The 122732-nt window shown below is 50.6% G+C and overlaps 5 protein-coding genes across 10 annotated transcripts; 3 read left to right on the forward strand and 2 right to left on the reverse strand.

The window, feature by feature from the left end:
- Positions 1 to 22866: 22866 nt before the first annotated feature.
- LOC143837018 (intermediate conductance calcium-activated potassium channel protein 4-like) lies at positions 22867 to 72058 on the forward strand. Its single transcript, XM_077336419.1, has 9 exons — positions 22867 to 23628; positions 48389 to 48484; positions 55116 to 55525; positions 59650 to 59785; positions 60751 to 60861; positions 62639 to 62757; positions 64237 to 64306; positions 68452 to 68631; positions 71230 to 72058. The coding sequence occupies exons 1-8, from the start codon at positions 23428 to 23430 to the stop codon at positions 68590 to 68592; spliced, it is 1284 nt and encodes a 427-aa protein (XP_077192534.1). The 5' UTR covers positions 22867 to 23427; the 3' UTR covers positions 68593 to 68631; positions 71230 to 72058.
- A 3446-nt stretch (positions 72059 to 75504) lies between these two features.
- On the reverse strand, positions 75505 to 85756 carry LOC143837019 (uncharacterized). Of its 2 annotated transcripts, none has more exons than XM_077336422.1 (3): positions 85617 to 85756; positions 79955 to 80044; positions 75505 to 77965 (listed from the first exon to the last, which is right to left on the reverse strand). In XM_077336422.1, exons 2-3 carry the CDS (start codon positions 80036 to 80038, stop codon positions 75818 to 75820), a joined length of 2232 nt encoding a protein of 743 aa, XP_077192537.1. In that variant the 5' UTR covers positions 80039 to 80044; positions 85617 to 85756; the 3' UTR covers positions 75505 to 75817. The 2 variants fall into 2 exon arrangements, with proteins under 2 accessions (XP_077192537.1, XP_077192535.1); XM_077336420.1 differs by lacking the exon at positions 85617 to 85756 and adding an exon at positions 82337 to 82592.
- On the forward strand, positions 85618 to 101594 carry LOC143837020 (nonsense-mediated mRNA decay factor SMG9-like). Of its 2 annotated transcripts, none has more exons than XM_077336424.1 (14): positions 85618 to 85771; positions 87239 to 87395; positions 87473 to 87547; positions 88950 to 89193; positions 89685 to 89782; positions 91153 to 91265; positions 92038 to 92149; positions 92980 to 93075; positions 94027 to 94112; positions 94737 to 94843; positions 96299 to 96406; positions 97195 to 97320; positions 100133 to 100277; positions 100868 to 101594. In XM_077336424.1, exons 2-14 carry the CDS (start codon positions 87252 to 87254, stop codon positions 100944 to 100946), a joined length of 1533 nt encoding a protein of 510 aa, XP_077192539.1. In that variant the 5' UTR covers positions 85618 to 85771; positions 87239 to 87251; the 3' UTR covers positions 100947 to 101594. The 2 variants fall into 2 exon arrangements, with proteins under 2 accessions (XP_077192539.1, XP_077192538.1); XM_077336423.1 differs by lacking the exon at positions 85618 to 85771 and adding an exon at positions 85878 to 86028.
- Positions 101595 to 104212: 2618 nt separating this feature from the next.
- LOC143837021 (interferon-inducible GTPase 5-like) lies at positions 104213 to 110048 on the reverse strand. 4 transcript variants are annotated; one of them, XM_077336426.1, is made up of 3 exons: positions 109818 to 109847; positions 107404 to 107505; positions 104213 to 106342 (listed from the first exon to the last, which is right to left on the reverse strand). In XM_077336426.1, the coding sequence occupies exons 2-3, from the start codon at positions 107454 to 107456 to the stop codon at positions 105091 to 105093; spliced, it is 1305 nt and encodes a 434-aa protein (XP_077192541.1). In that variant the 5' UTR covers positions 107457 to 107505; positions 109818 to 109847; the 3' UTR covers positions 104213 to 105090. The 4 variants fall into 4 exon arrangements, with proteins under 4 accessions (XP_077192541.1, XP_077192543.1, XP_077192542.1 ...); XM_077336428.1 differs by lacking the exon at positions 109818 to 109847 and adding an exon at positions 109734 to 109752; XM_077336427.1 differs by lacking the exon at positions 109818 to 109847 and adding an exon at positions 109575 to 109660.
- Positions 110049 to 110079: 31 nt separating this feature from the next.
- LOC143837022 (uncharacterized) lies at positions 110080 to 116084 on the forward strand. The gene is made up of 2 exons (XM_077336429.1): positions 110080 to 110170; positions 114736 to 116084. The coding sequence occupies exons 1-2, from the start codon at positions 110145 to 110147 to the stop codon at positions 115619 to 115621; spliced, it is 912 nt and encodes a 303-aa protein (XP_077192544.1). The 5' UTR covers positions 110080 to 110144; the 3' UTR covers positions 115622 to 116084.
- Positions 116085 to 122732: the final 6648 nt, after the last annotated feature.

A 122732-nucleotide genomic window follows, 5' to 3' on the forward strand; every position in this document is an offset into this window, starting at 1 on the left:
GGGTCATCTGCTGGGGTGGCTAGGCTGGGACACAGGGCCAAAGTCAGCCATTGAGATTCATAGCGAGGTGAGGATTTGAATCCAGGTCTCTGTAGTCCAACACTCTAGCCCCAGCTGGCGTTTGCCAGGTCTGAGTTGGGAAATACCTGGAGATTTTGGGGGTGGAGCCAGGAGTGGGCGGGATATGAGGCAGGAAGGGACATCAGTTAAGTCTAATGCCGTTGAGTCCACCCTCTGAAGCAGCCGAGATGAGCTGCAAAACCAGGGGATCTCCAGGTCCCTCATGGAGACTGGCAGACATAGGCAGATCACCACTGATCACTACTACTCATATTATAAATCGAGGGGGGTGGGGGATAATTGCTCTCTCAACTAAGGTTGCCACCTGATTTACAGGCGACAGAGATCAAGGTTTTGGTTTTGATCTTTAAGGCTATACGTGGCCTGGGTTCTACATATCTGAGGGACCGCTTATCTGCTTATGCCCCCCGCAGGGCTCTTCGCTCTGTGGGTAAGAATCTGTTGGCTGTCCCGAGTCCTTGGGAAGTTTGCCTGGCCTTGACCAGGGCCATGGCCTTTTCAGCCCTGGCCCCCACCTGGTGGAATGAGCTCCTGGAGGAGCTGAGGGCCCTGATGGAACTACCTGGGTTCCACAGGGGCCTGCAAGACGGAGCTCTTCCACCAAGCATTTGGTTGAGGCCAGGTGAATGTCTGGGGTTGCTGGCTGTGGGTCCCCCCTGGTTATGCATTGAGATCAACCCCCGGGCTTAGATTTATCTAGGTTATGCCTAGACTCCTAGGCTGGAACAGTAGAGCTGGGACTGAGAGATTCTTCTTGTATTTTATGCTACCGTTTATTGTTCTTTATTGTTCTTTTTTATTGTTTGGTCATTTTTATTGGGGCATTATGGGGTTTTATTGTGATTTTTTTTACTGGTTTATATTGCAAACTGCCACGGGTACGGCAATTGCCAGGAGTGGCGGTATATTTATTTATTATAAATCAAAAATAAACTAAACTAATAAAATCAGTCCTCCTGGAGAAACAAGGCTGCTTCTGAGCATGGATTCTCTGACGTTATACCCTGCTGAGATCCCATCCCCCAAATCTCCAGGTTTTCCCCAACCTGGAGTTGGTAACCTTACCCCTGACACACTATTGTTCTGGGAGGTTTGCTCTTAATCGTTTAGCTCAGGGGTAGTCAAACTGCGGCCCTCCAGATGTCCATGGACCACAATTCCCAGAAGCCCCTGCCAGCGAATGCTGGCAGGGGCTTCTGGGAATTGTAGTCCATGGACATCTGGAGGGCCGCAGTTTGACTACCCCTGGTTTAGCTTTTTTCCTTCCAAACCCCAAACCCTCTAATGCTGAAGTTTTTCTTCACAAGGGAAGTCGTAAGTCTGTTTCTTCTCAAGGCTTCACCAGTTCGGGGCATGTGGAAAAGAGTTCGTAGGTAGCCGCCCTTTCTGACTCAAGGTTGAAGGCCTCGGGTCACCCGCAAAGGGGGCTAAACATTGCAAAATGTGAGCGCATCCAGATCTGATCTTGAAAGCGAAGCAAAAACCTCCCGGAACGAGCATGCCATGCAGTCTTGCAGAGATAAGCATCTATTTTTTGGGTGTCAAAACCCATAGAGTCTCCCCCCCCCCTTCCTGAAGTAGCAAGCATAATTTGCTGACAAAAGACAAAACGTTTGTCTCCGTTTTCATTTTGTTGGTCGTTGAGTCTGAGATTCTACAAAAATTAGGCTGGTGAAAGTTGAAAGCGGTCATTGAGAATCAGCTCCAGGCAATCAAGCAAGGGAACATGACAACCTCCCCCCCCCCCTCCAATTTAGCTGACAAATGACTACCATGTGTCTTTGTGTGGAAGGCCAGGCTCTTCTGTAAGTGACCAAAACTTCACCCTTCCCCTTCTCAGAAAGTGTCAGGGATGGTCATCTTCTTCAGAAACCCTTCTCTAGCTACGCCTGCTGATGGAGAAAGGCCAACGTGACCATGGGCAGGGGCTTCTCCGCGGTGGCCCGGCATCTCTGGAACACTCCCCCCTAAGAAATCTCCCTCTTCAGCTATTCTGACTTGGCTGGCCAGCCATTCCCTGCAGGAAACGGGGATCCTTTCCCTGTGGAAATGCATCTGAGTTTCAAGCGGAAGGGGGATCACACCGTCAACCTGACGCAACCCGACAACTCTGCCATAAAAATCAAGATGGCTTGGTGACGTCATCCATTTTGGCATCGTTACCTTTAAAGCCCACTAGCATCTCACAGAAGCAAGTATATACCCTGGCCTGAGATATTTTCTCCCCGCCTTCTACACAACTTGAACTGTGTAACGTTCAGTCTGATGCACAATCCAGGTGAGCTCGAAAGCTCACATGGCATTTTGTTCTAATTTGCTTGGACTAGTAAAAAGACGTTTTGTTCTTGGTTTGGGGAGGGATTTTGCATATGGATGCACAGCTTCGCTGGACCTTGGAGCAACTGCCCTCTATGAGACTACCTCGCAGGGTTAGTTGATGTGAGCAGAGAAAGGGGGAAGAGGGAGAGGCAGCTTGAAATTACCTGCCTCTCCATAGAGATCTGGATTTCCTTGGTGTTCTGTCATCCAAAAACTAACCAGGGTCAGCTCTGGCCTGCATTATGATTTGGTAGCTTAATCTTAGATGCAGAGGGCATCTCCCTTTTAATTTGTTTATTGCTTAGGATGGGCAGGGAAAGGTTGAAATATATGAAAGAAGAAGAGCTGAGTTTCTGTACCCCGCATCTTATTACCCAAAGGAGTCTCAAAGTGGCTTACAATTGCTTACCCTTCCTCTCCCCACAACAGACCTCTTGTGAGGTAGATGCAGAGAGCTCTGCCTGGCCCAGGGTCACCCAGCAAGACTCATGTGCAGGAGGAAGCGGGGAATCAAACCCATCTCTCCAGATTAGAGGTCGCCACTCTTAACCACAACACCAAGCTGGCTTTAGAGACGGAAAATGAAATAGATCCCCTTCCTAGCCGGAAATTTTTGTAGATGCCCATTCAGTGAATATACAGTAGCAGGAAACTATCGGATTCCTCATTTAGCTGGCTGACTAATGCCGTTTTATTTTCGTTCTGCTTGGGGATGAGTGTGCGTGTTTTGAAATGGTTTCATTGCCTCTCCTAGATCCTTGACGCGATGTGTCATTCATCCGGGACATTCTCGATCTGCCTTCTTCATTTCTTGTAAACCTTCTGAAATCTTTTCTTTTGCAGTCCTCTTTGGCTTTTTCAATTGGGTGGGTTTTAGAAGAAGAAGAAGAAGAAGAAGAAGGAGAAGGAGAAGGAGAAGGAGAAGGAGAAGGAGAAGGAGAAGGAGAAGGAGAAGGAGAAGGAGAAGGAGAAGGAGAAGGAGAAGGAGAAGGAGAAGGAGAAGGAGAAGGAGAAGGAGAAGGAGATACACACTGGGTGCATAGTCTGCATCCATTGCATTTCAAGAAGGACATATGTATTTCCAGTTCAAGGACCAACTTTTTACAGAACCTCCAGATGGGACCTGGAGACCTGGAATTTAAACTGATCTCCCGACTACAGAGATCAGTTGAAGAAGAAGAAGAGTGGGTTCTTATATGCCGCTTTTCTCTTTCCGAAGGAGTCTCAAAGCGGCTTACAGTCGCCTTCCCTTTCCTCTCCCCACAACAGACCCCCTGTGAGGGAGGGGAGGCTGAGAGAGCCCTGATATCACTGCTCAGTCAGAACAGTTTTATCAGTGCTGTGGCGAGCCCAGGGTCACCCAGCTGGCTGCATGTGGGGGAGCGCATAATCAAACCCGGCTCGCCAAATTAGAAGTCCGCACTCCTAACCTCAGGTGACCAGATTGTCTCACTTTTGGAGGGACATCTGGGGGCACCTGGCAAATTGTACTTATATTGCAAGTAATTATCTGTAAACCGCTCCGCGGGACCGTTAAAAAATAAAGCAGTAAGGGCAATGTGGGAGGAGTTAGGGTGGGGTGGGTCCGTGATAAAAACTCGAAGGGACCAATCGGGAGCCGCGAAGCAGCTCCCAATTGGTCCCTTCGACTGTCAGTCTTCACCTGGAGCAGGCCTGCCTGCTCCGAGCACATGGCTGAAGCCTCGAGCTTGCGAGGGGGTGGGGGAGGCAAACGAGCCTTCAGCTGCTCCGAGCACATGGCTGAAGCTTTTAGCATGCGGGGCAGCTGGCCGAGGCTTCTTTGGTGAACTGCTGCCTCAACCCTCTGCATTGTGTTGTGCACCTCCTCCAGACACACTCCTTGGTGAGTTTCAATCCCTCCCTATCCCAATCCTACAATCCTTGCCTCCCCTATTCCTACAGTAACCCCCTCACCCACCTACCCTCCACACTTATGCCTTCCCTCCTCTATACTCAGCCACCCACAGTTTGGTGTAGTGGTTAGGAGTGCGGACTTCTAATCTGGCATTCCAGGTTCTCTTCTGCGCTCCCCCACATGCAACCAGCTGGGTCACCTTGGGCTCCCCACGGCACTGATAAAACTGTTCTGATCGAACAGTGATATCAGGGCTCTCTCGGCCTCACCAACCTCACAGGGTGTCTGTTGTGGGGAGAGGAATGGGAAGGCTACTGTAAGCCGCTTTGAGCCTCCTTCGGGTAGGGAAAAGCGGCATATAATAACCAACTCTTCTTCTTCTCCTTCTCCTCCCAGACGCCACCTCATGCATCCCCCTTCTGTCTCCATCCCACAGCTCCCTGCGTGCCTGCCAGCCACTCCAGCTACTGTCCAGTCTCCCAACACTCCTGATCCCAGGACTCTTCCAGCTACTACACTCCCCCTGAAACGGGGGCTCTGCATCCTCCCAACCCACCAGTTGGTGTGTGCTGCTACCTGCCAGTCCCTGCCCTCACTTATGCATTACCTCCTATATGCTCTACCTCCGCTTCCTACGCCCAGACCCCACCTCTACCCCCTTCTGTCTCCATCCCACAGCTCCCTGCGTGCCTGCCATCCTCTCCAGCTACTGTCCAGTCTCCCAACACTCCTGATTCCAGGACTCTTCCAGCTACTACACTCCCCCAGAAACGGGGTGTCAGCCTCCTCCCAACCCACAGCTACACTTTCTAGCGCCCGTTGTATTTAAACGTACAACGGGCTTTAAATCTAGTATATATATATATATTACAATACTATTTTTGCATTCTATGCGTTCTATGAAAATTTTGGTTGCTCCATATAGACCAAATTTTTAATCCTACTGGATCCTGATCCTGGAGCTGGTGGAAGATGGGAGATATGGGTACCTGTGGGGGAGGGATTGCCCTGGTATGATGCCAGTACTTCCAGGTCATGCCGGAAGTGACGTCATCGCGCCCCAACAATGATCGCCACCTTCCTGTTTTGCCAGCCTGCTTCTGTGAGCATTAGCGGGCATCGGAAAGCATTACTAGGAGTTTGCTGGCCACTAGTGTGCACCCGATAAACCCCTGATCTAGCGGAAAGGCGGCATAAACATGGTTAAAGAAGACGTAGAACAGCGGTTCTCAACTGCTCCAAATTGGTCACTCCAACTGCAGTGGCAGCGGGGTTGGAGCGTAGATGTGCGCGCGCAGGTGCACAATAGGGGCGGCATGGAGGCAGCCCTTGCCATGTCTCCTCCTCCGCCGCTGCCTGCCACTCGCTGCCGCCTGCCGCCGCCACTTTTGATCACTGCTGCCACCTGCCGCTGTTTGCAGCCGCCGCTTGCAGCCACCACCACCATCCGCTGCTGGCTGCCGCCACCAAGCATCACCGGGTGCCGCCACCACAGCGGCAACCAACCTGGGGAATGCGCAGAAAGGGCCAGGTGTCCCCAAATGGGGTCGGGACCCCAGGGTTGAGAACCACTGACGTAGAACCATAAGCCAAATCTCCTCTGCAGCAGCACACAGCCCAAGTTGCATGGGAAAATTTTGCATTGAGCAATCCTTTTCCTATTGCAGAGACTTCCTCCTTTGTCATGCTCCGGGGTGGTGGGCGGAGAAGGGGGAGGCCAGGGGTCAGTGTGGCACTGGCCTTCTGCACTGCAGTTCCCACCTCTCGAGCGACTGGCGTTCCCGTTGAGTAAGAGCTATGCAGGAGCTAAAAAATCAAAGCGGGAGTACAAGCTGCGCAGTAGGCCTGACTGAATAGAATATGGGGAGCGTCCTGCAGGGGGCATTGGAGGAGATGTGTATTTAACATAGTGATGTCAGGGGCTTCCTGATATTTAAAAAAATTATCTCCTTCTGATTGGCTGAATTGGAGACTTCCTGCTCCTTTGATCACACTTCTTCCCTGATGCCCTCTAGAAACAGAATAATACAATTAATCTGACTTTTAGGACTCTCTGTCTTCTCCCCTCTCTCGATAACATTTCTGTTCTCAGTAAAACTATTTTTTAAGCAGCCAGTGGGGTCACGCCACCTTTACATATTTAAACTCTGCAAACCAGGGGAAGGCATAGAGTTGAAGGATTGTAATGGATTGTAAAGAATATAATTTTATTTATTTATTTTCTTAGATTTTTATACCGCCTTCCCATATAGCCCAGGGCGGTTTACATGGGAATGCTGTGGGATACATAGAATGTCAACATTCATAACAGTCACAGCAACATATCAATAACAATTCTAACAGTAAATATAACAGGTTACCATAATTAAATTGTTGAGCAATTTCAGTAGAACAACTTTAACATAACTCCCTAGGGAGGTCAGAAACGAACAGCTTTGTATAGAAAGAGAGAGAGAGAGAGAGAGAGAGACCTAACCAACTGTTCTCTGCAGTCATTCTGTCTGTTCAACTGCTGTTCCGGAGGCAAGCAGGGAGGAAGTGTGCTCAAGCAAGCAGGAAGCCCCCTGCGGAGCCAATCAGGACACCGGAGGAGGTAATTTGAAAACCGTCATGAAGTTCCTATTCGACCCGTGCTAAATACACATCTCCTCTGGCGCCCCCTGCGGGGCACTCTTTATATTCCGCTCAGTCTTGTACACTGCAAACTTTGCATATTCCTGCCCGAATGAGCCAGGCTGGTTTCTTTCTTTCGAGCCGGCTGGTTTCTGTGCTTTGCTTCAAGCGACTCCTCCTCCTCCTCCTTCGTGGGGCAAAGACTCAACCTTTCCAGGCTCAGCCACGGAGTCCAACTTCCGATGGTTTCCCACCCCTTAGGAAAATAGTCACTTCCGTGTGTCATGATGGCTCTGGGTGATTCATAAGCCCTCTGCCTCCCCAGGCCGGGTGGCAGCACGATTTCCAAGGGAAAGGAATCCTGGGAGAATCTTATGCAAGAAACGCCTTCTGTTGCAGGAGAAGGAGATACAATTAGAAATTTCGGGAGAAAGTTTTGGCGCGTGTGCATGTGCAAGGCCGAAATGCAAGACTCCTTTCTTATTGGTTTCAATTCTCTTTTGCATGTTTTATTGCGGGGCTTGGCCCTGCTTTAGGAACTGGGGCGTTGAAAGCTGCTGGGACTGTTTTTATGGGGTGTCTTTGATGTGGCTGGTTTGGATTACAGGGACGGGCTTTATTTGATTGTTTTTAAGTGAGTGATTAAGTGCCCCTGTTAAAGTTTTAAATATATCTCGCTTTGAGTGCCTCTAGATCAGGGGTAGTCAAACTGCGGCCCTCCAGATGTCCATGGACTACAATTCCCAGGAGCCCCTGCCAGCATTCGCTGGCAGGGGCTTCTGGGAATTGTAGTCCATGGACATCTGGAGGGCCGCAGTTTGACTACCCCTGATCTAGATAGAGCCGTGGCATTAATACATCGTTTTGTATAAGTATGCGCATGTAGAGATTTCAGGAATGTCTGGCCCATAAGAGGAGGGGCTGTGACTCATGGGTAGAAGCAGCTGCTTGGCATGCAAAGGTCCCAGGTTCAAGCCCTGTCATCTCCAGTGAAGGATCAGGTAGGAGGTGGTGTGGAAGACCTCAGTGTGAAACCCTGGAGAACAGCTGCCTGTCTGAGTAAGCAGTACTTGACCTTGACAGACTCAGTGTAATGCAGGTTGGGAGGGCCTGCTGTTCAGCGGCAGAGAAACTGCTTGGCATGCAGAAAGTCCCAGGTTCAATCTCCAGTGAAGGATCGGGTAGGAGGTGATGTGGGAAACCTTTGCCTGGGATCCTGGAGAACAGCTGCGGGTCTGAGTGGACCGATGGTCTGATTCAGTACAAGACAGTGTCAGGCATTTGCGGGGATAATTTTTGTGTTAAAGCAGAGGGTGTAAAATGACTTGCATCAATCCCACTCTTGTGCAGAAAGCCTTGCTCCACTAAACTAGGGCTGGAACAAAATTCCGATTTTGGGGACTCTAGTTTGGCAGGTAAAATTTCACATCTATAGAATCATAGAATAACAGAGTTGGAAGGGACCACCTGGGTCATCTAGTCCAACCCCCTGCACTGTGCAGGACATTCACAACATCCAAAGGATGTTGTGCTTGTGAATTTCCTAGAAGCATCGAACTAAAACAGGACGCCTGGATTGGTGACCCTTCAGAGGTGGCCGAACTATAGCTCTCCAGCATGATGCTGGCGAGGACTCGTGGGAATTGCAGTCCATGGACATCTGGGGAGCCACAGTTTGGCCATCCCTGCCCTAGGGGGTGCAGAGGTGGTGGGTTGACTTTATCGATCCCAGGAGCCCAGGTATGTGGCCCTAAGTTCCCTCGGCTGGCACAGAGGCAGACTGGCTGAAAATCCAGCTTGCCTGCCTTTGCCAGAAGGGAGATGGCATCAGCCCCGTGAGGAGCACCTGTGAATCATTGGAGTGTCTGCTTGGCAAGCAGAAGGACCCAGGTAGGGCTGCCAACTCCAACAGGCTGGGGAACCCCTGGAGACCTGGGGTGTAGAGCCTATGGAGAGCAGGGTTTGGGAAAAGGAGGGGCCTCAGAGGGCAGGAATGGCCCAGAGCCGCTTTGAGGATGCCTTCAGGTAGAGAAAAGCAGCACATAAGAACCAAGTCTTCTTCTTCAGGTGGGACCTGACGGTCCCCTGAAATTACAGGCCTTCTTCTTCTTCTTCTTCTTCTTCTTCTTCTTCTTCTTCTTCTTCTTCTTCTTCTTCTTCTTCTTCTTCTTCTTCTTCTTCGTCATTTGGAAAACTGCTCTGCTCTTTGATAAAGAAGGTATTGGAAGAGAAGGACTTTGCAGTGTCTCTTAGTCTCAGATTCCAGAGTGGGCTATCAGAGAGGCTGAAAGACAGACACGCCAGGACCCAGAAGATCCTCGCTGTCTCACAACCCTTTGCTTTGTCAGTTCTTCTTCCCTGTTTCTTCAAACAAACAAACAAACAAACAAACAAAAATCTCTCGCATGATCTATTGAGGGAAGGAAGATCCCTACATCTTTCCCCATCCTAGTTAGTTAGAATAGATGAGGACTCTCTCTTTCTCTCCCTCTCCTGCTCCCCACTGCCCTATCTAGAAATGGATTTCCTATCACTGAGTCGCTGAATGAGTTTGGCAAGAGAAAAGGAAGTCTCTGTTTTTGTTTGTTGTTTTCTTACTGGCACGCACACAAAGAACACATGGCTTCCGCTGCAGCGTTTTGCCATTGTGCATGCTGCTAATTGTGGGAATATTCCCCTGGATATTCCGGCCAGAGGGACCTCCCGTGCAAGGAAGCCTCAAACCTCCGTGGACAGCAAAAGCCTCCTCGTGGTTCTGTAGATGACTCACCGGAATGCCAAAGACCTCCGTGAATCAGACTCAAGCGGACAGCCTGGGATGGGTCTCTTAGCGGTGGGAGAAGCAGGGCTTTCTGGTCATGAGTCAGAAGATTCCCGGTCCTGGCAGCAAGCCACAGGCAGGGAAGGATATGGAGGTTTCTGTGATGCCCATTCAGCACATTTCTGCAGTGGCAAGACCAGTTTTTTTTGCCACAGAGCATTGGATCTAAGAGCCCTGCAGGATCAGACCAACGGTGCAATGGCCAGCCAGGGACCTTGGAGGGAGAGGAAGCAGAGGCTGAAAGACCTTCTCCTGATGTTGCCTCATGGCCCTGGGATCCAGAGGTGGACTGCCTCTGGACAGGGAGGCTCCCTTGAGTCACTCTCCTCAGTTGACACTGATAGGCCACGGATTGGTCTAATCTTCTTCGAAAAACACCTGTCCTCGTGGCAGCTTCTCCCTCCTCTGGCAGTGGGTGGTAAGGGGTAGGGTTGCCAGGGGTAGGGTTGGGACATTCCTGGAGATATTTGGGGGGGCAGGGGGCTTGGGAGGACAGGGATTTCAGTGGGGGATAATGCCTTAGAGCCCACCATCCCAAAAATCCGTTTTCCCCAGGAGGATGCCAGGCCCCAGGTGGGATCAGGGGATCCCCAGAACAGTGGTTCTCAACCTGGGAGTCGGGACCCAATTGGGGGTCAAACAACCCTTTCAGAGGGGTCGTGGCAGGACAAGCAGCTTGGCTGGGGGGGGGAACCATATACACAACAGCCTTGCAGGGTAGATTGAGACAGAGCGTTCGTCTGTCTGGAGCATTGGAAAAGAGTGAAATCGGCGTGGTGGGACAAGAGGCAGAACTGAACGGAGAAACACTGGAAAAAGACCAATTTATATACCATCATGAACAATGGATCTTCATGCTATTGGTCAGTTTCGGATTAATTTCTGTGAAAGAACCCTGGCATCATTTTATGGTTGGGGCTCACCACAACAGGAGGAACTGTATTAATGGGTCACCACATTAGGAAGGCTGAGAACCACTGGCCTAGAAATATAGCTTATCTCCAGACAAAAGAGATCCGCTCCCCTGGAGAAAAATGGCAGCTTTGGAGGGTGGATTCCAGAGCACTTTATTCCACAGAGGCCCCTCCCCAACCCAAATCCACCTATCCCCACCTCCCCACCCCAAAGTCTCCCATTTTGTCCCAACCCAGAGCTGGCAACCTCAGGGAGAATGACCTCTGTAGTCTGGAGAAGCGCTGTAATTCTGGGGGATCTCCACGTCCCACCTAGAGGCTGGCATCCCTATCTAGCAGCAAATGCTAACATTCCCAATCTCTCCTTGGGCTTTTCCTTTTGTCCCTCCTGAATGTATTGCTCAGGAGTTCCCTGGGATGGCCCCGAGTTCTAAGTATTTGGAGAGAGGGAGGGGGGAGAAGGCCTTGCCGTGGTCAGCTGTCCGAAGGGTACACACAGGATGTACCTTTCTGTGCCAGAGGGCCTGCTGCATTTGGTTTCCACATTCTTGCAAGCCTCAAAAACCCAGCTGGCTGACAGTGAAGGACAAAAGCATTCAGCATGCATGAAGGGCTAAAGCACAGAGGAAAATGTGCAGAGTCTCAGCTATGCCCCTAGGGAGGGGCTGCAGCTCAGTGGTTAAGCATCTGCTTGGCAGGTGGAAGGTCCCATGTTCAATCCCCAGCATCTCCAGTTTAAAGGACCTGGCAGGAGGGGATAAGAAAGATCTCAGGCCTTGGAGAACCACTGCCAGAGGTTTGATGGAGGCTTCTCTGTTTGATGTGCAGAAGGTTCTAGGTTCAATCCCAGGTTAAAAGGAACAAGCAGGAGGTGATGGGGGAAGATCTCTGCCTGAGACCATGGAGAGCTTCTGCCAGTGGAAAGGCTTAGCTGAAGACCATCTGCTTTGGCAAGGAGAAGGTCCCAGGTTAAGTTTTGGGCATCTCCAGTTGAAATGTAATGTAAAATTACATTTCCTGGAAGTCTCAGTGTGGGCAACAACAACAAGAAGAAGAGTTGGTTCTTAAATACAACTTTTCTCTACCCAAAGGATTCTCAAAGCGGCTTACATTCAGGGCTCCATGGGGAAAATCAATTATTGTTTTGGGCAGACGGGCTAGAATTCGGAATTATTTCAGGCCTCCATTGTAGGCTTGGTGGAACAACTCTGTTGTACAGGCCCTGTGGAACCCTCCAAAGCCCCATGGAGCCCTGATTTCACCAGTCTGGGGCCAGACCTAAAAAGGGCCTGTCTCTGGTTGAGGCCAGTTAACCTCTATGGGGCCAGGGGGTCTTAAGCAAATTTTGTTCACTGGCTCTTAACCTCCTTAAGGGACATAGTGGAGAAGGGGGTCCCATAGGTATGAAGGTCCCAGAAGGATCAGCTGGATGGTGATGGGAAAGATCTTCACCTGAGACCCCGGAGTCCAGCTGCCAGTTGGTGTAGACCAGGGGGTGGGCAAACTGTGGCCCTCCAGATGTCCATGGACTACAATTCCCATGAGCCCCTGCCATGCTGGCAGGGGCTCATGGGAATTGTAGTCCATGGACATCTGGAGGGCCACAGTTTGCCCACCCCTAGTGTAGACGATGCTGATCGTGGTGCACCAAAAGTCTGACTCAGGATAAGGCATCTTCATGCACCCAGGGGAGGAGGGCACTGTCAGCTCAAATCAGCGGGGTGGGGCGGGTCGGCACGGAGATGGGGCTCGCCCAGGATCTTGGCGCCCAGGCTGGAAAATCCAAGAGGGGCCCACCCCATTGTGAAGCCAGTAATGATAAATCACCAAGCATTTGCCTGTCTGTGCGAGCACCACATCCGAGGGAAGAACCTTCATTTTCGGCGCCGGAATCAGCTCTCTGTACTGCGGATCAAGACGGGGCTTGCAAATTGGGACTGGGAGGCATCCGCTGTATTGGCACAGCTGGAGGCCATTGGGACATAGGCAGGACCATGCTCCCTTGCTGCAGAATGGTGAACAAATGCCCTCTGCCAAACCCTTCCTTGCAGTCCTTTGCGTGTTCATTTATTTCCTGTGTGTTCAGCTTGCCCTTCCTCCAAAGAGCTTGGATCAGCGTGTGCGGCTCTCCCATTTTCATTCTTACAACAGCCCTGCAAGGGAGGTTAGGCCAGGAAGGAATGGGCCAGGGTCACCAGCTGGTGAGTTTCAGAGTTGAGTGGAGATTTGAGCCTGGCTCTCCCAAATCCTACTTCAACGTACTGTTATGCCACATTGTCCCTGCAGGATTGTTTTAGAGGGTTGCTGTGTTGGTCTGAAGTAGAAGAGCAGGATTTGAATCCAGTGGCACCTTAGATTTTCATAGGATCATAGGATCACAGAGTTGGAAGGAGCCTCCAGGGTTATCTAGTCCAGCACCTTGTAGAATGCCAGAAACTCACAACGACCTGCCCACCCACGGTGACCTCAATTCCATGCCCAGGTGATGCCCGTTCCCAAAACAGAATCCTTGGCCAGTCTGGCCTGGAGGAAATTTACCTCTCAACCCCAAAGTGGTGATCAGCATATCGCTGGGTATGCAAGAAAGGTCCAAACGCCGACACAATCCTTTCTGCCCACCCACTCACAATCTGTCTAAGTTCACAGAATCAGCATTTGGGTCAGATGACTATCTAGCCTCTGCTTAAAACTTCCAAAGAAGGAGAACCCACCACCTCCCAAGGAAGCCTGTTCCACTGAGGAACTGCTCTGTCAAGAACTTCTTCCAGATGTTCAGCTGAAAATTCTTTTGAATTAATTTCATCCCATTGGTTCTGGTCCAACCCTCTTTGGCAGCAGAAAACAACTCTGATCCATCTTCTATGTCAGGAGTAGTCAACCTGTTCAAGGACTACAATTCCCAAGAGCCCCTGCCAGCAAATGCTGGCAGGGGCTCATGGGAATTGTAGTCCTTGAACATCTGGAGTACCACAGGTTGACTACCCCTGCTCTACGTGACAGCCCCTCAAGTATTTGAAGATGGCTATCATATCACCTCTTAGTCACCTTCTCTCCAGGCTAAACAGACCAAATTCCCTCAACTTTTCCTCATACGTCTTGGTCTCCAAACCCCTCACCATCTTTGTTGCCCTCCTCTGGACACGCTCTAGTTTGTCTACATCCTTCTTCAATTATGGTGCCCCAAACTGAACACAGTCTTCCAAGTGAGGCCGAACCAGAGCAGAGTAAAACGGTAGCATCACCTTGCTTTGTGTGTGTCAATTTTTGGACATCTCTGACAAAGGGAATCTTGACTCTCGATTGATTCTCCCGCCAAAATCTTGTTCGTCTCTAAGGTGATAGTGAAATCCGACTCTTTTACGATGATGCCATCCTTCTTTCAAATCCTCTCTCAAAATCCAGATTTTCCAGCAGGACTCATAGAATCATAGAGTTGGAAGGGACATCCTGGGTCATCTAGTCCAACCCCCTGCACTATGTAGGAAATTCACATCCCAATCGCTCATCCACTGTCACCTGCCACCCTCTTGAACCTTCACAGAATCAGCCTCTCCGTCAGATGGCTATCCAGCCTCTGTTTAAAAACTTCCAAAGATGGAGAACCGACCACCTCCCGAGAAAGCCTGTTCCACTGAGAAACCGCTCTGTCAGGAACGTCTTCCTGATGCTTAGACGGAATTTCTTTTGAACTAATTTCATCTCATTGGATCTGGTCCTCCATCCCCTATTGAAGTAAGCCTCAAACTGAAACCAGCATGTCTGTTTCCTGGGTCTGTCTTTCTCTCTGCAACACTGGAAGACGCCCCGGGGCCAGATCCTTTGGTGCAACAACACTGGAGCACAGGCTTTTCTGGAAGGCACTATAATGCAGTGAAAAAATTACGTTTTGAGTCATGCAGGACCTAAAAGACCCATGAGATTGCCAAGATACAAGCTTTTGAGAGTCAAAGCTTCCTTCATGAGATGCAAGTGAGTATAAGATTGCCAAACCAGCTCCAAGGAGACCTGCATTCAAATCCTCACCTCCTGAAATTGACAGGGAATTTCTCTTTCAGCCTAACTTACCTCAGAGGGGGGTTGTGAGGACAATGTAAAGGAGAGAACTGCCCTGAGCTCCCTGGAGGTAGGGCGGGATGAAAAGGGGTTAAATAAGCAACGCAGAAGGTCTTGAGTTCGATCCTTGGCGTCTCCAACTCAAAGGATCTTGCAAGGCCGGTGTTGGAGAAAGAGGCAGACAGAGTGAAGCCGGCTGGTTCACAGTTTCTGTGCCCTCAGGGCCTCAGTTCCCCTTCTATTAAAAAAATCAGAATGACTCACTTTTGGCTGGTGTTGTCATGAGGCTGAATAGGGACTCTGGGAAGGCCCTGTGTGTGTTTCCTGAGTGTGGTGTATTAATAGTCCTTTTACACTATTCAAGGCCACACTTCAAGTGGCCCAACGATTCATTCTTGGCCGTGTGGCCATCGTGGGTAGAGCCCCCCCACCGCCATCCCTTCATCTCCCGAGAGAGCCTTTGGGGACAGGTGGAAGGGATGTCTTCATATGCGCCCAGTGGAGATCTAAAACCAGAAGGGAACAAGACTCCAAGGAAATCACAGGTTTGGCTGGCTCCGTAATGCTGAGGTCTTGCATCAGTACAAAAGGGGACTTGTAGTCAGATTTATTTTTATATGGCTGTAAGCATTTTAAAAGCAACAACAATATAAGCCATTCTGTTTGTGGTTCTGCCGAGGACCGAGGTTGAGGTCCGAGGCAGGATCGAAGCAGGCTGTGTAACTGACCAATGGGCGGCTAGATCCCGCCTGCAGGATCCAGTCACTTGAAACTGAAATGGACCAATAGCACGCACTGGTGGGGAGATCCATTGTTTGCTACTGTGTATAAGTCGCGGGTTTTCAGGGGTCTCAGTTTTGCCTCCCGTAAAACCGTGCTGAGATAACAGTGAGGAGCTGACTGAATGCCCAGTGGTCCCGACTTCCTGCGAACCCACAGATTTAACATAAACAACAAATTTACAGGATAAAAAGGTAAAGGTATCCCCTGTGCAAGCACCGAGTCATGTCTGACCCTTGGGGTGACGCCCTCTAGTGTTTTCATGGCAGACTCAATACGGGGTGGTTTGCCAGTGCCTTCCCCAGTCATTACCGTTTACCCCCCACAAGCTGGGTACTCATTTTACCGACCTCGGAAGGATCTGGGTACTCATTTTACCGACCTCGGAAGGATGGAAGGCTGAGTCAATCTTGAGCCGGCTGCTGGGATTGAACTCACAACCTCATGGGCAGAAAGCATTTCTGCTGCCTTACCACTCTGCGCCACAAGAGGCTCATCTTACAGGATATACACAATAAAATAAAAGGCACTTTCAAATAGCTTACTGCATAAAACCATAGAACATTAAAAACGGCATCCAAAAAGAAAAATAAATATTTGCTGAGCAGAACCGGAAAGTCGATTTCTACAGTGCATTGAAAGTGCATTAGAGATTGCGCGCGGAGTGGCCACCCGGGCCCAGCTAAGCCCTTTTCCTGCATCCTCTTGCTTTCTTCCCCTAGCTCTATAGTCCGCACCTCAGGGCACTGACACACATCGGATCGTGCACTTTCGATCCCCTTTCAATGCACTTTAGTTATCATCCACAAGTGGATCTTCCCATCTCCCATTGCAAAGTGCATTGGAAACAGACCGCAAGTGCATTGTTCTCCATGGACACATCCCATTGACTTCCCTCACAACCCTGAAACGAAACCAGAAAAAAGCTCCGCCAGGGCAGTAATCAGCATAGGGTGGGCTGGTCCAGAGGCAGGCAACAGCAAGCCACCTATCCTGCCACTTGCCTTGGAACCCCTCCAGGGTCAGCCATAAGTCAGCGGCCACTGGCCAGCACTTTAGACCACCAGGTCAGGGGGCCATGATGCTCACGCTGCCCCTTTGTGGCCAAAAGAAGGGTGCTTATTCGGAACGGCCAAAGGCAGCTGCAGGATTCTGCCGGGCCCTTTGCTTGCTCGCTTGTTTGGAAAGGTATGTTGCTCCCGCTGCAGGCCTTACCGTGACTTCATTTTTTAGATGTCCCAAGGTCCTCCGAGGGGCTGAGAGCAGAAGTTTGATTTGCCCTTTGAATCTAGGAGCATGTGCAACGGGGTGGGGCCGGGGGGTGGTATTCTCAGCTAGTGCTTTGAATGGTTTTTTTCTGCCATAGCTCCCTTTTGTACTGTGATTACTGGATCTAGGTTTGTTTTGTGTCTGGGGTTTTAATGGGGAGTTTTATTGGGATTTTATTCAGACTGTTGTAACCCGCCACGAGCCATTTGCGAATGGTGGGTAATAAACTGAAAGAAGAAGAAGAAGAAGAAGAAGAAGAAGAAGAAGAAGAAGAAGAAGAAGAAGAAGAAGAAGAAGAAGAAGAAGAAGAAGAAGAAGAAGAAGAAGAAGAAGAAGAAGAAGAAGAAGAAGAAGAAGAAGAAGAAGAAGAAGAAGAAGAAGAAGAAGAAGAAGAAGAAGAAGAAGAAGAAGAAGAAGAAGAGATGCCCCCATGGTCTGTCAGCATTAGAAGACGCTGGCAACAATACACAGCCACATTGCTTGAGAGATCTTGTGTGGGGAATACCTGGGGTATTTGGGGGTGGAGGCAGTGGAGGATTAGGTTAGGGGAGGGGGAGGGACTTCCATGGAGTATAATGCCATAGAATTCATCTTCTGAAGAGACATTTTTTCCCAGAGGGACTGATCTCTGTTGCCTGGAGATAAGCTGTAATTCCGGAGGAACCCCCGGTCCCACCTGGAGGCTGGCATCCCTATTGGCCAATCACAAGAGACCAGGAGTCTGCAACCTTTCATAATTCAAGAACCCAAAGACCAGGTGGACATTCAGATTGAGGAATCAACAAAGAGGAATCAACAAGGAGGTCCGTGGCCTGATGGAGATGATCTAGTGTGGTGAAATATAATTATAACAATCATTATAATGACTTTATTTATTAGATTTTTAGGCCACCTTCCCGCCGAACCAGCTTAAGGTGGTGTACAAAGTTGTATATAAAATACAATAATTAAAAAAATAGAATTTAAGGTTAAAGTCAATTTAAAACAGGTAACAAACCGGTTAAAAATTAGCAGAGCATCTATGGAGATGGTCTCAAAAGTCACTCTGGTCAAGTAGACAGATGAATGGATAGATGGACAGATGGATGGGTGGGGCCATAAATATTTTTGGATGCTACTTTTCCCTGTCTGGATCAGGGAAGCTCACATGTATAGGGGTTAGAGTGTGGAAGAAGAGTTGGTTTTGTATACCCTGTCCTTCTCTATCCGAAGGAGTCTCAAAGAAGCTTACGATCACCTATCCTTCCTCTCCCCACAACAAACACCCTGAGAGGTTGGTGAGGTTGAGAGAGCTCTGAGAGAACTGCAACTGGTCCAGGGTCCCCCAGCTGGCTGCATGTGGAGCAGGAACGGGGAATCAAGCCTGGCCTTCCAGATTAGAAGCTCCCACTCTAAACTACTTACCTGCATTAACTCTCTAGTGTTGGACTAGAATCAGGGGAAACGCAGGTTCGGACCTCCACTCTGCCATGGACATTTGCTGGGTGAACTTGGGCCAGTCTACCTCACAGGATTGTTGTGAGGTTACAATGGAAGAAAAGAGAAAGATGGAAGCCACCTTGTCTCCTCACTAGATAATAAATCCAGCCCCACTGATCACTGACACACCCAAATGTTCCCTTAACCCAAGCACTGAGAGTTCATTATTTAAAAGGGGTGCATACCACACCTCACAATGAATCAGAAATATACAGCACCGCACCCTGCAAGATTGGTTTCATGGCATAAATCTGTGCACGGCTCACATTTTGACTCCTGGCAACTGTCCTCTATAATTTCCCTTCTTGGAAAGCCCTTTGGTCCCATCAGACATTTTTGCTCCCCCCTCTTTACTGATTCTTCTAGCATTCTCGAATATATACCTTAATTTTAAGAGCTGGGTTTTTTTTAAGAGGAAGAAGAAGAGTTGGTCTTATACTGCTACATGCGGCCTTGAAGGGGTCCCACTTACCTGTGGGACTGCTTGGTTGCTTATGCCCCGTGCCCCCGGGACATCTGCCTGGCCTCAATCTGGGCCAGGGCCTTTTCAGTCCTAGCCCCAACCTGGTGGAATGAGCTCCCAGGGGAGCTGAAGCCCACGCTGGAGTTGTCAAGTCAACTTTATGTAGGGCCTGCAAGATGGAGCTCTTCCGTCAGGTGTATGGTTGAGCCCAGGGTGGAGTCCCAGTGTTTCTATCAGAGCAGGGGTAGTCAACCTGTGGTCCTCCAGATGTCCATGGACTACAATTCCCATGAGCCCCTGTCAGCGAATGCTGGCAGGGGCTCATGGGAATTGTAGTCCATGGACATCTGGAGGACCACAGGTAGACTACCCCTGCATCAGAGGATCCCCCCTCGATGCCGTTTAGATCTGGCCCCTCTCTCCCAGCGGAAGAAGGCTTGGCTCTCCAGCTGAATGGGGGGGGGGGAGACAATAGCATAGATTGCCATCCATCTAGCTATTTATTGTTGTAAGGGGTGGGGTTGTATTGTGGGGTTTTATTGTATTTTTATTCTTTCATCAGGAAGAGTGGCGGTATATAAATAAATAAATAAATGCCCCCACTTTTCATGGCTCAAAGGAGTCCCAAAGGGGCTTCCAATCGCCTTCCCTTCCTCTCCCCACAACAGGCGCCCTGTGAGGGAGGTGGGGCCAAGAGAACCCTTCTGTTAATGCCCTGTGAGAACAGTACTATCAGGGCTGTGATGATCTCAAGTGTACCTAACTGGCTGCATGTGGAGGAGCAGGGAATCCAACCCGCCTTGCCAGATTAGACGCTGCCGCTCCTAGCCACTACACCACACTGCCTCTGCACGGAGCCAGATTTGGTTCTGGAAAGTCAGATTAAACTCCAAAGCTTTTGATTGCCATGAACCAGGGGTCCCCAAAATTGCCCTCTTTCCTCCTGCGCTTGCTATTTCTCTGTGTGTGTGTCACTCTGCTCCCTGCAGCACCCTTCTAATGGTTGAGCCCCCCACCCTGCACCCAGAATTTGAAAGGTGCTCATAGTCTCAAACAGACTGGTAATCCCAGCAGAAGACTTAAGATGGCTTCACTGGCCAATGTTGGCTCCGCAGAAGGCAAGCTCTTTGGGAGACTGGCGTCTCGTATTAAAAGGGAAGGGATCAGCAGTGGCAGAGGAGGGGGGAATCTCCACTCAACTTCAATAAACTCTTGTTTTCTTGTTTCTGCCGAATCTTTTCCCCTTTTGAAAACGCTGGCTCAGGGTAAACGGCTCCGTAGGTTGCACCTTGCGATGGAACGGAAAGGAAGGCGCAAAGCGCTGATGTTAGCAGGAACGTTGAAGAAGTTCAACAAACCCTCTGGTTTCCGGTAAATGGGGCTTCTTCGCCCCCTTGCTTCAGGAAAGTCTTCTCACTGGTGTGTTCTGGATCCGGTTTGGACTGCTCCATCCCTCCCCGGGTAAATCTGGCATGTGTCAAGCATGCCTGAGCACCATTTCTCCGGGCGTGGGACAAACCTGTCACGTAAGGGCTCCCTCCCTGTATCAGAATCCTGCACAAGGCAAGAAACCTACCACACCAGAGCCCAAAATGGGTCAGCATAAAACCAAGACAAGAATGTGACCTCTCTGAGGGAGGAGAAGCCTGAGGGACGGTCATTGCTGGATCTGTGGGTCCAGGGACCAGGACACTGGGAGCTCATTCAGGCAGATTGTAAGTGGGTGGGCAGAAGGGCACCATCTGGGCATGGAATTGGGGTCATTGTGGTGGGGAGGCAGTTGTGAACGTCCTGCATTCTGCAGGGGGTTGGACTAGATGAACCTGGAGACCCTTTCCAACTCTATGGTTCTAAGATGATTCTCCTTCTAGTGACCCCAGCATGATGGTACAAAGAGGCAAAACCCCACAACCAGCCCCATTTATGGACCAAAGCCCCACAATAGATCTTTCTGCCAATGCATGCTATTGGTCAGTTTCACTTGAAACTGACTGGATCCAACAGATGGGATCTAGCTGTGCATTGGTCAATGGTCCTCCAGATGCCCATGGACTACAATTCCCATGAGCCCCTTCAGTGTTTGCTGGCAGGGGCTCATGGGAATTGTAGTCCATGGACATCTGGAGGACCACAGGTTGACTACCCCTGAATTACAGTGCAGGCTCACAATCCTGCCTCCTATCTCAAGAAAGTCCCATCTTCCTAGTTTTAGAGCTGCTCTAACCACTGTGCCAAACTACCTGTTTGAGGAAGGGCTGTTTTTAAGGTTCTTGGCTTTCCGAGCAGCTCCAGTGGGATCTGCAGGTATCCGCCCGCTGTCCAATTGCTGGCACATACCTGGCCTCCGACCTGTGTCCATCTCTGGCTAAAGTTAAGTCTTTCCCTCTGTGACCCTGCTCATGTACAAGTGGCATTAGGTCTCCTCTAGGGCCCAAGCCAATGCCGTCTTTCTCTTCTCTCCTGCATTGACCTGTTGGATCTTTGCCTGCTTGCTGCTAACTGGGTCATTTGGGTGTCTCCCTTTTGCAAAACAGGTATGCCTTGGCAGGATGTGGGAAGATGGTGCTGCTATCCTATAGAGCAGTGGTCCCCAGCCTTTTTATCACCGGGGACCACTCACTGGGGACCACTCAACGCCTTTTACTGAGGCCCGGTGGGGGGGGGGGTAGTTTACTCCTCTACTCTCAACCACTGCCCTAGCACTCTCTGATTGCTATGGTAATGTTTAAACATCCCTTCAAAATAAGATACAGACACGCCACAACAATGAAGTGTGTTGTAAAGGGCTGGGGGGGGGGGGGAGAAGGCGTCCTTCGGGGCCCACCTCCAATTAGTCGAAGGACCACATGTGGTCAGCAGCCCACAGGTTGGGGATCACTACTGTAGAGGGTTAACCGGCCCGATGAAAACTACACAAACAAAAAGATAGAGACATTTCAGCTGTCTTCCTTCAAGGGTCTGATGAACACACAGCGTGTCTTCTTTGATGAGGATGCCTGCCGCTTCTCTGCATGATTCACTTGCTGAGTGGAACTGCTTCTATTCAGCTCCTGCCGGAGTGGATGATTCCATTGCAACTCTGCACCAGATAGAGGCCCGGTCGTCTCATTCTTCCTCGTGCAGATAGACAACAGATCACCCGCCTTTAAAGGAGGTTGCATGTTGTACATCTGTGTGAGTCATTGTTCAAGGCAGTCTTGCTTCCAAACAGGAAGGACGGCCAGAGCAGCAATTTAAATAGGAAATGACGTTTTCTGGGGATGAACCGTTGTTAGTCTTTCCCCCTTTAACAATAAGATTGTGCAAGTGTCAGAGTGAAGTTTAAAAAAGAAATCTATACAGGTCCTTAGAAATTTGGGCAGCCACTGAGGCTTGTATTTTACGTTTGGTGGGGAGTTGTGCTATAGTTCCTTGTAAACTGCCCTGAGCCACAAGGGGAGGGCAGTATATACATATATAATAAATAAATAAAACAGTCAACCTGCAACTAAATGGTGAGAAAGAACTCTGTGAATGCTCAGGGTCACCCCTTTCTTTCTATTTCCTAGGGCTGGGGTGGTACCTGGCCACCCCTGGAGAGCAAAATGTTTAGGCCAGAGAGCGAATAGGTTGCAATAGGCTGCCTAAGGAGGTGGTGAGCTCCCCCTCACTGGCAGTCTTCAAGCAAAGGTTGGATGCACACTTTTCTTGGATGCTTTAGGATGCTTAGGGCTGATCCTGCGTTGAGCAGGGGGCTGGACTAGATGGCCTGCATGGCCCCTTCCAACTCTATGATTCTAAGTGGGGTCCGCCTCCAGAAACAAGCCTTGTGAAGAGCGTGCCTCTGAGCATACGCAGATTCCCTGCGATTAAGAGCTGAGAAGGAACTCTGTGCATGCCAGGGGGCCTCCTTTATTAGTACCCCTAAGGGCCTTAGTACTCGGCTACTGCAAGAGGAGGAAAATTCTCAGTCTGAAGAGCGGGGCGGAGTCCGGCCGGAGAGTGCTTTTGTGAAAAGCGTGCCTCTGAGCATAGCCAGAGTGCCGTCCCGCCCCCCTCAGCGTCTCGCCACCTGTTGTCCGAAACAAGAGCCTGCCCGCCGCCCCGCCCGCCCGCCCGCCGCGCCACCCTCCCCGGGGAGCCCTCGCCCTCGCCCTCGCCCTGCCCCGTGACGAAGCGCCCGCACCGGCCCGCCGGCGGCACCCAAACACCCTCCGGGAAGCGCTCCGCTGCGGCTCGGCCGGCCGGCTGCGCAGCACCTAGCCTGGACCCGGCCGCCCTTCGCCCGCCTCCGCCTCCGCTGCGCCCCGGCCGCCCCGGCCTCCCACCCCCGGCACGCTCTCAGGCGCTGGCCGGCAAAGCGGCTCCTCTGGGTGGACCCGGCCAGCCCTCCCGCCCCGTCCCGCCTCCTTCCAGTCCCTCGCCGCTGGGAGCCACCGTCCCGCGGGGCTGGGGCCACAGCAGCGCCACGACCCCCTCCGGAGCCACAGGACCCCCTCGCTGCCTCCAGTCATTTCCAGCCTTTTCTGAACTTTTCCCTCTTTCTTTCTTTCTTTCTTTCTTTCTTTCTTTCTTTCTTTCTTTCTTTCTTTCTTTCTTTCTTTCTTTCTTTCTTTCTTTCTTTCTTTCTTTCTTTCCCCCTCCCCTCCAGCCGCCTGCCCACTCCCCCGCCCTGGCGGCCTGCTGGCTGCTCAAGCGGCAGCGATGGGGGCCTGCCCAGGGGGTCTTCACCCCCTACCTCCCGAGCCCGGGGGCCAAGCGTGCGCCGGCCCCCCAGGAGATGCAGAACAAGGGCGACCCCGCTGACCCCATGGTGCTGCCCATCCCCCGGGAGCCGGGCGAGAACCTGCGGCGTCTCCGGCTGCGGAAGATCTTGCTGGGAGAAGAGCGGAAGCTGGCCGGGTGGGCGCTGGGCACTGCCCTGCTGGGCATCCTGCTGATGGTCTTGCACACCGAGCTGGCCTGGTTCGGACACTGCCAGGTGAGTCCCTTTTGGTTTTTGCCAATTGCCGAGTTTTGCCAGAACTTCTAGGATTGTTACATGCAGTTCTGCCAGAACTTCTAGGATTGTTAAATGCAGTTCTGCCAGAACTTCTAGGATTGTTAAATGCAGTTCTGCCACAAGATTGTTAAATGCAGTTCTGCCAGAACTTCTAAGATTGTTAAATGCAGTTCTGCCAGAACTTCTAAGATTGTTAAATGCAGTTTTGCCAGCATTGTCCAAAGGCATTGATTTCTTCTAACCCTGGTGCAGCTTCATTCAGGGAAATGCTGTTCTTATAGGATCGTCGAATCCCACAAGCCACCGATCCACCCTCCTGCTCAGTGCGGGATCAATCACCGATCTTCCTTGGGAATTGGCTACTGACCTGGAATGTTTAGATGTTCAGGCAGGTTGTATTCCTCTGAAACAGTGTTTCATGCTCCGGCTGCTGGATGAAAGGTCCACGTAAAACTTGCAATGATCGCCCAAGACTTAGTTCAGCCAAAGTTCACTCAGGTAATCACACATTCTGGCCATGATCTTGCCAGGAAGTTCTGCTGTGCGAACCTCTTTCAATTCGGGATGTCCAGTTCACTGAATTAAGCCACAGTCTCAGCCATCAAAACTCTGACTGCCTCGACACGAACAGCTTCACAATCGGATCTAGCCCAAAGGCATGTTGTTACGTAGGATCCGTTGCCGGGCTCTGAGGGTCAGTCTTGTGCACGGTTGGTGAAGCGTCAGGCCAGGGAAATCGCGGGGCAGGCAAGCTTCACAGGTAGAGGTAGCCCCTTCCAAGGTTTTGGAGACGCTTCCCACGCTGGCGGACACAGAGAAACAGCGAGAGAGTCTCACTTCGGCGTTGAAAATTTGACATCCGTGCTTTGAGCAGCTGCGTCACCCAAGCCCGTGAAAGAGAGGTTTTGGAGGAGATATTAAGGAAACGCGAGAAAGTTACAGTTTCCTGTACGAAAGCCACTTTAAACTATTGTTTCTTTTTTCTTCCCCGGGAGTTGCAGCATGCCAGGACAGCACAACGGTGGTGGTGGTGGTGGTGGTCGGAGGGATAAATAAACAAGCCTGATTTTTGTCTGCCCCATTCATTCAAACTGGCGCTCGATCAAGGAACCTGCTAAAACTTAGATGAGTAAACCGAATAGGGATGCCAGCCTCCAGGCAAGCCCTGGGGATCCTTTGGAATTCCCGCTCACCTCCAGACTACAGAGATCGGTTCCCCTGGAGAACATGGAAGTTCTGGAGGGCAGACTCTAGGGCAGGGGTAGTCAAACTGCGGCCCTCCAGATGTCCATGGACTACAATTCCCAGGAGCCCCTGCCAGCATTCGCTGGAGGGCCGCAGTTTGACTACCCCTGCTCTAGGGCCCTGTTCCCTACTGAGCTCCCTGTCCCCAAATCTGGCTGCATCCCCAAATCTCCAGGTGTTTTCCAACCTGGATTCGGTGCTCCTACCCTCAGTCACCCATGGGGGGGGGGGGTGGGCTGGCAATTAACCCAACTAGAAGCAGCCTAAATCAGTGATTCTCAACCTTCCTAATGCCGCGACCCTTTAATACAGTTCCTCATGTTGTGATGACCCCTAACCATAAAATTAGGCAAGGCTTCTTTCACAGAAATTAAACTGAAACTGGCCAATGGTGTGAAGATCCATGTTTCATGATTGCATATAAATTGGGTTTTTTCCCCAGGGTTTCTCAGTTCAGTCCTGTCTCTTGTCCCACCATGCCCATCTCGCTCTTTTCCGCTGCTCCAGACAGACAAATGCTCTATCGTGATCTACCTTGCAAGGCTGTTGTGTGGTCAAGTTTGTTCTCCCTGCCACAACCCCTGTGAAAGGGTCATTCGACCCCCAAAGGGGTCCCAACCCCCAGGTTGAGAACCACTGGCCTAAACTGACCCGCGGGACTCATTGCCACCATATGAATGTCCAAAGCACACATGCCTTTAAAAGTTCTCTCTCTCTCTCTCTCTCCCTCTCTCTCTCTCTGTGTAAATTGAGAGGGTCTGCGGCTGTACTGGCTGCTGCGAGCCATTGTTTTTTTAAGCTAGGAAGCGAATCTGCATGGCATCCACGTTCTTTTCTGTCTGGACTCCTGGAAGCTGTTCCAAGGGGCAGCGACCTCAGGTGGGCTCCCCAGAGATCATCGGAGAAGATGAAAGAAGGGAGTGACCAGCAAGGCACCACCTGCCAGGGGGACTGGGACGGGGGGGGGGCTGACTCAGTGGGCAGAGCATCTGCTTGGGATGCAGTAGGTCACCGGTTCTGACCTCAGCATCTCCAGCGAAAAGGGTCAGCTGGGAGGTGACGCAAAAGGCCTCGGCCTGTGACTCTGGAGAGCAGCTGCCGGCCAGAGTGGACAACACTCTGGACCAAAGCCCATCAAGGCCATATGCAGTCAGGGCCCAGTGTACTTGAGAGACGGCCTCCCTGCCCATATCCCCAAAAGAGCCTTACGCCCTGCCACCTCCAACTGACTGCGGATCCCTGGCCCCAGAGAAGCACATCGGACCTCAACAAGGGCCAAAGCCTTCTTGGTCCTAGCCCCCACCTGGTGGAATGAGCTCCCTGAAGAGATCAGGGCCCTGTCCAAACTCTCCGAAATTAAACCAAAACTGACCAATGGCGTGAAGATCCATTGTTCATGAGTGTATATAAATTGGTTTTTTTCTGGGGTTTCTCAGTTCAGTTTTGCCTCTTGTCCCACCATGCCGATCTCGCTCTTTTCCGCTGCTCCAGACAGACAAACACTCTCGTGATCTACCCTGCAAGGCTGTTGTGTCGATGGCACCCCCCCACGGCCAAGCTGCTCATCCTGCCGCGACCCCTGTGAAAGGCTCGTTCAATCCCCAAAGGGGTCCCGACCCCCTGGTTGAGAACCACTGCATTAGACCAGGGGTAGTCAAACTGCGGTCCCCCAGATGTCCATGGACTACAATTCCCACAAGCCCCTGCCAGCATTTGTTGGCAGGGGCTTGTGGGAATTGTAGTCCATGGACATCTGGAGGGCTGCAGTTTGATTACCCCTGCATTAGACCATAACCCAGGAAGATTAATCAGGCGAACATTGCCTCGTGATGTATCCAGTGGGCGTTTCTGAGTAGGAGGAGGTTCTGAAGGGCTCAGAGGACGTTATCGGGTCACTGGCCCCATCCAAAGGCTTGGCAGAAGAGCTCTGTTTTGTAGGCTCTGAGGAATTGGGCTAGCTCCGGCAGGACCCAGATCTCCTCTGGGAGCTCAAACCCCCAAGTGGGGGCCAAGACGGAGAAGGACCAGGCCCTGGTTGAGGTCAGGCGTGCTTCCTCGGGGCCCGCCATGAGCCGTTAGGGAGTGGCGGGTAATAAACAAACAAACAAACAAATAAATAAACCCTAAGTATGCTCCCCCCCCTCCCATAAGCATCCCCGTACTCCTTAGCAACAGGATGGACAAGGTTTCTCTGTCCCCAGGACTCTGCGGCACTCACAGTCCCGAAAACCTGCCTCGGGCTGGCTTCCGAAGCAAGGGCGTGTTGCTAAACTAACCCTGACCGTTTCCTTTATTTAAAACCGTAACCTTTAATAGAGTGATTACACTCACAATGGGCTGGGCCGTAATGACTCTTACAGTCATCCCCGGCGCGATTTGTCTGGAGAAGCCGTTATGCGGAGATGGGAGGAAAGGATTCATGGGCCAAAAGACGGGAGAGGGGAGCTGCCGGCCCTTGTTAAAAAAGCAAAACAGCTCTGGGAGGGAGGGGAATTGCAGCTGGGGAGGGGGCTTTTGTCCCCTGTGCTGCTTAGGACTTAAAATCCCCTGTGCGGTTTTACAATTTAAAAAAATGCCAGTTCTCTGTGCTGCTTTACGACTTAAAATGCTCTGTGCGGTTTTACAATTTTAAAAACTTCCAGTTCTCTGTGCTGTTTTACCAATTGAGCTTTCAGATCCCTGTGTTGTATTACAAATTAATTAAAAACAAATTAAAATCGATCCCCCCCCAAAGGAATTCTGTGGCCTTCTGAGAAAACATACAGGTGTCCCACAGGTTCAAATACTTATTCTGTTGTGGGATTAAAATGGAGGCAAGGATAAAATGGTTTTATTCCCCCCCCCCCTCTCTGTGTGGGTAAAGCCCATACCTTTCTCCCTTCAGCCGAATGACCCTCCCTAAACAGTAAGAAAAGAGCCAGGGTCCAGGAGCACCGTAAAGACTCACAAAATATGTGGAGGGAGAAACCTTTGGAAGCTGCTGCTCGCTTCCGTATCTGAAGAAGTGAGCTGTGACTCACAAAGAAGACAAAGAAAAGTTGGGTTTAGCACCCTGCTTTTCACTACCAGGAGGAGTCTTGAAGCGGCTTACCAACACCTTTCTCCCCTCAACAGGCACCCTGTGAGGGAGGTGGGGGTGAAAGTTCTGAAAGAACTGTTCTATGAAAACAGCTGTGAGAGAACTGTGACTGGCCCAAGGCCACCCTGCCGGTTCTCCAGATGAGAACTTGTTGCTCTTAAATCACTACAACGCACTGCCTCTCCTCTTCAGTTACAAGTTTTGTTAGTCTTTAAGGTATTCCTGGACATTTGTTCTTTTTTTTACTGCTACAGACAGACAGAGATCCATCCTGCTACTGCTACTAACACAGGTATCCATCCTGATCTCCCTCCCCAAACAATTGTAGCCCGAAAAAGCAAGGAATTCTCATCTTGGAAATTCTACCTCTCACGTATGTGTATCTCCTGGAATTGATACTCCTGTCTGGGGATTTATTTTATTTTACTCTTCTGCCCTGCCTTCCTTCCCACAGGAGGCCCAAAGGGGATTACAACCTTCTCCTCATCTCCACTTTATCCTCACAACAACCCTGTGAGGTAGATTGGGCAGTGAGAGCCTGCCCGGCCCAAGTTCACCCAGCCAGCTTCCATAGCTCGTCAGGGATTCGAACTCGGGTTTCCCAGATGGTACTCTGATGCTTTAACCGCTTTCCCACCATACTTGCTGTCAGCTAGGGAAATTATTTCCCTGGCAGGTCAAATGTGGTGACAGATTTGGGGCGTGGGCCTTGCAAACCTTCCCCGTGGCACCATCTAGCACGGCTTGCTTCTCTGAGTCACCCTGCTTCCGATTGGCGCCAAGTCTTCCTTGCCCAGCAGGCACATTTCATGTCCCATTCTCAAATTTGGGTAATGAAAAGTGCGCTCACCTGTTTTCCACAGTTGATGCTTTAGGCTGGTTTCAGCCTTTCCCCAAACTTGTTGGAACGGGGTGGAGGGAGCGGGGAGAAATACCTCCATTGGCTAGAGCAGCCCTGTGCTGCTGTGGTCCTCTGAGCCAAGGGATGCCCAGTTGGGGGTCCTGAGGAACAACTAATCAGGGGCTGGGTGAGTTGGCCAATTGGTTATACCCTTGCAGGCCTTTTCCACTGGCTGGGTTATAAGTTACTTATGAACAAAATGGTATACTGGTTAAGAGCAGTGGATTCTAATCTGGCAGGTGGAGTTTGAATCCCTGCTCTTCCACATGCAGACAGCTGGGTGACTTTGAGCTAGTCACAGCCCTGATAGTGCTGTTTTGACCAAGCAGTCCTGTCAGGGCTCTTTTAGCCTCACCTCCCTCACAGCGGGTCTGTTGTGGGGAGAGGAAGGGAAGGCGATCGAAAGCCGCTTTGAGACTCCTTCGGGCAGTGAAAAGTGGGGTATAAAAACCAACCCTTCTTCTCATGTTTGGGCCAGAGGCAAGATTCAAATGGCATGTTTTTCTTTTAGGTTCAAAACGGCCACAGATTATAGGGTGGTCATGTGAGGCAAGGGGGTTCATAACTTTCCCACGCAGCCATTTCCGCTTTGGGTAGCAATGTGGCATCTCCATTAGAATGTCAAGACTAGGGTCTGGGGTTCAGATCACAGCTCTGTCTCGGAAGCTTGCCAGACAGGGTTGCCAGCCTCCAGGTGGGTCCTGGAGTTCTCCTACAATGACTTGGAGTTCTCCTACAATGACTTGGATTTTAGTAAAGCTTTTGACAAGGTTCCCCATGATGTTCTGATGGATAAGTTGAAGGACTGCAATCTGGATTTTCAGATCGTTAGGTGGATAGGGAATTGGTTAGAGAACCGCACTCAAAGAGTTGTTGTCAATGGTGTTTCATCAGACTGGAGAGAGGTGAGTAGCGGGGTACCTCAGGGTTCGGTGCTCGGCCCGGTACTTTTTAACATATTTATTAATGATCTAGATGAGGGGGTGGAGGGACTACTCATCAAGTTTGCAGATGACACCAAATTGGGAGGACTGGCAAATACTCCGGAAGATAGAGACAGAGTTCAACGAGATCTGAACACAATGGAAAAATGGGCAAATGAGAACAAGATGCAATTTAATAAAGATAAGTGTAAAGTTCTGCATCAGAAAAATGAAAAGCATGCCTACTGGATGGGGGATACGCTTCTAGGTAGCACTGTGTGTGAACGAGACCTTGGGGTACTTGTGGATTGTAAACTAAACATGAGCAGGCAGTGTGATGCAGCGGTAAAAAAGGCAAATGCCATTTTGGGCTGTATCAACAGAGGCATCACATCAAAATCACAAGATGTCATAGTCCCATTGTATACGGCACTGGTCAGACCACACCTGGAGTACTGTGTGCAGTTCTGGAGGCCTCACTTCAAGAAGGACATCGATAAAATTGAAAGGGTACAGAGGAGAGCGACGAAGATGATCTGGAGCCAAGGGACCAAGCCCTATGAAGATAGGTTGAGGGACTTGGGAATGTTCAGCCTGGAGAAAAGGAGGTTGAGAGGGGACATGATAGCCCTCTTTAAGTATTTGAAAGGTTGTCACTTGGAGGAGGGCAGGATGCTGTTTCTGCTGGCTGCAGAGGAAAGGACACGCAGTAATGGGTTTAAACTTCAAGTACAACGATATAGGCTAGATATCAGGAAAAAGTTTTTCTCAGTCAGAGTAGTTCAGCAGTGGAAGAGGCTGCCTAAGGAGGTGGTGAGCGCCCCCTCACTGGCAGTCTTCAAGCAAAGGTTGGATACACACTTTTCTTGGATGCTTTAGGATGCTTAGGGCTAATCCTGCGTTGAGCAGGGGGTTGGACTAGATGGCCTGTATGGCCCCTTCCAACTCTATGATTCTATGATTCTATGATTCTATGATTCTATGACAAGGGGGTCTCCAGGCTTCCGAGCGGTTCCCCTGGTGGAAACGACAACTTGGAAGAGCAAACTCTATGGTGTACCATAGAGCCTAGAAAAAATGGAAGTCCTAGAGCAGGGGTAGTCAAACTGCGGCCCTCCAGATGTCCATGGACTACAATTCCCAGGAGCCCCTGCTGAACACCTCCCTCTCCCTAAACTGACCTTTGACAGCACTGCTCCCCAAACCTCCAGGAATTTCCCAAGACAGTGTTGGCAACTCTATTGCCAGAGCCTGTCTTGCAATCAACCCGTTTCCCAACCAGGGGCCATCTCCTGAACCAAGCTTAAAATGACATGCAGCTTGCATTGGGTATGGGGAGGTACACTGCTCCTGAATATGGGGGCTCTATTTACATATTACAATATTCAGATATCTGCGCTTTGTTCCATTAATATAATTTTATGTGTGCCGGCAACTAGTTTTCTGTGGCAGGGGTAAGCTTGCAACTCCTAATCTTCAGCCAGGGGGTGGGTGGGTGGGGGGAAGGATTGAATTCTCACTGTCTCAGATGGGACGCTGCACTGCTCCTTTCATTGAGGATTGCTGACTGAGTGGGGGGGGGGAGTTGCAGCAGATCTCCAGAAGACAGAGAAAGCGGCTCCTTTGGTGGGTGATTACTCTTCTCCCCAAGCTCCCCTCCCCCCTGACTTTTCTCCCTCCTGGAGCTGGCAACGTTCCTCAGATCCCGTGACTTCTGCATGTGTGAATCAGAAGACGAGCAAAAACAAAACACGCTTTTGGCAGCTCAGCGTATCTGATTTTTCAGCTTGCAGACGTGTTCAGATTTGGTTTGGGAGATTTTGGCCTTCAAAGCAAATTTACCCAGGCCAGATGTTAGGGCTACGTCTTTAGTAGTTGCAACAACTTGTGACACTCCTGCTCCCTGGCCTGATCTCTGATTCAACACAATCTCTAGTAGGAAACATGGAAGAACGTATTGAATTAGTAGCAGATAACACTTGCAAAATTAATTCCAAATAAACCAAAACAGTTTGCATTAGCATCCCATTAAATTCATGTATATACCACCCTCTTACATTGAAGAATGTATTGAATTAGTAGTGGATGCCACTTATTTTATTTACTTATTTATTTATTCTTTGATTTATATACCACTGCTCTCAAGGGCTTGCGGCGGTTTTCAATAAAATAATAAAAACACAGAATCCTTAAAATCCGCAGCATATTAAAACACATTAAAGATGGCTATTAGTTAGAGTTAACTCCCCATCTCCTCCCCCCACCCCTGTCCAGCTGGCAGTCTGGAGCTCTTTCCTTAAGATCAGCAAAACAAAGTTTGAATCCAGTGGAAACTTTAATAATAATTATTATTATTATTATTGATATATTCATTTAATTTGTATACCACTCTCTCATGCAAGCTCAGGGCGATGCACAACAGTAAAAAAAAACAACAACAACAATCAGATAGTTAATAACCAACACTAACATTAAAACCTTTAAAATCCCATAGTACCCTAGAAGTGGAAGGGGTCCTAAAGGCCATCTAGTCCATCCCCCAGGTCAGATCAGCTTCTTCCATCGAAGTTCCACTCAGCCGTGTCATCTGTGCAGTAATTATTTCGGGCGCAGGAACGTAATTGCAGTTTTCATTGGAGGATTTCTGTTGGGGGGAGGCCCATTCGATGTTACCCATCATCGGCCCCAACCAAAAGCCTGGCGGAAGAGCTCCGTCTTGCAGGCCCCGCCAGTTCCAGCACGGCCCGGATCTCCTCCGGGAGCTCATTCCATCAGGTAGGGGCAAGGACTGAAAAGGTCCTGATCCTGGTGGAGGCCAGAAGTACTTCCTGGGGCCATGGACCACTAGCTGGTTGGGATGGGCTGAGTATAATGCTCTTCAAGGCATATAGGTAGAGGCAGTCCCGTAGGGCCAAGACCGCATATGTCCTTTGACAAAGTTTTATTCAAGGCATAAGCTTTCATGCGCAAGCATACTTCTTCAGATATAAATTAATTCCAGTTCGAAGTTGCTTGAGAATCCCTTCCTTTTCCTTCAGCTGTGATGTCGAGCCTTTGCTGTCCCATTAACCCCTCCCCCCTAATAATGAGCTTAGCCAGTTTATCTATGTAGCATGTGCTACGGGCCCCATGCTTTCAGGGGCCCCACAAGCTGCCTTCCCCCCCATGGATCAGGGCCGTAGCCTCTCTCCTCCCCGCTTTTCCATCTTTAAGGATATTCAGACACCCCCCTTCCCACTGCCCTGCCACAATTGTAGTCCGCTGGGGCCCACAGATCCTTAAATGAGTTCTGGCACTATGGGCCCTACAGAGCCTTCAGCCACGCAAGTCCAGCCTCGTTGATCCCCTCTCCCCAACCCAAGAATGTCTAATTTTTTATTCTCTCGCAGAAGCAGAACACAGGAAGTGCCTGCTCTGACTTGCCTGCCTGGTCCCCTCCCTAACGTTCATTATCACTCATTACTCCTGTGTCCTTCTGTGAGAAGGACATACAAGACCACAGTGTACCGACTTGAGGGTGGGGTGTGGGCCTGGACGTTGAAGATTTGTAGCTATTAACGCAGTGGTGGGGTCCGAGATGTCGAGCTTTCCAAGAGCTTTGTCCTCCACTCAGCACACTGATTGTCGACATTCCGTTACTGACTCTTTCCCCCTTGCAGTTGGAATGATTGTGAACATTCTGTGACTGTCGCTGAAGCCCCAAGAGTGGCAGGGGCATACAGATGACAGGCCTTTGTCCTGAGCCAGTTTGAGCCAGTTTGGTGTAGTGGTTAGGAGTGCGGACTTGTAATCTGGCATGCCAGGTTCGATTCTGCGCTCCCCCACATGCAACCAGCTGGGTGACCTTGGGCTCGCCACGGCACTGATAAAACTGTTCTGACCGGGCAGTGATATCAGTGCTCTCTCAGCCTCACCCACCCCACAGGGTGTCTGTTGTGGGGGGAGGAATGGGAAGGCGACTGTAAGCCGCTTTGAGCCTCCTTCGGGTAGGGAAAAGCGGCATATAAGAACCAACTCTTCTTCTTCTTCTTCTTCTATTGCAGAAGTAATCCTGCAGAGGGATGCCAGCCTCCAGGTGGGACCTGCAGGGGATCCCCCGAAATTAGAGCTTATCTCCAGACTACGATCTATTCCCTTGGAGACATGGGTGCATTGCAGGGTAGACTCCAGGGCATTGTGTTGGATATTGTAATGCTGCATGCGAGGGTTATGAGCATTCTGTCTCTCGAATACGCTTGGCTCTCGGGTACATTTGGCCTCTCATCGGTTAGCCTCTTTGGCCTCTGCTTGCCTGCCGTTTCATCTTATCTCAGACCTCTGTTCTTTCTCTTCCCTGGTCTTGGAGCTAAAGCAAGTCAACCTTTTGGGAGTTAACCAGCTCGCAATAAGTTAAATGTCCCTGCATGAATACGTTGTGTCAGATGTGCTTCTATTTTTGTAAGTTGGGGACATAAACCCCCTGACTCTCCCGGTCTTAGCTCTTCACCCTGCTGGCAGGGCCAGCTGAAAAAAGTCCCTGCTTCTTTCCTTCTGCTTATATCCTGCCTTGATGGACTCGGCTACAAGTTATTCCGGTCGTTGAATCACAGAATCATAGAGTTGGAAGGGGCCATACAGGCCATCTAGTCTAACCCCCTGCTCAAGCCCCCCTGCTCATGCCATTGGCATGAGATCAGGGAACCTGCCACTTCCATGCACCAGGGGGTGGGATTCTTGCGTGGTTGCCATGTCTGGGAAAGGGGGCAGAGACTGGGTGCCTACTCCGGCCTCAAACTGCTCTTCCATGGCCAAAAGGTTGAAAAAGGCTGCAAACGACTCAGACCTTCCTGCTCATGAACTAGTTTTGGCTCATGACGCTGCCTAAACTGGGTAAGTCATCCAAATATCCCCTTCCGAGGTCAATAAGAAGGCTGCTGAGTGGGCAGAGAGAGAGGGAAAATGTGAGGATGGCTTTCCCTTTAGTAGCAGCTTGCTCTGCTGCAGACCAGCACAGAAGGGTCTTTCTCAGGGCGTGGAAATTGAGAGTGTTCTTCTCCAATCACAGCCACTGTGGTTGTTGTTAGATGACAATCAGGAAGACCCAGGTTCAAATCACCGCTCTGCCATGAGGGTTTCCAGCTCTGGGTTGGTTAATACCTGGAGATTTGGGGAGGGGGGAGGCTACGGAGGGCAGGGCTTGGGGAGGGGAGGGACTTTCAATGCAGTAGAGCCCACCTTACAAAGCAGCCACCCCCCCCCCCAAAGAAACTGCTCTCTGTCACCTGGAGACCAGTTGCAATCCCAGGAGATCTCCAGCCACCACCTGGAGGTTGGCAACTGTAATAGCTGATTACTCTATACAGCTCTATATTAACATCCAAACAAAGACCATTATTTTTACCGTAATTCACAGAATCATAGAAGGGGCCATACAGACCATCTACTCAGCCATTATAGCATTCCAGTCTTCTAAACTTGGACAGGGAGCATGTTTCCATTTTGCTGCATAGAAATTTCCCATGTATCGAAATCTCTCTTCCAGTACTTTTGGTAGCTAGGTATTTCCCTACCCACAGCTGGCAAAGGCTTTCTGGAAATTCTAGATTTGTGTTTTTATTTTAATTTAAAAAGAGCACCACGTTCAAGCTTTTTAATCCAAAGATTCGGTGACTGGCCAAAAGGGTGGATAAGAGCAGCAGCTTCTAATCAGGTGAGTCGGGTTGGATTCCCCACCCCTCCACATACAGCCAGCTGGCTAACTTTGGGCTTGTCACAGCCCTGATAGTGTTGTTCTCACGGAGCAATAACATCAGGGCACTCTCTGCCCTACCTACCTCACAAGGTGCCTGTTGTGAGGAGAGGAAGGGAAGGCGATTGTGAGCCACTTTGAGACTCCTTCGGGCAGTGAAAAGCAGGGGATAAAAACCCAACTTCTTCTTCTTCAAAAGAAAGGAAGAAGATGAGCTGATTTTTCGCTGGGTGTTTTGCAAATCCACTGACCTACCTCGCAGGACTGTTGTAAGCATAGATTCTGGCAGAAGCAACAGAACCACCTTTGACTGCAGTGGCACCTTTAAGACCAACAACCAAATACAACCTTGTTGTGTTGTAAGGCCAGAGAGAACACCTGTTGAAATGGGCGCTGGTGGGAAATGGTGGAGTAGGGCTGTAAGATCCCGGCTGGGAGACTCCTGGAAGTTTGGGGCCTGGGACCTCATTGGGGCATAATGTTGTAGAGTCTGGCATCCATTTCCTCTACAGGAACCGATCTGGAGATGAGCTGGCACCACTGACAAACCTCCAGGAGCTTCCCAATCTGCATCTGTCAACCCTCCCCCCCTCCCCCATTACTCACCAGCATCCCTAAATCTACCCTCCCAAGCATTCCTTTTTTCCAGGGGAACAGATTATCGTAGCCTGGATAATGGCTGTCATTTCTGGAGGTCTCCAAGCCCACCTGGGGATTAACAGGCAGGAGACTCACTGGAGTGTTCCCCGGTTCCAGAAATGCTTTCAGAAATAAATCTCTTCAGTGACAAGTCTCAGTGAAAAGCAGGAAGCTCGATTAACACAGAAAAGCAAGTTTGGCCTATGAATTATGCGCAATGCCGAATAAATCAATCAGACCGACTTACATGCCTGTTGTAATAGGTCTCAAAAGGACCTACGGTCCCAACACAAATTCTTCTGTCCTACATAACAATAAAGAGACATTCGTAGGAAGTGAAAGGCAACACATTGACCGTTTATGCACTGGACGTTTCATGCTGGGTTGCAGGCTGGAGTTTTAGTTGTGGCAGGTTGCCCCACCTCTTCCTGCACCCACACAGGGGTGCATTTGGCCTGCACCCACACAGGGGTGCACCTCATCTGCCCCCGATTTTTGCTCCTGCTTGGGAGCTGGGGCAGTGAAGTTCCCAGTGCATAAACTGGGAACTGGGAACACAAACTTCATATGCATATTGAAGCATAGAAAGGAAAATACATGGAGAAATAGGTTACATACCTATTATAGGTATAATGTTATACAGCAGGGGTAGAAATAGGTTACATACCGATAAGGATTTCTATAAATGTAGAACAAAATTGCAGAAGGCCAAATAGCGGCGAAACCCAACTTTCCCTAAATCTCTTCAATATACAATCATAATTTGTACTAGGACTATGGAACCGTGGAACGCTCTGGCAAGCCTTCTGTTTTACCAGCATTAAAAGACATGCAGAAATTCTAATGGTGCGGCGTGGTGTTCTGGCTTTTTCCTCATCAGTGTAACTTTTGAACAGGACAGTCTTTGTTTGCGTAACTGCCTGGGGGATGGCGACTCCAGCACCCCTGCATGAGAGCGAGACAGTGGGAGCAGGGCTGGTTGATCCATGTCGCACAATTATCACGTGGAGAGCCCCACACTGTGTGTGTCCTGCCCCCCGAAAAAGGCGGCAGCCTCTCTCCTCCCCCTTTTCCCTCTTTAAGGACACTTGAGGTGACACCCCTTTCCACTTTGGGGGGAGCCCCTAGACCCCCAGTCTGGCTGTTCCCATTGCAATTGTACTCTGCTAGGGCCCCGCAAATCCTTAGAATCATAGAATCATAGAGCTGGAAGGGACCTCCTGGGTCATCTAGTCCAACCCCCTGCAAAATGCAGGACACTCACAACCCTATCGCTCATCCACTGTAACCTGCCACCCCCTTGAGCCTTCACAGAATCAGCCTCTCCGTCAGATGGCCATCCAGCCTCTGCTTAAAAATTTCCAAAGATGGAGACCCCCCCCCCCCCGAGGAAGCCTGCTCCAGTTTAAATCCTTAAACTGGCTCTGCTTCAAGCACTAGTGCAACCACTTCTGAGCAGGAGCATGCCGTTGTTGCCCTTTCCCTTCCCTTGGAGGGTCAGGCTTGTGGGGGTTCATCCTGGTTCTGGATGTCAAGCCTCGTCCAGCCCTTGAGGGCTTGGAGGAAGCAGCTTGCCTGCGTTTCCTTGTGCAGTTGGCATTGCAGAGGAGAGCAAGCCCCCCATCTGTTTGGAAGCTCAGGGATGGCACAAGTGCCTGGAGTGGGCGAGGAACCCCGGGGGTCGGCCGGGCACTCTCCAGGGGGAATTTCCTTCCTTCCTCATTCTGCACACCTTGGATAATATAATTTTGGTGCCCTTTAGGGAGTAGAGTTTCCCATTTTGCACAACAGAAAGTGCGTTATTCAACTTGGGAGTTTAAGGATTTAAACCGAAAGTGCGTTATTCAGCTTGGGAGGAGTGATCTGCTCCAGGCCCTCCTTGAGAGCGCAGTTGGCCCGGTCTCCAAAGGGCACGGAGCTCCGCCGCAGGCTTCCTCTGGGCACCGACGAGCCTTTCCTGAACCTCCAGCTGCAAACAGACCTCGGATCCGTTCTGGGTCGCCTTTGGCGTTTCTTCCCAGCCCGGGAGCTCATCGGAGTGGAAGGCTGGGGAGGCAAGGAGGGATGGGAGGGGCAGAGAGCCGGGAAGACTTCATCAGGTGGTTGTGCCTTGGCCCAATCCAAAGGTCGCGAGGCCTCCTTTGAGCTGTGGAATCAGCCTCTGTTTGAGGTTCTCCTCTGCAAGGAAATCGCTTTCCCAGCAGGGCAGGCCATTGAATGCTTGAGCTTATTCCACAGTATTTGGAACCCGGAAGAATCTGGGCTCTGGTTGCCAACCTCCCGATTGAGGGTGGAGCACCCCAGGAATAATGTTGGATCTTCAAACTACATAGAAAACTTAGAATCATAGAGTTGGAAGGGTCCTCCAGGGTCATCTAGTCCAACGCCCTGCACAGTGCAGGAACTTGTTCATTTAAAAAGTTTGAGTCCAGGGTTTTTTTTTAAGGCCAACAAAGTTTTCTTCAGAATTTAAAGAGGAGGAGCGTTATAGAAGCCTAATTAATAAAATAAAAATAGATAAAGGCTTTAAAGGGGCCACTGGATTTGTTGTTCTGCTGCTCTAGATCAGGGGTAGTCAAACTGCGGCCCTCCAGATGTCCATGGACTATAATTCCCAGGAGCCCCTGCCAGCGTTCGCTGGCAGGGGCTCCTGGGAATTGTAGTCCATGGACATCTGGAGGGCCGCAGTTTGACTACCCCTGATCTAGATCAACACGACAACACACTTGAATCTTATTTATTTAAAACGTTTGACCCAGTTCTGGAGGAAATGGCGGCCTTGGAAGGTGCATAGTATGGGGCTATGCCCTATGGAGGCCCCTCCCCTCCGTGCCCTCAAATCTCCAGGTCTTCCCCAACCCAGAATTGTTACCCCTAAATTCCTTCCCCTCTCCCCATTCTGCATAATGTGCAGTAGGTCTTCCATCCTTGTGGTACAAAAGTGGGGCAAAGCCATGGGAAAGAGGTAATATTTAGCTTGGGAAACAGGTCTGAGTTTCGTTGCCATCCTCCAGCTGGCAGCTGGAGATCTCCCAGAATGAACACTCAGCTCCAGACTTCAGAGATGGATTTCCAGGGTGTGTGTGGCAGGTAGCTTCGGAAGAGGAACTCTTATGTAACGTTCACAGAACATCGTAAGAGTCCAGTGGCACCTTTAAGGCTGATAAAGTTTTATTCAAGATATAAGTTTTGTGCACACAAACACTACTTCAGAGAGAAGCTTATGCCTTGACTAAAACTTTGTTGGTCTTAAAGGTCCCACTGGACTCCAGCTATGTCCTGTTGAGTGGAACCTGAGGAGTTTGGATCAGGGTGTGTGTGTGTGTGTGTGTGTTAATGGGTATAATGTTATACAGCAGGGGTAGTCAACCTGTGGTCCTCCAGATGTCCATGGACTACAACTCCCATGAGCGCCTGCCAGCAAAGCTGGCAGGGACTCATGGGAATTGTAGTCCATGGACATCTGGAGGACCACAGGTTGACTACCCCTGCTATAGAGTCCACCTTGTAGCCATTTTTCTCCAGGTGAACTGATCTCTGGAGATCAGCTGCAATTCTAGGAGCTCTCCAGCTGCCACCGGGAGGTTGGCAACCCTGACTCAAAGGAACCACATCCCTGGCTCCACCCCTAAATTGCCAGAGTGTTCCATCCCGGAGCGGACCTGAATGGTCCTGCTGAGGCTCCGGCCTGTGGTTTCCATTGGCAACGCAGCCTGCCCTTGAAGCACTGACCTTTTGCTGGCAAGCTGTGTTGGGCTTTGAAGCCCTCACTCTTTGGGAAAGCTTTCAGTGGAAACGGAGTGGAACTGGAGCCATGCGGGAAGCGACAGATAAAATCAAAGAAGACTTGCAATGTAAATTTTAACGCTGAGAATTTGCCACTCAAAACTGTTCAGCTGGCAGAAAATCCCTCTTCCCCCAACAGCCAGTGTCAACACTAGGAAAACATATACAGGAGGGGGAGAGCGGAAGAAGGAGTTCTTTCTTGCATGGATCAGGCGTTCAGGCCACAATAAAGTTAGCTTGATCTCAGCTCATCTTGGAAGCTAAGCCAGCCTGGTTTAGTGGTTAGGAGTGCAGACTTCTAGTCTGGCAAGCTGGGTTAGATTCCCTGCTCCCCCACATGCAGCCAGCTGGGTGACCTTGGGCTTGCAACAGCACTAATAAAGCTGTTCTGACCAAGCAGGAATATCAGGGCTCTCTCACCTCCCTCACAGGGTGTCTGTTGTGGGGAGAGGAAAGGGAAGGCGACTAAACCGCTTTGAGACTCCTTCTCCTTCTCCTTCTCCTTCTCCTTCTCCTTCTCCTTCTCCTTCTCCTTCTCCTTCTCCTTCTCCTTCTCCTTCTCCTTCTCCTTCTCCTTCTCCTTCTCCTTCTCCTTCTCCTTCTCCTTCTCCTTCTCCTTTATCTTCGCAGAGTCAAACCTGGAAGAGACTGCCAGGAAAGTCCAAGGTGGCTAGGCAGAAGCAGAAAACTGCAAAACCGCCTCCGAACATCTGATGCCTCTGGAAACCCTGTGGGTTTTGCCATAAGTTGGCTGCCACTTGGTAGCACTTATCACCACTACCCTCCTCCCGGTGTTATTTGGTAGAATTCCCCACTCCTGGAATCATCTCTCAGGCTTCAAAGACAGCTGGGCTTTTTGGTTATGTGGCGGAAGGCCAACCGGTATAGTGGTTCAAGAGTGGCAGTCTCTAATCAGGAGAATGGGGTTTGATTCCCTACTCTTCCACATGCAGCTTCAGGGGCAGTCTGTCCTGCCAGGCAAGGAGCAGGAGGGCAGTGGCTCAGTGGCAGAGCATCTGTCTGGCCTGCAGGAGGTCCCAGGTTTAATCCTCGGCATCTCCCCTTAAAAGGGAGGTGGTCACGGGAAAGACCTCTGCCTGGGACCCCATCCTCTCAATCAGAGACTGCTGCTCGTGAACTACTGCACCAGTTGGCCAGCTGCCAGCTTGAATAGGCCTTGATGGAGTGACGGACTGATTCAGCATCAGGCAACTCGATGCGTTCAGCAGCACCAGCGCTGGGAAACAGATTACAGAGGAGAACTGCTGCGTCCCCCTGGGGGCTTGCTGGGTGGCTGCTTCAGAAATGGACTGCTGGGCTTTAGGAATCCTTGGTCACCCAACCCAGCTGTTTTGATGCCCTGGTTTCCACCTGCACACGTTTGCACGCGTGTGCCGTTTAGGACACGTGCACCCTCCCCATTGCCCTTTGCCAGAGAAGTCTTGGAGGGTGCTGTTTTTCAGGTGCTCATGTGCCACGGTCAAGCCACAGGGGACTGACGGCGAACCTGTTGCATTTGCAAGGCAGAGGTGTTTGGCCATTGACTGCCTCTGCTTGGCAGCTCCGCCCTTCCCATATGAGCCTGTTCAGCTTCCAGGATCAGATGAGATCAAGGTAGCTGGTGGGAGGGGGGGGGGCATCCAGGGATGGTCCTTGGCTAGGATTGCGACCACGAACAAGGGGCCTTTTGAGAGCCCGCCACTGTGGTTTCCCCCTTGTCATGCGTAGCGCTGAAGAGAAACTGAGGCATCACCTCTTGGCACCTCTCCTTGCCCCGTGTTTTCTCTTCCCTCTTCTGCTTCCTTATCAGGCAGTTCCTGGCACCCAACATCCCCCCCTCCCTTCTCCAAGGAGCCTCCTGTGATTGTCCCTGACACAATCGCTCCCTTCATGACCGCGGCCGGTGCGCTGGAGGGGGAGAAGCCATCCCGGGACCCGGGACAGGATAAATATTAATCCGGATGAGCCAGGTGTCACGCAGTTCTTTCTGGCGGAGCCATAAACCTTGGCAGTGGGACTTGCTTTTGGGAGGGGGGGGGGGAGCGCGGAGAGTTTGCCAAGAAGCACATGAGGTTTGTTCTGAGCACAGGGAGAAGTGCGCATGGGAATGGTTGTGGGAGTCCGGTGGGCTCCGAAGAACGATAGATTGTGGCAGGGGAAGGGGAGGGGGCTGAGAAAGGATTTGAGGACCTGTGGGTAGGTGACAGACTGAGCGTGGCTAGGTGGAAGAGCATCTGCACAGCAGGTGGAAAGCAGGTGGAAAGTTCAGTCCTCTGCACCTCCAGTTTAAATGATCAGAGGATGGGTGACGTGAAAGATCTCTGCCCGGGAGCTGCTGACAATCTGGGGAGAGAACAGTCACCAGGGCAAGTCAGCTTTCTGTGTTGTCATCCAGGGGAGGGGCTGTGGCTCAGTGGCAGGAAATCGGCTTTGCATACAGAAGGTCCCAGGTTCAATCCCTGGCATCTCCAGTTAAAAGGCGATGGGAGAATTCTCTGCTTGACACCTTGGTGCAGGGGTAGTCAACCTGTGGTCCTCCAGATGTTCATGGGCTGCAATTCCCATGAGCCCCTGCTGGCAGGGGCTCATGGGAATTGTAGTCCATGAACATCTGGAGGACCACAGGTTGACTACCCCTGCCTTGGTGAATTGCTGCCAGTTTGTGTAGGCAATACCAATGGTATGACTCAGGGGAGGGCTCTTGTTTGGGGGCTCTTGTTCATGCAGTAGGCCCCAGGTCCAGTCCTTGTCATCTCTGGCTAAAAGGAACCAGGTAGCGGTTATGTGAAATGCTCATCTGAGTTGACATAGTAAAAGGCAGCTTCAAGTGGGAGCTGGCATTTCTGTAGCGTTCTGCCACACCTTCAACACTGGTCAAGTTACTGCTTTTAGCCAGACATCAGCATTCCTGCTGCATCTCCATGCTGGGGGGGGGGGGCGGGAGGCTGTACCTGTTGTATTGCCACCTGCTCACCAGCTGTGAAAGCCACAGAACGTCTTGAAGGGTCTCATTTCAAGTGTAACTCCTGCTTCAGAATTTGTAAGAGGAGCACCATAAGCCACCCCTACCCCTCTCCAAACCTTCCAACCTTTCAAGGTAGATCTTTTGCTGGTCTGCTGCTTGAGGGGCTAAGATACCATAAGAACAGCTTCTGCTGGCTTTTTTCCCTATGATCCAGAAACCTCTTTTCTGCACAGAGCAATACCAAATTTGCCAATATGTACACCTTTCTCTACCAATTTCATTCTTAAAATAGTGAAATGTCTTGAGCTAAGCAGTGAAAGATTCAGGTCTTATTTATTTTGTTTGTTTGGCTTTTAGGCCGCCCCTCTCTGAAATGGTCTCCGGGCAGCTTACAAGCATGCTGGCAGGGGCTCATGGGAACTGTAGTCCATGGACATCTGGAGGGCCGCAGTTTGACCACCCCTGCTGTAGACAGACAGAATCCCCACAGCTGATTATCCAGGAAAGCTGTGGGTGACTTTGCAAAAAAATAAAAAAGGACAATGGAAAAAAAGTAAAAGTTTAACTAGTTTGGCTTTACAAAAGTAGCACTGCAGAGTGTGAGAATCAATGTACATCTCTCCCACCCACACCCACCCCGTCCCTCACCCCCTGGAGCTCTTGGCTGTCCTGTGTCCCCGGCCAGCCGTATGCACTCCTCGAGCGCGGTCCCATTGCAAGCACTTTCCCAGTTGTGAAAATATTTGCCCAGGGAGTGTCCCAGCCTGCCTTGGCTGCCTTTCAAAAGCTGCATCCAAGTGCCGAGTTCTGGGAATGTCACCTCTTAGCAGGGGAGGAAAGATTTCCTTCCAGGATGGCACCTAGAGAAAGTGATGTTGTGCCGAGAGATCCGGGTTCAAATGCCCGCTCCTGTGGGAACTTGGGGGTGATTGCGCTCTCTCTCTCTCTCGGCCTGTCCAACCTCTCAGGGCTGTTGTGTAGATAAAGCACAGAAGGGAAGACCATCTGCACCGCTCAGAGCTCCACGGAGGAAGAGGGAGATTCGAAATACACAATAAAAGAAATAACACTTGCAAAGCCCAAGTTCCCCTGCAATGACTGTGCAGGGGGAGTCCCACCTGGAGCGGCTCCAGTCCCTTTAGAAACCATCTGTTTCAGGTGGCAGCCAGTTACCTGGGTGAACACCGTTGCCCGACACAAAACCACAATGACGCTATTGTTGTAGTGGGCCTTTGGTCGCTCACCTCTCCTGTCCTCCTGCTCACCTGAGTTTTAACTCTTTTGGGTCGGCCCACTGCAAGGGAAAGAATGTCAATGCTGCAAACACCTGTGCTATATGCTACAGACAGGATTTCCTGTATGCCAAGACGACTGAAGGAATGGGTATTAGAGAGGGACTGTGGCTGGGTGGCAGAGCCTCTGCTTTGCATGCTGAAGGTCCCAGGTTCAAATCTCATGTGTCTGCGGTGCAAAAGATCAGGTTGCATTAAGAGTGCCTCAAAGAGAGATTTGAGGACTGGAGTCCAGAAGGGGGAAGGTTAGAAGAAGGACCTCAGTTGGGTATGATATCATAGAGTCCTAGAGTCCAAACCAGCCATTTTCTCCGGGGAAACTGATTTCGATTGCCTAGAGCAGGGGTAGTCAACCTGTGGTCCTCCAGATGTCCATGGACGACAATTCCCAGGAGCCCCTGCCAGCATTTGCTGGCAGGGGCTCGTGGGAATTGTAGTCCATGGACATCTGGAGGACCACAGGTTGACTACCCCTGGCCTAGAGCAGCTTTTCCCAACTTATTTACAGTTGAGAAACCCCTGGGACATTCTTCAGGCTTTGAGAAACCCCAGAAGTGGCACAATCGTGCAGAATAGGGTTGGGAAGCACAGCTGTGGACACGCCCACCTGGGGTCCCCCCAGGCCCATCATTGGCCATTTTTGGGGGTAGGGGCAGGTTGACATGACCATATACTATCATATCGCCCAATATATGCTTAACAACTTTTAAAATATATGTGTTGTTGTTGTTAGATGCCAAGTCGTGTCCGACCCATCATGACCCTGTGGACAATGATCCTCCAGGCCTTCCTGTCCTCTACCATTCCCCGGAGTCCATTTAAGCTTGCACCGACTGATTCAGTGACTCCATCCAGCCACCTCATTCTCTGTCGTCCCCTTCTTCTTTTGCCTTCAATCGCTCCCAGCATTAGGCTCTTCTCCAGGGAGTCCTTCCTTCTCATGAGGTGGCCAAAGTATTTGAGTTTCTTCTTCAGAAAATATGTATATATAATTACTTAACTCCTACCCATTTAGGAAGCCCTTCCGGGGCCTTGAAGAAACCCCAGGGTTTCACAAAACCCTGGTTGAGAAAGCCTGGTGTAGAGAGCAGTAGCAAGAGCAGAAGAGATGTCAGCTGTTTGAGATCCCCAAATATCCAGAAATGGAGTTGGCAACCTCGGGGCTATTTCCAACATATCCCTGGTTCCCGCACAAACACACTGCGTTTGGGAGGAGAGGGGATTTTGATAGAGGAAAGAGCCACCTGGGACACACCCCGGACTCCTTCCACACCAGAGGCATTCGCATCCCGCCCTCCTGGGTCTTTTGCACAATGGGCCAGTTTTGACCTTTAATGAGGAAAAGTGTTATTTGAAACCGGGCTTTGCGCAGCCTAGGTTTGAAACCCAGCCTCGGGGAGGTGTCGAAAATGGAATGATCTGGTTTAGCTTGTCCACGCGCCTCTGCCAGCATTTCGGACAAAGGGACAGTCATCAGGCTTTTCTTCCCGGTACGCGACAACAGTCCTTTTGCGTTGGCTGAGCTTATCTTAGGAGGCCTAATCGCTTAGAGCCTACCTCCACTTCTTCCTCTGGCCTCCTGCCTTTTCTCCTACAAATCTTTTAAAATCTGCCTGTGTATCTAATCAAACAGGGCAGCAGAGTTGCCATGATTCCAGGTTTACAGCAGGGCTTCAGTGTGGCCTTGGATGCCAGATGCCCCTGCCTTGAGAATCTGGTTTCTAACAAACCCTCAAGTTTCTAGCCCCTGTGGATGTCATGTGAAGGTGTGCCGAAAAGGGGCTGGGACAATCCCTTTTCAGCATACCCTGAGTCCCTGGCCTGTCTGGCCTGGAGGAAATTCGCCTTCTGATTCAAAAGTGGTGATCAGAGTTTCCCTGGTCATGCAAGGAAAGGCCAAAAGGGCCAAACCTTGAAAACCTCCCGGGGTGGCAAAAGCCGGCTGCAAATGGATGGCCGTTTCCCACCACTATTTCTCCCCTTTGTGCAGAATTTGGATGGACGGAGCACACCGTTTTCAGTTTTGCGGCACGGCAAGCACAGAGCCCTCCCCCGGCTTCTGCAACGCCAGTCGTGCTTTCCCTGAATGCGCTCTTTGTTGTCCGTTTTGAAAAACAAAAGTATTTAGCAATATTGAACATTGTGCCACTCAGTTACCTAAGCCTTTTACACACATACGATTCCCTAAAATAGCCTCATTTGAGCGTTTGATTTAGAGCTGTCAAGCTCTAGGTCTCGGGATGAAGAAGAAGAAGAAGAAGAAAAGTTGGTTCTTATATGCCGCTTTTCCCTACCCGAAGGAGGCTCAAAGCAGCTTACAGTCGCCTTCCCATTCCTCTCCCCACAACAGACACCCTGTGGGGTAGGTGAGGCTGAGAGAGCCTTGATATCACTGCTCGGTCAGAACAGCTTTATCAGCGCCGTGGGGAGCCCAAGGTCACCCAGCTGGCTGCATGTGGGGGAGCACAGAATCGAACCCGGCATGCCAAATTAGAAATCCGCACTCCTAACCACTACATCAAACTGGCTCTGGGATTACGGCTGATCTCTGGGTGACAGAGAGATCAATTCCCCTGGAGAGGACGGCTGTTGAGAAGGGAGGACTTGTTGCCTTCCCATCTCCGTGGAGGTCCCTCCAGTGTCAAAACTCTACCTGCACCTGATCTCCTCAAATTTCCCCGGCCCAGTGCTCTCAACTCAGCCTTGTGCGGAGAGAGGCAGCCCGGGGGGGGGGGGGCACTGACTTGTTGAACATATGGGGTTGCGTCGAAACTGGAATTTGAGACTTCCCAAGACGGCCCTACCCGTTATACTGAGCATCCTCAATACTAATCAAGCTGCAGGGCAAACAACACCTCGCCAGGGGTGCCCAGCATGTTCTCTAAAATGAAAAGCAGCCTGTGTTTGTGTGTGTGGCTGCAATTTTGAGGAAAGGGGAAGGCAAGAAGGCAGCGGCTTAGCCCTCTCTTAGTGGATTCGTTTTTTAGGTGGTTGCTGCTCAAAACGCCGCTCTCAATCTGCTAGCCTTCTGTCACTTTTCAGGTTGTAGTCCCCATCCCACAAAAAACTGGTGTTATTTACAAAAAAAGGTGTTACATCTAGCATAGCTAACTCTTCCCAAAATAATTTTCCTTCCAGTTTGGTTAATTCCTGGGTCTCAAAAACAAGAGGGGGAGGAAAGATTTGAGGTTCCAGGGGACGTGGACAGGCAGAGACCAGTTCAGTGCTTCCCCCGTTGACAGATACCTGCTGTAATTCAGCACCCCACCCCCTCCAACCCCTTTGTTAGCCCTGAGAGGACCGCAAGAAGTCTGGAATCTTATATTTGCATCACTGGTAATAGTTATACCCTAACAGCAGCCTGAAGCAGATGCTTTCCCCTATGCTTTCCTGGAACGGTGCTAAAAGAGATTTAAAAAACCACAATCTGCTAGATTTCTGCATGCGAGGCTGCTGTTTGAAGTTGTAAGAACAAGGCAGCAAGAAAGGTGGCATGCCTCTGTTTTTGTTTCACTTCTGCCCTAAAAATATCTTGCCACTGAAGGGTCCCTTTTGTCCACCTGGGAAGAAGGGATGGGGAAATGGATTTTTGAGCGATATCCACACATTATCAGATAATGTGCTAAAAATGCGCTATACCAAGGGTCCCCAACATCACACCCGTCGGCACAAGGTGCCCACTGACCCTTTTGCTGGCAACCTTCAAGACCTTTTAGAAAGTTGCCATGTGGGACTCTTCCGCAGGAAGGCTTCTGATTGGCTGATAGAGATTTGATTGGCTGTGAGGATTTTTCAAAATTGTTTCAATGGCAGCAGCTCTCGTAGTGCGGGTTCTCTCCTACTCTTCTTTCAAGTCCGTATTTTAAATTACTTCTCTTCTCCCTTGCCCTCGGGCTGCTTCTTTGTGTGTAGCTCCACCTCCTGTGGCGGCCATTTTGAAATTGTGCCCACCTCAGTGTGTCAGAATCCCAGAGGTGCCCAGAGGCTCAGATTGTTCACAACTGGTTTGTTGTATCCACAAAAATTGTGAATTCTTCTTATACTGCAGCAAGGACACTCTCCAGTGATGTGTGGGTACTGTGCAGCCCCAGCCAAGAGGTGACACATAATGCCAGAGTTTAGGAAATGGGGGGGGGTGTTTCCTTGCTCACCTTTCTTCCCTCTTCTTTCCCCACCTGCAGTGGTTTGCCTATTCCTTCACGGTGAAGTGCCTTATCTCCATCTCCACAGCTGGCCTGCTCATGCTCCTCCTAGCCTTTTACATCAAAGAGATCCAGGTAGGTGACTCTGATGTTTCTCAGATAACCAAGGGCAAAAAAGACGAGTTCCTCGTTGAGAATGGCTTGTTGTTTACCTCATTTATTTTGGAATGTGCAAGATCTGTAGTAGGCATGATTTTACAGCATATGGAGAATATCCTACAGGGAGAATTGGAGGAGATGCATAGTTAGCATATTAAGATTAGAAACTTCCTGGTATTTTTTCAAATAATAGTCCATGGACAGCTGGAGGGCCGCAGTTTGACTACCTCTGATCTAGATCTATGCAAGCTGGATTGTTGCAAGGAAACACCGTTTGTTATGCCTAAAATAGTTGTTAGAATCATAGAGTTGGAAGGGACCTTCAGGGCCATTTGGTCCAACTCCCTGCAGAATACAGGAAACTCACAACTACATGCCCACCTACCATGACCCCAATTCCATGCCCAGTTGATGTTGGCAGAGCTTAAATATGCAAAGCAGGAGGCATGCACCAAGTGCTTAAAGAATAAGAGAAACAAGGATGGAAAGAAAAGAGGAGAGAGATAGTCCTAACAGTCTGACTGACTGTAGTTTTGGAGGAATCAGAGAGGAAGCGTACCCAAAGGAGCAGGAAGTCTCCATTTGCGCCAGTCAGGTCAGAGGAGAAGAATATGATTCTATGATTCTATGATTCTATGACTAAAGCATCCAAGAAAAGTGTGCATCCAACCTTTGCTTGAAGAGGGCCAGTGAGGGGGAGCTCACCACCTCCTTAGGCAGCCTCTTCCACTGCTGAACTACTCTGACTGTGAAAACTTTTTCCTGACATCTAGCCTATATCGTTGTACATGTAGTTTAAACCCATTACTGTGTGTCCTTTCCTCTGCAGCCAATGGGAACAGCATCCTGCCCTCCTCCAAATGACAACCTTTCAAATACTTAAAGAGGGCTATCATGTCCCCTCTCTTTTTCTCCAAGCTGAACATTCCCAAGTCCCTCAACCTATCTTCATAGGGCTTGGTCCCTTGGCCCCAGATCATCCTCGTCGCTCTCCTCTGTACCCTTTCAATTTTATCTACGTCCTTCTTGAAGTGAGGCCTCCAGAACTGCACACAGTACTCCAGGTGTGGTCTGACCAGTGCCGTATACAATGGGACTATGACATCTTGTGATTTTGATGTGATGCCCCTGTTGATACAGCCCAAAATGGCATTCACCTTTTTTACCGCTGCATCACACTGTCTGCTCATGTTTAGTTTACAATCCACAAGTACCCCAAGGTCTCGTTCACACACAGCGTTACCTAGAAGCGTATCCCCCATCCAGTAGGTATGCTTTTCATTTTTCTCACCCAGATGCAGAACTTTACACTTATCTTTATTAAATTTCATCTTGTTCTCATTTGCCCATTTTTCCATTGTGTTCAGATCTCGTTGAACTCTGTCTCTATCTTCTGGAATATTTGCCAGTCCTCCCAATTTGGTGTCATCTGCAAACTTGATGAGTAGTCCCTCCACCCCCTCATCTAGATCATTAATAAATAACATGAGGAAGTGTATTAAAGGGTTGTGGCATTAGGAAGGTTGAGAACCACTGACCTAAAGAAATGCCCCCCAATGAATGTACCACTACTCAGTTTCAGAAGAAAACAGAGGTGAAAGGAAGGAGCGGGTGGGAAGTCTGGACTTGTCCGTCCCAGGCTGGGAGGGGAGCCCAGAATTCGCCCGCTGAGGCCTCAGCACTCTCTGTCTCTGTTTGAAGCACAAAGGAGCCGGCGACACTCGGAAAATACGCATCAGGCGGGTTTTTCTTTTCCTCTGGGCCGTTTGATCGAGCGGCTGATTTCGGAGAGAGGCAGGCGTTTTCCTGGCTGAGTCACAACTGTCTGCCGACCTGCTGCAGCCAAGCTGTGGTCGGGCAGGGTGGATACGGTGGCTGGCTGAAGGATGTGATTGGTCAGGCGATGGTGCGGGCTCTCTTAAACCTTCTGTTCTTTTTTGGGGGGGGGCAAAAGCGTTCTCTGAAACTTCAGATTCAGATCCAAGCGCTTGTGCAGTTCAACGAGGCAAAATTAGTTAAGTGCTGATTTTTTTAAACAGCGCATCAGAGATAGAGAGCGATCTGAGCTGGTTTTTTGTATCCCGCTTTTTGCTGCCTGAAGGAGTCTCTTGGTGTAGCTTGGTGTCGTGGTTAGGAGTGCGGACTTCTAATCTGGCAAGCTGGGTTTGATTCCCCGCTACTCCTCCACATGCAACCAGCTGGGTGACCTTGGGCTCACCACGGCTCTGATAAAGCTGTTCTGACCGAGCAGGAATATCAGGACTCTCTCAGCCTCACCTCCCTCACAGGGTGTCTGTTGTGGGGAGAGGAAAGGGAAGGAGAATGTAAGCCGCTTTGAGACTCCTTTGGGTAGAGAAAAGCAGCATATAAGAACCTTCTTCTTCAAAGCGGCTGATAATTGCCTTCCTTTTCTCTCTTCACAACAGATACCCTGTGAGGGAGGTGGGGCTGAGAGAGCTCTGAGAGAACTGGGACCAGCCCCAGGACACCCAGCTGGCTGCATGTGGAGGAGGAGGGGGGAATCAAACCCAGCTCTCCAAATTAGAGTCCAGTGCTCTTTAACCTCTACATCACCTAACCTCTTGAGGTGTTTTGCCATGGCCTGCCTCTGTGTAGCAACCTCAAAGAGGGAGAGACATCGATATCGGCCATGCTTCTTTTCTGTCACAACCTTAGCCCAGGGACAGAATCCGTGAAGTGATCTGCCTGCCCAATTATTTAGCTGGCTGAGGAATTTATATTCTCCTTTACAAACTTTACAAGGCACACAACAGACACTTTATGGGTATTTCCAGGAATACCGTCTTGGGAGAGCCAGATCCAAGCCCTGTAGGGTTGCCAGTGGTGGGGATTTCGGAGGTGGAGCCTGGGGAAGGCAAGATTTGGGGAGGAGATCGGCCTCAGCGGGGTATAATGCCATCAAGGCCACCTTCCCAAGCAGTTCTTTTTTTCTGGGGAGAAGATCTCTCTAAGCTGGGAGATCAGGGTGTAAACTGCACGGAGCTTTTTTTCCGACCCCAGATCGATTCAGTCCCTGCCCTCTACACAGAATGCGATTTCCGTTTGGATTTGGGGTGATTTAAATTTTCCTTCTGCAGCAAGAAGGATTGACCCAGAGTGACCCTACCTTTACTGTGCGATATCTCAGAGTGCTTTTAATCCTCAATCTCCGGATTGGGAAAGAAAGCTCCATGGTAGAGAACCTCTTATAGGCTACACCTGGTCATGTGACACGCTTGCCTTAAAGGAGAAGCCCCTAATTTCTCTCAACTTCTGTGGTCCTAGATTTTTCCTCCCTCCTCTGCCTTTTTCAGTCCTCTCCCCTCCCTCTCCCCTCCAAGAAAAGAAAGAGGCTCCCTGCCTGGCTCCTCTCCCCCCCCCTTCAAGAAAAGAAAGAAAGAGGCTTGGCTCCCCCCCACCTTCTGAGCCTCCCTAACTATGTGCAGAAGACTTTCCTGTTTCAATGGGGGGGGGGAGGGGAAGATCCGAGTTCAAAGCGATCTGAATTCAACAGGATTGACAATGGAATAAACAAAGTAAGTGCAGACTCTGCCCAGGTCCCAGGAGATCTCTGATCACCATCTGGGGACTTTGAATACTATCTGGGGGTGGGGTGGGGGTGGAAGCAGGGTTTTTTTTAAAACTGTTTATCTGTAAATTGATAAAAGTTTCAGTAATCAGTAATCCTCACAAAGAATTACTTAGTTGGCTGAGGAGTTTATATCTTGTTTTACGACCTGTACAGCACCCCCATCAGTAAGCCAGGAATAAAACTTAAGAGGGAGAGGTACAGGCTTCCTGATGTTGTGTAGGGATGTTGCTGTAAGTGCCCTCTTAGAAGAGCTAGATTCAAATCCAGTACAATCCGCCCTCCTGCCTACTTTATGGAGCAGTTCCTGAGTAGAATAGAACTGCTGCAATCTTAACAGCAGGGGTAGTCAAACTGCGGCCCTCCAGATGTCCATGGACTACAATTCCCACGAGCCCCTGCCAGCATTCGCTGGCAGGGGCTCCTGGAAATTGTAGTCCATGGACATCTGGAGGGCTGCAGTTTGACTACCCCTGCTTAACAGGGACAATGGGCATTGCAAAACCCTGTGTGGCTCCAGATTGCGGTTGAGCAGAGCTTCCCGTGTTAATGAGTGACTGCTTGGGTGCACTGCTGTGGCTCTCCAGATGTCCATGGACTACAATTCCCATGAGCCCCTGCCAGCGGGAATTGTAGTCCACAGACATTTGAAGAGCCACTCCTGGCTCAGAGAGACACACCGCTTCAGTACCATTTGAGAAATCAACATGATTTTCAGAGTATAAACTTTCAAGAGTCAAAAATTTTGTTTCCTGGAAGCTTATACCTCAAAACTCCTATTGGTCCTGGATGTGGATTTAGCTGTTCTCCTGCAGATGAGAGATTAGATTAGAGCCTCTTGTGGCGCAGAGTGGTAAGGCAGCCGCCTGAAAGCTTTGCCCATGAGGCTGGGAGTTCAATCCCAGCAGCCGGCTCAAGGTTGACTCAGCCTTCCATCCTTCCAAGGTCGGTAAAATGAGGACCCAGCTTGCTTGCTGGGGGGTAAACGGTAATGACTGGGGAAGGCACTGGCAAACCACCCCGTATTAAGTCTGCCATGAAAACGCTAGAGGGCGTCACCCCAAGGGTCAGACATGACCCGGTGCTTGCACAGGGGATACCTTTTACCTGCAGGTGAATACAGCCACCCTCTGAGAAGAGGCATCCCATCTTGTCTGTGTGTGCACACACTTCCAATCCTAAGAACATCTCCCTAGGAGCAAGTCCAATTTAACAGAGTGGAGTAGGATTCTGAGTAGATCAGTCTTCCTCCAATGCACCAGTGGCTCTTCTCCAGAAGCAGGGAGTCCTTTTGCGGTCAGACAGAAATTCCACAGGTATTATCGGCCGTGGAGTGCCAAGAGATACCGTCTGCCTGAGTCACACAGATGGGCACACCCGGCGGCGCGAGCTGCTCTTGGCGATACCTGAGCTGCCAAAACACCTCCCTAATCTCTGTTCGCACCTGTGGATGCAAGCGCCCCAAATGAAGTAAGCACAGGAGAACAGCTGCTGCATTTCCGGTTGCATTAACTTTGCGCTTCATTTTTAAAAAGGGAGAAAGAGGAAAAGGAACTCCAGAGCCGTTCCTAAAACTGACGCCTGCAGGTCCGATGGCGAAAGTGTAACTCCTTGTGGTAGTTCTTACAACAGCCCTGTGAAGTAGGACCCTCCCCCGACAGAGTAGAGCCAGAGAGTGGTTTCCTTGGGGCAGGGGTCCCCAACGTGGTCCCTGGGGACCTCTTTCCTGTTTGACACCTGTGACACCTTTAAGATCAACAAATTTTTATGTGAGGGATAAGCTTTCTTGTGCAAGCACAGCAGCTCTTACCACTGTGTTGGTTTTATTCTCTCCTACTGCTCTTTCTGGTGCCCTTTTCAAAAATCACCCCTCTTGGGCTCTCGGTGCCAGGAACTACTAGTAGTAGTTGTTAACAATAACAATAACAATAACAATATTTCTTTACCACCCTTGCAAATCATCTAAATATGCAAACGACACATCTCCCCCAATGCCACCTGTAGGATATTCTATATATGGTGCCCACTGCAGATCTTGCCAATTTAGGATTGCTGGCTCTGGGTTGGGAAATACCTGGAGACTTTAGGCATGGAGCTGAGAGTGGGCTGGGTTGGGGGCTGGGCGGGATCTCAGTCTTGTATAATGCTGTAGAGCAGGGGTAGTCAACCTGTGGTCCTCCAGATGTCCATGGACTACAATTCCCATGAGCCCCTGTCAGCGTTTGCTGGTAGGAGCTCATGGGAATTGTAGTCCATGGACATCTGGAGGACCACAGCTTGACTACCCCTGCTGTAGAGTCCATCCTCCAAAGCAGCCATTTTCTTCAGGGGAACTGATCTCTTTAGTCTGCAGAAGACCTGTAATTTCAGGGACCTCCATGTCCTACCTGGAGACTGGCATCCCTAGGCATATTCTAATTATAGTGTGGTCTGATCTTCTCAGATCTCAGAAACCAAGCAGACTCGATATTTGAATGGGAGTCCGAGGAAGGCTCTGCAGAGGAAGGCCACGGCAGACCACCTCTGCTTCTCTCTGACCTTGAAAGCCCCTTGCTGGGGTTGGCATTAATCAGATGTGATTTGACAGCTCCTTACACACACACGTACCAGGGAAATGAATCGCGTATGTTCCTGTGTGCCTAGTTATGGACATACTGGATGATAATCTAAGGCTGACGATAGGGCTGCCACGCTTCAAGTGGTGGCTGGAGATGTCCCTCTAATCCAGGGGTAGTCAAACTGCAGCCTCCAGATGTCCATGGACTACAATTCCCAGAAGCCCCTGCCAGCATATCGCTGGCAGGGGCTTCTGGGAATTGTGGTCCATGGACATCTGGAGGGCCGCAGTTTGACTACCCCTGCTCTAATCCAACTGGTCCCTGAGCAGCAGAGACCATTTCCCTTGGAGAAAACGCCCCCCTCCCCCAACCCCTTCTTAACCTAGGCTCCACCGCAGATCTCCAGAAATTTCCCAAGCTGGGGTTGGTAACGTCGTTTCCTCTGCCTTCCCTTCCCTAGCTGTTCATGCTGGACAACTCCCTGGAGGACTGGCGGATCGCGATCAGCGCCTCCAAGCTGGGACTGCTGGCTCTGGAGCTCTTGGTCTGCTCCCTTCACCCATTCCCCTTGGGAGACTCTCCCTGCCTGGACCCGAAGCCCACCAGGACGTTTGTCTTCCTCTCGGACTCCGACATGATCCTCTCCCTGCTCATGTTCCTCCGGCTCTACCTGGTGCCGCGGGCCGTGCTCTTGCGGAGCAGCGTGCTGGGCGACGCCTCGTACCGCAGCATCGGCTCGCTCAACAAGATCCACTTCCAGTATCCCTTCGTGCTGCGGGTGATGGTCAACAACCAGCCCGGGCGGGTGCTGCTCATCTTCACTGTGGGGCTCTGGATCATCGCCTTTTGGATTCTGTCCGTCTGCGAAAGGTGAGGGTGTGTGCCCGCCCTCTAGGAGAGGGCTGCAGATTCTGGGATAGGAAAGGCCTGGAGATAGAGTGGCCACCTGCGGGGGAAGGAGGGTAGGGTTCCCAGGTGGAGGTTGGGAAACCTCTGGAGATTTGGGGGTGGAGCCTGGGGAGGACAGGGATCTCAGTGGGGTACAAGGCCACCAAAGTATCCAATTTCTCTGGGAGAACTCTGTCGTCTGGAGAGGAGCTATAATCCCAGGGGATCCCCAGATCCCAACTGGATTTGCCCTTGGTACTCCTTGGACTGCAAGGCGAACAAACCGGTCAGTCCTAGAGGAGATCAGCCCTGACTGCTCCTTAGAAGGCCAGATCCTGAAGATGAAACTCAGATACTTTGGCCACCTCATGAGAAGGACTCCCTGGAGAAGAGCCTAATGCTGGGAATGATTGAGGGCAAAAGAAGAAGTGGACGACAGAGAATGAAGTGGCTGGATGGAGTCACTGAAGCAGTCAGTGCAAACTTAAATGGACTCCGGGGAATGGTAGAGGACAGGAAGGCCTGGAGGATCATTGTCCATGGGGTCGCGATGGGTCAGACACGGCTTCGTAACTAACAACAACAAGTCCTATCCAAGGCCCAGATTTGTGGATGAGCTCTTGATGGGTCATAATTTATTATCTGGTTGGGACAAATTGCTTTCTGATAGTAACACCTCTGTTACTTACAATATGTAGGCTGCTATTAAAATTTGAGCAAAATTTATCTCTTCAGAGAGCCCACCTTTTGTCTCTTGGGCACTTATAATATTTTATTGGATCCATTGTTTTTAGTTATTAGGTAAATTCAAACCAGGATAGTTATTCAGTTAGTTTCTGAAGGATCAGTTTAACTGTGTGCAGTTCTGGAGGCCTCACTTCAAAAAGCACGTGGACAGAAATTGAAAGGGTGCAGAGGAGAGTGATGAGGACGATCCGGGGCCAAGGGACCAAGCCCTAGGAGGAAGGGCTGAGAGACTAGGGAATGTTCAACCTGGAGAAGAGGAGATTGAGAGGGGACATGATGGCTGTCTTTAAATATATGAAAGGTTGTCACTTGGAGGAGGGCAGAGAATGGTCCCTCTTGGCAGCAGAGGAGAAGACCCACAGCAATGGCTTTAAACTACAAGTACAACGATATAGGCTAGATATCAGAAAAAAACTTCACGGTCAGAGTAGTTCAGCAGTGGAATCGACTGCCTAAAGAGGTGGTGGGCTCACCCTCACTGGCTATATTCAAGCAGCAAGGAAAAAGCAGGAATCAAGCCAACAATGGCAACCATATGGTCAACTTGTAGGCAGTGCCCACAAGATCCCCAGGTTACATTGAAGGTGAATACATATGTGTTGGCTAGATAATGGCAGGCGAATCTTAGTTCTGCCTTTGAATGAACCAATTTGAATAAACATCCCCGATTAAGAGTCACTGAGGAAGAAGATTTTCCAGAGCGAGCAATCTGCCTAGAGGCTTATTTGACTGAATAAAATCTATCCTCATCAGCCTGAGGATAAAATCTGTCATCGTCAGCCTGATCCCTGGTTTTTCCTTGATTCTTCAGCTGACGGATCTTCTCTGTTTCTTCAGGTCTTCAAGCAGGAGCTGGACAGAGAATTATCAAGGGGGTTTTAGGCTGATCCTGCTTTGCGCAGGGAGTTGGACTGGAAGGCCTGTGTGGCCCCTTCCAGCTTTATGAGTCTATGGATTTCATTGTATTTTAATTTAAACCATATATATCAGGGGTAGTGAAACTGCGGCCCTCCAGATGTCCATGGACTACAATTCCCAGAAGCCCCTGCCAGCATTCGCTGGCAGGGGCTCCTGGGAATTGTAGTCCATGGACATCTGGAGGGCCGCAGTTTGACTACCCCTGATATATATGATCTGTGACGGGAAATGACTCTATTTATTGTTACTTGTCTCTGGGTTTATTCTTATTTGCAGTAGCCTTTGGCTCAGCGCAACAAATTGACTGACTGACTCAAGTGGCGTTTTGGAGGTGGAGACTGGGGCGGGGCCTCAGAAGATTATAAGCCCCTAGAGCCCGCCCTCGAAAGCAGCCATTTTATCTAGGGAAATCGATCTGTGTTGTCTGGAGAACAGTGATCATTCTGGGAGAATTCTCGAGAATTCTCTGCCTTACTTGATGGCCAAACTTTAGCACTGAGTCACCTTACAAGACCCAAAAGGATCATGGGAAACAAGGAGAGAGAGCAAACAATGGCCAGGAGTTCCGGCATAGAGAGGCAAACTTGTTTGTTGTGAAATGTGGTAGAAAGAAAATAGCCTAACAGCATTTATTCTGTGATGAGTGGTCTTCTGCATCCGATTAAGTGAGACTGACTCACAACACCTCATGCCAGGATATATTTTATTCGTCTTCAAGGAACCCTCTGAGATCACATTTGAGTCAGCAGTGACAGACTAACCGGCGACTCCCCTAGGATGACCGTGTCTTACCTCAGGTCTTCATCCTCAGAACTCTGGCCCCTGAAAGTCTGGGAGTGCCAGTGGTGTGGAGTGGTGTGGAGTGTCAGACTAGGGTCCCCAACATGGCGCCCGCCAAGTGCTTTCAGAAAATAGGTGGGTCTAGGTGGTGTTTACCTGGCAGGACTTCTTATTGGCTACGCAGGTTGAACGACATCCTGCTGAACAGGGCTGCTGAATGAAATGTTGAAGAGTTACTATTCTAACCTGGCTCCCTGGTATTTTGTGGTGGGCTTCACCTGTGGTGGCAGCCGAAGTCAAAACTTATTGTATCGCCAAAGATCAGCAAGTTGTTATGGCAGCCATTTTGTGGCTTACTCCACTGCACCATGTCAGAATTCCATAGGTGCCTGCAGGCTTTAAAATGTTGGAGACCCCTAGATAGGATCTGGGAGACCTAGCCTAGAATCTTCACCCCAGGGAAGCGTGCTGGGTGACAGGGTTTCCAATTTACCTGCTATAGCAGGTGACTTCCAATCCCATCTCTTGAATGAGTGGTGGGGTAAAAATGGAGGGGGGGGGGAAGATGTCACTGACTCATCAACTTCTGGCTAAAATTTGGAAGTGATATCTCTGATGCTCTAGGATTTCAGTGCTCTCTGGAAGCCAGCATGGTGTAGTGGTTAAAAGCGTCAGCTTCTAATCTGGTGAGCCAGGTTTGACTCCCTGCTTCTCCACAGGCAGCCAGCCAGCCAGCCAGCTTGGGCTCGTCACAGCCCTGGAAGTGCTCTTCTGACCGAGCAGTAATATCAGGGCGCTCTCAGCCTCACCTACCACACAGGGTGTCCATTGTGGGGAGAGGAAAGGGGAGGCAATAGGAAGCCGCTTTGAGACTCCTTTGGGTAGAGAAAAGCGGCATATAAGAACCAACTCTTTTTCTTCTTCAGTAATATCAGGGCTCTCTCAGCCTCACCAGCCTCATAGGGGGTCAACTGAGGGGAGAGGAAGGGAAAGCGATTGTAAGCCGCTTTGAGACTCCTTTGGGCACTGAAAAGTGGGGTATAAAAACCAACTTTTCTTCTTTTCGCTGCATCAGTGGTGTCTCTCCCCAGCACAGAAATCTTTAATAGAAGGCCAGGTTAGCTTTGCTTTCAGGTGTAGATAATTTATATTCCATCTGACAGCAACTAGTCTGTTACTAAGGGATGCCAGCTCATCTCCAGACTAGAGGCATCAATTCCCCTGGAGAAAATGGCTGCTTTGGAGGGAGGACTCCATAGCCTTGTACCCCCCCCTCCCCACGAGGTCCTCTTCCTCCTCAGGCTCCATCATCTCTTCAGTCTTACACCCACCATAAAGTCAATAAACCCACTGGGTGGACATCTCTGTCGTATTCCACTGGCAAATACTAGATTTGTGAAGGTGGTGCCTCGAGAGTTTTCGTGTGGAGTTTCAGAAGAATTATACCCCATTGAAATCTCTCCCTTCGCCAAACTCTGCCCTTCTCAGGCTCCTTCCCCCAAATATCCAGGTATTCCCAGCTGGAGCTGGCAATGCTCCTCCCAGCTCACTTTAGGATCATGCCCTGAGTGAGGAGAATTGCATTTCACAATGTCGTGTCTCCCGCCCAAGCCCTATGGATGCCAGTTTCCTGAGGTGCCTCTCTCATTTCTGCCCAACAGGCAGCACATGGATGATGAAGACTTCCTGGGGCGAACGGTTTGGCTGATTCCCATCACGTTCCTAACCATCGGCTATGGGGACGTGGTACCAGTGACGGTGTGCGGCAAAATGGTGTGCCTGTTCACTGGCGTGATGGTAAGATTGTCTACGGCAGGCTTTCTCAACATATTTACCATTGAGAAACCCCTGAAACATTCTCCAGGCTTCAAGAAACCCCCAAAGTGGTGCAATCATGCAGAATAGGGTTGGGAAGCAGAGCTGTGGACACGCCCACCTGGGGCCACTCCCCTTCCCACCCCCTCCAGGCCCATCATTGGCCATTTTGAGAGATAAGGGAGGGCGGGTCGACATGACCATATATAGACACACTACCCAATAAATGTTTAACAAATTTTAAAAAATGAATTAATTCCCACCCATTGGGGAAAGCCTTCCAGGGCCGTCAAAAAATGCCAGGGTTCCACACAACCCTGGTTGAAAAACCTGGTCTACCGTATACCAACTTATCAGGCGTGAACTGTTTCTTTCTGCCTTTGTTTTCGGTGTGGAACTCTGGGACATGAACCCGTTTTGTCTCTACCTCTCATGCCTTCAGTCCCGTTCACCAGGGACGTTCTAACCCTAACTTTTGTGGCTTTTACATTATGTTGTAAGGATTTAATTGTTGGAAACGGACATTTAAAAAATCTGTGCTCACTGCCTTTAAAATTTCAGAATGAAAGGCGAGGTGAAAAACTCCTCTTCTACATACCATATTTGCCGGCGTATAAGACGATCGGGCGTATAAGACGACCCCCCAACATTTCCACTCAAAATATAGAGTTTGTTACATTACATTACAGTACTATGGGCCACTATGGGTAGCTATGTCTATCCCAACTGAAGTGCACCCGGCTTATAGGATGACCCCCCCCCCACTTGGAGGCATGTTTTTCAGGGGGGGGAAGTAGTCTTATACGCCAGCAAATACTGTATTTAAGTTTTGCCTGCAATTAGGACTGACATCTCCCTGATTCGTCACTCAAGCCACAATGCCCTGGAAGCTCTCCCCCCCCCCCATTTTGTTGCCTCACTCCCTCTGCCTTCTCCTTGTTTCACAGGGGGTGGGCTGTACGGCACTCTTGGTGGCTGTGGCGGCCGACAAGCTGGAGTTCAATCGGGCCGAGAAGCATGTGCACAATTTCATGATGGACATCCAGTGCACCAAAGAGGTAACCGAAGCATCTGCCTCCACTGTCATGGCAACCAGAGGGGTCAGTCTAGCACAGAGGTGGGCAAACTGTGTCCCTCCAGATGTCCATGGACTACAAGTCCCACGAGCCCCTGCCAGCATATCGCTGGCAGGGGCTCATGGGAATTGTAGTCCATGGACATCTGGAGGACCACAAGTTGACTACCCCTGGTCTACTACTTATTGTCAAGTTTGGCAGCCTTGGATACGTCCATCAATGGCTACTAGGTCTGGTGACTAAAGGGAACTGTTATATACAGGGGGAGCACGTTTCTGAATACCTGTGCTTGAGGACAACATCAGGGCAAGGCCTTGGCCTCTATGCCTTGCTGTTGGACCTCCAGAGGAAAGGGCTGGCCAACAGCTGAGACACGATGCTGGACTAGATGGACCACTGGTCTGCTCCAGTAGGGCTTTTCTGCTGTTCTTAAATCACCACCCAGCAGTCTAAAGAGATCCTCTACATCCAGAGGCAGTCAGCCTCTGAAACCTAGTGCTAGGAGGCAACGTTAAGGGAAGGCCTTGGCTTTTTTATGCTGTTGGTTGGCCTTCCAGGACAGTGGATGGCCTCTGTGAGAGACAGGATGCTGGCCCAGATGGACCCCTGGACTGATCCAGCAGGGCTTGTCTTCTGTTCTTATGCAGGCCTCAGCCTCTCTGCCCTCTTGCTGGGCCTCCGGAGGAACTGGTTGGCCACTCTGTGTAACTGGATGCTGGGCTAGATGGACCACTGGTCTGATCCAGCAGGGCTCTTCTGAGGTTCTTATGAAAGCCTCAGCCTCTATGCCCTCAGACTGGCCCTCCAGAGGAACTTGTTGGCCACTGTGTGAGGCAGTATGCTGGAGTCGATGGGCCACTGTTCCGATCCAGCAGGAGTCTTCTGAAGTTCTTATGAAGGCCTCAGCCTCTATGCCCTGTTGCTGGCCCTCTAGAGCAGTGGTCCCCAACCTTTATGAAGCTGGGGACCGGCAAGGCATCGGGCTGCGCCCGCGGGGACAGCGCCCGCGCGGGCCACGCCCACACATTGGGCCGCACCCACGGATCGGGCCGCGCCCGCGGATCGGGCCGCGTGGGCGCGGCCTGTACGGGCGCGGCCCGGCCCTGATTCCCTCTCCCCGCCCTCCCACAGTAAGAAGCTTCCCGGGCCACAAGCTTGCGCCCCAGGAAGTTTTTTACTGCGGGGGGGGGGGGGCGGGAAGAGGGAGCCGCGGCCCGGAGCCATGGCCTTCGCGGCCCGGCACTGGGCCGCGGCCCGCAGGTTGGGGACCACTGCTCTAGAGGAACTGGTTGGCCACTGTATGTGACTGGATGCTGGGCTAGATGGACCACTGGTTTGATCCAGCAGGGCTCTTCTGAGGTTCTTATGAAGGCCTTGGCCTCTATGCCCTGTTGCTGGCCCTCTAGAGGAACTGGTTGGCCACTGTATATGACTGGATGCTGGGCTAGATGGACCACTGGTTTGATCCAGCAGGGCTCTTCTCAGGGCCCCCTCCTCAAAATGGCTGGAACAACAGCCACGAGCCTGCTTGCCTGGACAGGACAGATAACTAATCCAATGAATGAATGAATGAATGAATGAATGAATGAATGAATGAACGAACGAACGAACCAACCAACCAACCAACCAACCAACCAACCAACCAACCAACCAACCAACCAACCAACCAACCAACCAACCAACCAACCAACCAACCAACCAACCAACCAACCAACCAACCAACCAACCAACCAACCAACCAACCAATTTTTACTCCCAGATGAAAAGTTCTGCTGCCCGTGTGCTGCAGGAGGCCTGGCTGTTATACAAGCACACAAAAAGGAAGGACGGGCGACGGGCACGCCAGCACCACCGGAAGCTGCTGTCAGCTATTCACAGGTAAGTGCGCCCTGGGGGGTGGTAGGGCGGGAACTCCCCAGAAGCTTTAGGGTAGTTCCCAGGACAAAGTTTGGAGCCCAGCAGCACCTTGAAGACCAACAAAACCTTTCTCTGCAGGCACACTTTGTCAGATACATAATACACGTGATAGAGAGGTTGGGGGAGGAGGTGTTGTTGACCTTCCGATTCCACTTCCTGCTAAAACCCGGAAGTGGTGCAACGGACACTGTAGGATTTCACTGACCATAGATGCCACTGCCACGGTGCCTGGAGGCAGGTCATGAATCCACAGATCCGCTCACTCTAGATTTCAGGCCTCACAACTGCAATCTAGGAAACACCGGGTTCTGGAACCTCTTCACAAGCTGCCAGGCTAGCCAGGTGAAAGGCATCCTGGGGCAGGCAAACCATTTCCAAGGAAAGGACTGGAAGGCGAGGGAGGTGTCCTTGAAGCTCACCCCAGCTCTCTGAGTGCCAATTCAGTCTCCCCCACCCGGCCTCCTTCCAAAGCCCGCTTGTTGGCGAAAGGTGGATTTGAAAGCATGGCAGAGATTAAACTTTGCTAGTAAACAATGGCATGGAAAGTGTTAGAGATTAACACGGAGCGTGACCTCGACCCTGCTTGCCGTTCTCGGTGCGAGGAAAGGTTTGCTGCTCTGCTGATGTTCTGTAAAATATACCAAGAGGTGTTATTTGTTGTCAAGTCGCAGCCGACTGATGGTGACACTGCTGGGCTTTCAGGGCAAGGGACGTTCGGGGTGGTTTGCCATTGCCTGCCTCTCCATAGTGACCCTGGACTTCCCCAGCAGTCTCCCATCAGAGCTCTTATCAGGGCTGACCCTGCTTAGCTTCTGGGAACCTGCTGACGAGATAACCTGAGCTATCCAAGCCTGGGCAGCAGCACGTACACTCCAGAGTGGTTTAAGAATTTGCCTTAACAGAGTACAATTGCAGTGGGAACTGACAGGGGCAGAGGGCTCCCAAAGTGGAGAGGGGTGTCACTCCAAATTCCTTAAAGAGGGAAAAGAGGGCAGGAAAGACGCTACAGCCCTGATCTATGTGTGTGTGTGGGGGGGAGGGGGAGGCAGAGTGTGGGGCCCCTGGAAGTGCGGGGCCCATAGCATGTGCTACATGGATAAAATGGCCCTGTGTACACTCCCGGAATGGTAGTTCCCAGGACAAAGTTTGAGTCCAGCAGCACCTTTAAGACCAACAAAGCTTCTGTGTGCAGGCATACATGAAATAGATACATGATACATGATACAGATACATGAAAGCTGATCCCCAGTTTAATAACTTTTGTTGGTCTTAAAGCTGCTGTTTAACTAAAAGCTTTGTTCTGCTGCGCCAGACCAAGATGGCTACCCACCCGGGGCTTCCTAAGGAAGGCGTGTGGGTGACAGCAGTGTACATTTGAAGAGGTGAGAAGCATGTTGGGGTGTTGGTTGGTTGGGGGTTCTCACGCTGTCTTCCTTGCAGGTTCCGGCATGTGCGGATGAAGCACCGGAAGATCCGCGATCAAGTTAACGCAATGGTGGATATTTCTAAGGTGAGTTGGTTGACTGGGGATAGAAGAAGAGTTGGTTTTTATACCCTGGTTTTCACTGCCCAAAGGAGTCTCAAAGTAGCTTACAATCAAAGCAGCCTTCTCAAGGAATCCGGAAGAAGGAGAGTCTTCTTTGGCCACTAAGCTTTCAGCATTCTGAACATTGGCTCGCTTGCTTGCACATCAATATTCCAGGTCTTCTTGGGAGGTGGTGCATCTTCTGGCAAAGGATCTTGGTTTCCCAGCACAATATTAATTTGTGGTTGTGAAAAGGCAATTCCTGTAGCAGTTGGGGACATCTGGGTCATGCCACAGAGCCCGCCCTCCCTAGTAGCCTTTTGATCTAGGGGAACTGAACTCTGTTGTCTCAGGATGAGTTGTAATTTTGCAAGCTCTCCAGGCTGGAGGTTGGCATCCCTAGTATTGAAAGATAAGGAATGCATTTTGCTGAATGGCCCCTGCTTTTCTGCCACAAACAAATTGGCCAGTCTTAAAGTTGCCACAAGACTTGGTTATTATAGCTGCAACAGACTCACATGGCTGCGCAGCTGGAATTTGAATCCAGGGTATTACTCCTTTTGGCGAATCACTCACAGGCTGTGCTCTTCCATTCCATCTGAAGGTTGATCTTCTGAAGCCCAAAACATTCCACCATCTGTAGAACTCGCTCAGCACCACCATTCTCTCCTCTCTCAACTAGGGGTCTTTCTTTGCAGAGATCCGCCCCTCCCACCTGGGCACAAAAGCAGAATGCAACAGTGCAAGGCAAAATCCAAATTCATTTCATTGGGGCTATACACATGGCACACAATTATATGTTGAGTAGAGATGTTAGAAATGTCCCCAGACTCAATTGAAGAATCGTCTCCTCAGTGTTCCTATCAAATAATACTGTTGATGAAGCATAACACCCAAATGATAAAAGTTCAAAGATGGAGTCCCGGATAAAAGGCTGTTTCAATAAATCTTCAGGTACCACCTTCTCTCGTATGAGGGGCTTTGTCCCTGTTCTATGCCCGATAAAATATAGCAGGGGTAGTCATCCTGTGGTCCTCCAGATGCAAATGCTGGAAGAGGATCATGGGAATTGTAGTGCATGGACATCTGGAGGACCACAGGTTGACTACCCCTGCAATATCTGTACACCGCCCGTGTCGCCGCGGGCGCCACGGACTAAATAAAAGAGTAAGGGGTTCTGGGGCGGGATGTGTCCGGGATGAGGAAGGGTCCGGATTGGACCCTTTCTCATGACAGACACCTGGAGGGACCAATCGGCAGGCGCGAAGCGCCTGCCGATTGGTCCCTCTGATTCCCAGCAACTGCGAGCCGCGCGCAGCGCGGCTCGCAGTTGCTCCCGGCCTGGCGCGGTGAGAGGCGCGAAGCGCCTCTCGCCGCATCAGACCGGCCCCCGAGGGAGACCCCGGCAGTCGCGCAGAGCGCGGCTGCCGGGGGCTCCCTGCCCGGCGGCCTCACGCGGTGAGAGGCGCGAAGCGCCTCTCGCCGCGTCAGGCCACCGCCACCGCAAACACAGGACTCCAGCCGCTCACAGCCTCCGAGGCCCAAACAAAACCCGGAGCAGCCTTTTGCCCCTTAAAGCCGGCGCGCCGGCGAGAAGCGGCAGGATAAAAAAAAACCAAAACCTGGAGCAGCCATTTGCCCCTTAACGCCGCCGCGCCGGCGAGAAGCGGCAGGATAAAAAAAAAAAAAAACCCGGAACAGCCATTTGCCCCTTAACGCCGCCGCGCCGGCGAGAAGCGGCAGGATAAAAAAAAAAAAAAAACCCGGAACAGCCATTTGCCCCTTAACGCCGCCGCGCCGGCGAGAAGCGGCAGGATAAAAAAAAAGCAAAACCTGGAGCAGCCATTTGCCCCTTAACGCCGCCGCGCCGGCGAGAAGCGGCAGGATAAAAAAAAAAAAAAACCCGGAACAGCCATTTGCCCCTTAACGCCGCCGCGCCGGCGAGAAGCGGCAGGATAAAAAAAAAAAAAAACCCGGAACAGCCATTTGCCCCTTAACGCCGCCGCGCCGGCGAGAAGCGGCAGGATAAAAAAAAAAAAAAACCCGGAACAGCCATTTGCCCCTTAACGCCGCCGCGCCGGCGAGAAGCGGCAGGATAAAAAAAAAGCAAAACCTGGAGCAGCCATTTGCCCCTTAACGCCGCCGCGCCGGCGAGAAGCGGCAGGATAAAAAAAAAAAAAAACCCGGAACAGCCATTTGCCCCTTAACGCCGCCGCGCCGGCGAGAAGCGGCAGGATAAAAAAAAAAAAAAACCCGGAACAGCCATTTGCCCCTTAACGCCGCCGCGCCGGCGAGAAGCGGCAGGATAAAAAAAAAAAAAAACCCGGAACAGCCATTTGCCCCTTAACGCCGCCGCGCCGGCGAGAAGCGGCAGGATAAAAAAAAAGCAAAACCTGGAGCAGCCATTTGCCCCTTAACGCCGCCGCGCCGGCGAGAAGCGGCAGGATAAAAAAAAAAAAAAACCCGGAACAGCCTTTTGCCCCTTAATGCCGGCGAGCCGGCGAAAAGAGCCTCCCTGCTTCGTGCCTGCCGAACCGCCCCCCTCCAACCTTGCCCGGCTGCTGAGAAGACGCGCCATCCCCGGCCAGCCCCAAGAGGCAGCAAGAGAACGATGCCAGGGCCGCGGCTTGCATGCCCTGCCCACGACCGCAGACTGAAGAAAAATCCCGACGCGAGAGCCGCTGGCCGCCGATCGCCAGAGAGCCGGTGCCCGGAGGACACAGATGCCGGGAGAGGCACCCGGCCCCGCCCACCCGTCCGCGCACCCCGCGCCATCGCTAGCCGCCCGACCCCGCTCTCTCCTGAGCCTACCCTCTCCAGCCTCGCCCAGCTTCGCCCAGCTGCCGCCATTGGCTGCAGAGCCACCCACATGACCCAAAAGCCTCTGCAGCTGCTACGAAGACGAATACGCCCCACCCATGACCAGGCCCAAGAGGCGGAGCCCGCCAGCCGCGCCCGCCTACCGCCACCAGCAGCAAAACAACAACGTCACGCCCGCGGCTCACGTGCCCTGCCAAGAGCCACTGACCGCCCAGAAAGCCCACTGCGAGAGCCGCTGCCCCCCCGCCGCCGATCTTGAGAGGGCTGCTGCCCCGAGGATGTGGACGCCGCAACAGGCACCTGGCCCCGCCCGCACCCAGCACCGCCGCCACCAATGAGCTGCCCAACCTCGCTCTCTCCCGAGCCCACCTCTGACGCTCCGTTCTACGCAGACCCCACCAACGGTAGGTAGGCTCCAAGCACGCCACCTGGCCAGCCTCACCTGCGGGGGGCCCGGTTTGGATGCTGCCAGCCGGTCCGGGAAGGGTCTCATGGTGCCTAGCTCCCGCTGTATTTAGGAGACAGCGGGCTTATTTACTAGTAGCATATAATTCTAGAAACTTCCCTCACCCTTCCAGCAGAGCTAGAATTATGTAAAAACGGGACCGTGTGCCAGCTATTAAAACAATGACTCGGATATTTCAAAAATGGTTGCCAAATTTTCAAAGGATGTTATTAAGGCTTATTCTGAATTGTTAAAATGGTTTATATGCTATTTTATATTGCTTGACACTGTGATTTAGTATCTATCTTTCATTTTATATTGTTTATACAGATTTTATTTGCCAGTAAAGGCTTTGATGGATGGATAAATCTTTAGCCGTCTGCCCATTTTCTTTGCCAATTTATCTTCTTCACAAGAAGTCATTCAAGCATCGTTCTCAGCCTAGTGGGATTCAGGCTTAGAGCTTTATAACAGGGACACTCGTACATGAGCTGATGAATCTCCAGTTTGGGGAATGTTTTAGTAGCTCTACTAAATATATAATTGTGTGCCATGTTAATAGCTCCTAATGAAATAGGAAAGTGGTGCATTTTGCTTTTGTGTCTGACATATTGGCACCATAGGCCCACCTGGGTCCATGGACTACATTAGGTCCATGGACTACAATTCCCATGAGCCCCTGCCAGCATTTGCTGTCAGGGGCTCATGGGAATTGTAGTCCATGAACATCTGGAGGACCACAGGTTGACTATCCCTGCTCTAGCCCATTGCCAAGGGATACATCGCCACCTACGGGCTGCCTTTGAGGCAACAGAAGCACCCTCCCCAGTGTTCACTTCCGATGGTGTCCTTTCTTCCCTGGCAGATGCAAATGATCATGTATGACCTCAGCTCTGGCCTCAGCAACTCTCAACGGGAGCTGGAGAAGCGGATCGAGGCCTTGGACAGCAAACTGGATGAGGCCATGAAGATGCTGTCAGCCCTGGTGGAGTCCAAGCAGCAGTAGCAGCAGGACCTCAGACCTCCCCAGCGCTTGCCTACAAAGGTACGAGCAGCACAAAGCATGGAGAACTCCAGGCTAGGTCCCTCTGATCCCCCACTAGTTTGTTCATGAACCCTTTCCCCATTATACCACACTGCCTGCACAAGGTGAAAAGATGGAGGCACAGAGACGGCTCCCGTTTTCCAGATACGAGAACCAAACTGTTCACTTTTGCCAGGTTTTTTAAAAAAAAGGATCCCCCCCTTCAATCCCAAGTGATCGCTTCCATCGGCCCCTGCCACTTCCGTCCACACCCACCCAACCATGTTATTTGCACTGTGGGAAGATGGGTTTTGGAGCCCAGTTTGCCTCTGGTTTCATTGGCTCAATTTTTATGGTGCTTTTCCTTTTCTTGTTAAGCATAGTGCAACAAATGCAAAGGGACAAAAAAACGAGAATGCAACACAAAAGCAATCCTTCTGGGCCGTACTGTAACGCTTGTGGTGCTCCATTTAAAGTTGCAGCTTTTAATACTCCTCCCAGGCTTTTGAGAATTTTGGGGGTGGAAAGCAGGTGACAAATTAGCTAAATGTCGTTTACTGGCTCTGGAATTATCCTTGTTCGCTGGACTGACCATATTTTAAAAAAATGCTCAACCCACTGGCCCCCCACAGTCTGAGGGTTCAACAAGCATTCCTCCTCCTGTGTCAAAACCGCGTCTTTTCTAGCCCCCCCCCCCTTTACAGGGCCATGGCTCAGTGGCAGAGCATCTGCTTGACCTTCAGAAGGTCCCAAATTCAGTTCTTGAAGGGCTTCAAGGATATTGACAAATGGGAATGCATTCAGAGAAGGGGGACTAGGATGGTTGAGGGGTTGGGATCCATGCCTTGCGAGGAGAGATCGAGAGAATTGGAGGACGACGAGAAGGCAGACGTGTCCAAGAGGGGGCCAACTTATTTACTGCAGCTTTAGACACAAGGACTAGGAGCAGTGGGTTGAAATTACAGGAAAGGAGATTCCGCTTCAATCTTAGGAAGCATTTTCTGAGGGCGAGGGCTGTTCGCAGAGGGAAGATGCAGCCTCAGAGGGTCGTGGAGCCTTCTTGGTTGGAAATTCTTAGGAGGAGATTGGAGGAGCACCTCTCAAGAGCATGTGATTTTTTAAGTCCCCGATAAGGTGTGTGTGTATGGGGGGGGGGCAGGCGGAGTGGATGGCCTTTTGTGGTTTCTTCCAGCTGTGTAGGATTCTGATTCCATCCCCAGCACCGCCAGTTGAAAGGACCATGCCATAGGTCAGGAGTGGGGGCAAACTGTGGCCCTCCAGATGTCCATGGACTACAATTCCCATGAGCCCCTGCCAGCGAATGCTGGCAGGGGCTCATGGGAATTGTAGTCCATGGACATCTGGAGGGCCACAGTCTGCCCACCCCTCTGCTTGAGACTCTGGCGAGCCTCTGCCAGTCAGACAATACCGACTTCGAGGGACCACGCATCTGACTCTGCATCGGACAGCATCCTGGGTCCCCTCACCTCCCATCATGCTCTTTGCAAGGGTCTGGACAAGGACCAATAAACTGGCTTAACTCTGAGATGGCCCATTTCCTATATTTCATGGGTCATCCGGTCTTCTGCACAGGGGCCCAAAGTGTCTTCTTGACACTCCACCTCCAATTCACACTAACCTCAAGCACTGTTCTCACTACTAGCCGGTGTTGTGTTTCCCCCTTGCAGTGCAATGTTCAAAACCTACCCAGATCGCACAGCTGCAAACTTATATTGCATTTTGCACTGTACCTTTGCATCCTTTCTTTGCCATGCCCTGATGAGGATGCAAGGGCTCAGGGATCTCCGTGCCTGCTTGCATCTGAAGCAGGGAGATCAGACTCTCAGAAGCAGATTCCCTGGAAATCTTGCTGGTCCCTAAGGAGCCACTGGATTCACTTCTTGCTCGTCTTCCACAGGCCAACATTACTACCAGCCTGAAACAAACAAACCTATCCGGTACAGCACATGTATAAAACGGGAATTCTCCGCGTCCATCTAGGAATTCTTTTACAGGAGGGGAAATATTTCACCAGGACCTTGATTAAGATTTCCCAAAACCAGCAGAGGAAGATATAATATGGGGTGACGGTTGTTGTGGGTTAGGCTTAATCCCAGATGTTTCACCAGTAACTCTGGCTGGCTTCTTCGGAGGTAGGACAAGGCAAAATGGGGGAAGTGTGGAGGGTCCTACCTCTTGTTCTGTCCTACCTCTGAAGATGCTAGCCATTTACTGGCAAAACATTCAGGGGCTAAAACTACCAGACCACGGCCACACAGACCAGAAAATACACAACAGCCAACAGGACTCTTTGACATTTCTATCTCCCACTGTGTCCTGATTACCTCAATTGGAGACTCCCATCTCCTTTGGGCACACTTCCTGCCGGCTTTCCCCCCAGAACACCGAGTCAGTTAGACAGTTAGAACTATCTCGCCCCTCTCGTACTTATAAAGATGTTTATCTAAACCTATCAGACCACGGCCCGCCACAGCCAGCTGACTCTGGCCTTTTGGCAATTGATTATGGGGTGGTGGATTTGGTCAAGGCGGTTGCCTGTTAGCCAACAATTGGCGAATCTTTGCACCAGTGTGACTTCTGCCTTCTTTTCCTTTCCAGCTCCCGACTGAGATGATTTTTCGTCTCCAGCTTTTGGACCAAGCCTCAGGGCAAAAGACTTTAGAAACCTCTTTTTGTGCTGGACTTCCCGGTAGAGCAGCGGGGACAGAAATGAACGGACTGCGCTCCCACCTTGTGGCAGACCTGCATGACTGCAGGCTTTAAAAAAACTAAAAGCTCGGTTACTCTGCCGCAAATGCCTCGTCGAAATGGATAGGAGGAGCGCTCGGACATCCACCCTGTGCTGACAGCCTTGGCGTGAAAGCGAAAAGATGGGAGGCGTCTCACTAAAGCGTCCTGGATGCTGATCATAAGATGAAACATCCGCTTTCTCCAACCAGAAAGAGGCAGTTCAGTTATTTAAAATGAAAGTGATGGGAGAGGCAGGAAACAACGGCAGAGGCAAAGCGCCCTACGGCCGGGTTTAAAGTTGGGACCTGAAGAGGCGGGAAGCAACCGGCAGCTTGTCGCACGTCTCCCACAGGATGGTGGGGGAGAGGCCTAAATCCAGGCTTGCAGAGAGCCGTCAGCCTCGTCGCCTGTGGCGAGTAACGGCTGCCTCTAGGCGACCCGGCACGGTACATTGTGCGTGCCGGCTGACAAGCGGGCTGGGCACGTGGGTTTTAAGAAATGATTCAGCAGTGGCTGATGCTGCACAGATGCAAAGGCAGCAGGCGGATGAAAAATTGTGTTCCAGGAAACTCTGGAGCTCATAAAGGCACGCAAGGCTGCGCTGGAGCCAATGCTGCACAGGATGGAACGACGTGCCTTAAATATTCTGTCGTACGCACTAAGCCAGGGGTAGTCAAACTGCGGCCCTCCAGATGTCCATGGACTACAATTCCCAGGAGCCCCCTGCCAGCGAATGCTGGCAGGGGGCTCCTGGGAATTGTAGTCCATGGACATCTGGAGGGCCGCAGTTTGACTACCCCTGCACTAAGCCATTGGGTAGCAATAAAGGAGCACCCCAGGTTGCAATATCAGAAGTTCTCACACACTGGGGGCCAGTGAGCCCTGGGGAGATCTCAGAGCTGTCTGCTGCTGCATGGCAGTAATCCTCAGCACAAATAGCAGCTGCCTGTCCGTACCAAGCCATGAATGCTGTAGTTTCCTGGGTAGGGATGGGCTTGATGTCCAAGAAGCTGTGTGTGTATGGGTGCAATCTGCTCTTGGCCTGCTGCAAAGGAAGCAAATTCTGCTCCCCCGTGTTTTAATGGACTCAGCAATGCTACCCGCCTACCTCACAGGGTTGTTGTGAGGAGACAAGAACCAACGGGCTTGGAACCCCAGCCCTCGCAAAGGGGAAATAAAATCCAGCTAAATAAAAAAACTGCATTTTGAGGGGGACTAATGCTTAACGGAAACTTAAAATGGAGGATCCAAATGCAAACATCTGTCCTGCTTGAAGACAGAACACCACACCCCTTCCGTAATGTCATACACACAAGCTATCGTTTGGAGCATGAGAGACAAACAGAACAAATTGCCCTCACTGGCTGCCCCCAGAATGTCTTTTGTCAGGTTTTTAGGCAGAGGCTAGAGGGCCCACTGACAGCAATGCTGACTCTAGGACAGTGGTTCTCAACCTGGGGGTCAGGACCCCTTTGGGGGCCGAATGAGCCTTTCACAGGGCAAGCAGCTTGGTTGGGGGGGGGCATTAACACAACAGCCTCATGGGGTAGATCGAGAGCGTTCGTCTGTCTGGAGCAGCGGAAAAGAGCGAGATGGGCATGGTGGGACAAGAGGCAGAACTGAGCTGAGAAACCCCAGGAAAAAAACCAAATTATATACAATCACCAACAATGGATCTTCATGCCATTGGTCAGTTTGGGTTTAATTTCAGTGAAAGAACCCTTGCATCATTTTATGGTTGGGGGTCACCACAACATGAGGAACTGTATTAAAGGGTTGTGGCATTAGGAAGGTTGAGAACCAGATTAGAGTCTGCCGCTCTTAACCACTTCACTATGCTGTATCACAGGGGAAGCGGGGTGGGGGGTAGCTGTGAATTTCCTGCGTAGTACTGGGGGTTGGAGTAGATGACCTCCTGGATCCCTTCCAACTCTGCTTTTGTGTCCTGAGGCACTAGATTTGTGAACAACACAAGCATATAGGGCAGGCTTTCCCAACTAGGTTTTCGTGATGGCCCTGGAATGGTTTCCCGAATGGGTGGGAGTCAATTTTTTAAATATATATTTCAAACTTGTTAAACATTTATCTGATGACCTGTCCATATATGGTCCTGTCCACCTGCCTTTTACCTCCCAAAATGGCCAGTGATGGGCCTGGAGGGGGTGGGAGGGGCCCCCGGTGGGCATGTGCACAGCTGAGCTTCCCAACCATATTCTGCACGATTGCGCCACTTCTGGGTTTTCTCAAAACCTCGAGGATGTTTCGGGAGTTTCTCAACGGTAAAAAACAGTCGAGAAAGGCTGATGTAGGGAGATGGAAAAAGTGCTCCCCTTCTTTGGCTGCAGGCAATGCTTATGTTACTGGATAAAACCAACCCAAGGATCTGTGGAGCATAGACCCAAACTTCAGCTAACTAGATAGATTCCTTTCCGCCTCATTTCAGCAGGCTTCCGTAGTGTCCGTGGGATGCCCTCGCTTTAGATTATTTATACGAGGGATAGTCAAACTGCAGCCCTCCAGATATCCATGGACTACAATTCCCAGGAGCCCCTGCCAGCGAATGCTGGCAGGGGCTCCTGGGAATTGTAGTCCATGGACATCTGGAGGGCCGCAGTTTGACTACCCCTCATTTATACCATGCTTTTCTCCCTGGTCTGCATCCAGAACACCATTTCCCGCTCTCCCCCAACAGCTACCTGGTGTGCCAGGTTCGGCTGAGAAACCGTGACGGGTCCAGAGTCAGCCAGTAAACTTCCTTGGCCAGGGTGGGCATTCCAAATTCAGTTGCCACTGGTTTGGTTCCTGAGCTCTAGTCTCACCTGATTAAACCAAGCTCGTGTGACACAGGGACAAGTAGGCCACCTGACCCTCGTGTGGCACAACCCCCCCCCCCTTTGAGGGAAAGGCTTCCCTGTCTGTAAAAGCTGCACGGGGAGGGCAGGAGAAACAATATGAGACTGTTCCTGGCATGGAGAAATGGAAAAAAGCTTCCCCTGATATTAACCATCCAGCATATCTCTTTAAGAACACAGGGGCCAGCTAGAAAGAACAAACCCCATCATTTCTGTTTGGAGACTACAGGAAGGGCAGGAATCAAACAGATCCCTTACTGCAGGCTTTGATGGCCCTGGAAAGGTTTCCCAAATGGGTGGGAGTTAATTTTTAATATATTTTTCAAATTTGAAGAAGATGAAGAGTTGGCTTCTTATATGCCGCTTTTCTGAACCCGAAGGAGTCTCAAAGTGGCTTACAGTCGCCTTCCCTTTCCTCTCCCCACAACAGACATCCTGTGAGGTGGGTGAGGCTGAGAGAGCCCTGATATTCCTGCTCAGTCAGAACAGCTTGATCAGCGTCGTGGGGAGCCCAAGGTGACCCAGCTGGCTGCATGTGGAGGAGCGGGGAATCAAACCGGATTAAAAGTCCGCACTCCTAACCACTACACCAAACTGGCTAAACATTTATTGGATGATCTGACCGTACCGGGTCATGGCAACCTGCCGCCCATGGCCAATGAGAGGTTGGAGGGGTAGAAAGGGGAGGAGCCTCAGGTAGCTGTGCGTGCAGCTCAGCTTCCCAACTATACCCTGCACAATTGCACCATTTCCGGGGTTTCTCAAAGCCTGAAGAATGTTTCAGGGGTCTCTCAATGGTAAAGATGCTTCACAGTTTTTTGTTTGCCCGAACACAGACTATGGAACATCGACTCCTCTAGATCAGTGGTCCCCAACCCCCGGTCCAGGGACCAATACTGGTCCGTAGATCAGTCGGTACCGGGCCATGGCTCCTTCTCCTCGTTCTCCCCGGCTGCTGCCACTCTGCCGCTGGATCACCTTTGGTTCTCTCTGGTGGCCGCCATGGTTGGGGCTCCCCATCGGCGTGGCATTGCTAGCAGCACCTCCCATCGGGTGGTGGGAAGTCAGGAGAGCTGGCAGGAAAGCAAGCGGAGCAGGGGCTCAGGCAGTGGCGGAGACGTCCCTCAGCAAAAAAGTACCCCCACCCGGGCCTCAGCAAAGTTGTCAAGTGTTGACTGGTCCCTGGTGATAAAAAGGTTGGGGACCACTGCTCTAGACCTCTGCTGAAGAAGGCTCTTTGGTATCCCGTCCCCAGAAGCGGTCAGTTCGAGGCAAGCAAGGAGCGAGGGGCTCTGGATCTCTGTTTAATTACCTTCCATCATAATTACACTGCGAAAATTAAAAAAAGAACAAAACAAAAAAAACCAACCCTGAAGACACACGTCCCAAGGAGAAATTGGTTTTGCATCCAAAACTAGTAAACCATTTGTGTGGAACATTCCTTCAAAGGAAAAGGAAAAGGCCTTGCACCCGGGAGTTACCTCCGAGGAAAGGCCTCCCATCCCAGAGTTATCTCCATCCCTGAACCAAACTTCTGAGGGAGAAGCTCCCCATCCTCCCCAGGGTGGAGCTCCATCTCCTCCCTCCTGTCCATGTCCGGCAGCTCAGCCCGAGGAGAGGAAGCCGGAGAGGGTGTAAACCCTCAAGCCAGGCCGCTGGCTCTTCACGTGGTGCCAGAGGTAACGGGACAAGCGCTGGAAGCTGATGCCGCAGGTGCAGCCGAAACGGGCCGACCCGGGATGGCAGGTGCTGTGCCGGGCCAGGCCTTGGTGTCCTTTCAGGGATTTCCCGCAAGTGGCGCAGATGAAAAGGGCCTCCGCCAAGTGCAGGAGCTGGTGCCTCAGGAGGTGAAGCAGGCCGCGGAAGGACGCGCCGCATTCGCACAGGTAGCTCCGCCCCCGGCGCTTCGGCCCCTTCTGGTGGGAGCGGAGCTGCGACACGCGGCTGTAGCGCACGCCGCAGTCTGGACACTTGAAGCGCCAGACGTGGTTCCGGTCGACGGCTCGGATAACCCTGGGGGAGGGCTGTGTACGGGGGCTGCCGCAGGTGCGGTTCGTGGCCAGGCCTTGGCCGCCCTCATCGCCCTCCACCTCCACTATGATGAAATTATCCTCGACTGCCTCCTCGGTAGTGTAGGACTCCTGCCCAGTCCCGACGCTGGCCTCCCACGGTTCAGAGGCTACCGGGATGCCCCCTCCCGTGTCGTACTCCAGGTCTAAGACTTCCGGATGCTCTCCGGAGGCACACGGTACCAAACGGACCACCAGGGAGCCTTTGGGCGAGGGGCAAGAGGCCGCAGAAGGGGAAGACGGCTTGTTTTGCTGGTAGACGTTCGGCAGGTAGCTCGGGAACTGGAAAGCCGTGGTCTGGGCCTCCCACGCCTTGTCCCCTTCCTCCGGCAGGTCCGTATGATCCACGGCCAGCGAGTTGACGGCGATGAACTGGGGCTCGGAGTGCACCGGGACAAACTGAAGGGTAGCCGAGTCCAGGGTGGAAAAGTGAGGTTCTGTGTCCACGAGCAGGGCGGGCGAGACCTCCGACGTCTTGATGATCACCTGCTGCAGGGGGTTGGCCTCCGCCGGGCCGTCCAAGAGGGCCGCCGGCTCGTCCGACTGCAGGAGCACGGTCCGGAAAAGGGTGCAAGGGTTCTGGCCCAGCCACCCAGACGCGAGGGTGGCCGGCTCCTTGCCGCCTCCCAACTGAAAAGAGCCCATGTTAACCGGAGGGTCCAACAGAGGGGCCTGCTCCTCTGTCCTGAAGAAGAGAGGCCTCACAGTGCTCGTCTGGTTGTCAAACAGGGCGGCCTGTACCTCGGCGTAGTGCTGCTCAGGCCCGCCGGGCCTGGCCTCAGCCTCCTCTTCGTCCAAGATGATGATCTGGTTTTCGGCGCCGACGACCGCCGGCTGGAAGAGCCCTCCCACCACCTGCCCTTCCAAAAGGGCCTCCTGCTTCTTCTGCCACGGGTGGAGAAAACCGACGCCGAACTCGCCGTCCAGGATGGTCATGGCGTTTTCCAGGTACGTGGGGGCTGGTAGTGCCTCCCCTTGCACGGCCTCCGGGGGCAGGCTTTTCGGGGGGCGGACGCCCTTCCGCTTGCCGGCCCGGTGGGGTTTGGCCACCTGGAGGCTCTTTGCCTGCTTCGGGTTCTCCGGGGCGACGGGAAGGCTCGGGCAGGCTCCGGCCTGGTTGCCGTCAACGGTGCCGAGGGGCTTGTAAATGTAGGACACCTGCTCGGCGCGCCGGCTGCCCTTCTTGCGGCAGACCCGGATGCCCTTGCGCACCAGCTTCAGGTGCCACTTGGTGTGCCGCGCAAAATGCTCGGGGTGCAGGAAGCGCTTGCCGCACTCCAGGCAGCGCAGCTTGCGGGGCGGCGAGTGGGGCCGGGGCTGCGCCGGCAGGGCGGCTTGCTGCTGGGCCTCTTCTTGAGCGTGGTCCTGCAGGTGCTGGGCGTAGTGCCACTCTTCCATAAACACCTGGAGGCACTTGTGGCACTGGTAGGCACTGAAGGCTGGAATCACGGGGGAAGGCGGGGCGGTCAGGCGCACGGGGCAGGGGAACAGGGGCGGGACCCGTTTCTCAAAAGCCGGCGCCCGAATGGCGGACGGAGCGGGGGGCAGCCTCTGGGGCGGGAGCCGTGCGGCGGGCCGGGGAGGGCGCCTCACTGGCAGGCAGAAGGTCAAGTACGCCTCCCCGTCGTCGTCGCTGCTCGACAGGTCCAGGGATTCCCAGGAGAGGCAGTTCTTGGCGTTTTCCTGGGGGCGAAGGAGAAAGGGAGCCGTCAGCGGACGGGAAGGGCAACCACGCCTCCTGCAGGCCCGTCCAAGCGCAGGATAAAAAGGGGGCGAGGATGTGGCCTCCAGAGAGAAATGGAGTCCTGCCAGAACTCCGGCCACGCAGGTTCTGCGTACAGCCTTCATACTGGCGAATGTATTCTCAGAAAGGGTCTGTGAGACAGCCTGACCTCACCTCTGCAGCTGCAGGGGCTTTGTGGAAGAAAAGCATTGGCTTCTGAATAGCCTAGGTCAGGGGTCGTCAAACTGCGGCCCTCCAGATGTCCATGGACTACAATTCCCAGGAGCCCCCTGCCAGCGAACGCTGGCAGGGGGCTCCTGGGAATTGTAGTCCATGGACATCTGGAGGGCCGCAGTTTGACTACCCCTGGCCTAGGTTGTGCACGTGCCAGACGTATTGCAGAAGAGTAGCTTATCAGTGCCCTGTGCAGCCAGACCCACACAATCTGCAGGAGCAGGCAGAACCTCTGCCAGATAAAGAAACCACGTCAAAGTGGGGGTGGGGGTGGTGGAGGAACACATTGTCACTTTACAGCTGACTTATGGTGACCCTGTTGGGCAGGCTTACTCAATCAGGGTTTTGTGAAACCCTGGGACGCCTTGGAGGCCCTGCAAGGGTTTCCCAAATGGGTGGGAGTAAATTCATTCTTTATAGCTTTTAAAAATCTGTTTAACATTTACTGTGTCCACAGCTCTGCTTCCCAACCATATTCCGCACAATCGCGCCACTTCTGGGGTTTCTTGAAGCCTGAAGAATGTTTCAGGGGTTTCTCAATAATAAAAGGTTGAGAAATGCTGGCTGTAGGGTTTTCAGGGCCAGAGACAAACAGAGGTTGTTTGCCATTGCCTGCCTCTGCGTGGCCACCTCGGACTTCCTGGGTAGCCTCCCTTCCAAAGACTGACCACGGCAGACCCTGCATAGGTTTGGAGATCTGACAAGGACAGACCTACCAGTGTCAGCCAGGCCATACAAGAATGCATATGGCGGGGGCAGGGTGGCTGCAAAATTGGGGCCCAAATTGGGCTTCCTGGATCTGATCTCCAAAGCACTGACAGGGCTGAGACCAACCCCCCCGACCCCCCCCCCCCAAAAAAAACCCAACCAAGTACACCTTGAATACCCATGGCCTGTAGGCAGGCGTTCTGGTTATGTAGTGGAATTTGGAAATAACCCTGAAGGTAGCACCAAAGGGTGGCTGACCACCACTTAGTCCATGGGTGGTCAAACGGTGGCTCTCCAGATGTCTTTGGACTACAATTCCCACGAGCCCCACTCAGCTTCATGTGGACAGGGCCTTATGGGAATTGTAGTCCTTTGATATCTGGAGAGTCACAGTTTGGCACCTCTGGACAAGTTATTCCGTAGGATTCGCTCAGTGCTGCCTACCTCGTTCTCAATGATGCTTAAATCAATGATAGGTCGGGGTCCTTCTTGCATTACAGATTGTCAGGCCACGGCCCAAGTTTAGGCTGAGCTGAAATACGAACCTGAGGTCCAGGTGGTGGAAATGTGGGCAAGTCACAGCCAACTCAAACCTTGGGGTTTTCAAGGCAAGACAATCAGAGGCTGTTTGCTATTGTCTGTCTGGACTTCCCCAGTGGTCCCCCATCCAAGTACTTAGCTTCCATAATCAGAAGGGAACAGCCCAGCCTGGGCCATCCCAGTCATGACCAGCTTGCGTATCCAATGGTTTAATTTGGAGAACAAGGATAATTGAAAAGGTAGCATATTCTATTATGACTTGATACTCACTCCTGAGCCTATGGGTTAAAGGAGAACCAGTTGATTAAAACATAGAATGTGGGTCAAGGGCAGGGACTGGGATTAGAGCAGACCTCTGGGACAGCTGGGTTCATTCTCAGTCCTGCAGACTGTTCTCCCCATAAGCCCTGTGGCCGAACCCTGCCCAAAGGCAGAGGAAGGATTCAAATTGAGTGTGTCTCCCGTACCAAATGCAGAGGCAATTCCTCCAAGGTCCCGTCTTCGGTCACTTCGATTTCGGCCCCGACTTCCATCCCTGCCACCAAGTCCATAGCACCCTGAAACAAGCAGGGAAAAAAAAAAAAAAAAGAAACAGACCTCTTGAGTCATCTCGTATCCAGGAAACTAAAAACGACAGGCTGAGCCAACTTTTAAGTACTTTAATCCCGGAATACGTAACGGCACAACCTGCTGAGCTGGGAAGCCAGAAAGAAACAGAATAACCTGGCAAACGTACTGCGGTGTGCCCTCAGGGCTAAATGGGCCGAGGACCCAGAAGTTTGAGGCTGCAGAGGCTGTCGCTTCACAAGGCCGAGAGACTGTGACTGCCAATAGCCAGCCATATGCCCGACATTGGTCATGTAGCATAGTCCCACTGACATAAATGTCCAACCTGTACATTGCTGAGGATATAGAAATGCCAAGTGCAGAACCCAGGGAGAGTTCCTTCACCTTTGACTGGGATTGAGACATCACTGGCGCCCAGTTGGCACAGCATATAAATCCCTCTGTGGTGCCTGACCTACAAATCTCAAGGCAAAAATAAATTGAGTCCGGCTCCTTAACCAGGGCCAGGGCCTTACTGGCTCTGGCCGCAGCCTGGTGGAATGCTCTGCTGGCTGAGATCAGTACCCTGCTGGGACCTCGATCAGTTCTGCAGGGCCTGTAAGACCGAGGGTTGAGGCTGGGACATAACACCTACGCCACCAAATTGTCTGGCCTCCCTAGGGAAAGATCTGCAAGGAGAACCGTCCATCTAAAGAACGGAACCCCCCTAAGAGACTTAAATTAATTAAACAGATGTGTGTTTAAAGTGTAGAATTTTTATTGTTTTAATTAACTATTTAGAATGTTAATCTTACGAGTGGAATCTGCTACTTTATATTACCCGCCCTGAGAAAAATAAAACTAGATTCGTGTTATTGGTTCCTAGAGCTTAAGAAATCTGGTCAAGGTTTTGTCTATCCACCTTCCACCTTTGGGTTCAAGAGATTTGTCTCTCAGGAATTCAGGCCACCAAGAGCAAACTCCCTTCCCCCACAAATAAAACCCAGAAGTCAGTTTGCAGTTACTCAGCTCTTAGCCTCCCCTTGGAGAAAAACTATGCAAAAAGCCCAATTTACTCTTTCCTACATTTTGACTCCCTTCCACTATTACCTCCCCCCAGGTGTTACTTTCCTTGGGGGCAGGTCTTGCTGTCACTCTACAATGCTCCTTGCACATCAACAGAGCACCCTTCCATAAGAAGAGGCTTTTGTACCTCACTTTTCATGACCAGGAGTCTCAAAGCAGTACGTCTCCGCCTTCCCTTCGTCGCCCCACAACAGACACCCTGTGAGCTAGGTGGGGCTGAGAGAGCTCTGAGAGCGACAGCTCTGTGAGGACAGAACTATCAGGACTGTGACTAGCCCAAGCTTGCCCAGCTGGCTGCACGTGAAGGGGCAAGGAATCAACCTGGGCTTGCCAGATTAGAAGTCGCTGCTCCTAGCCACTAAACCCCGTTGGGACTACTCAGCATGATCTACTCCAAGTTGCAGCAGCCCTCCGACGTCTCAGACGGAGGCCTTTTAATGTATTCTATGATCTTGCCCTTTTTAACCAGTTAAAGGCCTGAACTGGAGATTTTATGCCTGCAAAGCAGACCCCCTTATCCTGGAGCTCAGCACCTCATATTATTCTGCACACTGCCTCAAATCCTTAAGTGCCAGGAGAAGCAGAGGCCCCACGGTGGGGCCCAGGAAGGTACACTGCATGCAAGAATCGATGATCTGATCTGATCACAGGGCAATGATTCCCCGCCCCCCACAACAGCACCCTTTCACCCTTGCTGAATAAGGGGCTTCTCATCCACTTCCAACGCATCTTAATTAAAATTTGCAAGAGGCTGTTACCCTTCCGCACAGTAAAACCCAGTTGCAAACTGCACTAAGAATGGACTGGAAGTGCCCCATGGGGCATGGGCGAAAGCGGCGCCAAAGAAACGACTTCTCCTGGGGCTTTGAGAACCGCGCGGGCTCTGGACTCGGCACGCCGCCTTGCCCCGAGCCCAGCAACACCAAGATCGCCTGCTCTGGCCGGCAGCGCCTCTCGGGCAGAGCGATCTTTCCCATCCGGACTCCTGAACTCCCGGGGATCGGGCCGGGCACTTGGCGCACGCCCTCTTGGGAGATCCCGAGACTGCGCCTTCGCATTGCAAACGCGCAAAGCCCGGGAGGCGCAGGGATGCGATGGGAAATGAGCACCGTTCTGCTCCCAACCCAACTCTGCAGCCCAGCCCAGCTTTCCCTCCGCGCACAGCCTCCCTGCGCGGGATCCAAGCCCGGCCGCGGGTGGCCTCCCCGCTGACCTACCGAGGCGTGTCCGGCAGGCCTGGCGGCGGCGGCGGCCCGGCCCAGCAGCCCTTCCCGCATGATGCTCGGCGGCCCTTCGCCCACCACGCGCCCGGGCAGCGGCGGCCACCTCCCCTTGGCCAGAGGGGCGGACGGGGGGGGGGGGGGGAGCGAAGAGAGGAGCTCGGCGCTTCCTAAGTGGCGCCGAGGGCCGCAAGCGCTGCCGGGAGTTGTAGTTCCGTCTCTCCCCTCCGCAGTCTTCTACTGTAAAGGGCTGCGGCGGCTTAGAGGGCAGCGGAGGCAACGCGGATCGAAGAGCTCGCGCCACGCCACGCCACGCAAGGCTTCATGTGACTGCGCTGCGCTTTTTTTTTTTTAAAGGAGTCACGAGATTTGTGGTTTTTTTCTTCCTTTCTTCTTAAATTGCTGCAATAAATCACCCCGCGGCCCCTCTGGAATGCGCAGCTCCGGGCGGCTGTCTTGTATTCCCGCAAGCCCCGATCTGTCCCCCGCGTCTCAGCTGCAGACGTCGGGAGAAGCGGCCGCAAACAGGGACTGCAAGGCTGCGCAGGTGCCTTGGGCTGACCGTTTTCGGGATTGGGATCATTCTTGGTGGGGAGCGGGAATTTCCCCAGCCTGTGCGTGAGTGTTGCTGCGTCTGGGAAGTAGCTGTCAGCAGAGTCCTCTGAAGCTCTGAGTCCAGGAGCACCTTTAAGACCAGCAAAGCTTTATTCAAGGCGTGAGCTTTTGAGTGCAAGCACCTTTAAGACCAGCAAAGCTTTATTCAAGGCGTGAGCTTTCGAGTGCAAGCACCTTTAAGACCAGCAAAGCTTTATTCAAGGTGTGAGCTTTCGAGTGCAAGCACCTTTAAGACCAGCAAAGATTTATTCAAGGCGTGAGCTTTCGAGTGCAAGCACCTTTAAGACCAGCAAAGCTTTATTCAAGGCGTGAGCTTTCGAGTGCAAGCACCTTTAAGTCCAACAAAGCTTTATTCAAGGCGTGAGCTTTCGAGTGCAAGCACCTTTAACACTAACACAGATTTATTCAAGGCGTGAGCTTTCGAGTGCAAGCACCTTTAAGACCAGCAAAGATTTATTCAAGGCGTGAGCTTTCTAGTGCAAGCACCTTTAAGTCCAACAAAATTTATTCAAGGTGTGAGCTTTCGAGTGCAAGCACCTTTAAGACCAACAAAGATTTATTCAAGGTGTGAGCTTTTGAGTGCAAGCACCTTTAAAACCAACAAAGATTTATTCAAGGCGTGAGCTTTCGAGTGCAGGCACTCCTCCTCAGGCTATGAACTGACCATCATAACAGAAGCTCAGTCCTTCAAAGAGGGAGGTCCTGAGGCTAGGTAGGAAGGGACCATGCAAGGAAGTGCATCTGCCCAACCTGGATGGTGTGTGCAGCTATGAGTGGCTCACTCCACAAGGAACGTGCGCGTGACCCTGGATGCTTCCCTCTCAAAGGAGGCTCAGGTCACGAGAGTAGCGCAGCCGGCATTCTACCACATTTGCTAAGCCGAACTACTAGCGCCCTACTTGGCACTGTAACTCCTAGATGCATTGATCCACACAATCGTCATTAGACTTCTGCAACTAGGTCTGGGCAGGCCTGTCCTTATCCTCAATCCGGAAACTACAACTGGTCCGAAACACAGCAGCCAGGGTCCTCACAGCAACACCATGGAGGACGCACATCTGGCCCATCCTCCAACAACTACAGTGGTTACCAGTCGAATTCTGGATCAGGCTAAAGGTTCTGGTTATCACCTTTAAGGCCACATGTGGTTAGAGTCCAGTGCGCCTGAGGGACTGCCTTTTTTCCTATGCCCCTCAAAATGCTTTGAGCTCTGTCACCTCCAACTGGCTACTTATCCCTGGGTCAAAAGAAGCCAGCTTGACCTCAACCAGGGCCAGAACCTTCTTTATCCTGCCCCCCACCTGGCAGAATGAGCTCCCAGAGGAGATCAGAGCCGTACCAAAACAAAAACAGTTTTGCAGGGCCTGCAAAAGCGAGCTCTTCCGCCAGGCATTTGGTTGAGATCAACCGGAATCAGCAACACCCGCTGGGTCCCTGAACCTCCTGCCCAGGAATCCATGTACCTGAACTGAACCATGAACCTGTTTGATTGTTATCCTGTTTAAATTGTTTTCTTACTATTGTTGTATTTCTGTTTGACACAAAAACTGAGTTTGATGTATTGTTCTTGTCATTACAAGTAAACTGCCCTCAGGGGAGGGCAGTATACAAATGTAATAAATAAATCAACCAACCAAATCCCCAGGACTCAACAGGGATATTGTTTTCTTATCTCACTACCTCATTCAGCTCTTCTATCTGCATTCTTTATAGTCTCTTCTTCAATTTACTTCATTAGGGACAATGGGACTAACGTTATATAATGAATTATGTAATGTATAATTTAGAATCTAACTGGTTTTAGGGCGGGAGACTGAACTCAACACAAGGTCATTTATTGGGATGCTTAAACAACGGTAAATTAGCAAACAGATGGATGAGGCTAGCAACAGGCCTCTTAATTACTTCTGCTCACAACTGGGAAAGCCTCTTGCCTTTAATCACTAGCTTTAACATTTCCATCCCTCCTCTGATTTTGTAAACGGCAGTTGAACCCAAAGAGCTGATGAACTGTTATAGTAGTAAGGCATTATTTTATTTGATATCCACATCTGTTGCATGCTGCTTAGTAATTTATTGCTCATTTGCTTTCTCATATATGTAGTGATTTCCATTTCATTGGTCTAAAATTGGGGTTGGCAAACTGTGGCCCTCCAGATGTCCATGGACTACAAGTCCCATGAGCCCCTGCCAGCATCTCTGGTCTAGAAAGTGTGCATACACATAAAATCTCACACCTAGAATCAAATTTTGCTGCTTTGAAAGGTTCCAGTGGACTCAAACTCTGTTCAGCCAGCCAAATGTTTTGCCTGTGGGCTTCTTTGCAACACCCGTGCAGAAAAGAATATTTGCGCAAGAATAGTCTAGGCGCCTTCTGCCTTTTCCGCCCCGCACGCCACCAATTAGACGCCTCCGCCGCCCTCGTCCCATTCATTCCCCAGGCACATCCCCGGCCACGCCCCCGAGCGGGGTCCAGGTGGCCTTTGTCGGCCATTGGCGCATGCGCGCGGGAACCGACCAACCCGCGCTTCAACCACCTAGTTGCAGACCGAGCATGCGCCGTACCCCAGCGAACGGCGCTCGCCGTCCAGCAGAATTCGGCGTCTCGCGCGTGCGCACTGGCGACCGCGACGGTGGCCGGCGAGGTTCCTCCTTCCCTTACCGTCTAGATGCGCTGATTCACAACGGACGCATCCCGCGTCTATGCGAGCGACCCGTTCGGGATGCGTAACGCTACCTTCGAGCTCAAGTGACGGCAAGACCGGCGGCTTTCCCTCATCCGCTCGGTTACCGGCCTTTCGCCTCTCCGGCGCTCAGGTATTTCGCCGAGGGTAGATAGTTCCGGGTTTAGCGCCAGTATCCTTCCGCGGAGCGTTAAAGGGGCAGCTGTTCGTTTATGAGCCTTATCCATCCGCCAAAAATATAGTTCCGGCTACTCGTTATGACCCAATGGTCGATCTGCGTGATGTCATCGCCGGTGGCCTGCCTGGAGCTGCCCGGGACCGAAGCTGCTTGGAGTGTGACGTTTTTGTATAGCGCTGCAAGATGCCTTGGGTGCCAGGACTAGTGGAAAGGTGGGGGACAGAAATGCACCAAAAGGCATCCCCAGATTAGCATTCTCTTTTATAAGAACAATAATAATATACAATCAATGTACACTTGTAACCCGCTTTTCTCAATTGACTCAGGAAGATGATAGTATTATCTTTTATTAATAATAATAATATATAATAAATTTCTTTTTCTAACCCACGCAAAATTATTGTTAGTACTCATGGCGAGTGATAATTATTTTTATGTTCGGCTCTGGACACATAATGTGAAAGTTAAATCAATCAACTAAAATAAAACATACAAACACACACAGTAAAATTTTAATCACTTATCAGTTTAAGTTGACATCAAATAAAACAGCAGTAGAAGAAAAGCTGGTTCTTATATGCCGCTTTTCTCTACCTGAAGGAGGCTCAAAGCGGCTTACAGTCACCTTTCCTTTCCTCTCCCCACAGCAGACACCCTGTGAGGTGAGTGAGAGAGAGCCCTAATATCACTGCTTAGTAAGAACAGCTTTATCAGTGCTGTGGTGAGCCCAGGGTCACCCAGCTGGCTGCATGTGAGGGAGGAGCAGGGAATCAAACCCAGTTCACCAGATTAGAAGTCCGCACTCCTAACCACCAAGCTATCTCCTTTCTCTTCTTTTACAAAGTTGTTCCCCATTTCAGTAGAGCTATTTACTCTTTAAGCGCATCAATAAGATGAAGAGGCAAATGCATTTCAAGATAATGCATGTTTTGATATCTTACTTCTTAGGCCTGAAACCGTTTCCTCGTGAGTTTATTATTCGATTTGTTGACCACCTCTCTTGGGTCGGACGGCTTACAGCGGTTTACAACAGAATGATAACACCACCATAAAATCACTCTAGTCAGTAATAAAACCTGCCAGCCCCATTTGGCTCAACCAGTTTAGCCTGGTTCCATGCCTCAAGATAGGTGTTGGATGTTTAATGAATTAGATGTTTGGAAATTTGGAGGAGGGGCTATATAGACCTCCCACACCCTGGCCTCAACCAAACGCCTGGCAGAAGAGCTCCAGCTTGCAGGACTTGCGGAACTGTAAAGTGGACTCGGGCAACGAAGCACAAGGGGCAGAAATGCATATTTGACATTGTTTGTTCCTCATGCCTGTTCCTATGACCTCATCCCTATCCGGAGCCTCTTTAGTATCCTTTTACCATGTTTTTTTTTTGTAGCAATTCCTTTAAATTCTCTCCCCCTCTCTTAGATCCTGCTTCCCAATGTCTGAGTCAGGGCACAGCCAACCGGGGCTGTATGAACGTCGCCGCCGCTGGAACCGTGATAAGGAACTGGGTCACCAAAGCTTGTCTGGGCCAGGCCGGGACCGTGATTATGTCCCCTGGGACCGTGATCGTGAGCGGCGGGTAAGATCTGGAATCTGTACTGTGAATGAAGGAGCAACCTCAGGGGACCCAGGCTAACCCCCTGCTCTCCTTTTTAGGACCCAGTGGACGAACCAATGGCACCCGTGATGCAGAAGACCCCTATCATCCTGGTCAAGCCGCCTGCGGACAGGGTAGGGCGGGCAAGCATGGAGTGCTATTCTGTGACCGGACAGGGTCCTAGTTAGAATCATTTCCCCACCTCCATGGGGGTGCCCTGCTATGAAGCCCGAGTGAGCTGACTGGTGGAGGGAGCACACTGAAAAAGAGGGAGGTGGGGATGCCCACATGACATCACGGCCCACATTGGGGTGTCATTCTGGCATTTGGACAAAATGGTAGGAGCCGAATTTACCATAGAGCCTTTGCCCACATCCCAGAGTGTTGTCTCAGTGTGACAATGTCACTTCCGGGTCATGTAGGTATAGCCCCCTTTCCCCATTGCCAGGAGGAACCTGGCAGCCCTAGCCCTGGTAGCTGACTCAGTTCTGCCATGCCAATAAAAGCTCCTCTGGATGGTCTGGCTAATCCATGCGGAAGAAACTTGCTGCTCAGATCCTAGCGGAAGAAACAACTCTGTCGCTTATAGGTGACCGAAGTCCAGGACTGGGGTCCCCAACCTTTTTGAGCTTGTGGGCACATTTAGAAGTTTGCAACAGGGCAATGAGCACAACCTCAAATTTATTTACGGATTTACATTATTTGCAGTCTGCCTTTCTCACAGGGACTCAAGTCACTATACGGAATGAGTCCGTGCAGTCAGCAAACGGGGACATTCAGTGAAGCCCGTGTTTGTGTTGTAGACGTCTGGAACCAACCAGAAATCTGAAAGACAGAATGGAAGCACATCATCAGGATTTAACAGGACACACGACCACAGGGGAGGTAGAGCCAACTACACACACGTAGGACGTCCCGGGGCAGGGGACAAGAGGCATACAGTGTAAAAACAACACTGGGAAAGATGTCAGGGAGAGCATAAAACCAGCACCGTAGTGGTAGCGGTTGTTGATATGTTATTTTAATCTGCACAGCTGATGTTCTCAAATGGGCAGTCAAAAGCCCTACCAGGCAGCACCCCACCAAGCCCCACCCACTTTCCCATAACACTTGGCACCATGTTGGGGACCCCCAGTCTAGGAGTCGACAGTTAGTAGTCCCTCTCGGTTCGTGTCCCTTAGGGGTAACATCCAGATCCCCAATGAAGGTGCCGGCTGCTTGATTCGCTTTCTGTTTTGATTCGCTTTCAGTTTCCTAAAATAGTTTTTTTAAAAAAAGATGGGAGAGTCATTCTTTCTCTGTCTCCTTTTTTCTTTTCGTCTTTTCTATCTGATTTGAGTTTTGGGGAAACACATGGAGCAGGGTGGGCAACACAAGAGTCCGATGGTAGCAGCAAGAGGTATCTCAAGATGTTTTTGGTGGTGTGGCAGGGATTGGCAAACTTCACCCCCCTCTCCAGTTGGTTTGAGCAAGTGCAGCTGGATACCTGTTGGTGGCCATGAGAAGATTTGGGTCTCGGTCTTTGTGTCCTTACAGTCTAAGGCTGCCCCGCCTCTCGCCCCGGCTCCCACTCCTGCCACTGCCCCGCCCATCGAGAAGCCCATTGTGCTGATGAAATCCCGGGAGGAAGGCAAAGGCCCTGCGGGGACGTCAGAGACATCTGCCCAGCCCCCCACAGCAGTCGCCAAGGTAGAGAAGGAGGGCCAGCGCCCCACACAGCCGGTCTATCAGATCCAGAACAGGGGCATGGGATCGACCGCGTCCAGCGGCGTCATGGATCGTAAGTACAAAGTAGGACCATGATTACAGGGGCAGGGAAGACGAGGGTTGTCAAATTTGACAGTGGATGCTACAGGAATTTGGAAAGCTGGTTTGAAAAAAATACACCTGTATTGAGTGATTAATGCAGGGATTCCCAACCAGGGGACCTTGAACTCCTGGGGGTCTGCGGAGGTCTGAAGGGAGGTTTGTGGAAGCTCTGAAGTGGCATGCTATGGGGTGGGTGGGTCCGGGCTGTCTTTTCAGCTCATCTTCTTTGGAGGCAGAGCCACCATAGTAATAGTAATTGCAATGGGACAGCAAAAAGAGGGCTAAGTGCGGGTACTGATGTCACTTCCAGGGGCGTGGCCAGCTGACATCACTTCCGGGGCGCCTTGAAGTCTGAAACAGGGTTTCTCCATGGTCAAAGGCTGGATTTATGGGTCATTGTGAGTTGCGTATGGGTCTGTCTCCCAGCCCCTTCTGACTTCCGGCCCTTTCTGGTCTTTCCAGCTGTGGTCGGTCAGGCTAAGCTCCTAGCCCCGGAGAAGATGAAACACAGCATCAAACTGGTGGACGACCAAATGAACTGGTGCGACAGTGCAATTGAGGTAATGCAGACGGCCCAGAGACTCCCAGCAGCTATCTTTTGTCTGCATTTCCCTTCCTTTTCCTGCAGTTCTCCCTTGACCAGTTTGGTGTAGTGGTTAGGAGTGCGGACTTCTAATCTGGCATGCCAGGTTCGATTCTGCGCTCCCCCACATGCAACCAACTGGGTGACCTTGGGCTCGCCATGGCACTGATAAAACTGTTCTGACCGGGCAGTGATATCAGGGCTCTCTCAGCCTCACCCACCCCACAGGGTGTCTGTTGTGGGGAGAGGAATGGGAAGGCGACTGTAAGCCGCTTTGACCCTCCTTCAGGTAGGGAAAAGCGGCATATAAGAACCAACTCTTCTTCTTCTTCTTCTTCTTCTTCTTCTTGATGCGTTAGACACGATAATTGCCATGCAGTATCTATGGGCAGCCAGACACTGTGGGAAGTGACTACATGTCACATTCATAGCATAAAAATGACATTGGAGAGCTGGAAAAAGGACAGAGGAGGGCAACCAAGATGATGTTAGGGGGTCGTAGCGCCCCCCCCCCCCTATGAGAAAAGGCTGAAGAGTTTGGGACTTTTCATAGATGACTTAATGGGGAGGAGTGAGAGGTTTATACATTTTTCTCCCTCTCCCAAAGAACTAGAGCTCCAGGGTATCGAGTGAAGCTGATGGGCAGCAGGTTCTCAACAGACAAAAGAAAATACTCCATTGCACAGAGAGTGATTCAGATGTGGAACGTGCTGCCAGCGGATGTATTGATGGTCACAGGAAAAAATAGATTTAAAAAAGGGATTTGATAGATTTCTGGAGGATAAACATATCAGTTGCCACTAGCCATAGTGACTAATGGGAATTTCTATGTTCAGAGGCACTAGTTCTCTGAATCTCAGAACCAGGAGTCAACGTCAGGTCCTTGGTCTCCATATCCTGTTGCTGGCCATTGCACGTGAGAGGATGCTGGATCAGTGGTCTGATCCAGCAGGGTTCTTTGCATGTTCTAATGAAGGCTTGTCTCTATGCCCTGTTGTTGGTCCTCCAGAGGAACTGATTGGCCACTGTACAAGACAGGATGCTGGACAAGATGGACCAGTGGTCTGATCCAGCAAGGTTCTTTGCATGTTCTAATGAAGGCCTTGGCCTCTATGCCCTGTTGCTGATCCTCCAGAGGAACTGGTTGGCCACTGTGCAAGACAGGATGCTGGACAAGATGGACCAGTGGTCTGATCCAGAAGGGTTCTTTATATGTTCATGTGGCCTCCTTCAAAGAGGGGTCTATCTGCAGGCTAGCTGTGTTCCACACTCAAGCTTAATGCTGTTTCACAGGTTTCTGTTCTAACAAGGGTAGTTACCAGGACATTCTGTCTTGTTTCTGATTAGTACCTCTTGGACCAAACAGATGTGCTGGTGGTTGGCGTTCTGGGATTGCAGGGTACTGGCAAATCCATGGTGATGTCACTGTTATCAGCCAATCAACCTGAGGAAGACCAGAGGTACTTGGGAGCTGGACCAGTGAAGGAGGACAGTTGGAAATAGCTACTGATTGGGTGTTTCAGGGAAGAGGCGGGAAGGAGAAATTGAAGGAGGGAAGTAGCTAATGAGATTCTGAAAAGGTACTGGTGCATGGATAGCTGGTTGGTCGGGCTTTGGGTAATTGGCTAGGTTGTATCAGGTGTGACTAGAAGGCTAGATTTAGCAGAAGTGGGAAAGGATTTGTACTGGCTTTGTTGGGCACTGTCATAATTGGAGCAGGGAATTGGGTCAGTGTGGTGGAGAAAGCCTGAAACCTTGCAGTCAAAGAACTGGCTCGCTGGTTCATTGCGATGTGTAAAATTCAGTCCCTACTTCCCCTTCTTTTCCTGCATCATATTCCTTAATACCCACTTCTTTGCCTACCTGGGCCTAGGAGATGCTTTAATCCCTGATAGTTTCCCCTTCCCTCACGAAAGCTGGACTGCAGACATTCTGTTAGCATTGGTCACTGAGCACTTGAGATGTTTCTGAACATTCCATGCCACCGCACCAGCTTCTCCAGTTAGCGATAGGCATTTTGCTGCCACAAGTCCTGTAGAACAGGGGTAGTCAACCTGTGGTCCTCCAGATGTTCACGGATTACAATTCCCATGAGCCCTTGCCAGCATTTGCTCATGGGAATTGTAGTCCATGAACATCTGGAGGACCACAGGTTGACTACCCCTGTCGTAGAATACCAATTGCTCAGGTGGCTTTGCTTCTGGCCTACCGGTCTCTTTTCCTGTTTCCCAGAACGTATGTGTTCCGCACTCAGAGCCAAGAGATCAAGGAGCGTGGGGGCAACCAGACCAGTGGCATTGACTTTTTCATCACTCAGGAGCGGATCATCTTCCTGGACACACAGGTCTGCGAACCGGTTTTCTGTCAAGCTCCTTCCAGATATCCTCTGGAGGAGCTCGCGCATGGAAGCCAGCATGGCGCAGTGATGAAGAGGGTCAGATTAGTTTCTGAGAGAGCCAGGTTCAAATCCGCACTTGTGCTGGGTGACCTCGGGCCAGCCACACTCAGCTAAGCATACCCCACAGGGTCGTTGTGAGGATAAAGTGGAGGAGATGAGAACGAATTAAACAGCTTTGGCTCTGCATTGGGGGGGAAATGAAGCAAATAAATAAGAATCCTAGAATCCTCACGTTGGAAGGGGTCATGCAGGCCATCTAGGACAACCCCCTGCTCAATGCAGGAACAGCCTAAAGCCAAACTGTGGCTCTCCAGTTGTCAGGAAGACTAAAACAGGAAGCAGAGGAAGGGCCGAGGGTGAGGACAAGGAAGGTGTACCAGGTCACACAAAGCCGCCTTCTACTGTATCAGGCTCTTGGTCCACTAAGGTCAGTACTGTCTGCTCAGATTGGCAGCGGCTGTCCAGGGTCACAGGCAAGGGACTTTTATGTCACCGCCTTCCTGACCCTTTTGCCCAGGAGAAGCCGGGGATTTGAAACTCGGACCTTCTGTGTTCCAAACAGAGGCACCACCATGGAGTGGTAGCTGAGTGGAAAAAAGCCAGGCGCATACAGGGGTAGGAGCATCGACTGCAGAAATGCTATCTTGCTTTGTGAGACGTCAGAGTGGTGCTGTCTGCAGGACCCGGGGGGGAGGGGTGGGGCAGGGGTGGTGGGGGAGAGAAGGTCCTACCAATGCCCTTCAAAGTCTTGTGTCTCTCTCTTTCTCTCTCTGCAGCCAATTCTCAGCCCCTCCATCCTCGACCATCTCATTAACAACGACCGCAAGCTGCCTCCAGAGTATAGCCTGCCCCACACCTATGTCGAGATGCAGGTAGGAACCATTCCTGCTCTGCACAAGGGTGGGAGGTGGCCGCAGGATGCATTGGAAGCTTTCTGTGTTGTGGCACGGTGAGCCTGGAACTGTTCTCTTCTGTCGGTCAGCGTCATTTCCCAGTTGTATAAGTCTAGTCCCATCTATTGCCCTCCCCATTGAATTCTGAATGGTTTCCCTTCCTAAGGAGAGTGACTTTTGAAACCTGGCGTTTGGAACAAAGGTGGTCTTGGCCCTTCCCTTCTAGAATCATAGAATCATAGAGTTGGAAGGGACCTCCTGGGTCATCTAGTCCAAAGCCCTGCACTATGCAGGACACTCACAACCCTGTTGCTCATCCACTGTAACCTGCCACGCCTTGAACCTTTACAGAATCAGCCTCTCTGTCAGATGGCTCTCCAGCCTCTGTTTAAAAATTTTCAAAGATGGAAAACGGACCACCTCCCAAGAAAGCCTGTTCCACTGAGAAACCGCTCTAACTGTCAGGATGTTTAGACGGAATTTTGAATTAATTTCATCCCATTGGTTCGGGTCCGTCCCTCCAGGGCAAGAGAGAACAACTCTGCACCATTCTCTGTATGGCAGCCTTTTAAATACTTGATGCTTATCAGATCCCCTCTCAGCCGTCTCCTCTCCAGGCTAAACAGACCAAGCTGGGGAGAAGGATCCCACAGGCCTTGTCAGAGGTCTAAAGGGAGACCTCTGAGCATCTCCTATCATCATTGAGACTTGCGTGTTATCATTGCCTGGATAGCCCAGGCAAGCCCGATCTCTTCAGATGTCAGAAGCTAAGCAGGGCTGACCCTGACTAGTATTTGGATGAGAGACCTCCAAGGATTTGGATGGAGTTTCTCCATGGAACACGAGGGATCGTGATGGGGAGGCAGGCAATGGCAAGCCATCTCCAAACAAAATAAATAGCTCCCCAATTCATGGCTGCTCTCCTCTCAGTCCCTCCAGATTGCTGCTTTCCTGTTCACCGTCTGCCACGTGGTCATCGTGGTGCAGGACTGGTTCACGGATCTGAGCCTGTACAGGTGAGGAAACAGTATGTCTTGGTCAAGGAACAAGGAGCCAGCATCGGTCAGAATAAGGTGTTTTATTACAGAAACAGCCAGATGAGAAATATTCAGCAGATTTACTCAGACTGGGGGTCCCTTGTTCTTCAGGAAGACGTTGGAGACCAGTAGATGCTGGGACAAAATTCCAAGGGGGAATGCAGAGGGGCTGAATGGTGTAGTGATTAAGAGTGCAGATTTGTAATCTGGCGAGCTGGGTTCGATTCTGCACTTCCCCACATACAACCAGCTGGGTGACCTTGGGCTCGCCACTGCACTGATAAAGCTGTTCAGACAGAGCAATACTATCAGGGCTCTCTCAGCCTCACCCACCTCACAGGGTGTCTGTTGTGGGGAGAGGAAACGGAAGGTGACTGTAAGCCGCTTTGAGTCTCCTTTGGGTAGAGAAAAAGTGGCATATAAGAACCAACTCTTCTTCTTCTCCTTCTGTTATTTAAATCCTTTTTTCAGCTGCCTTTTCCCCAATATAAATAAAATGCACAAGATAGAACAGATAAAAATACAGAGAGCTGATATTTAAAAATCACAGTTGATGCATTTGGTTCCCCACATGCTCTGGTTCTCCTCTCTCGCCTCCGACAGGTTCCTGCAGACCGCTGAGATGGTGAAACCTTCCACTCCATCCCCCAGCCATGAATCCAGCAGCTCCTCTGGCTCGGACGAGGGCACGGAGTACTACCCCCACATCGGTATGGAAGAGCACAAGGACAGTGTTGCAAAGTGGGAGCAACAGGTGGCCTTCCCGAGCGCTCAGTTTCCGAGAGGAGTTCTGTCTGGAGCAGGCAGTGGGCTGGAAAGCAGGGGATTCTGGGTGGTGAAGGTCAACATGGGGGACACCGATTTGGCAAAATGTGGGGCTGGTAGGAAGAGGCCAACTGATGTCTTACAGAGCTCTGCCCTCTTGTCTGAGTTTCTATACATTTTATTTGGCAAAATCCACAATTCCCAGGATGTAGTCGAATTTTGGGGTGGAGGAAAATGCCATCGAGATGCCGTTGACTTATGGCAGCCCGGTACGTTTTTCAATGCAAGAGCCATTCAAGGTTTTTTCACCGCTGTCTGTATTGGCAGCCTTGGGGGTCTCCCATCCATGTTCTGACCAGGGCTGACCTTGGTTAGCTTCCAAGATCTGCAAAACCAAAAAAGGGAACCCAAAACCAACCTGAACAGAAGTCAGGAACCCAAAAGTTGAGCTGCAAAAACAGTATTTAAAAAACCTTATATTTATTAAACAAAGTGAACTGATATAGATTAAAAATGCTTTGGGCTGATCCTGCGTAGAGCAGGGGGTTGGACTAGATGGCCTGTGTGGCCCCTTCCAACTCTATGGTTCTATGAAAAATATATTAAAAACAATGAATATCTAACTGCACATGCCCAAAGAGACCAAACATGTTTCAACCCCGAGGGATCTTCCTCCTCAGTGGTCAATTGAATGTGTGCAATGCTCTTTTGTAAAATATCAAAATCGAAAGGCTTGCTGGGTGGCAAGGAAAAATCCTGAAAAAATAAATGTTTAAAACATGAATGAGTATATATATGTGTATATATATAAATAAAAGAATACCTAGTATAAACATGGTGGTAACTTACTGTTAGGTATAGCCCCAACTAGTATTTCTCAAGTATCTTATTTGGAGCCGCTCTTCTAAAATATGTACACACATTCTGGGCTCCTAGCTTCCAAGATCTGACAGGATTGAACCAGCTTCAGCCACAGAGGTCAGGGCATGGAATTCCACACTTCTTCATCTTTCTTTCTTGTGAACAGCCATGACTGTTGTTAATTCAGGAGACCAGAGGCACATTTTGCCTCTCTATCAATGCCACATGTTGGTCAGTGCCAGGGGAAGGAAGGCTGGCTTGAGGTACCTTTCTTGCCCTCCTGAGCAGTAGGGACAGAAATGCATAGGATCAGAGTTGGAAGGGACCTCATGGGTCATCTAGTCCAACCCCCTCACTATGCAGGACACTCACATCCCTATTGCTCATCTACTGTGACCTGCCACCCCCTTAAGCCTTCACAGAATCAGCCTTTCCGTCAGGTGGCTATCCAGCCTGTTTAAAAATTTCCGAAGATGTTGTTTATGATGCTTGCGAAGCTGCCCTTTCCTCTCTCTCTTTCTCCTTCTCTCCCTCTGCAGTCTTTCTCCAGAACAAAGCCAAGCGGGAGAACTTCTGTCCCCGGAACCTGAAGCAAATGCACCTGATGATCGATAAGATCATGATGCACTCTCATCTGAAATACAAGGGTAATCTAGCCTTCTGAGTCTGTCCAAAGACCAGAAGGCTGAGTTTAAACAATTGCAGACGACGGTGGGGTGAAAGCCATGTGAGAGGCCTGTGCTATTTGGTATGGAGGAGAAAGGGAGGCTGGGTCTCCCAGTGTCCTATAGGAGCAGGCTTCAGTCTTCCCACAAGCTGAGAAGGGGTTTGTGGGTTTTGGTGAAGTCCTTAGTCAACTGAGATGTAAAAAGTGTTGGCAGAATTTAACTTTGCATAGAGGAGAGCAGCACCAGGCTGCTTAAAAGCATAAAAAGAGTTTTATTAAGAAGAGGAACAGCTCTGCTAGAGAGAACTCCGAGTTGGTTGCAAATTGTTATTAATGATGTTGGGATGTATTTTATAGTATCCTTTATTTAAAGGTTTTAATGTTGTCTTTCATATTGTGATTATAAATTGTTGTAAGCCGCCATTGCTAGGAGTGGCGGAGGAAGGAAGGAAGGAAGGAAGGAAGGAAGGAAGGAAGGAAGGAAGGAAGGAAGGAAGGAAGGAATGGGAATTGTATTCCTTGGACATCTGGAGAACCACAGTTTGGCCACCCCACAGAGTTTTAATGGCAAGAGACATTCAGAGGTGGTTGGTCATTGCCCCAGACTTCCTAGGTGGTCTTCCATCCAAGAACTAACCACAGCCAGCCCTACCTAGCTTCTGAGATCGGATGGGGCTTGCCCAAACCATCCAATTCAGGGCCCTGGAGAGCATCTTGTGTGTCTCCATGAATATACTGTTCCAGCTTAGCTTTTCCCCCTCCTAACAGGCACCCTTTCCATGCTGGACTGCAACATATTCCCCGGCCTGCCCCCGAGTTACCTGGACACAGAAGTCAACCTGTTCTTGCTGCCTTTCATGGACATGGATGGAGACGACGCTTTGCCCAGAGCAGGTAAGGGAAAGAGCCCCCCTTCCTCCCTGCCCTTTTCTGGTCGTGTGAATGGCAATGAATCTGAGCCACTTTCCCTCCCAGCTGTGGGCTGGACTCCGTTATCAACATTCAACACGCTCACTTTTTTAGTCTGGACTAGAGCGCGTGGCAATGGAAACTGTGCTGCAAGGATCGCAGAGAGTGCCAAATGGCTCACATAAGTGAGCCAAGCCGCAATTGGTCGCCAGGCAGTTGTGCTGAACCAGGATACGTTCCTGACTCTTGTGCATCAGCTCTGGTTTCCGGGAAACACCTTTAAATTTTGTGTTGTCTTTTGCTTCCCACCCCCAGTTTGTTAATGCTGGGTATTGTGTATTTGTTGTGTGATTGATTTATTAAAAGTAAAGGTATCCCCTGTGCAAGCACCGGGTCATGTCTGACCCTTGGGGTGACGCCCTCTAGTGTTTTTATGGCAGACTCAATACGGGGTGGTTTGCCAGTGTCAGGGAAGGCGAATGTAAGCTGCTTTGAGACTCCTTCGGGTAGAGAAAAGCTGTATGTAAACCCCTTTCTCTTCGGTAATATCAGGGCTCTCTCAGCCTCACATTCCTGACAGGACTAACCTCAGTGAAGGCCTTCTCCCACAGAATGGCCTCCCTGTTTACTCTATCTCCCTGCTCCGCTGGTCAGAAAGAAAGGCCAAGGCTGGGTGGATTCGCATTCTCTTTCGTGGCTACCTTGACAAGAAAAAGGCTGTGGAGTGAAGGTGTTTGCTATCTGGCTGATAGTAAAGAACTGCACAAACAGCCTGACTCATGAACTGGGTGTAAACTACACGGAGCTTTTATTCCAGCCCCAGATCGATTCAGTCCCTGCCCTCTACACAGAATGGGATTTCCGTTTGGATTTGGGGCAGCAAGAAGGATTGATCTGGAGTGACCCTACCTTTATTGTGCGATATTTTAGACTGCTTTTAATCCTCAATATCCATTTGGGAAAGAAAGCTCCGTGGTAGAGAACCTCTGATAGGCTACACCTGGTCATGTGACATGCTTAAATGAGAAGCCCCTAATTTCTCTAAACTTCTGTCAGTCCTGGATTTTTCCTCCCTCCTCTGCCTTTTTCGATCCTCTCCCCCTCCCCTCCAAGAAAAGAAAGAGGCTCACCTACTGGCTTCTCTCTGCCCCCCCTTCAAGAAAAGAAAGAAAGAGGCTTGGCTCCCCCCCACCTTCTGAGCCTTCCTAACCACATGCAGAAGACTTTCCTGTTTTAATGGGGGGGGGGGAGGAAGACCGGAGTTCAAAGCGATCTGAATTCAACAGGATTGACAATGGAATAAAGCAAGTAAGCGCCGACTCTGCCCTGGACTCTACATATCTCAGTACCTCAGGACTAGACATCCTGGATTATCCACTGCTAGGACTCCCAACCCCCAGGTCTCCTGGACTTACAATTGATCTCCAGATGTCAGAGATCATGTCCCCTGAGGAGAATAGCTGCTTCAGAAGCAATTTCCCCCTTCTGAGCTCCCAGCTTGGTTAAAAGTGCAAACTACTAATCTGGCGAGCCAGGTTGGATTCTTTGTTCCTCTTCCACATGCAGCCAGCTGGGTGATCTTGAGCTCGCCACAGCCCTGATAGAGCTGTTCTGACTGAGGAGTAATATCAGGGGTTTCTCAGCCTCAACTACCTTACAGGGTGTCTGTTGAAAGGAAAGGAAAGGTGAATGTAAGCCGCTTTGAGACTCCTTCGGGTAGAGAAAAGTGGCATATAAGAACCAATTCTCTTCTTCAGTAATATCAGGGCTCTCTCAGCCTCACAGGGTGTCTGTTGTGGGGAGAGGAAAGGGAAGGCGATTGTAAGCTGCTTTGAGACTCTGGGTTGAGAAAAGCGGCATATAAGGACAAACTCCTATTTATTGAATTGCATCTTGTTCTCATGTGCCCCCTTTCCCAGCATGTTCAGATCTTGCTCAACTTCATCTGCTGGTAGAGGCAGAGAAAAGAAAACAGTGTTCTTTCCCAACTGAATCCGTTGGTTTGAAAGCATCAAGAACCTTATGGTGGAGGGAGTTTCTTTTGAGTTTTCTCCGGTATAGTGATTTTTCAATATTATTTTTTAATATTGTTTTGCAGCTCAACTTTTGGGTTCCTTCTCTCCGGTATAGACCACCAAGAATTGGGCCTTGGTTCCAATGTAGAAAACAGCTAAGAAAGCAGAACATGAGCGATGAAAGGAGCTGAAAATTTTTTCACTCATAAACTTTTAATTTTTTAAAAAAAGATATAATAATATAGGAGGAATACAGAAAAGGTTACATGTAACAATTCATGCTATTATTTAAAAATTACTATATATTCAAGGTAAAGATATCCCCTGTGCAAGCACCAGGTCATGTCTGACCCTTGGGGTGATGCCCTCTAGCGTTTTCATGGCAGACTCAATATGGGGTGGTTTGCCAGTGCCTTCCCCAGTCATTACCGTTTCCCCCCCAGCAAGCTGGGTACTCATTTTACCGACCTCGGAAGGATGGAAGGCTGAGTCAACCTTGAGCCGGCTGCTGGGATGCCTCAAGGGCAGAGTTTTCAGACTACATGTCTGCTGCCTTACCACTCTGCGCCACAAGAGGCTCTAGATTGATTTATTACATACATTAAAAAAAAGCAGGAGTGTATTATTTCAGGGTAAGTTCATGCACACACTGCACCTTCAATCTACTGTGCACCTGGATTTTATCGTAAAACCCACTTGCAAACGATGGCTGAAGTGGATTTAAGTTGCATTATTTAGTATGTGTGAAAGCACCCTCTCTCTTCTCCCCCCCCCTCCTCCAGCCCCTGGCAGCGGCCCACTCTTCTCTCTTCTGCCCGGCTACAAGGGACACCCCAGTTTCCAGTCTCTGATCGCCAAGCTCCGGAGCCAGGTCATGTCCATGTCTCGGCCTCAGCTCTCCCACACCATCCTCACGGAAAAGAACTGGTGAGCAAACAGGAATGGGACGAGGACAGGAGGGGGGGTGGGTACAAAACGTCATTGGGATAAGCAAGCTCTGGAGTGTGCATGATGCAGCAGCATATTCAGAATGCCATACGGGGGGGGGGGGGCATTGGAAGACCATCTTCAGGTTAAGCCCTTCCTGGAATTTTTCAAATAATGTCCTCCTGTGTTCTGATTGGTTGAATTGGAGATTTTCTGCTCTGTTGAGCACACTTCCTCCCTGCTTGCCTCCTAACAAAATTAGACAGAAGAAGAAGAGAAACGGTTCTTATATGCTGCTTTTCTCTACCCGAAGCGGCTTACAGTCGCCTTCCCTTTCCTCTCCCCACAACAGACACCCTGTGGGGTGGGTGAGGCTGAGAGAGCTCTGATATCACTGTTCAATCAGAACAATTTTATCAGTGCCCTGGCGAGCCCAAGGTCACCCAGCTGGCTGCATGCGGGGGAGTGCAGAATCAAACTCGGCGTGCCAGATTAGAAGTACGCACTCCTAACCACTACACCAAATTGGCTCTCAACTGATCAGTTGGAATACATTGGATCTCATTGGGGCTTCATTTTCTCTGGGGTAGGTTCCACTACGCAGCCCGCATTTGGGATGGTGTGAAGAAGTCCTCTGCCCTTGCAGAGTACAGTCGCCTCCTGGCATGAACACAGTGCCCTTGTGCCAGAGCCAAACTCTTCCCATCTCAAGTTGGGTGAGACAAAGTCCCTGTGGCCGCTGCCCAGGGGTGCCAAGAGGTCGCGGGACCCGGCGGAGAGCTTACAGTCCGGGCTGCCGGGCCGGCAGTGGGGTCGTACGAGATCATGGAGCAGAGAACCACCAGAAGTGGAAGTCGCAGCATCGTCTTTGCTGGGCCGTCATCCTGCCTCTTACCCAGCACAAATTGCATCTCTGGCTGCCATTTCAGGGCTCCCATTTCTTATCTACACCCCTTAGAGGGAAGAGCTATTCTCTTGAGCTGCCTTCTTTCTGGAAATGGGATGTCCATCAGCCAGGCTGGGAATTCCACTGAGACCAGCTGCCTCCCACCCCTTCCAGGCCCCGAGATATCTCTGTATTGTGAGTTGAAAGGTCAGTGGGGAGTTAACTTTGCAGCTTGGAAGATGTGCCTCTCAGATTCTTCTCCTTCAGTGCTTTCCTTGTCTCCTTCCACCTGGAGGGAAGGGCATTGAAGCCTCCCTTCCCCTGTGCTACTTCCCCAGCCATTCCGGAATCCCCTTCTTCTGCTGCAAAGTGAATTGATCGCTCCCTTTTGCACGCATGTTCCACTGTTCAGTAAAGCATTGTGAGTTGCACTGCGTGTCTGTGTATGTTTTAAATGCCTACCAGTCTTGGACGATCTCTAGCCCCGTCAGTGGTTTCAATTGGCTGGATTGGAGCCGAGGAGCACCTCAAGAGCCTGGCCTGGAATAGCCCAGACTAGCCTGATCTCACTAGATCTCCATTCTGGGAGACCACCAAGGAGTATCAGGGTTGCTACACCTAGGCAGGCTGAACAGAGATCAAGTTTGGGCCTGTCTGTCACGAGCAAATAAATATAGGCAGACACAGGAAATGGTTACAGCATCAGTTGTCCTGTCCCCCCACCTGGTGGAATGAGCTCTTGGAAGAGCTGTGGGCCCTGCTGGAGCATTCGGCGTTCCGCGGGGCCTGCAAGACAGAGCTCTTCCACCAGGTCTATGATTGAGGCCGGTGCAGTGAGGAAGATCTGTGACCCCCCCCCTTCAGGATACAGCTATGTGATGGCGGCTAAGGGTTCAATCTCCCCTCTCTTCCCTCCTCCCTCTAGAATATATCGGGGGGGAATGGGCTTGAGTCAGCACAGAAATAGGTTTTTCCGCCGTATCTTATTTCATTTTATTTCATCTTTTTTATTGTAAATTTGTCCGTGGTTTTAAGGGGAGTTTTATTGGGGATTTTATACAGATTCTGTAATCCGCCACGAGCCATTCGGGAGTGGCAGGTAAGAAAGAGAGAGCATAGCCAGCAAAACCAACCCAAAACTCATATAAAAGTTCTCTTTTTCATTCCAGTTGTATATATTATCCTGCATTAATATGCAACAAGGTTCCGGTATCGAATACCTTGCTTGCAACAGACTGGATCCATGCTAGGCAGGTTACTACACTGCATGGGAGATACCGCCCAGAGCCGTAGGGAAGGGCGGTATAAAAATATAAATATAAATAAATAAAATAAATAAATTGCTCTATGTGCCACAGATGGTGAGCTTTCCCATTAGGCCCTCAATTGTGCCCCCTTTGGTTTTAATTGTTAGCCGCCTCGAGGCGACAAAAGTCGTGAGAGACGGGATATAAATCCAAGAAATAAATAAATAAAAACATTTGTTGTCTGTGCTGGTAAACACATGGAATATTAAATGCATGGGGAGTCGTTCTAGATATTGTGCTCGCTCTGTTTCTTTTTGGATGAAATATGCTGTGGCAAAGCAGAGGTGAAACAAGGTACCCAACACCAGAAACTTGTTGCATATTAATGCAGAATAATATATACGACTAGAGTTTTAAAAGGCTATTTTTATATAAACCTTTGAATTTTGGGGTTGGTTTTGCCAGCTATGCCAGAGTGTTTTTTCTTATACCAGTGTTGTAGTCTGTCTGTAACAGCAGAAAACAGTGGGGTTAGCAGCACCGTTTACAACTAACCCCATTTGTGCAATTGAGCATTTGTGAACCTCTTCCCTTGGGGGTCACCATAAGTTGGCTGTAGGTTGGCAACAAAACAAGGTCCCTTGAGAGACCAACAAGATTCTGTGGGTCCTATCCTCTGCTGCCAACAGGAAATGCTCCCTGCCCTCCAAATGAGAATCTTTCAGATACGTAAAGAGAGCGATCATGTCCCATCTCAACCTCCTGTTCTCCAGGCTGAACATTCCCAAGTCCCTCAGCCTTTCCTCATAGGCCTTGGTCCCCTGGCCCCACATCATCCTTAATGCTCTCCTCTGCTCTCAATGTTGTCCACGTCCAAACTAGACCAGGTAGTACAGAAACACATTTTCTGTGAATTTTTAAACAGTTGAAGGCTATCAATCTCCCCAGTCAAAACAAGTTCAGGATCTCAATGAAGTAGGCCACCTGGTCCACGGTTTGCATTCCTGGGCCAAAGGCAGTATCAGACCCCCCCCCCCCAAATTGGGTAGAATTTCTAGTGGGTGACTAATGGATTTCAGATTTCAAATTAAGAGCCAGGGCCTTCTCTGCCCTGGTGCCAGCCTAGTGGAATGCTCCTCCAAGTGAGATCAGGGCCCTGTGGGACATAAAACAGTTCCACAGGCCCTGCAAGACAGAGGTGTTCCACTGGGCCAATAGCCGAGGCCCACAGAACATCAATTCCTGGCCTCCCTACGCCAACATCTGTACACCACCTAGTCATGATGCAGTACTTTGTTCTCTGTCCCTCCTGTTTAACATAAAACTGATTTTTAATGTTTTAACTCTAGTTTGTATTAAATATTGTGAGCCACCCTGAGCCATTGGAGAAGGGTGGCTTATAGAAATGTAATAATAATACTACAACCCCCTAGAATCAGAGTTGGAAGGGATTGCTGGGGTCATCTAGTCCAGGGGTAGTCAACCTGTGGTCCTCCAGATGTCCATGGACTACAATTCCCATGAGCCCCCTGCAGCCCAATCTTCTGCAGAATGCAGGAAATGCACGGCTACCTGCCCACCCACAGTAACCCCAATTCCATGCCCAGATGACCCCCACCCCAAATCAGAAACTCTGGCCTGAAGGAAATTTGCCTCCTGACTCCAAAGTGGTGATCAGCATTTCCCTGGGCATGCAAGGAAAGGCCACAAGAGCCATCAAGGAACTCTTCATTTAATCTCTCAGAGATCTACCTGCGACTGAGCAAGCTGGTTTGTGAAAATAAAGGCCCCTTCATCTTGAAAAAGTTTTTCACAGTCTTTTATTTTTTTTTCTCATTAAAAAGAAAGAATAGTTAAAAAAGAATTCCACAAGAACTAGAAAGAAGATAGGATGGGAACAGGTTTCAATATTGACTTTTTCTACATTGGAAGCTAGAAGATTTAGGGCTTTTTTTTGGGGGGGGGGGAAGACATTGTGCCAGATCAAGGTATTGGTATGAGAAGTAGAGAGGGGGAAGGCCTTAAGGTTCAAGAGGCTCAGAAGGTGGACTGAAAACCATCAAAAATTCAGGGCTGCAAAGGAATTAACCCACGAGTGTCCACAGAATAAGTATTTTCATACAGTCCTGTAAAACTTCATCTTGTTCCCATGAATTCCAGTTGAATCTTCTGCAGAAGTACAGCACCATACACTAGATTGTTTAAATTAAAAATTGCCAGGGAGATCATATCAAAATTGATCTTCTGGCTTGTCCATGAACGGAACAGCCTCTGCAAAGAGACCTTTAGACAAAACAAGAGTTCTAAGTGCTAAATCTAGAAAGCACCAAGTCTGGAGCACCACATAACAAATTTAAGGCAATTTCATTCGGTGCAAACTTATGAAGCTTTGGAAATGGGTAATTTGCAAAAATGCTGGTGAGAGGGTATCGTTAAATCCTTTTTCGGGGGGATTCCTGGGAGGGAATCCACAAGAACTAAACTTGGCGCAAGGAACGGAAATGCAGAAGAGCAAACTCCTGTGACTGGCCAGCATTTCTGGCCTTGTACCCTGCTGATACCGGAAGACACAAGTGCCGAGTTACCAAAGAAAGAAAAAGCTCCTGTTCCTTTTACTGGAGCTGTATTCAGAGAGGAGAATCTATCTCAGTAGCTTCCGTACAACATACCAAGAACCTTTTCAAATGTCAGATTCGAAGGCCTTGATGAGAACATTGTGAGCGTCGTCTGCTACTTCGTTAAGGGAACTCCAGAGCATGTAGTAAGTGGTTCCAAAGGAGATGCACCCCGCAGCCAGAGAACCTAATATGGGCACAGTGCTCACAAAATACTCAACCGCCATCAATGCCCCGCTACCGGCCTTGGTGAGCATCTTCAACACCACGTCCTTGGAGATCTCTTTGGCCAGTGGGGACTTAATCACCGCTTTGATCTCCTCCACAGGCTTGCCCACCTTCTCCGCTAGCTTCTCCAGGGAGTCATTATCCAGGCCAAAGTTCTTGCGGTACTCCGAGAGCGATTTGATCAGGATAGTCACGTCGCAGGCCACGGAGAGGCCCGGGATGGGCACAGCTGCCACGCCGCAGGAGACAGTAGCCAGCTTCCAGATCTGTTTTTGCATAGCCTCCCTCTTTTTGCGCAAGATTTCTAGAGAGATGTTGGGGAGGGCGAGGAGGAAGGCATGCCTCTTGTGGCTGGGAAGTTCTCGCTCCAGGGTCTCCTCCAGCTGCACAAAGTCATACTTGCTCAGCTCCCAGTTGGAAAGGAGAAAGATACGGGGGGATGCCACGTTTTCGGCCTCCAGGCATGCTTGGCAATTCTCCCGGATATGCCGCAAAATGCCCTCCTCGTCGTAGGTGTGTGGCCGGCGCTTTTTGGTGGCCTCCAAGTCCGCGTCGACTTTGGAACGGACAAAATAGAAGCGCTTGCCCATTTTCTGGATCTCTTGGGCCAGACGGGCATGGTTGCTCTTGAAGCGCTCAGAGGCAATGACAATAAAGAAGTCGTAGTGGGAGAAGCCCACCTGCTCCAGGTAAGTATCTGACCGGAAGTTGGGCGTGCCGATTCCGGGCAAATCCCAGACTGTCACGTTGGGGTACTTGGGGTGTGGGAAAGGAGTGGGCTTTAATGTCGTCTCCACCACCCCGGTGGCTGCAGCTCCGACGTCTTCGTCATCTAGGCCTCGGATGGCGTTGACAAAAGAAGACTTCCCGGAGCCGGACTCTCCTGTGACTGCGATATCAAGACGGGCGTTTTCCATGGCTTGCAAGTTTTCCATGATCTTGGAGGCCGCATCTGCTATTCTCCCTCCTTCCAGAGCATCTTTAATCTCTTCAATGTCCTCTTCGGTAATGATGTCATATTCCTCTATGAGCTCAGCCCTGCTGGGCAAAGCTGCAGGGGGCTGAGCTGTCATTGGATCGAGTCGAGGCCTGAAAAGAAAGGGCAGAGAGAACACAACTTGTACCACGGGACATTGAAAAGAAACAAATCTTTGTTTTACTTGCCCTGACATTTCCTGGTTGATCTTATGCCAGTTACTCTTTCAGCATAACCTACGTCACAGGGTCAAATGGAAGCAGGGAGAACTACTGCAGCCTCAAGCTGCTGGAGAAAGAGCACAAAGAAAATATACCAAATAAATATATTCTCTGTTTGATATAAGAGGTTTCCTCACACATGGCCCTTCCCAGCATCACAAACCAGGGATAAACAGGCCAGATAAAACCTGGCAAGGAAGCTGTGGACCAGCAGGGGGGGCTTTCATCTCTGCAGAAGGGTTGAAAAATGTGGAAAGGGGCAAAGATTGGGAGACAAAACTAACCTAGACACATAAAATCCAACCAGTTTTAGGTAATTATTTATCCGATTCTTCAAACAGCTCAAAAGGGTGCAGTTGGTTCTCCTCCTCAGACCCTTACAACAACCCTGTGTGGTAGATTTAAGCTTGAAAACATGCGACCAATCCCAAATCACCAAGAGGCCAAGCAAAGATTTGATCTCGGGTTTTCTTCAGCTATAATTCAGTACTAGTGCTTCTACACCATACAGTCTCTTAACATTTGTCTTCCCTTTAAAATCTTTTGGGGATCCAAATATTCATTTTAACCCCTTAGCCCACGCTGGAGGAAAGCCCACAGTGACATATGCAGGCTAACCTGGATTAAGTCAGTATGAACTCCCATAATGAAGTATTATTCAACGATGGCTCCTCCTCCCTCTTTAATATTATCCTAAAGGAAAGCAAAACCTCCGCCTTTTGCTGACAACAGTTAACAACCCCAGCAAAATCGGGGGCTTTTGCTCTGCAGCGAAGAGCAAAAGTCACCATCTAAATAATTAGCCTTGGTTAAGGATGGCAACTATAATTTTGTAATTCTGCAGAGAAACAGAAGGGGCGGCGAACAAGCAAACCTGCCCCACTGCTGTTCCTCAATTTCGTAATCACAGAGGGAACAGTCTCTCAACTTCACTCGAAGAAATAATGAATTACTTTTTGGAGCAGCTTCCGTCGGGCTCAGAGTCCTCTGGTGACTTGGCAGCCATCTTTTACTAGGCCCCAAGCCAGCCTCTTTCCTAGGTCCTTTAGAAGCCGCTGAAGGGAAGAGAGGTGTGGATCTTGGTCTCAGCTCAGTTCGAACAATAACTCACTGAAGCCTTTGCCCTCGACAAAATGGGTGTCTCCCTCCCACCCTTCTCTCCGAATGTCAATGGACTACAATTCCCATGAGCCCCTGCTGGCAGGGGCTCATGGGGATTGTAGTCCATTGGCATTCAGAGCCAGTTTGGCCACCCCTGCCTTACATCAGCACAACCCCACCTGCTCCTAGGGCTGCCTGGTGCCCCTTGGCCACTGGCAGGGGATATGGGGGTAGGATTGTCACATCCAAGTTAGGAAACTCCTGAGATTTGGGGACGGAGCCTGGAGACGGCGGCGGATTCAGTGAGGCACAGTTTACCCTCCTAAGCACCCATTTCCTCCAGGGGAACTGATCTCTGTAATCTGGAAATGAGGTGTAATTTCAGGGGATCTCCAAGTCCCATTGGGAGAATGACACCCCTGCCTGCTCCTCATATAGAGCCAAGCCTTACAAGGCCGAGCGTAACTATATATTTACCCTCATATATATTACCCTCATCATTGTGGTTTTCTGTAAACTCAGCAAAAATAATGTTTTTTTTCAGCTATTAAGCTATGTTCCCATAGGCAGCAGTAGCCAAACGGTGGCTCTCCAGATGTCCAGGAACTGCCAGCAATGTGCAGTATGCTGGCAGAGCCTCATGGGAATTGTAGTCCATGGATATCTGGAGAGACAGTCTGGCCACCCCTGCACAGAGTTTGCTAGAGAGTCCTCGACCACATTCTGCTTTGCCAACGACCTCTCACATAGTTTAAATCAGCTTACTGCTTCGAGCTATGAAGTTGGTTTATCAGCTCAAGCTATGCACGCTTAAAAGGTAAAGGTATCCCCTGTCCAAGCACCGGGTCATGTCTGACCCTTGGGGTGACGCCCTCCAGCGTTTTCATGGCAGACTCAATGCGGGGTGGTTTGCCAGTGCCTTCCCCAGTCATTACCGTTTACCCCCCAGCAAGCTGGGTACTCATTTTACCAACCTCGGAAGGATGGAAGGCTGAGTCAACCTTGAGCCGGCTGCTGGGATCGAACACCCAGCCTCATGGGCAAAGCTTTCAGACTGCATGTCTACCGCCTTACCACTCTGCGCCACAAGAGGCTCTCATGCACACTTAAACTAGCACTAATTTTAACCATCGTGATACCTTACCCATCAATCTCCCAAAAACTGAACCGGCTCTAAATCGGATACTGCAACTCTAATACCGCAAAGGGAAATGCAACTAAATACTGCAGACCACCTGTCCTGAGCAAAGGTAACTTATGCCTCGTTTTCTTTTCCAAACAGACACGGAGGTATTTTTGGCGACCAGCAGATTGGATTTCGCCCGATTCATGAGCTGTTCTGTCCGCTTCCAAGGCACGGAAAGAAACCCTGCACAGCTCTCCTAGCTGGTGGGAGAAGCTGCATTCTCAGGAATTCTCCCTCGGTCAAAAACAGGGGTAGACAAACTGTGGCCCCCCAGATGTCCATGGACTACAATTTCCATGAGCCCCTGCCACCAGGCAGGGGCTCATGGGAATTGTAGTCCATGGACATCTGGAGGGCCACAGTCTGCCTACCCCTGGTTAAAACTCTCAAAGGGACAAGCGCCCTGTCCTGTTTCGCATCTGATCAGTATTAAAAAAAAAAAAAATCGCCGAGGGGGATTTTCCATTCACGCCAACGCTGCTGACCACACGCCGCCGGTCTGCGATTCTGGAAGGATCCCGAGTTTGGCATCCCAACGCCGGCTGTCCTCGCCCGTCCCGGTTCCCCTTTTTTGCACCCAGCAGCGATTTGGCCAAGCAGGGCGACTCACTGCAAGGACGCCGAGGATGGCTTGAAAGGGGAAAACGAAACGCGACGGCACGAAGGCAGGCAGGCAGGTGCAAAGTCCATGCAAAGTCCACCCTTTGCTCCCCACCTGCCGTCCAGGGACGCTCCGGCCGCTTGCAACCGGCCCTCCGGACCCCCGCCCACGACCGCCCCCAGGTTCCCGGCCAGATCCCGGCACCGACCCCCGGCCCCTTTCCCGAACCGCGGCACCTCTGTTCCTCAAAGCCTCTTTGCAACTATTCTTGTCTCTGGCGGGGGAGCTTTTTGCAAAGCCGCCCGGACGGGGCTGCCCCCCGGGGTCCTGCACCCCCGATCCCGGCCTCGCCCTTCGCCCCCACGCGCGCCTCTCCCCCAACCCGGCCGCCGGACCCGTCGGGAGCAACTGCAGAGGTCGCCCACGGAGGGCTCCGACGGCGCTTCGCGGGAGAGCCCAGGCGCCGGGACCCCGCTTGCCTTTGCTTCCTGCTTCGGTGCAGCGGACCGGCGCTTTCGGGCCGGGGGTGCGTGCGCACGAGTCGTCGTCGTCGGCTCCGGGCTGACCCCTGCTGGCAGGCACGCGTCGAAAGCGCCTCTGTGCGCTGCATGGGGGAAAGGCGCGGGTTTTCAGGGCGGCCGTCGGAGCCAGCGGGAAAGCCCGGCGAAAGTCCGCGCCCAGATCCGGATTCGTCCGCGAAGCCTGCCGCAGGTGGATCCCGACTGCGTCACGTGGAATGGACGAAAGTGAAAGTTACACGGCTTTTTTTCCTCCCAGGGGCGCGATTTCCCATCAACAGGGAGGAAATGGCCAAAGGGGTGGCTGGGCTTCTGTGAGTACCAAATTCGGCAGGAAGATTCGATCTACGATTCGTTCTTTCTTTCTTTTTAAGGGGGTGTCGAGAATTCTGCAATGGTGCGAATTGTTAACATCCCACCGCCCGACCTGTCGCGGCCCCCAAAGCGGTTTGCAGGATCTCCCTCCCCCTATTTGTACCTTTGAAAGAAAATCTTGCCAGGGAGAGGCGGCCGATGCGTTTCCCCCATGTAAAAGATCGCGCATAGCCGGCGCAAGAAAGTCTGTCTCATCCTTAACTGCTGCGGGCAGGTTTTAAGATATTTGCACGGATTGCTCTTAAAGTAAGGTGACCCGATTGTCCCACTTTTGGAGGGACATCTGGGGGCACCTGGCAAATTTTATTTATGTTGAAATTATAATGCCATACTGTACTTATTTGCAGCCAGGGTTTCTCCAAACCCCTGGAGGGATTACTTGGTGTATGTGTGTGTGTGTGTGTGTGGGGGGGTTAATTTGGTGTGTGTGTGGTCTGCAGTAGCCTTATGCTCACACACAATGGAAAATGGATGGAAGGGAAGAGCTGAATCTGCTGCACTCCCACCATTGGCTCCTCCCATTCCCCATTCAAAGAATTATTCTCAGAGCCCCACTAGCAGAAAGTGGCTGGAGAAGGTCGGTTGCAAGCAAAGGGCTTCAGGTATTGATGTAGGAAAGGACTGTGTCCAATGCCACAAAGTCCAACCCTCCAACAAAACAGCTCCTTTCTCTAGAGAAATTGATCTCTGTAACTTGGAGGTAAACTGTAATTCCAGGGGATCCCCAGGTCCCGCCTGGAGGCTGGCATCCCTAGCCAAGAGCTACTACACTTGGATCTAGTGCAAGGACTGTGCACATACTACACAAGGATGCCTTTCTTCCCCCGCTTCACCTTGCCCTGGCAGCTATTTCTGACCTTGGGGAAGTGTAATCTCAGGTCTTGCTAGGATTGCCAACCTCCTGGTGGTGCCTGGAGATCTCCCAAAGTCACAAGTGATTTCCAAATCACACAGGGGAAATTCCCTTGAGGGGAAATTCCTGCTTTGTCCTTATGACAGCTGAGATGAGATGAACACTTCCTTGTTTGGGTCAAGCAAGGTACTGCACATGTACATATAAAGCTAGCTTCTTATTTCACAAGAAATTTATTTTATTAGTGATAGTGTTATGTAGAGGGTCCCCATGCCGAAGGGCCACCCTCCAACTGGAATATCCAAACTCCACTTATCAAACTGGAAACAAAGAGTCGCACACCAAGTTCTCATATTAAAGGCGTTTTATATGGGAGCATGTCAGCAAAGCCAGCTCATACAGGAATATTTCCCTTTTTATATCCTCTTCTATTGTCTCATTCCCTCACCCCTTCTCCCACTGTCTGAGAGAGAGGAGCTTACAGTCTACGCGTGTCTGCCTTAGGGGGCTAATGCCTTTCAAAAAGTTACAAAAGGAACGTTTTTCAGCAAAATCAGAAGATAAGTTTCCACACCTGTTTGTGTTGCGCTTTAGCTCATCAAGTGTGACATCTAAACTATTTCAGAGAAATCTCCTGAAAATGGACTTCTGCTTTTAAGAAACATCTCCGTGTTGCAGGGTTTGAGTTATGTTGAAGTATAGAGAGGGAATAGAAAGCAAAGAAATTCTAGCATCTAACATTTAATAGTCATTAAACAATGTTGCATGACCATCCATTTTATGCTCTGGTTCCCAGCCAAGCAAGCCAGCCTCCCTTAATTACAGGTGTTACAGAGATCTCACCCTCCCCAGTGTGGAACGAGACCAGGCTCTATGGGTGCTACAAAAGACTTTCTATTATCTACTTATAAAAAGGGACTCTGAGAATTCACCTCCTTATTGTTACCACAGGCAAAATGGATTCATAATTTTTCATACGCATCAGTAGTGAAGTGAAGTGATGTGATGATGCTATGCACACTGTAAGCATAGGATTCCCGAGTGGCAGGGAGGCATGGCCAGCTGGCATCACTTCCAGGCTTACTCCAAACGTGAAGAATATTCCAGAGGTTACTCCATGGACAAAAAGTTGGGGGGAAAGTTTTTCAGAGTGATCCAGTGGGGAGCACGTGTACGACCAATGCTCTCACCGCTGTATTGACCCCAGATTGGAGAACGGCTCAGATTTTTGTTTTTGTTTTTGTTATTACCTTTAAAATCCTAAACAATCTAGGACCAGTGTATCTACGAGACCGCCTCTCACACTGTGTCCCCCACCCCACCCAAGAGCACTAAGGTCTAGTGACGAAAATCTGCTGAGCGTGCCTGACCCTCAACCAGGCCCAGTGGAGTGCTCCTCCTGGTGACTTTAGGTCCTGCAGGGCTTGCAAAACAGAGCTCTTCCACCAGGCTTAGGGCTGAGGCCAAAACATCTAACACTGAAATACTGCTGGCCTCCCTCCCCAGATCTGCCCAATCAACTGTCTCAAAGTGCATTTTAAGTCACCCCCTTCCAGTATTCCCCTGGACTAATGAGACAGATCGAGCGGACTGATATTATTTATCATTATATATTGCTGAGCTGTGTTTTAAATTGTTACGTATGAATTTCAAGTTTTCGATTTACTGTATTTGCCGGCGTATAAGACGACTGGGTGTATAAGACGACCCCCCAACATTTCCACTCAAAATACAGTACTATGGGCTACTATGGGCAGCTATGTCTATCCCAACTTGAAGTGCACCCGGCGTATAGGACGACCCCCCCACTTGGAGGCATGTTTTTCAGAGGGGAAAAGTAGTCTTATATGCCAGCAAATACTGTACTTATAGAGACAGATGATCTTTCCCGGCATGAAAATAGATATATTACGATTGTATAGTTTCTTAAATTGTATGAACTGTCCTGAGCCTCCAGAGAAGGATGACATAGAAGTATAAAAATAAGAAATATCCCATTGTCATTTGGAAGTTGGCAAGTCTATAGATGATTTCCCCCCGCCTGTTCAGTCCCTTGAGCTCACTATCTGCTGCTTTCACTGGCAAACACTGCACAGGGTACCACACAGAGAAACGAATTTCCTGACATTTGTTACTCCAAGCATAAGGGGATGCACACAGTTCCGGGGACAAATCTGGGACGGTAACCGTGGAATAGAAGCAAGTAATGGAGGAAAATTAAGGCGGTATCTTCTGGAGTATTGAATATAGGAGGCTGCCTTCTACTGAATGACTGGCTGATCCATCAAGGTCAGTATCGCCTACTCTGACCGGCAGCAGCTCTCCAGGGTCTTAAGAAAGGTCTTCCACGCTGCCTATTATCAGATCCTTTTATTTTGAGATGCCAGGGGTTGAACTGAGGACCTTCTGGCATGCACAGCAGATGATTTACCACTGAACCATGGCTCCACCCCCACCCCTGCAGTGCCACAGCACCGATAAAGTTGTTCTGACCGAGCAGTCGTATCAGGGCTCTCTCAGCCTCACCTCCCTCACAGGGGGTCTGTGGTGGGGAGAGGAAAGGGAAGGCGACTGTAAGCCGCTTTGAGACTCCTTTGGGTAGAGAAAAGTGGCATATAAGAACCAACTCTCTCTTCAGTAATATCAGGGTTCTCTCAGGCTCACCCACCTCACAGGGTGTCTGTTGTGGGGAGAGGAAAGGGAAGGTGACTGTAAGCTCCTTTGAGAATCCTTCGGGTAGAGAAAAGCAGCATATAAGAACCAATTCTCTTCTTCAGTAATATCAGGGCTCTCTCAGCCTCACCTCCCTCACAGGGGTCTGTGGTGGGGAGAGGAAAGGGAAGGCGACTGTAAGCCGCTTTGAGACTCCTTCGGGTAGAGAAAAGTGGCATATAAGAACCAGCTCTTCTTCTTCAGTAATCTCAGGGCTCTCTCAGCTTCACCTCCCTCACAGGATGTCTGTTGTGGGGAGAGGAAAGGGACGGTGACTGTAAGCCACTTGGAGACTCCTTCGGGTAGAGAAAAGCAGCATATAAGTACCAACTCTTCTTCAGTAATATCAGGGCTCTCTCAGCCTCACCTCCCTCACAGGGTGTCTGTTGTGGGGAGAGGAAAGGGAAGGTGACTATAAGCTCCTTCCAGAATCCTTCGGGTAGAGAAAAGCAGCATATAAGAACCAGCTCTTCTTCTTCAGTAATATCAGGGCTCTCTCAGCTTCACCTCCCTCACAAGATGTCTGTTGTGGGGAGAGGAAAGGGAAGGCGACTGTAAGACGCTTTGAGACTCCTTTGGGTAGAGAAAAGTGGCATATAAGAACCAATTCTCTTCTTCAGTAATATCAGGGCTCTCTCAGCTTCACCTCCCTCACAAAATGTCTGTTGTGGGGAGAGGAAAGGGAAGGCGACTGTAAGACGCTTTGAGACTCCTTTGGGTAGAGAAAAGTGGCATATAAGAACCAATTCTCTTCTTCAGTAATATCAGGGCTCTCTCAGCTTCACCTCCCTCACAAGACGTCTGTTGTGGGGAGAGGAAAGGGAAGGTGAACGTAAGCCACTTTGACATATTTGAGCCACTCAATACTAGAGAGCACCACCACAAAAATAGCCCCATTACCTCTCAAAACTGATGCTGTCAATTCCTCCCTTCCTTTAGGAATATGGCTCTCCAGACTGTCCTTGATGTATTCCTCGGATCCTTTATAACCCGCGTGAAGCGGTTGGTGATGTTTTCCATCACGATGACTGTAGCTTCCGTTCTCTTGTTTTCCTGTTGGCAGAAGGTGGCTCATTCTCCCTCAGGCAGTGGGCAGGATGTCGCTGTGCCCAGCCAGCATAAGTGGGCCTTTCGCGATGTCGTCCGAATCCTAAGGGACTTCCTGCAGTATGTCTCCGTCTTGATGTCCTTCTATGAACCACTCACCCTCGGGAACCTCTTGAGGCACCGCGATCAGTTGAGTGGAGTGAACTATATGCTCCAGGCTTGTTTCAACGAAGCCATCGACAAGTTTAGTCAGGAGCCCCTCCTGGTGCAGCAGAACTCCAAAATGGTCATCCAGTGCGATGGACAAACCATGCAGTTCCTCTCGGGCAGCGGGGACTGTGAGATTTCAGTGTATCTCTTGCGCAATGCCATCCAGTTCGACGTCCGGGAACGGACTGCCGAAATGTACCTCACCAGGCTCTCCATGCACCAGGAGCCGTTGACCGTTCGGGATCTTCTGAGAGTGAAAAGGGATCTAGAGTCCTGGGGGTTGCTTTCGGAAGGGCTGCGGGGCTGCCTGGAGTTCGCGGTGCAGGAATACGCCAAGGAGCCATTTTGCGCACAAGACAATGCCCAGATGGTTGTAGACTGCGGCGGCCAAGTGGTGACGTTTGCTTCCGGGAATCAGAATAACCACATCAATGTCTACGATGCACAGGATGGCGCCATTCACTACCGCATCAGGACCTCAAGCTTTTGGGTCCACACTGCACGGTTCTTCAGAGGGAACAAGGGCCACACCCAAACCCAGGGGAGGAAGTTTTTGCCACTAGAGTGAGCAAACCGTTGGTATAGTCCTTCCCAGACAACACCATGTGGGGTGCCACGTTGAAATCTTCTGTGTTTAAAAAAAAAATCCTAAAACTTCTTGCTCATTGAAAATCTCTCTTCAGACTGCACGTGACTGTTGGTGCCATTTTGAAATTTGTTTCCATTTTGAGGGGAGGGGGAGGAAATCCCCCTTCCAACTCTTCTTGCTTGTGGGAATATAGTGCATCAAACAGAAGACCTGGACCGTTTCCACGCAGAGGGGTAAAAGGCGCGTGGTTTCCTGCTTGAAAACGCGGGGTTGTAAACCATGTGTTTGTAGCCCTCCATACAGGAGATCCTTCCCGCATTTTCCTGCCGCCTCCTCAAACCTTTTTCCCTCCGTATGAGGCGACAGAGAAGCCTGGACAGCAATATGAACTTTACTTTCTGTTCCTTGGCTTGTCAATCATTTGAGATAACCAATCCTGTCTCTGCGGTGTTTTGGAAGATTCAAAAATTCCCTCGAGTACCGAAATTAATTATTATTTTAAAAAGAAGACATATGTGTTGCTAGCACAAAATTGAAGCACTGATTTGATTTATTCAAGCTGGGAGCCAGCTTAGTGTAGTGGTTAGGAGTGCGGATTTCTAATCTGGCGAACCAGGTTTGATTCCCACTTCTACCCCACATGCAGCCAGCTGGGTGACCTTGGGCTTGCCACAGCACTGACAAAGCTGTTCTGACCGAGCAGTGATATCAGGGCTCTCTCAGCCTCACCCACCTCACAGGTGTGGGTGGCAGGAGAAGCAACGACTGGTAGGAGAACTTTGTCCTGCCTGCTTGGAATGATGACGACTGGATCCTCAACCTTAGGGTGACCAGAGTCGCCGTCAAGGAGCTGGTCCCCACGCACAGAGGGAGGCCGATGCGCCAGACCACCAACATGTGCCTGCCCATCATGGTGGACAAGAGGGTGGCCATGGGTCTGTGGTCCCTGGTCAACACCACCTGCTACAGAGTAGTCTACCAGCATTTCGGGCTGGGCATGTCTACTGTGGGAGAGATGGTGCTGGAGGTCTGGTTCACGATGGAGGCAGAGCTGTATAGCAAGGTGGCCTGTCTGGGAGAAGAGATTGGCAAGGTAGGTAGGCTGGGGTCCTGGTATGCTTGTAAATTTCTTTTGCCAAAAAGCCACACAGCAACACAGACGTACAGCAATGCTCCACTGGGCATCCGCAGGGTAGATCAGCGGGGTTCGGGGTGTGAGGTTGTTTTGGGCTCAGCAGTATGTTCTTTGTGTTTGCCTCTCTGGATGGGTTCGGCCGATTGGGATTCGCCCACTGCATTGGCCCTGTGGACGGTTTCCATATCCTCATACGCTCCCCAAACAGGAGCATCCAGGAGTATGGCTACAGAAACTCCTTCTGCTTGGTGCTCCTGCAATGGACTGTGGACCACACGGGACGGTTCTTTGATGCAGAGGTGGGCTGGAATGGCCGAAGACACGATGGCTTCATCTTTCAAGAGTCCCACCTCCGCAGTGCCTTGGATGCTGGGGTCTATGTCTCAGAGGACCCGACAGTCACCATAGAGGGGCTCAGGTGTTGGCCCTGATCTTGGCTGATGAGAACACACCTTGAGGAAGTGACTCATGACCCTTTACAAGCGACCATGCACTTACTAGCGGAGTCTTTACACCAGGACGCTTTCCCGTGGAAAGGATGTGGTGAAGCAGGCCTTTGGGAGATTCAAGGCACGCTGCAGGTGTCTTCACATGTGGCTTCATGTGCCCTTGGACAGTGTCACCCCTGTAGTCATTGCATGCATGATCCTCCACAACATCTGTGAGGAAAAAGGGCACGAGATACCAGTGCACAATGAGGAGTGGGACACTACGGTCGTGGATGAGGAGGGGACAAACACAGACAAAATTAAAAAGAGGATTTACAGGGAGGGACAGAAGGTTAGAGATGCTGTAGCACAATTTCTCTATAGGCAGTCTCAGGGGAGATAAGAGTTTACCTATATTTAGAATCATAGAGTTGGAAGGGATCTCCTGGGACATCTAGTCCAACCCCCTGGACTATGCAGGACACTCACAACTCTATCGCTCATCCACTGTAACTTGCCTCACCCTTGAACATTCACAGAATCAGCCTCTCCGTCAGATGGCTATCCAGCCTCTGTTTAAAAATGTCCAATGATGGAGAACCCATCACCTCCCGAGGAAGCCTGTTCCACTGAGAAACCGCCAGGAACTTCTGTCAGGAACTTCTTCCAGATGTTGAGACAGAATTTCTTTTGCATTAATTTCATCCCATTGGTTCTGGCCTGTCCCTCCGAGGCAAGAGATAACAACTCTGCTCCATCCTCTATGTGTCAGCCTTTTAAATACTTGAAGATGGTTATCAGATCCCCTCTCATCCTTTCCAGGCTAAACAGACTAAGTTCCCCAACCTTTCCTCATATGTCTTGGTCTCCTCACCATGTTTGTTGCCCTCCTCATGTCATGCTCCAGTTTGTCTACACCCCTCTTCTACTGTAGTGCCCAAAACACAACACAGTACTCCAAGTGAGGCCGAACCAGAACAAACGGTACCATCTCCTCCCATGATCTGGACACGATGCTCCATTTGATACAGCCCAAAATCCCATTCACCTTTTTAGCCACCGAGTCACACTGCTGACTCATGTTCAATGTATGGTCTACTAAGACTCCTAGATCTTTTTTGCACATGCTACTGCCAAGACAAGTCTCCCCCATCCTATACTGGTGTATTTGGTTTTTCCTACCTAAATGCAGAACTTTACATTTGTCCATACTGAATTTCACTTTGTTCATTTTAACCCACTTCTTGGGCCTATCAAGATCATCCTGTACTGTGATTCTGTCTTCTGTTGTTTGCTACCCCTCCCAGTTTAGTATCATCTGCAAATTTAATAAGTACTCCCTCATTCTAATCATTTATAAATATGTTGAACATCTCAGGCCCCAGAACAGATCCCTGGGGAAGTCCACTTGTCACTCTCTTCCAAGAAATTGCTGAAACCTTAACAAGTACCCTCTGGGTATGATCTGTCAACTAGTTATTGATCCACCTGACAGAATCATCTGCCTGCACGGGAGGAAGCTGCAAAAGATGAACGCCATGCTCAAGCGCATGACATCTCACCTGGGGATGAAGGGGAGGAGGATTAGGGCCACAAAAATGTTGGGGTTTTTTGGGTGGGTGGCTGCCGTTGGTTGTAGGCTTGTTGCTGCTGTTCTGTTTAAATATAAAATGTTAATTTATAACCTTGCGTGCCTTTCTTACAAAAATGTCAATGCGTTCCCCACCCCCACCCCCTGGAACACCAGCGAGCATGCCACTTTCTTGCCCCAGCATTGAGGGCAGACTCCCACGACCACATCCCGTTTTGCCTCACAAAGACAACACTCTTAAGACACAAATTAACAATGGTTTTATTGGGGTAAAAAACAGAGGGGGGAGTTTTTGGCTATAGGGTTTGGGGGAATACTTGTCTCTAGGCTTGATAAGGCGCTGCCTTTTGTCCCTTGGTCCCCATCTGGACCACATACCTTGTCGGGGACCCTTGGCTTGTTCCAGGAGTAGGTGGGAACGGGTCAACTGCTTCGAGGTGGTGCCGGTGGCCACTTTGGGTTCCTCCTGAATGGTGGGGTTGGGGTTCTCCCTCCCACTGCTCACTGCATGGTTGACTATTATCTCCATCCTGTTGAGGGACTTGACAGCCCCCATCAGGCAGTGTGGCTCCTCTCCAAGATGCTGAAGACCTTTCTGCCCAGCCTGGCCTCTTCCTTGTAGTGCCTGACCTCCTCCTGTGTGTTTTCCTGCCACTTGTCGAGCAGCTCCCTCTCCTGTCAAAGCTTTGCTTCTCCCAGCTCCCTGTCGTGGCACGTATCTTCTTCCCCCTTGCAGCAAGAGACTTCGCCCCAGGGCAGTGAGGATGGAGATTCATCTCTGCCTCTTCCTTTCCCTTTCCAGCTGCTGCTCGGCGGACGCCCCAGTTCCTGTTCAGCCACCTCCTTTTCTGCCTCCTCTCCTGAGGTTGCAATTGAGAAAAGAAAAAAGGGTGGTGGTGGATGGGAGGGTCAGTGCATGCAGTTCTCCCCACCAACACTCTTTGTGTTCTTACTCAGCACCCGCCTCTGCCCATCCGCAGGCCTCTTCCCGCTGCAGAGATGAGCCCTTCCAGGGTAGAGTAGGTGTGTTGCCCGTGGTCACCCCTAGCGTGACCAAAGGCACAGTCCCGTGACCATGACCTATTAAGTCTGCGGATTCAGTGAACACAGACTCGTCTTATCAGAACAGCTCTTTTTATTTAGCAACTCCAGCAACAAACTTCAAATACTGAACAGAGAAAAACAGGCAAACTCATGCACTTTGATACCTTTCAGGCAGCCCGTAACTGCCCCTGATTGGCCCTAAGCAGAGCAATCCGATTGGCCCTAGCAGAGCAATCTGATTGGCTCTAAACAGAGCCACCTGGTTGGACCTTAACAGGTTCCTTTAATTGGTTAGTTCCTTGGCTGGCAGAAGTCCTCATTTGCATCAGTGGCCAAATACCCACAGTCATAGTGAGCATCCCTCACTATGGTGGTCTGTTGAGGGATGCTTACCACCAGGCACCTATGGTGTTCTGGGGTATGGTTCCTACTGGCCAGATCCGCAGGCTGCACCCTCTGAGATATTGGTGGGATGTAGTCTGGAGAGAAAAGGGAGGTCAGACATCAGAAGCAGTTCAGGGCAAGCAAAGCACAGCTGGGGTTTTGCAAAGCCTTCCATTCCAACGGACTCCACCAGCTGCTGCTTGCTGCTCTCTTCCATGGCCGGCTTCCTGACCTTTTGTTTCAGGCTGCAAGCCACATGCTTGGGGTGATTGGTGCCATCCCCCTCGCCGTAGATCCTCTGCAGCTCCTTGTAGTAGGGGCAGAATGGCACACAGGTCTCCAGCTGCAGGCTGACCAATGCAGTATACAGTGGGATTATGACATCTTGCAATTTTGATGTGATGCCTCCATTTTGATGTGATGCCTCCCAAGACTGCATTTGCCTTCTTTACCGCTGCATGGCACTGTCTGCTCATATATAGCTTACAATTCACAAGTACCCCAGGATCTTGTTCACACACACTCCTCCATAAAAGCGTATCTCCCATCCAGTATGCACGCTTCACATTTTTATGACCCAGATGTGGAACTATGACCCAGGTGTGGAACTCAGAGCCAGCTTGGTGTAGTGGTTAGGAGTGCTGGCTTCTAATCTGGCGAGCCGGGTTTGATTCTCCGCTCCTCTACATGCAGCCAGCTGGGTGACCTTGGGCTCACCACGGCTCTGATAAAGCTGTTCTGACCGAGCAGGAATATCTGGGCTCTCTCAGCCTCACCCACCTCACAGGGTGTCTGTTGTGGGGAGAGGAAAGGGAGGGTGAATGTAAGCTGCTTCGAGACTCCTTTGGGTAGAGAAAAGCTGTATATAAAGCCCATTCTCTTCTTCAGTAATATCAGGGCTCTCTCAGCCTCCCCTCCCTCACAGGACTTTAACCTCAGTGAAGGCCTTCTCCCTTAGAATGGCCTCCCTGTTTACTCTATCTCCCTGCTCCGCTGGTCAGGAAGAAAGGCCGAGGCTGGGTGGATTCGCTTTCTCTTTCCCGTCAGTGGCTGCCTTGACAAGAAAAAGGCTGTGAAGTGAACGTGTTTGCTATCTGGCTGATAGTAAAGAATTGCACAAACAGCCTGACTCATGAACTGGGTGTAAACTGCACGGAGTTTTTATTCCAGCCCCAGGTCGATTCAGTCTTTGCCCTCTACACAGAATGCTATTTCCGTTTGGATTTGGGGCAGCAAGAAGGATTGATCCGGAGTGACCCTGCCTTTATTGTGCGATATTTTAGACTGCTTTTAATCCTCAATATCCATTTGGGAAAGAAAGCTCTGTGGTAGAGAACCTCTGATAGGCTACACCTGGTCATGTGACACGCTTGCCTTAAACGAGAAGCCCCTAATTTCTCTCAATTTCTGTTGGTCCTGGATTTTTCCTCCCTCCTCTGCCTTTTTCGATCCTCTCCCCCTCCCCTCCAAGAAAATAAAAAGGCTCCCTGCCTGGCTCATCTCCCCCCCCCCTTTAAGAGAAGAAAGAAAGAGGCTTGGCTTCCTCCCCCACCTTCTGAGCCTCCCTAACCACGTGCAGAAGACTTTCCTGTTTCGATGGGGGGGGGGGGGGGAAGGAAGACCCGAGTTCAAAGCGATCTGAATTCAACAGGATTGACAATGGAATAAAGAAAGTAAGTGCAGACTCTGCCCTGGACTCTACCTATCTCAGTACCTCAGGACTGAAACTAGACATCCCGGATTATCCACTGCTAGGACTCCCAACCCCCAGGTGGGTCCTGAAGGACTTACAATTGATCTCCAGATGTCAGAGGTCATGTCACCTGGGGAGAATAGCTGCTTCAGAAGCAATTTCCCCCTTCTGAGCTCCCTTCCAGCTTGGTTGTAGTGGTTAAAAGTGCAAACTACTACATCTGGCGAGCCAGGTTGGATTCTTTGTTCCTCTTCCACATGCAGCCAGCTGGGTGATCTTGAGCTCGCCACAGGACTGAGAAAGCTGTAAGCAATATCAGGGCTTTCTCAGCCTCAACTGGGTGTCTGTTGTGAGAAAAGGAAAGGCGACTGTAAGCCACTTTGAGACTCCTTCTGGTAGAAAAAAGTGGCATATAAGAACCAATTCTCTTCTTCAATAATATCAGGGCTCTCTCAGCCTCACCCTCCTCACAGGGTGTCTATTGTGGGGAGAAGAAAGGGAAGGCAATTGTAAGCTGCTTTGAGACTCCAGGTTGAGAAAAGCGGCATATAAGGACAAACTCCTATTTATTGAATTGCATCTTGTTCTTGTGTGCCTCCTTTCCCAGCATGTTCAGATCTTGCTCAACTTCATCTGCTGGTAGAGGCAGAGGAAAGAAAACAGTGTTCTTTCCCAAGTGAATCAGTTGGTTTGAAAGCATCAGGAACCTTATGGTGGAGGGAGTTTTTTTTTAGTTTTCTCCGGTATAGTGATTTTTTAATATTAATTTTTAATATTGTTTTGCAGCTCAACTTTTGGGTTCCTTCTCTCCGGTA

Source organism: Paroedura picta, chromosome 5 (assembly GCF_049243985.1).
Source record: "Paroedura picta isolate Pp20150507F chromosome 5, Ppicta_v3.0, whole genome shotgun sequence".
Taxonomy (NCBI): Eukaryota; Metazoa; Chordata; class Lepidosauria; order Squamata; family Gekkonidae; genus Paroedura; species Paroedura picta.

Bases quoted from the DNA above. Each gene is read 5' to 3' on its own strand.
- LOC143837022 (XM_077336429.1), top strand. From the start codon at position 110,145: ATGGCCAAAGGGGTGGCTGGGCTTCT. The intron at 110,171-114,735 runs GTGAGTACCAAA...CCCTTCCTTTAG, and splicing joins AAAGGGGTGGCTGGGCTTCT to GAATATGGCTCTCCAGACTG.
- LOC143837019 (XM_077336420.1), bottom strand. From the start codon at position 82,396: ATGCGGGAAGGGCTGCTGGGCCGGGCCGCCGCCGCCGCCAGGCCTGCC. The intron at 80,045-82,336 runs GTAGGTCAGCGG...TGCTTGTTTCAG, and splicing joins GGCCTGCCGGACACGCCTCG to GGTGCTATGGACTTGGTGGC. The intron at 77,966-79,954 runs GTACGGGAGACA...CTTCGCCCCCAG, and splicing joins AGGAATTGCCTCTGCATTTG to GAAAACGCCAAGAACTGCCT.
- LOC143837020 (XM_077336423.1), top strand. From the start codon at position 86,000: ATGCCTTGGGTGCCAGGACTAGTGGAAAG. The intron at 89,783-91,152 runs GTAATGCAGACG...GTTTCTGATTAG, and splicing joins GGTGCGACAGTGCAATTGAG to TACCTCTTGGACCAAACAGA. The intron at 96,407-97,194 runs GTAATCTAGCCT...CCCTCCTAACAG, and splicing joins CTCTCATCTGAAATACAAGG to GCACCCTTTCCATGCTGGAC.
- LOC143837018 (XM_077336419.1), top strand. From the start codon at position 23,428: ATGCAGAACAAGGGCGACCCCGCTGACCCCATGGTGCTGCCCATCCCC. The intron at 23,629-48,388 runs GTGAGTCCCTTT...CCCCACCTGCAG, and splicing joins CCTGGTTCGGACACTGCCAG to TGGTTTGCCTATTCCTTCAC. The intron at 64,307-68,451 runs GTGAGTTGGTTG...CTTCCCTGGCAG, and splicing joins CAATGGTGGATATTTCTAAG to ATGCAAATGATCATGTATGA.
- LOC143837021 (XM_077336425.1), bottom strand. From the start codon at position 109,948: ATGCAGCGCACAGAGGCGCTTTCGACGCGTGCCTGCCAGCAGGGGTCA. The intron at 106,343-109,817 runs GCAAGCGGGGTC...CTTTCTTTTCAG, and splicing joins CACCGAAGCAGGAAGCAAAG to GCCTCGACTCGATCCAATGA.